We start from the raw sequence: 118,683 nt of genomic DNA on the forward strand, positions 1-118,683 counted from the left end.
ACTACATAGAGGGAGGTTACAAGATTGTCTTGAATATGTCATTAACCCCTTGAGAAGGTGGGGAAAAAATATGGAGTTGTGGGAGATGAATGAGGGAGTAGTGGAGGTGTAGTATAACTACACATAATGGTGAAATAACTCCTAGAAGTTATGGACATCCACATTATTATCATATTTACAACACTCCCCCTTGGATGTCCGATAATGTGCCTCGTTAAAATCTTACTAAAAAAAACTTGTGGAAAAAATTCTAGTGAAGGAAAAAGAGCACACAGAACTTGTAATACGCATTATTTGCTGCCTCGTTAAAAACCTTGTCAGGAAAACTCAATGGGACAAAACCTTGACCAAGGAAAAAAGAGTGCAGCACGTATTTTCTCCCCCTGATGAAAAAATCACTTTATTTCTCGGAAACGACGCATCCCAATCTTGTATATCAGCTTCTCAAATGTCGAGGTTGGTAATCTTTAGAAAACACATCCATCAAATCATCAATCGAGCGTATTTGTTCAACACATATTTCACCTTTCTATTGTATATTGTCTCTTTTGTTATATCCTTCTTTAAATTGAGCTATATTGTTGAAATCTTCATACTATTGCAAAATGTGCTGAATAATTGATCTCAGCTAGACACTCATTCCTGACTTGCTTTGTAAGTAGCTATCACATGCAAATCGGTAGCTCGCTTGAAGAACAAACTTCATGTAATAATAAAAATTATGCCTTGCATTTTACAAAACCAACAATACCTTCATAATATTTGTTAGGATAAACAAATCTATATTAATAATTTCTTCTGCAGTATGCAATACAATATACATGATGTTTAATTATATTTAGCGACATCACAATCATTGGGGTACTCAATGGAATCGTACTATATAAAGATTTGTTGAAGCTTTATTTTCGTAAACCTTATATGCTTCAGACCAATTTAAATCTCTGCGGATTTTCTTTCGTTGTCTTTATAGCCATATTGAAAACAATTAATTATACGCATTCAATATTTTCATATATTCCCAGAGTGATAAGAAATCCCATTGCATCCACCACAGGAGAATACATGCATCTCCATACAATAATGTCAGGACTTTTGCGGAAAGCCTTTATGCCACAAGGCATAAGCCGTATTTTATATTTACGGTTCTTATTTCTCATTTTACCTTTCACACAAGAATCCATTTTTACCCCACTGACATTATACCTTGAGGTCCTTGGACTATAGGTCCAAAACATCACTTTTCCAAGTGAAACAAAATATACTTGAACTGCGTATTTTATCTGGCCAATCATTATATCTGTCCACATTCTTTGACAGATTTGAATTCAAGATCTTCATCACCTTTATAATGTTGAGCGCTAAATTATTTCAAAGATACCGTCGACGGTCATTTGATATCGGTTCGAATACGACATAACTTATCGAGATTTCTTTATTTTTCATCATTTTCAGGTACCTGAACCTATCCAAAGGTGGTATGAAATATTATGGCGTGGTGCTATTTTAAAGTACTTGCCTTATTAGTGTGATCATTTGCTCCTCTCCTTCTTCAAGGAGTATTATCTTTGGAACCGATCTGTCTATCGCCATAGACTCTATCCTTCAAGGACTTTAATTCTAATCAAAACTTGAGCATTTGCAGCTGGAATATAATATTCACTTTTTGGTCCGTAAATGTGTGTGACAGTTATCTTGAAATTATCCTTTCAATGAGGATCATACCAGTGATAATTCATTACATATATTTTCTATCCGCTTATCATCCCTCCCCTCCCCCTAATGTTAGAAAATCTAACATTTACCTCCCAACATTATTTGGGGACCCATCTTTTTGCGTTGTGGTGGAGCAATTAAATCATATACCGCACATTTAAATTATTAGATGGGAATTATTTGGTTCCTGACCCTGAACCAATTATGATAGGGAAACTTATTATAACTTGTTGGCTTGATGCGTACAAGTGCTGCTACATATAACATATCTCATACCAAATTTAGTTTTGAGAGTTTGTTCTCATAACCAATTGTTTAGCTATAGTTGGAGGCATACAATTTCTGCTAAGCCACCTTAGATATAAACCAGCATTATCAACATCATTTCATAATTTGGAATCGTGCTCTTAATTTTGAGCAAACAACCTTGCAAAAACCAAATTTCAAGTTTATACCAAATGCACATGTGGCCATAACATAGTTGCATCTATTAAAACCATATAATAGGAAACCAGTCCACATGGCAGTGATTGGGCCCATATATATATCACCTTTTATACGTTCAAAAATCAGGGGATACAATCTCAACCTTAGCTGGTGCAATAATTAATTTTTCATGAGAACACGCGACACAAGAGTATTTCGTGAAGAATTTTTTATTTCTTCAATATATAACCACATGAATTCTCAATTATTTTCGCATCACATTTGAACCGGATGGCCAACCAGTCATGCCAACTTCCATAGCATGTGATTCCATCATGCTTGTATTTATGTAGTACAAATTCGGAGGAAAAACAAGCAACATTACACATACATTTTGTTTACCCGCTATAGTTGTAGTAATATGAAAATATTAAACCTTCTCATAATTTATAGTCTCAATATAATTCATATTTGGCCAATGACTTTAAAACTTAAGAAGTTTCTTTTGAGACTTACTACAACACCAATATTATGAAAAAATTTCTTCCACCGGGTAGTAACTCTTTAGCTCTTTCAGAGTTCCCATTTAATTTTGTACTACCAAATCTTTCATCACACCATTTCCATGGTGAACATCTTCTCTTAGAGAGAAAATTATTGTCATTATGGTCATGGCCAAAACCTTTATAAGCAATACTTATTTCTTACTTTTAGCCTTTGGTAATTCATGATAAGGCATACCTCAATATTTATGACGTACTAAAAATACATGACCAATGATCGTTTATGTCAATATAAAATTTCTTCATTTTGCTCGAACCTCCCGTAGAGGCGAGTTGTGATATTTATCCAACCACACATGAGCACGTCCTTATCCATAATTTATTCATATTTCACTTTCAAAATGGGCGAGCATTCACGATGCTCATCACAAGTCACAATATTCTGTTCAAGGAATGGACTATAGTCATTTATACGTGGTTCATAAATTTTCATTATACGCCCATTGTATTTATCATATTCATAGACCCACCTCGACATCACTTTGAAATTGTATTCTTTGCTTTGATGGAGGATTTATAAAATTTTATCAAATTAGGTCGCATGATGACCTCGTGCCCAATGACCCCACATTGAGGCAAAAATTACCTTCACCTTTGAAGGACCATTTTGAGAATCCATAGTGCCCTTCCTTTTATAATTACCACAATGATAACTATTATTATTATTTTGTCTCTCTACACCCATTCATACATTCAACCATTTGTGTTCTTTTAGACTTATTATGTACTGTTACCACATTCACGTCAGAAAATGGAGCAAATTCAATGGGATGGGCTTTATAATTTTATCAAGAGCATATTAATTTGCCCAATCATCATTCTATCATCAATATAGTGCGTTGGGACTTGAACCCAACGTCTTACTCATATAAAGGCGTGTTAGGCCATAAATCGATGGGACTTAAACCCAACATCTTATCATCATAGTGCAGGACTCAAACCCGATGTCTAACTCTTTTGGTACGGTGGGACTTGAATCCACCATCTTACCCTCAACCAATAACATAATAGGTCAAAGTGTCCTGAAACTCAGTTCGACCCTTTAAAATATTTTACACTATTGCACAGAATCGGTATACTCTTATTAGAGAGTCTGAAAATTTTAACAAGTAAAATAAAAACATATTAACCAAACTTGTCTGATTGCATGTTATCCAAAAATAAACATATATAACCAAAACCAATAAAGTAATTAATTTATATGTTAGGAGATACACAGATTGTGTCCTATTAAAACTTGATGAAATAAAAACAATTGAAATTTGGTGGTTTAGTGGCAGTGACTTCAATTCTTTATTAGACCTGTAATACAATGCATACAAATTAAGTTGGTCGAATTATAAGCTTAGCTTAATACCTCTATATCTTCTTCTGTTGTGGCATTTTAGAAACTAGAACTCAAGAAAAGACAAAACTTGGAACAGAGAGAAGATGTTCTTTTAATCATTAAAAGATGTGGATAACAATGATAAAACAATAAGGTTAATACGAACCAAAACAAAGGAGACTATTTTCCATTTGATTTTGACTTGGTGATCATGAAATGTTAAAACAGTAAAAGATTAGCTAACTCCTAATCAAATCCACAAAGTTTCAATAAATATTAAAGAAAACTAAATCTTGTTAGATCAAATACTACTAAGGATTATGACAGTGCATGTTAGTGACCAAAAATATATTTACAGATCGAAAACAGGCATGTGGACTTAAAGCTTTGACGACAAAGCTTTCTGTTAGCATATTCATGTCACGAAGGAAAACGGCAGTAAACATACCTTACGGGTTGAAGAGATTAAGATACAATTCTCGTAGACTGTCAAGCCCTCAAAGACAGTAATACTAATTAATCTAGATTAAACTCAAACAAAAAAATATTAGAAACTCGTGCTGATAACGTGTTGTAAAATCATTCTAAAAGAGTTAGTACAATACATCAAAAGATGAAACAAGAACAATAAAGAGATAAAGAGACAAGAGATGAGAGATTTCTTATTCATCCAATTGTGTTCCAAGTGTTGTTCAAGTGTTAGTACATCACATATCATGCCCCTATTTATGCTACTACATAGAAGGAGGTTACAAGATTGTCTTGAATACGTCATTAACCCCTTGAGAAGGTGGGGAAGAATGTGGGGTTGTGGGAGATGAATGAGGGAGTAGTAGACGTGTAGTATAACTGCACATAATGGTGAAAGAACTCCTGGAAGTTATGAACATCCACATTATTATCATATTTACAACAATAACTAGGATAGTCGTCCTATATCCATATAACTTCTAATTAAAGAGAATATGGTGTATTAAATAAGCAAACATACCTCGAATAGCTTAAACCCCAAAACAAATCACACATAAATATACCTCGGAAGTTAGGGACATGCAACCCAGAATACAATTTAAAATCCATATACTTCAATTTATATCAACCTTTGCATTTTACTATATATTCATGAAAACAAAGTTAAACTACACTAGAAAAGTTTAGATAATCATTGTAAAATAGCCAACCAAACACAAAAATTGATCTGCTAGCAAACAACTAGTTTGACTACTATTTGATTCATAAAATATCATATTTTCAAGCCGTTTATCGGTAGAGAAAAAGAAAAGAGTAATTTGTAGTATGAAATCCCTTAATTTTTTTAGAAGATCATTTTAGATGTACAAAGCAAAAAATTATCTTTTAAGGTTTTGACATACCCAACTACGTTGAATTTAGAATAAGGAGATCAAATACAAGTATAATTTATTATTTTAACATAATTTTTATAATAATTGACAAGGGATATTCGTGCAACGCACATATGTAGAAACTAGTCTTACATTAAAAGCATAAACTCTTAAACTTAAAAGTTAAATTACAAAAATACCCTTCTTAAAAACTTAATTATCCTATTTATTTTATTTTTAAAACATGCGTGGTGGCCTAACCATCGAGGTGAAGTCAGAACCTAAGTAATTCTCTTGAGCCACCCACCATATACATTTATACATTGATTCCCCTGGGGGAAAATAGAGATGTCTCCTACGTTACCCGTAATATGTGGAAGTATCGACGTAATTTCATAGAATCATTAATCATTTATGATGATCCCTCCATAAGCGCAAACTTATCGCCAAATGTCTCTTCTATTACGAAAACCGCCCAGTCGTGAAGCTTATGCAGGGGATGTAACTACAAACCAACGCTTATGAATAGATGTGCTCCTTGGCAGACAAAAAAACCTGTCTTCTCCCTCGATTGATTGCTTCAAATATTGCCGCTCCGAAATTTATTGATAGTTAGTACTTTGGGCCAAAAGTTGCTTGGGTGTGAACTGTTTCTGGCGCTTGGATATTAAGTGGTCTATCCGCAATCCTTTTGGCCAAAAATTGTTTATATCTTGTAAGTTTTCTTTTCATGCACTCATTTCCACCCAACCCAATCGTATACTTTGATAGTTTAATACGAAACATATTTTTCCTTCAGTCCTTACTCCTTACTTTCTTACAGAAATGGTTTATTTAGAAGAATAACTTTTGTTGAATTTAGTTCGGACTCAGTCAATCTATCACCATCAAAAATCCGAAAAGATAACTGCTACAGTCAAAATTTTAATCAAAATAATTATATCCAGGGATTCTGTATAATATGGGTGCATATCCGTTGAATTAAAAAAAAAAAAAACAATATGAGGTATTCATTATACTCATTGTTTATGCTTTGAAGAGACAGGGCACTAAGGCAGGACTCTTTATGGGTTTGGTGATTGATTCATATATTTGCATTTTCTTGTTGGGTTAATCAGGTTTATTATGGGAAATGGAATCTTGCTGGTGTACTTTTGCTTATATTTTCTCAAGGTGAAAATTGGTAGATCATTGTAATCGATGGATTAGTGTTTAATGAAATGGATCCCATTAATATTTCAGATTAAAAAACGATATAATTATATTATTTGGGATAATTATATTTATACAGAACAAGATTATAGAGATTAAAAACATTGAAAAAAACTTACTCTTTTGTACTTGTGTCGGTAGGAGGTAGAGGCGAATTCAGGAAAAAAACTGCTTGAGCTGGGAATTGAACTCATAACCTTCAAAATACAAAGATGACCTTTGACCAATGCTCTACTCAACCTATTATAACTATGTGTTCACTTAGTTAATATTAAATATATTTTCAGAATTATACACATAATATATAGAAATTAGTCAAGTAATCATGTGTTCACGTGACCCAAAATTTACACACAAATTCGCCCCTGAGGAGGTAGCAAGTACCCAGTCGAAATAACTAGTCGAGATGCGCACAAGTGGATTATTTAATAAGAGTTTTTCCTTTTCTTTGCCTTTAAGCAATTTAACCAAAGAATGTAAATTGAGTAGGAAACGGCAAGAGAGTTCTAACATTAACAAAACTGTGTTTTTGTGCAACGTTGATTAAGCTAAGGCTGAATTATACAAATCTTTGTATGAGGTTTCGGCCTGTAACACATATTTGTCTATTAATCTCAATTTTGCACAAATATTCTTTTTATCACGACTTTCTTGCTCTTGTTATTTCTCATTTTCGCATTGTTTTGATATGCTTGTCCTCATCTGACTCTTTTGTCTTGTTTTCTCTTGAGCCGAGGGTCTTTCGGAAACAGCCTCCCTATCTTCCAAAGTGAAGGTAAGGTCTGTGTACACTTTATCCTCTCCAGATCCCACATTGTGGGATTCCACTGGATATGTTGTTGTTACTGTTGTTGTTGAGTATTTTGTGAAACAAAATTAATTACATTATAGCCTACAAAAGGACAATTAATTAGTCTACCAATTGCATGTTTGTTTTATTCTTTATATGAATTTGAAGTGAAATTTCATGCAAATTTCATAAACAAACGCTGATTTGAAATTAAAATATGAAATTATGATTTCAACTCGAATGGCCAAACGCCTACTATATTGAAAGAAGAAGCAAAAAAAAAAAAAAAAAAGGAAGCACATATGATATGGAAGTAGAAAAAATTCATTTCTTTTGTAGTCTTTCATTTATTATTTTCTCCATTATTGTCTATATAGTAGGGATATAATTTAAGAACTTGACAACAAAAAGAATTAAAATTTAAAGCATCCAACAAAAAAAATCTTAATTAAATAAGATACAACACTATCACCACTCTCCACTGTCACGATTTGTCCCAATCCTAGCTCTATAATCCACCCGTCTTGTCTAGTCTCTGAAAGTCCTCCGGGGGCCTAGCCCTCTGTAGAATCATCATCACCGCACAACTAACAATATCAATCACCATTTTTATATAATAGCCAACATCATTCACCATCTTCACTGACCATCACACTGTCACTATAGTCGATGTTGCTATTTTTTTAAATATCCTTCATCAAACAAACAGTTTTGTCATTACAATTAAAAATTTCAAAAGTATTTTGTAAATATGTAATGGTCTTCTTATTTAAGACATCTTCTCCCGAACTCCGCTAATGCAAGATATGATGCTTTGTGCACTGGATTACTCTTATTTATTAATTTAAATTTAAATAAATTATGCATTTTTAAATGTGTAGAAAATAAATGTTTTCAATTATGTAGTGTCCAATCTAACGACACTATGTTAACAATTAGATTATTATTCAGATTTAGACATATTAATCTTTTAAAAGGGCCTAAAGTCCCGTGCCACTCCCTCCATTATTTTGCACGGGTTGTCGCCATTTCGGGGTGGTCTTTCATTTTTGCCCTAAAATATGATGGTCTTGCATTTTTTTTCTCCTACCTCTTATTTAATGAAAATTTGTGGGCCAAAATATACTTATCTATGACCTAATTTCGGAAGGCATAAGTTTAGACAACTTTTGCCTTGTCCGGCATAAGTGCTGTAGGAATTAAGTTATCCAGCATAAGTTGTATAGTATCGAATTCGATCGGCATAAGTTGTATAGTATCGAATTCGATCGGCATAAGTTTAGAACTTTTTCCTTGAGGCATAACTTGTGGGTTTTGAACTGAACTAAGTTATGTGTTGTAAGGCGGAACTTATGGGTTCTAAACTGAACTAATGCCTCTATCGGCATAAGTTTTGTAGGAATTAAGCCTTGTGCCTTGTAAAGCATAACTGGTGTTATATTATATTATGATATGAAAATATAAATTCTACCCCCTCCCCGGTTAGGTGTTTGTTTGGATGGGCTTATGGCTTATGACTTATAAGTCATAAGTTTGGAATCCTAACTAATTTTTGTTATTTTGACTTAAAAATAAGTGCTTAAAAGTATTTTTATCTTACCAAAACGCTATAAAAATGCTTAAAAGCACCTAAAATAAGTCAATCCAAACAAGCTCTAAGAAGCTTTTGCTACCTGAAAAGACCTCAGATTTGATAGTTCAAACAATAAACATGGATAATTCCACTAACAAAAATTCAAGGAAAAGGCTTAGGTTTCAATAGCTAATTGATTAAGAGTAATTAACCTAATATAATGTCATATCCACAAGTGGCTGGCCACTACTAGGAAAATTCCTCTATAGTTGAGCTTGTCTAATAATATTCATAAGTTTATGAAAGATTTTGGCCACTTCACTAAACATGTGTTCTTTGTTTAATGATGTTCTTTGTGCCATTGACTCCGTTACCTTTTTACATCTGATAAATAGATTATGGCCACTTCAATAATCTAAAAGTTATCGTCCATTTTAAGCAACTATCCTATAATGAGGTCACATGTACGAAAAAATCTATCCAATATTTCCAGCATAACACTTTTCTTGCCACTTGTGATGCCAAATCAACAAAATTGGCATGTAAGATGTCTTTATTCAAATCTGATTTATATTTTCTTCCAAATATCACATATTCGCAATGAAAAGTTATTCACACCCAATATCTATACTAAAATTTAGTTAACTAACCATGCATACATACAAACTAAGATATGTAAATTCTATTTTGATAAATAAAAATTTCAAAAAAGTAGAGCGGTAGAATATTCCATCTTCCTCTGATCCTCTCCCTCCTACCAAAAAAAATCACCTTTATTTTCACCTCTTTCTCTCATAGTTCAGTTCATTTCTTTAAAAAATAATCTATACATAATACATGAAAATCAGTTTGAACCTTCAAACAAGCTAATAGACCTTTGCCATTTGACAATAGTAAATCGTAGGGGTGTACATGGACCGAGTTGGGTCGGATTTTTTAAACACCAAATCAAACTAATTGTGTCGGGTTTTAAAATTTATAAACCAAACCAAATCAACAAAATTCGAGTTTTTCAACATTGAGTTTTCTCGGGTTTTTCGATTCTTTTGGGTTGTTCGGGTTTTTCGGTAAAGTCTTCATACAAAACATATAGATTGTGCTTCAAATATTTCTTTAGTCCTAGTAAGATACAACTATCTAATTAAGGTGTTTCTTAAGAAAATAACACAAAATGTCAGATGAGTGATGACATTGTACTAACATATTACAAAAAGATAATGAAATCGCTAAGCCAAAATGAAAATGAAAATGATCATAATCTAAAATACTAAGTCGTGCTAAAATAAGTATGACTAATAAGGATTAATACATGATCATATATTAAAGAAAAAACTAAATTAAGTTATGTATTTTCACTATCTAAACCAATGCAAAACTAATAGTACGTAATAGATGTCCAACATTATTGTTATTTCTAGTGTTAGAATTGAATTTTTTTTTTTGTTAGCATTAGTATTGATTTGGGCTTTATATGAGTTAGTAACATTTATGGGTTATAAAACTTATTGGACCATTAAAAATTCTAAGTTCAATCTTGAAATCATATGTTAAAAGACAAAAACTATGAAAAAATCTAAGAAATGTTTATAAATTACATTATAGATAAATGTTTTTTGTTATAAAATATTTTAAAAATTGTAAACATGGAATTTCGGGTTTGTTTGATTCGGTTTGAATTTTTTTAGTTAAAATCAAACCAAATCAATTATGGTCAAAAAAAAATTCCCAATACCAAACCAACTTAGACTAGACCACTTTGACTCTGATTATCGGTTTGGTGCAATTTTTGGATTTTCTTTGTACACCCCTGGCTCTGGTCACAAAAATGTTCCATTTGTTGGAAGTTTTTTTAAGAATGCAAAAAAAAAAAAAAAAAAAAATCTACGCACGTGTCCTATGAACTAGATACTAAAAATACACATTTTGAAAAAATAAAAGAAGAAACACATACATTTCCAATTTGATAATGACTATCAAGCATATCTTTTATTCCGATTTGTCTAGATTTATAAGATTTGAGTGAAGAATATTAAATCAATTTGTTAAGATTTTATATTTTTATTGCTATACCATTGTTGACTGTGATGTTTGCATCTTTGCTTTCTTAGAAATTGAGTATTACTACTTTTCAGTTGATTTCCCCTGGAAAATTATGATGTATTTGTTTTTGCTTTCTTTGTGTCTCGTTCATTTTCACATTGTGACTAGATTGAATTATCTCCATTCGATGGGCAAATTATTATTTAGAGAGAATTAATTTTTTGAAAAATTTCTCCAAAATCTCTTGGATAGTAGCGCTATAAATGAACATTCCTGAACTAGTATACGTAGCATATTCAAGATCAACTATATAGCTTAGTTTCGTTAATCATTATACCCTTCATATTGGATATACTCCCTCCGTTCATTTTTACTTGTCATGTTTCGCTTTTCTAGAGTCAAACGAACTTGACCAACATTTTAAGATGTATTTTTTTATCACATTAATTTGAGAAGAATTACAACTTATAGTAAATTTTGTACAGTTTTTTAACATCTAAATTTTAATTTTAAAATATTGAATTAATCGGATTTAATTTAGCTCCGAAGATTAATCAAACTAAGCCTCGAGAAGGGAAAAGTGACAAGTAAAAATGAATGGAGAGAGTATATGCAAAAAAGTAGGAAAATATTATTGAAACATAAGTATTTTTAGGATATGGAAGAATTATTAACATGCATAAATGATTTTTGTATACGGTAAAAACCGGGTATACGCTAAACCGGTGAGACCGAGGAAGGAAGGGACGGGAACGTGCATGAAGGCTCCCCTTCTGAACCGGAGAGACGCTTGGACCGGAGTAAAGGAATGGCGTCATTTGGTCCGGTTCTTCCATGTGCGGTTGTCCGAGGTTGTATGTCCGTTTGATCGTGGCCGGTAGTCCGGAAGGGCCGTAGCGCATGAGCCACGCGTCGGTAGCGTCCTGCCATGGTCAACCACCAAACATGCGTGTGTCAGACAGTGGCCAACCTAACCCACTCAGAGTTGTCCTTTCTCTTATTTTTTAAATGATTAGTATTGTATGAAGCCCATAGAGGCAACACTATAAATAGAGTTCACCCCTCTCCTTTAAGGGGGTTGGCTTCCACACATCAAGAACACTTTGTAATAGCAATATATATACAAAATCTCTCCCTCAAATACCTGATTTCGGTCACATTTGTTGTGTTTATTTCTTGCACTTCTTCAATCAAGTAACACTCATACATTAGTAAACATTCGAGTATATAGCAAACCATAGATTATCATTGCTCTCGTCATATTATATCTATATTTATATCTTTCTTTCATCAAGTAGATTGAGACTTGACCACGTATCTTATACCCACTCACAAATTTAATTGATTATCCAAATCCGGGGTAAACAGTTTGGCGCCCACCGTGGGACTAGGATAATAGTGGTCTTTGGTCTTGATTTCTATCATATTCATATTCATCAAAATCAAAAACATCTCATGTTCGTCTCTGCTAGAACGGACCAAATGGCTGGCATCGAACAATCTAGTCACATCAACAACACCGCGATTGTGACGGAAAATGAAGGCAGCGGGCCACGGGGATTGCCAAATCCCACTGACCCGAACCCCGTCAATTCGAGGGAGGGCCTCAACCGGCAAAACACCGTGGACCAGGAGAATGTCGCCCTACCGGCCACTGATCCTCTAAATACTCACAATTCTGTTACTTTGTCCCGGACACAGGGCCGGAGGGAACCGGATGCACCAAACGACAATGTTAACTTACGTTAAATTTTTGAAATGTTGCAGGAACAAAGAGCGGCGATCGCCGAGCAAGGAATCGCGATTTCCCGGTTGCAAAGCGGAAAAGATGGAACAGAGCCGGAGAAGACAAAGGGTGTTGCCGAAACCGGAAGGAATGAGGCACGAATGGTTGAGAGCAACGGCTCCGGAGCCGGTTCTTCTACCGAGGTTCTGAAGATGCTCGAAACTTTGACAAAACGGGTATACGTAACCGAAAAGAGGGTCGAAACATACAATTCTCGGGTGGACCAGATCCCGGGGGCTCCGCCTTTACTGAAGGGGCCGAATTCGAAGAGGTACATCCAAAGGCCTTTTCCTCCGAGCGCAGCTCCAAAACTGATCCTGAAAAGGTTCAAAATGCCGGATATACAGAAATATGACGGCACGACGGACCTGCACGAGCACGTGACCTCATACACTTGTGCTATAAAAGGCAATGATATAGAGGAAGATGAGATTGAGTCGGTGTTGTTGAAAAAATTTGGGGAGAATTTTTCAAAGGGAGCATTGACGTGGTACGATCATTTGCCCAAGCATTCGATCACCTCTTTCGAGATGCTCGCCGATGCCTTCGTAAAAGCTCATGCCGGTGCCAAAAAGGTGCAGGCCCGCAAGGCGGACATCTTCCGTATAGCCCAAAGGGACGACGAGTTGCTCCGTGAATTTGTCAACCGGTTCCAAAGGGAATGAATGGAGCTCCCTCCGGTCCCCGAAGAATGGGCCGCACAGGCTTTCATAAAGGGGCTCAATGTCCGGAGCTCGACGACTTCGTTCAAATTGAAGGAGAGCCTGCTGGAGTACGACGCCGTGACATGGGCTGATGTCCATAACAGATACGAGTCAAAGATCCGGGTAGAGGATGATCAATTCGAGCTTCCCCCAGGGGCGGTTAATACGAGCAGAAATTTTCAGAAACCAAAGAAAGGTTACGAAATGAACACCGAATCGTCAAAGGAAAGGTATCGGCCATACTCCCCTTCGGAGAAGCCAAGTTTTAGGTCGGAGAAATCGAGGGATAGCCCAAGCCATTTCTCCGGTCGGGGAAACAAACGGGTCGAGCGTCTGTCGAACAGTCAGGGTCTCTCATTCAGGAGCGATGCCGGAAGCTCTGCCAGCAACAGGGACTTACCAAAGATATCGGAGTACAACTTCAACGTCAATACCTCGGGCCTAATCTCGGCCATTGGTCGTGTTCCGGATGTAAGATGGCCAAGACCTCTAAGGTCGGACCCGAGCATGATGTGTGAATACCACGGAACCTATGGTCACAGAACCGAGGATTGTCGCCAGTTGAGAGAGGAGGTAGCCCGGTTGCTGAAGAATGGTCATCTCCGAGAGATGTTGAGTGAACGAGCCAAAGGTCACTATAAGGAAAGGGAGACCCATCGAAGGACCGAGCCAGAGGAAACCCAACATACAATCAACATGATAGTTGGTGGCACCTATGAACCTCGAGGGCCCGTAATGAAACGGGTCAAGGTCTCTGTTGTTCGTGAGAAGCGCAGCCGGGATTACGTGCCCGAGGGCTCTATCTCTTTCAGCAACGAGGACGCGGAGGGCATCATTCAACCGCACAATGATGCATTGGTAATCTCTATACTTATCTTTAAAACTAAGGTTAAACGTATTTTGATTAACCCAGGTAGCTCAGACAACATCATCCGATGGAGAGTGATCGAACAGCTAGGGCTGCTCGACCAGATCGTACCGGTAGCCCGTGTACTCAGCGGGTTCAACATGGCGAGTGAAACCGCAAAGGGGGAAATCTCGTTGCCAGTAAACATCGGTGGCACCATCCAACAAACGGTATTCTACGTACTAGAAGGGGACATGAAGTACAACGCGTTGCTGCGTAGGCCCTGGATACATAGCATGAGGGCCGTGCCCTCAACGTTACACCAGCTGCTGGAATTTCCGACCCCGAAGGGAATAAAGGTAATCCGAGGTGAACAGCCCGCTGCTAGGGAGATGTTCGCAGTAGAGGAGAACAATGCCCCTCAGCCCGAGAGATCGGATCGCAGGAAAGAGGACCCAACCGAAGGACAAGACGCCAAATAGCAATCAAAGCACTCGGGTATGGACTGGGAGTATCAAGAGGACGATTTCAACGCACCCAGATCATTTGTCATACCGGATGACTCGAATGCAACCGGGTCGACAGTGGAAGAACTGGAGCAGGTCATCTTGTTCGAGTACTTACCGGACAGAAAGGTATACCTGGGCACGGGGTTGACCCCGGAGCTCAGGGACAAGTTAATTAAATTTCTTCGAGCTAACGCAGATTGCTTCGCATGGTCCCATATAGATATGACAAGTATATCACCGGAAGTAGCTGGTCACAAGTTCAGTTTAGACGGGAGGTTTCCCCCGGTGAAGCAGAAGAGAAGGCCCATGGCGGAGGCTAAACATGCCTTCGTGAAGGACGAGGTAACAAAGCTTTCAAAAATAGGCTCTATCCGGGAGGTCAAGTATCCGCACTAGCTATCTAACGTGGTAGTGGTGCCCAAAAAAGGTAATAAATTTCGAATGTGTGTTGATTACAAAGATTTAAACAAGGCATGCCCGAAGGATTCATTTCCATTGCCCCACATCGATAGAATGCTCGATGCGACGGTCGGGCATGAGATGTTGAGTTTCCTTGATGCCTACTCCGGGTATAACCAAATTCGGATGCACCCGGAGGATCAAGAGAAAACATCCTTCATCACCCGATATGGGACGTACTGTTATAATGTCATGCCTTTCGGACTAAAAAATGTCGGTGCAACTTACCAACGCCTAGTTAATGGGATGTTCGAAGAACAAATAGGAAAAACAATAGAAGTTTATGTTGACGACATGGTTGTTAAGTCCCTGGAAACAGAGGACCATTTAAAGCATTTGCAGGAAACCTTCGATGTGCTCCGCAAGTACAACATGAAGCTCAACTCGGAAAAGTGCACCTTCGGAGTAAGGTCCGGTAAATTTTTGGGTTTCATGGTGTCAAACCGGGGAATTGAAATCAACCCGGACAAGATCAAGGCCATCGAGGATATCGAGGTGGTGAATAACATAAAAGGGGTACAGAGGCTCACCGGAAGGATAGCGGCGCTGAGTCGCTTCATATCAAGGTCCTCGGACAAGAGTCATCGTTTCTTCTCCCTGCTAAGGAAGAAGAACGACTTCGTGTGGACACCGGAGTGCCAAAAAGCTTTGCAAGAATTAAAGAAGTACTTATCTAGCCCCCCGCTGCTGTACACACCGAAGGCGGACGAGCCGCTTTTTCTTTACCTTGCTGTCTCCGAGGTAGCGGTAAGTGGTGTTTTGGTCCGAGAAGAATCAGGTACGCAATTCCCTATCTATTATGTGAGTAGAACTTTGGGGGATGCGGAAACCCGGTATCCCCATTTGGAAAAGTTGGCATTGGCACTAGTGAGTGCTTCTAGGAAGCTCAAGCCCTACCTTCAGTGTCATCCGATATGTGTAGTAACTACTTGCACCCTAAAGAACATCATGCATAAGCCGGAATTATCGGGCAGACTGCCCATTTGACCAAATGGGCAGTCGAAATTAGCGGGTATGATATCGAGTACAAACCTCGAAAGGCCATCAAGTCCCAGATCTTGACCGATTTTGTGGCAGATTTTTCCCCGGCTATGGTCCCTGATGTCGAGAAAGAGCTTCTGCTGACCTCGGGGAAAGACCTGGGTATTTGGTCATTACATACGGACGGAGCCTCGAACCTCAAAGGTTCCGGGCTGGGAATCGTCCTCCGGACCCCAGCCGGGGAGGCCATTCGACAGTCCATTAGAACCATTAAATTGACTAACAATGAAGCCGAATATAAGGCTATGATTGCAGGTTTGGAGCTGGCCCGAAGTATGGGGGCCGAAATAATCGAGGCAAAGTGTGATTCGCTCTTGGTAGTGAACCAGGTGAACGGCGTCTTCGAGGTCAAGGACGAACGGATGTAGAGGTACCTTGAAAAAATCCTAGTGATATTACACCAGTTTAAAGAATGGACCATGCAGCATATACCGAGGGAGCAGAACAGCGAAGCCGATGCATTGGTAAACCTGGGGTCCTCGGTCGAGGGGGTGAAAATTAACTCTGAAACCACGGTGCACTTGTAAACTCGGCAATAGAAAATGGACATGCCGATATAAACACGATGGGTTTAATTTGGGATTGGCGCAATAAGTACGTCGACTAATTGCGTGATGGAAAGCTCCCGAGCGACCCGAAAGAATCACGGTCATTAAGGACCAAAGTTGCGCGTTTCTGCTTGGTAGACGGCCAATTGTATCGACGGTCTTTCCTCGGTCCCCTGGCTAAGTGTCTAGGCCCCGGTGAAACGGAGTATGTGATGAGAGAGGTGCACGAAGGAACTTGTGGCAACTACTCCGGTGCCGAGGCTCTGGTCCGAAAGATCAACAGGGCCGGTTACTACTGGAACTGGATGGACGAAGACTAGAAAAACTTTGTTCGAAAATGTGACGGGTGTCAGAAACATGCTCCGATTATTCACCAGCCCAGAGAGCTGCTACATTCGGTGGTCTCACCTTGGACTTTCATTAAGTGGGGAATGGACATTGTGGGTCCATTACCCTGGGCGCCAGGTAAGGCTCATTTCATTCTGTTTATGACTGATTATTTCTCTAAGTGGGTGGAAGCGCAGGCCTTTGAGAAAATCAGAGAAAAGGAAGTCATTGACTTCATATGGGATCACATCATCTGTCGGTTCGGCATTCCCGCCGAGATAACTTGTGATAACAGGCCTCAGTTCGTGGGAAGAAAGGTCAACAATTTTCTCAAGGGATTGAAAATCAAGAAAATTGTGTCGACCCCGTATCACCCGTGTGCAAACGGACAGGCGGAATCCACGAACAAGACCATAATTCAAAATCTGAGGAAAAGACTTGAAGCGTCAAAGCATCACTGGAGGGAAATATTACCAGAGGTGTTGTGGGCTTACAGAACCACATCAAAATCGAGCACAGGGGAAACCCCTTTCTCAGTGGTCTACGGGGCCGAAGCCCTTATTCCCGTGGAAGTTGGCGAGCCGACTTTCCGGTTCAGATATACCACCGAGGAATCAAATGAGGTGGTCATGGCCATGAAACTCGACCTCACAGATGAACTTCGCGAAAACGCGTTGGTCCGTATTGCGGCCCAGAAACAGAGAATGGAAAGGTACTACAATCGGAGAGCCAATTTTCGACATTTCCAAGTCGGGGATGTCACGACCCAGCTAGGGGACGTGATGGGTACCCGGGGCTGACCACCGAGCACCGCTCGTTCTACTACTCATCATACTCATTAAGCCTCCTTTTTCGTTCATAAACTCATAATCATAAGAAAATCATTTTCATTGAAGAACATAAATACTTTTATATACATAAGCCCTTTGGCTATCAAAAGATAATGTACACATATCTACGTATATACAGTAGTGACCTTGTGAGACCATATAACCCACACATACGTATCTACGAGCCTCTACTAGAGTACTAGACATATGGACGGGACAAGACCCCGTCGTGCCCAAAATACTTATACATAAATATACACAAAAGTATAAACCCGATTAGCACCTCCGGAATAATGGAGTGCTTCTGCAAATCTGCTGGTAGCTCCTAAAGGTCTGCGCCGTCTCCCTGTCTACCTGTGGGCATGAACACAGCGTCCAAAGAAAACGAACGTCAGTACAAATATTGTACTGAGTATGTAAGGCATGAATGAAACAAACATAATAGATAAATCATAAATCATGAGGTGAAGGCAAAACCTACGCGACCTTTAAGGGTGAATACATTTCATACATATATCACATATACATAATCGTCGTACATGAACCATCATAGCGTATACATCATCATGTCATATAATTCATCATCGTAGTGTCGTTGCTTCTCATACACATAAAACATTATCTGTATTCGGCCACGTTGGGCTCGACAATATCCGTATTCGGCCACATGGTGGCTCGACAGTATCCGTATTCAGCCACGTAGTGGCTCGACAATATTACATACATATTTTCCATATTCGGCCACGTAGTGGCTCGACCATATCACATGCATCATACAAGGATCAATATATCTCATCATTATCATTGCCGTCACATACATCTTATAAGCTTATCGTAACCTTTCATTAATGCACACATTTAAATTTAAAGACAATCTATGAAAATCACACCATATTCGTAGCATGAATTTCGTATAAATATCGTATGATAAGTTTTATAATCTTTGGGCTTAAGCTCATCATTTTCATTATCATTTCTATAGCGTATCTCTTACCTTTATCTCACACGAAATCCTTTATAAACATAGACTCATAGTTTCTCGAAACATTGGTCATAGGACATACATTGAGGCTTATGAACAAACTATAACAATGTCGGGGTGACGTAAGGTCAAGAGCCCCCGCTTATATTATGATCGTTTATGAGTATCGTGCCTCGCCTTGAAGGAAATAGAGCATAAGGCGAGTGTTAACAAAGATAACATCATTAGCCTTATAGGAACATCATGCCACAATTTCTTGAATCGCTGTACTCTAGCTCATTATCATCACCAACATATTCGTATGTAATTCAATATATTGAAGGACTCATAGGCTTCGTTTTGTAGAAGGATTATATAAGACTTGAAAGATTCATGCCTTTTGAAAGAAAAGATAAGCCTTACATACCTTTTCCTTTAGCTATTCTACCACTTGATCGTTCCTCTTCAATATTCGCGTCTTTACCTTCAAGAGAATTCGCATCAACGTCAGTTAATCGACTATAAGAACGCGTGACTATTTTCTAGGGAAAATTGGGCAGCATTTCCTTTGTTTCTACTACTTTTCCCATGTTTTATTTCAACTACCAAACATTCACAACAACACTCACAATATCGTATCAACAATCGTCATTTATCTACATTTACTACATTCCACCATTTTTCTCCAATTTCTCCACATCTACGGTTTTAGCTCATCACCACATTTTCTCATACATCACACCTATTTTATGGTATACACGTCATTTATAACATATTTATACTCTCAATTCATCAACATTCATAATTCAATCCAACTATCATTCAACTATGGCACTATTCACATTTTATGACCCATTTACTACACTCTTCTATAATCTAGGTGTTGCAACGTATAAATACTTCAATCATCATGAGAAAGTCATAAAACTTTCCTTAGATGTGGTAGGAATGAGCGTTGAGTAGCAATACTCTGCTATGCCAAAAACCCTACTTCACTTCCTTTGCAATTTCTTGGTGTAGATGAACTTTGATAAGTTTCACACTCTTGATTTCATGGTTTTAGTGTTGTTGATCTTTATTTCCTTTGCTTCTCTTATGGATGAATATTAGAGAGTATTCTAGATTTTTCTTGAAGTGTGGAGTGAAAATGGAATGAATGGAATGAAAAAGGGTCCCTTATACTTAACTTAAAATCTGATTTTTATGAACAGTAGTCGAAGTGCACAATGGCCGTAAATCGAGTTTACGGGCCGTATTCTGGTTTACGGTCTGTCCTTCACGACCGTATTTAAGCATAACAGAACCAAAAAGGTATATTGGAGTTATGGTGGTTTACGGTTGCAGTTTACAGGCCGTATTTCAATTTACGGTCCGTATTCTGAGTCGTATTTAACCATTTGGCAGAAAGTTGAAATTTTTGGAATGTTGAAGGACGATGGCAGTTTACGGTCCGTAAACTACTTTACGAGCCGTATTCTATTTTACGACCAACTGGGCCGAAGTGCAAATCTGCAACTTTTGCATTTTCAAAACTCATAAGTAGTCATTCCCTTCTTAGTAAAACATTGTACCCTCATATTCTTCGTTGGTCTATTCATTGTACGTTCATGGAGAAATTTCCGAGGTGTAACAGGGGACTTGGTGCTTCGAAAAGTTACCTTGCACACCAAAAATCCCAATGAAGGAAAGCTGGGTCCGAATTGGGAAGGACCGTATAAGATAACCGGGATAACGGGCAAAGGATCGTACCAGTTGGAATCCATGGAAGGGAAACGGTTACGCAACAATTGGAATGTGGCTCATCTGAAAAGATACTACTGCTAAGGTTTGGACTCCTCATGCTCTCCTATTTATCTTTTCTCTTTTGCAGGAAATCGAGAACATCATGAAGTTAGAACTTAGGTCTGAAAACGCGTGTTGCACTCTTTTCCTTAGTGCGGTTTTGTCCCAAAAAGGGTTTTCCGACAAGGTTTTTAATGAGGCAACAAGTACAACGTGTTACTCGACAGAGATAAGGGACCAATACCCGACAACCCGAGTGGGGACTTAATAGCACTCACCCGACCTTGCAGCTCGGATAAGTGCTAGGGGAATACTATGCCCGCATCAAAGATTACCCGGTCAAAGAAGTCGGAGAAACTCCAACACTTGCTACGGCAAAGCAAAGGCCCGGCCATCGGCCATAGCCTTCGATGTAAGGACCAAACGATCATAACGAATTGTGTCCCATTTAGCATTTGCTAAGGCAAAACAAGAGGCCCGACAATCGGCCATAGCCTTCAATGTAAGGACCAAACGATCATAACGAATCGTGTCCCACTTAGTATTTGCTACGGCAAAGGCAGAAGGAAACAAAATACTCATGTATACAAACACTTTGCAATACAAAATTATTGAAGGTTCGGACAAACAATGTCTCGGTTATCTTCCTATTAAAAGACTTTACCTCGGTAATAACCACCGTATTTCGACACTACTTCATTCACACACACCCTATACCGGGAAATATGGCCGAAATTCGGCAAAGGAGAAGGACGTCCTGCTTAAGATATTTTCTCAAGTCCTCCTTCATATACTTCCCGGCTGCCTTCTGTCAAAGGATGTGGCCTCACACATTAATAAAGCTATTGAAGTTTCTTAAAAGCAGGTCAGATCCTCAAATCGAGAAATTCAACATTTATCACACTTATTCCAAAGCGGGAAGATAGCGAACCAAGCCAAAATCGTAAAAACATATTCGAACTAAGGCAGCGAGGTCACAACGATCCGAGCCGAAATTTGCTAACCTCTCCAAATGGAGACTGTTACATCAAAATTCAGCCAAGGCTGAGGTTCGGGTGCCCGAAAAAATACCCGCCCTGAAATATTGCCGAAAAATACCGGTCCCAGGGAAATTCCTATCATGATTCGGAGGCGTCTGTGTCCACAAAGCATTAGGTAAGTCCTACGGGCACAATGAGCCGAATGACTACGAGTCAACTTGTCCTTGAAACGGACCAGCAATTCGGAGAAAAATAATAGTAAACATTCAAACAAAGAGACAAGAAAGATGCATTTTTTCTTTCATTTATACAAAGGGGTGTTTTTACATCAAAAAACCAAAAGTCCTACAAAGGCAAAAAAAAAAAAAGATAAAATAAAGATAAAAGCCAAGTACAGGCCCTAATCTACCTGGAATGGCTGGAGCCGGAGCGCTCGGACTCTGTCCGCTCAGAGTCATCGGAGTCAGAACCAAGAGCATCCTTAGCCTCTCCCTCGACCCTTTTAGCCTCGGCAATAAGGGCCGGAAGATCAGTAAAGCCATGCTCGGCTTGCTCGAGAGTAATCCTCCGGGACTTCCATTTCTCGTACTCGGCAACAATTGTAGCCTGAGCCTCGGCAGCCTCAACGCTCTTCAAAGCCTCGTCCAAATCAGCCTCGGCCTGGGCTAACATCGCCGCTAGAGCATCCCGAGCCTCCCCAAGAACATCCTGCATCTGGATGGCCGATTGAAGCTCGGCCTGGAGGTTGTCATTTGCATCGACCGTTTCCTTAAGTTCGTTCTTCAGATCATCGCACATCCGGGCCGTGCTCTCCGCTTTCTCTTCGAACACCCTAGCACGCTCTTGATACCGGGCACTCTCAGATTCGAGCAGCCGGTTCCTCTCGGCCAAGCTCGCAGCATCCAACTTCACCAAATGCAGCTCCTCCCGGAGTTGGGAGAAAGTGTTTTCAAGCTCACCGAGCCTCGAGGAAATTTGAACGTTATCCCGGCTAAGGCCGATCTTCTCAGCTTCGAGCCTCCGATTGTATTCAGTTATGGCGACCAGTTCACTCTTCAGCTGACGGTTCTCGGCCTTCGCTGAGTCAAGCTCTGGCTGAAGATTGGAAAGAGCGACTGCTCGGCTCAACTCCTTCTCCTTCTCCTTCTCCTGAAGAAGGTGCAGATACTTCTCCGTTTCCTGGCCTTGGGCATCCAATTGGCCCTTAAGATCATCCATCTCTTGCTGGGCGCGGACGAAGGCCTCGTTGACAAGCACCACACTCTGCAAAAGAAAGCAAGTTAAAAACTTAAACGGGACAGGGTTAAAATCCTCAGTAAAGGTGTGCAGAAACGGCTTAAAATCCTACCCGGTTTCCCGCATGCATACCCTTGTTGATGAGGCATTGCTAAGTGACCTCGGTCATCTTCCGCTTGTCCGAATCCGAGACAAGAGGCCTCAGATAGCTCGCTACGCCTACCGGGCGAGAAAGGAAGCTACAGTCCTCGGGGACGGTGACCACGACCGATTTTGTTCTCCTCGGTTCCACGCTTGGCGCCGGGAAAATACCTACCAAGTTGTCCCTGGCCCCAGATTCGGAGGATCGGCTGGCCTACCTCGTGGTTCGAGGGATAGGGAGATGCCCGAATCCCGCAGCTTCGCCGGTAGCGGGAGGGGTGCCCGAGAACATATCGTCAAACTCGTCAGGCCTCGGAGCCGGAGTAGAAGAACTTGGAGCAGCCTCAATATCTTCGGCAAAGCTCGGGGGCTCCGTAGTTGCGGCAGGCTCGTGCTCGGGCGTCAGATCATCGTCAACGGGGATTTCGGTCTCCGGGACCGGCCCAGTCTTTTGGCCGACTTCAGCAGCTGCTGCCTCCCCGGACCTCCTTGCCCTTTGCAAGGGAGCTTCTTCAGAAGAAGTTTCACCTGTAATGTTGACAAAGTCAATCGACCTTAGAGGAGCCGAAGAAAGAATTTCTTCCGCACCTGTTTGTGAGACTGGAACCAGAAGTCCTTCAGCAGCAGAAGGAAGAGGTGAAACGGCGACAGCCTCCTCCGGGATCGGATCCACGGGAGAATTGGCATAAATTCTCCGAATAATGATATCGGGCTCTGCTTCATCCCGTGAGGTCCGGGCGACGCTCCTTGCCCTCTTTTTCGACTTTTACCCTCTCTCCGAGGGCCTCTTTCTTTTGGCAGCGGCAGCAGCAGCAAGGGCACGAGACGCACCCGCTGAATCGAACTCAGGTGCCGACGTTGTGGGTTCGGCGCCCGACTCCGGTCTTGGATCCACCGAGCCCTTGGGTAAACCTGAAAGCCGAAGAGACAATGAGTACGGATAGTGAAAAATGCAGTGAACACGGGTAAAAGCAAAGTACTACCGTTGTTTTGGGCGACCCATCGGCCGCGTGACAGGTGGGCCCATGTCCAGTTGTCGTGATCATACTGGCTGAGGAGTGCCACGACCCATTCATTCAGGTTACGGACTACCGGAGGAATGTATCCGTTGGCTAATAAAAATAAGAAAAGCAGTGAGGAAATAGGACCGAAGAATCACAAAACATACAAAGGCAATAACTCGAAGTTCAAGCTTACGCTTGTTGTTCCACTCTTCCGGAAAGGGCATGAAATCGTTCGGAATGATGTCTGAGGTCCGCACCCGGACGAACCGCTCTAACCAGCCTTGGTCTCTGTCTTCATCCATCTTCCAGAAAAAGGGATTCCGGCTACGTTTTGCTAGTTTTATTACGCCGCCCCGGAATAGCCTCGGGGAATATAGGCGTATCAAGTGGGCCAACGTGAGCTCTTTCTCGGCGTTATTGGCCAGTAGTCGGAGACACGCCACGACCCTCCAAACAATCGAACCGATTTGGGCCAAGGTCACGCGTAAGTCCGACACATGTCTAAGATGACCGGGTCGATCGGAGGGTCGAGTTTGAGAGTGAAGGGGTAAGTGTAAACGTACAAAAAGCCTTTCCGGTGGTCGGTGACTGATTCGTCTGGCCCGGGGGCGAAGACTTGAACCGAATGCGTATGCCACCCGCAGTCAGCCCAGACCAAGTCGAGCCTATCCTCGGTAATGGAGGAGGGGTATCGCCTCACGTCGAACCCCCTGTCAGACACCGACGAAGGTTTTTCAACCTCGAGGTCTTTATTGAAGTTGGGTTTGGCCGGTATAATGTCCGAAGTCGTAGGCTCAAAAGAGCTCTTCACTTTAGCCGGGGACGCAGCCTCGGTTCTTGGGGATGAAACCGAGGGAATGTCATTGGAAGTGGTTTCGGACATTTGGGAATATGAAAAGAAGAAGAAGTTGAGTAGATTCGAAAGAGGGGCTAAAGAAAGCAAAGGGCAGTAAAGAAACAGACAATGCAGGAGAAGTCAAAAGATAGGAATCAACGATGAACAGCAGCAGGTCAGTGTAAGGAAAGGAGCGGAGTTTTTCCCTTTTGCGTAGAGTAGGCAATAAATTAGCAACAACGTGATACAAAAGGAGAGCAGGTGTGATGAAAGTGAAGAAACGAAGTGCCAAAAGTTCAAGGCAAAGAGGAAATGAATTGAAGATTTGAAGGATGTTCAAATGGAAGAATGAAGGGTTAGTGGACGTTTTATAGTTATGAGATTTGGGCGGTTACGGTTTCCGGCCAATTGGGAAGCGACACGCGTCCCATAATTAATGAGGAATGATTTGAAACGACGTGTGGGCGGCGGTTGTCAGAGCGGACCATCCGGGACGTGGCACGTGGCAGATGGCAGAAGAACGTGGGTAGTTGTTCCCGCCAAAAACGAAGCTATAGCAACAGACAAAAGGAGTCACCGGCTTAGTGATTCATCCACTCCCCATCACTCCGACAAATCTATGATCCGGGAAGTGTGGGTACTAATTGTATACGGTAAAAACCGGGTATACGCTAAACCGGTGAGACCGAGGAAGGAAGGGACGGGAACGTGCATGAAGGCTCCCCTTCTGAACCGGAGAGACACTTGGACCGGAGTAAAGGAATGGCGTCATTTGGTCCGGTTCTTCCATGTCCGGTTGTCCGAGGTTGTATGTCCGTTTGATCGTGGCCGGTAGTCTGGAAGGGCCGTAGCGCATGAGCCACGCGTCGGTAGAGTCCTGCCATAGTCAACCACCAACCATGCGTGTGTCAGACAGTACGGCCAACCTAACCCACTCAGAGTTGTCCTTTCTCTTATTTTTTGAATGATTAGTATTGTATGAATCTCATAGAGGTAACATTATAAATAGAGCTCACCCCTCTCCTTTAAGGGGGTTGACTTCCACACATCAGGAACACTTTGTAATAGCAATATATATACAAAATCTCTCCCTCAAATACCTGATTATGGTCACATTTGTTGTGTTTATTTCTTGCACTTCTTCAATCAAGTAACACTCATATATTAGTAAACATTCGAGTATATAGCAAACCATAGATTATCATCGCTCTCGTCATATTATATCTATATTTATATCTTTTTTTCATCAAGTAGATTGAGACTTGACCACGTATCTTATACCCACTCACAAATTTAATTGATTATCCAAATCTGGGGTAAACAATTTTATTTTAGTGTGATCAGTTAAAAGCGATTTTTTTTTCTTTTGAACTTCGCGAAGACGGCAAATGTTAAATGTGAAGTAAATGTGAATATTAAGTTATTGCATTTCGAATGACAAATGGAAGTTTTATGTTATTTTTAAGGGATAATTTCAGAGACCACCCTCCAGCTTTGGCTTCGTTTCACTGACTTCCCTTGTGATTTACGATATTACGCCTACCTCCCTTATTTTCATTTATTTATAACAATTCTTTTAACCTATTTATTATTAATATAAAAATTATGGTATTAAGAATTTACCCTTATAATGTACTTTTTGTTTAATTGACTTTGTAGACAAGAATAATATATTTTTTCATCTTCAACTAAAATTTATTTATTCAACAAATTCACCATTCAATTTTTAAAGCAATCCCATTTGGTTAATTAGAAGCTAGATTTTTCTCATTATGCTTAGAGACGAAGAGCAGCATCAATAGACAATTCTGCTGCACATTTTCAATGGGAAAGCCGAATGAGGATTCTCTTAAATTAACATTGATATTCAATAAAAATTTGAAAAGAAAAAAGAACTTACAGTAATAGTTGATGTACTTAATATCATCAGAGCCATGAAAGGTGTTTCTATGAATTTTTCAGAGTAATAATATTGGGGATCGATGGAAATAATTTTTTTTAAAGTATGTTTATGAAATAACTTTGATTAACAAAAGAAGTACATTATTAAGGGGTAAAATTGGCGTATCATAATTTTTTATATTAATAATAAATAGGTTAAAAGAATTGTTACAAATAATTGAAAAAAAGGAAGGTAAGCGTAATATCGTAAATTTCTAATCAATTAGTAGTTTAAACATGATAAACTTGTGTTGTACTTATCAACCGTTTCTAGAATCACTATTGCATGTGATTCTATGTATCGAAACAGAAAGAATATTCAGAAGAGTCCAAACTCGTATCTTTTATGAAATTTTTAACGAATTATTTCAGATGAATCACACTGGCACGAAAATTGTAACACGAGAAAACCACGTTAAAAATACAACCCCGAATTTCGAAAGCCAATAAATGTTAGATGTGAAGTGAAAGTGAATTAAGTTATAGTACTTCAAATGGCATATGAAAGTTTTATTTTATTTTTTTTAGTTAATGAAGGAAAATTAGTCTCTCGAACGCACGTGCTTATTAAGTCATGTACTTAAGATGATATGTATCCTTGACATTTGAGTGTAGACATTTTTGTTAAATAACATCATTATCATTAAGTTAATAAATTTTCTTTCAATTTATACATGAATAAATATAGTAATGTGTTTTCTGAAAGATTCATCTTGACCTCAGAAAATAAGTCACCAGATGATCCATACTGATCATCCATAAAAGCTTAAAATTTATATTTTATATATAATTATTTACTTAATGTTGTATTTTAAGGTAGAGCAAAGTCACAATTTTAACTAGGAAAACTAGGTAAATTAGACTCACAACTTCAACTAGGTTAAGTCATGTTTTACGTAATTTTCTCGTGTCACGATTTTCATGTCAATTCAGACAATCTAAAATAATTAGTCCAAACTGTCATTAAGGAGCCTGATTCGGTGATATTCATTAGAGCCATAATTCCAATTACATTAAGTAAGTCGTCTTTTACGTGATTTTCTCGTGTCGCGATTTTATGCCAATTTGATCAATCTAATATAATTAGTCAAAATTGTCGTTAAGAGTCGAGTTTGGACTTTTCTGCGTGATATCATTCTCTTTCGATTTATAGATTACATTCAAAAATGGTTCTAGAATCGATTTATAAGTAGGCACAAGTTCATCATGTTTAAGTTTAATGCATTTTATTTTGTAAGAAATAACCCAATCAATATGATCCCTATTTCGGGGTGGTCTTTAATTTTTGCCCTCAAATATGGTCCTTAATTTGCCCCTGCTTCTCATTTAATGAAAATTTGTGGGTTAAAGTACTCTTATCTATGACCTAATTTTCGCTCGGCATAAGTTTAGAGGACTTTTGCCTTGTCCGGCATAAATTTTGTATGAATTCAGTTATCCAACATAAGTTGTGTAGTATCTAATTCGCTCGGCATAATTTTTGAAAAAAATTTCCTTGTCTGGCATAAGTTCTATAGTAACTAAGTTATGTTTTACAAGGCATAACTTATGGGTTCTAAACTGAACTTATGTCTCTATTGGCATAAGTTTTGTATGAATTAAGTGGAATAACTTGTGTTATATTATATTATGATACGAAAATATAAATTTATGCCGGCCAATTTTTTTTTTTTTTTTGTTGTCAAGGATAGTTGCAGCCACTTTTTTGTTAAAGTGCCGAAGGACAAAAATTAAAGACTATATATTTGAGGTGCAAAATTAAACACCACCCCAAGCTGGGGGCATTCGTGACTATATATTTGAGGTGAAAAATTAAACACCACCCCAAGCTGGGGGCATTCGTGAATGACCTCATAAAAAGTACTCCCTTCGTCTCAAAAAGATTGTCCTAGTTTGACTTGGCACGGAGTTTAAAAAATAAAGGAAACTTTTGAAATGTGTGGTCCAAAACAAGCCTTAGATATTTATTTGGTTGTAAATCATTTCATAAAATTAAATTGTTGATACACCCAAATTACACCTTAAAAATATAGGAGTAAGCGGTCGTTGTCAAATATAGAACTCAACGAGGTTGGGTCGAATCCGATAGAGAATACAGTGAAGAAATATACTTATCAAGTGTAACGCTCGACTGTTAGTCTAAATTTTAAGGGCGAGGGGGATATAATAATATTGGATTTGATGTTTGGTTACTAACAATTAAATGGTGTTGTTGTGAGATGTAAACTATTAGAGAGAGGGACTAAGGTTGCAGTTCCAATGGAAAGTAATGCGAGTGGGTATCAATTTAACCTCTTCGAATAATGAGATGCGATTAACGATGGATTTCTTAAGTTTATTAAAAGTCTTTCGACCAAATTAATAAATATCATTACTAAGCTTTCTCAAGACTTAGAATGTGAACCAAGTAAACATCCAATACGTTACAAGTTAGCCATCCTATCTCTAGCTCAGGCTATTAAATGGGTTTATTGGCCCAAATTCTTGCTATCTAACCCTTTTCCTAACTTCCACCTTCTTTCTCAAGCAAGGTGAAAGTAATTAGGCACAAATGATGTTTGCAACCATCAAGAGATGTTAAGGTACGAAGAGTGGATAGAATGCATCATTAACGTATAAATGAGGTATGAATATGAAACCCAATCACATAACTAACACATTTGGTCCCACAACCTTAGCTATTGCGATTAGCTAGACATTTGCATTAAGTAAGAAACAAAGATAAATAATGTAGCCATAATGCTTACAAAGCTTTTTGGGGAAAAGCCACAAAATAAAGTGCAAGATTCTTCTTTAAAGCTTCAACAACCAATCATAAATGTCTCCTCCACAAAAAGACAATGATAAGTGCACTGAATGTCTTTTTCAGAACCCTAGGTGGGTATTTATATCTCCCAAAAACGTGCACCAAGTTAGACAAAAATAACCCTGCAGATGCAACATGCGTCTCGCATATTGTGTCGCAAGACAAACATGCAAGACGCAAAGCGTACTCAGCAGCCGCACATTGTGCTCTTGCTTTCAGGCTTCCAAGATTTCTGGCACAGTTTGCGTGATCATTGTTGTACCGCAAGTTGAATATGCGAGTCGCATGTTGGCCTCGTAGATTGCGCAACCTTTCATCTCTCTTCTTCAGTGGCCTGTCACACTTTGCGGTGTAACTGTAGATCCGCAGGAATGACATGCGGTTCGCATGTTGTGCAGTGTGTCCTTGTCTTGTTTTGCCTCATTTTATTCCGTTCTGCTTTCCCAATATTTTTCCCTACAAAGTGACAAAAACATGCTAAAAGTAAAACTAAGACTGCTTGAAGAGCCACAAAAGCTTAAGGAACGAGCATCGAATGTGTCGTAATTCTGCGGCTCATCAACACCCCCAACTTAAACTTTTGCTTGTCCTCAAGCAACTAAAACACAATCGAAACACAAGACAGGTGTTCAAGCATTTCAAAAACAACATTGGCTACAATGGTGATAGTGATCAGTTACAAGCATGTATTAGGGACATGATTGCCCCTCATCTACTTTTTGCAAAACAGTACACCTTTTTTAGAAGTTGGGTGATAACCAAACGTTTTACTCGGTGGCGCAATGTGTTTCGCTTCAAGGGACTGCCCTCGAATGCTAAGTCAAGAAGCAATTCTCTCATCAATCTTTGTAATCCACATGCCCTCACAAAAGACCAAAGAAAGTCCCGGAATGCAAATATTCACAACAATAAATGGGACAACAGACGAAAGAGAAGAGAACAACTCACACTCCAAGAATGTGTACAAGCTCACAAATACGATGCCATAGGCTTGCCCTTTAAGTATTTCTCCACTAATGTAAACACACCTCACTCAAAATCAATTAGGACTTGCGGGTAGTACTGTAGGCTTTTGGTTAAGGTAGGGCACAGTTTGGGTAAGAGTGACTCAAAAACCTCTCTAAGCACTACACATTTCAACAATCAAAGCACACATCCTTTAAAACTTTTACACCCTTTTCTTCATCTTTTCATTTCACCCAATAGTCTTCCCTTTATTCAAAACTTTTATTCTTCTTATCCCTTTTTTTTTTTTGTTTTTTTTTTTGTTTTCAAGCTAACAAGGAAGGTTCCTTTTTTTATTATTATTATTTGGTTAACCCTTTCACCTTTTAACCGACTTCCACATCACGACTTTTCCAACCATCACCGCCAAACTTAGGCTTTTAGCCTATGTTTACAATTTCAAAGCACTTAGGGAGGTAGGATGCCAACAGATAGATCAATAAAAAAAAAGGTTAAAGCTTGTAACTTGGTTGCCAAAGAAAAGGTTAAAGGCTCAAAGGGGTTGACTAGGGAAAATATGCAAAGGGTAGGCAATTTAAGGTTTTAGTGACGATCCAAAGAAAGCCTAATATCCTCTTTCAAGCAAGGTGTAGTTTAGGATTTTGCCTTGATATACTTTCCGGGAAAGTTCTAGATCACAATTATGTACAAGACAAGAATGATAAAAACCTCACACAGATAGCACATGAATTACTACACTATTTTCTAATTGCTTCCCAACCAGATCTTCGCGGCTAATACATCCTTATCAATAAACACTATGTCACCAAGTGAATCATGTAAAGAAAATGTTTTTTTAGAGAACATATATATGCCATAACTGATTAAACCATCACTATACAAGTTAAGTTGCTTTGTACTACTTTAACCCAAAAGCTAAAAAGAAACCATAACGACAAAAGCATGAGCCACCCCACCCCCACCCCCAACAAAAACATATGTTATGTCCCCATATGCATCTAATACACAAAATCAGGAGGTAAGGAGCTCACTGAGATGCCTTAAGCGTCCGTACGAGCAGCCTGAGGAGCATGAATCGGGATAGCCGGGATCGCTTCCAATGGTGGTGTGAGGTCGGGCAATCCGCTCAAAGGCTCCTGAATGGGGTCGGAGGTACCAGTCCCACTGGACTGTACGGGATCATCATCTATGCCTAAGGTCCCAAGTTACTCCTCTATCAACCTCTGTACCCCCACCATGGTGTCTACATCATCTCTATCAACTCCAGCCGCCAAGGCTTCCTTGCGAGCTCTATCCAACCTCCGATTCTCATCATCATCCTCAGACTCACCCTCATCTTCTTCTTTTGCCCCTTCTTCGGCCTCCTCAGAAGCAAGGTCATCCTGCGGCTCAGCAGGCTTTTTGGAGAAAAGCTCCACCGTTGAGGGTAAGATAGGACCAATGTGGGATGGATCAAACTCCCGACTCACTGCACGGGCCTGTGCCAAATCAGCTCGGATGGAGGGTAAGTCCTCCGCACTACCACCTTCGACTCGCTCCAAGCGAAGCTCGATCGACTTCAACCAATCATTCAATTTATTATGTTATCTTTTGACCTCTTCAAGGGCTGCAACCTGTGGAGCCAATGCCAGCTCAATGGCATCCTTGATGAACCCAGACAGCTCAGTCACCAATTTGTTCACCTTAGCGTCCGCAAGACGGATTAAACGCATGCCTTCCCTGGGAATATTGGACCCCGATGCTAAAGCTGAGGGAGTGGCCCTGGAAGTGGAAGGGGCTGTGTCTGTAGTGGCTGCTTGAGCGCCAGAAAGCTCAGGACCCGAGTGGGCGGCAGGAATAGTCGGGCTCTGACTCGGAGTGCCCATAATGTGTGAGTCTAGCTCTGCAACTGATTCTCGCGGGTGCTCAGCCTTTTTCCTCTTTTTGGCCCCGGGTTCAAGTCTGGTGATGTCAATCGTTTGATCCGTTATCAAGGGTATATCAATCCTTTCTAACTGGGGAACCCTAACTTTCCGACAAAGGGCAGTGATCATGCAAGGAAAGGGCAAAGATGTATTTTTATGTTGAGCCCGTTCCTTAACCTCCTGCTGGATGATCTCCCCCAAGTTCACCGGATACCCCGACATGAGCGAGGCGATTAGAACTGCCTTCTCGATGGAAAGCATAGTATCATTCTTGGACGGCAGGATTCTGGAGGATACGATGGACAACCATAACTTAGCTTGAAGGCTGAGGGTACTCTTGTGGATGACAACCGCCGGGTCTATCCAGTTTGGTGTCCCAGTCGAAATCACTGACGCTGCCCACTCACGATATTTAGCTGGAACTTCCTTTCATCGAGTGTATTCAGAATAGGCAGGTGGCCATTGCCCCTTCAATTCATTTTCCCGGTGCCCACAGATGTACGAATTTATTTCCTCAGCTGAACAGTCCGCCTCAACACCCCTCACTGGCACCAAATTAATGTGCTCAATTGATCTTTTGGGTTGACGACGCACTCGTTTGTTGTTCAACAAGGCCCCATAATTGGCATAGAACTCCCTTACTAATGTTTGGCAGTACTCTCCGGGAGGGTTCAGGAACGATTCCCACCGCTGGGCTTCCAACTTTTGTACTAATCCGGGGTATGACTCCCGTAGCCCATTGCGGCTCACTTGTTTCTCCTCATGGAAACCCCGAGTGAGGTTACCATCATCCTTAACCTTGCACCATGAGTAGTATAATGCTTTGGACCCCGCAACAGCAAACCGGATGTCATGCCCAGCCTGTCTTTGCCTCCTTGCCACATCAATATTACTCTCCGGTACCCCTGTTGTGGCTCTAGCTGGTTGAGAGGCCCGTGGTGCACCCTGAGCTGTAGACGTCCCCTCTTCAGACTGAGAGACGTTGGTAGCTGGAGCCTTTCTCTTACGCGAACCGGCTACCAGCTTATCCGCAACAGGGGGGTGTCCATTGATCGGTTGGACCTCGCCATACTGAATTCCACAGAAAATGAAGAAATAAAAGCCTTGTTCCACAGCAAATCTTTAGGAACACACAACGAAGATGGTTTTCAGTTGTGGATGGACAGTATTAGTAGATGGAAGAGAGGGGGGAGGAGATGGGACGGCTAAAGGGGAAATTTGAAACTGATGAGAAAAACGTGGGAGTCGTTTCATTTAAAAGACAGCGATTGGGTCGGGTTGGGTCAGTTGACTCGTGCCTCACTTACCTGTGGCACGCTTTGCGGTACATGATGCGTCCCGCAAGTTGTGTTTGCGGGACTGCAATCCAAACGCAAACCTTGTCAGAGTGTGGCCAGTTCCTTAATTCCGGTGGCAACACCTGCGACTTCACATGTGGCTTAGCATGTTGAACATGCGAAGCTGCAGTGACACCGCATAGTGTGTTCAATTCGTTTTCAAATCCTTGGCTCTTGTCACCCTCCCAACACTTGGGCATATTCTCTTGATCAGTCTTGTACAAATCCCATATGCTCTCAAACACTGAAACAACAAAACACACACATAACAACATACATGTACACCACAAAACAAAAACAACAAAAAACAAAAAAAAAATAACAACTTGGGTTGCCTCCCAAGAAGCGCTTGATTTTACGTCGCGGCATGACGGGGTGACTTTTCTTTCATGGTTCATTGAGGTAGATCTCCTCAATACTCTTTGTCTCTAACACATTTGGGAGGCCAAAGTATTGTTTAACCCACTGCCCATTCACTTTGATACGATCTCCGTTTGGACAAGCAATTTCGATCGCTCCATGCGGGTACACTTGCGTCACTTCAAATGGCCCGGACCATTTGGATTTCAATTTTCTGGGAAACAACCGGAGCCTTGAATTAAACAACACAACACGATCCCCGGGGCTAAATTCTCTTGGCAAGATCTTTTTGTCATGAAAGTGTTTCATGCGGGCCTTGTAGAGTAAAGACCTAACATATGCTCTAAATCGAAATTCATCGAGCTCATTAAGCTGCTCCAACCTAAATTTTGAGGCATCACCCCATTCTAGATTCAACTTTTTCAAGGCCCACAATGCCTTATGTTCGAGTTCCACCGGAAGATGACAAGTTTTTCCAAACACCAATTGATATGGAGACATGCCAATTGGGCCTTGTAAGCTGTTCGGTATGCCCATAGAGCATCATCCAATTTCTTTGACCAATCAGTCCGGTTAGCATTCACTGTTTTGGAAAGTATGCTCTTGATCTCTCTATTTGAAACTTCAACTTGGCCACTTGTTTGGGGATGATACGGGGTGGCAACGTTATGCTTGACTCCATACTTCTCAAGAAGAGTCTTGAATAATCGATTGCAAAAATGAGAGCCCCCGTCACTAATGATTGCCCTTGTAGTTCCGAACCTTAAGAAAATATACCTTGTCAATAATGCAGTGACACTTCTTCCTTCATTGTTGGGGAGCGCGACGGCTTCCACCCATTTGGACACGTAGTCTACTGCCACAAGAATGTACTTGTTCCTGTAGGAACTTACAAATGGACCCATAAAATCAATGCCCCAGACATCGAACAATTCAACTTCAAGAATCGGTGTCATTGGTAGCTCATGCCTTCTTGATATGCCCCCATGCCTTTGACATTGATCACAAGCTTTTACAAAGTCATGAGCATCTTGATAGATTGTCGGCCAATAAAAACCACTTTGAAAAATCTTGGCTGCCGTTCTTAAGCTACTATGATGCCCCCCTACGGGTGATGAATGACAAGCCTCAATGAAAGGAATCATCTTCACTTCGGGAATGCACTGCCTTATGATGTTGTCGGCGCAAACCCGAAACAGATATGGCTAATCCCAATAATATTTCCGGACATCACTCAAAGATTTCTTCTATTGATGGAAGTTCAAATCATCCGGCATAATGTCACTTGCGTGGAAGTTAGCAAAATCGGCATACCAAGGGATCATGTCATGCGACCCGCCATTACTTGCTTATCCGGAAATGACTCATTGATTTCTAGGCCATCCAGTGGACGCCCACCCTCTTCAAGACGAGACAAGTGGTCCGCCACTTGATTTTCACAACCCTTTCTATCTTTGACTTCAAAGTCAAACTCTTGCAAGAGAAGGACCCAACATATCAACCTCGGTTTTGCATCTTTCTTTGTCATGAGGTAACGTAGAGCTGCATGATCGGTGTGAACAATCACATGGGTTCCCAACAAATAAGTCCGGAACTTCTCGAAAGCAAACACAATAGCAAGCAACTCTTGTTCTATGACAGTGTAATTCATTTGGGCACCGTTTAGAGTCTTGCTTGTATAGTAAATTGGGTGGAAGATTATATCACGCTTTCGTCCAAGAGCAGCCCCCATGGAAAATCCACTTGCATCACACATCAACTCAAAGGGTTGAGACCAATCCGGGGCAATGATGATAGGAGCTGATGTGAGTCTCTCTTTCAAACCCTCAAATGCCTTCAAACAAGAATCATCAAATACAAACTTAGACTTCTTCTCCAACAATTTGCATAGAGGGTTGGCTATTTTCAAGAAATCCTTGATGAATCTTCTATAAAACCCGGCATGCCCAAGGAAGCTACGAACGCCTTTAACGGAGATTGGGGGAGGAAGCTTGACAATAACCTCAATTTTAGCTTGATCAACCTCAAGCCCCTTTTTCGAAATCTTGTGTCCTAAGACAATGCCTTCTCTAACCATGAAGAGACACTTCTCCCAATTTAGAACCAGATTTGTCTCTTCACATCGTTTCAATACTTGGGCAAGATTCTCCAAGCATTCATCAAAGGAGTCCCCCACCACGGAAAAGTCATCCATGAAAATTTCAATGGACTCCTCAACCATGTCGGAGAAAATAGCATCATGCAACGTTGAAATGTTGCGGGTGCATTACATAGCCCAAAGGTTATTCTCTTGAAAGAAAAGGTCCCATAAGGACAAGTGAAAGTGGTTTTCTCTTGATCCTCGGGGGCGATGGAGATTTGGTTGTACCCGGAATACCCATCAAGGAAACAATAATAATCCCTTCCCGCAAGCCTATCAAGCATTTGATCCATGAATGGCATTAGCAAGTGGTCCTTTTTGGTCCACTTATTCAGCTTCCGATAATCTATGCAAACCCGCCATCCGGTAACCTTGCGAGTGGGAATAAACTCATTTTTAGCATTCGCAACCACAATGATTCCACCTTTTTTGGGCACGCATTGAACTGGGCTCACCCATGAACTATCCGATATGGGGTACACAACCCCGGCATCTAACCACTTGATTATCTCAACCTTTACAACCTCTTGCATAGGAGGATTTAACCTCCTTTGATGTTCAACGCTTGGCTCACATTCTTCATCAAGTTGAATTTTATGAGTGCAAATACCGGGCGCAATCCCTTGGATATCCGCAATACTCCACCCAATAGTTTTTTGTATCTTCTCAAGATCACCATCAACCTCTCTCTTTGTTCCTCCGTCAACCGGGCGGATATAATCACGGGCAATGTGGTGTTGGGTCCTAGAAACTCATACCTCAAATGTGAAGGAAGAGGTTTGAGTTCCAAAGTGGGAGGCTCAATAATGGAAGGCTTTGTAGGAGGAGTTTCTCGGTTTTTCAAATCAAGATCAAGTTTCTTTAGATTGAGGTGGTAAGACCCCATTCCAATCAATGCATTGACCGTCTCCTCAAATGCTTCTTCATTGTACCCTTCATAGTTCATTATCACCGCCACCAACATATCACCTATATGCTCATGTTCTATGGTTATCTCTATTGCTTCATCAATTGCATCAATAACCGACACAACACTCATATCCGCCGGTTGTTTCATGGACTTGCAAATATGGAAAGTGATCTCTTCATTATTCATCCTAAATTTTAGATCACCTCTTTCCACATCCACGAGGGCACGCCCCGTAGCTAAGAATGATCTTCCCAAGATTATGGGAACTTCAAAGTCAACTACACAATCCAAGATCACAACATCGGCCGGGAAAATAAATCGATCCACTCTCACAAGCACATCATAAAGAATACCAATAGGCCTCTTTACGATCCTATCCGCCATAAGTAACCTCATCGTGGTGGGACGGGGAGTGCCCAATCCCAACTTGTTGAATATAGATAGCAGCATCAAATTGATGCTTGCTCCAAGATCACATAAAGCTTTTGCAAACTTGTATTTACCGATCGTGCATGGGATTGTGAACGCTCCAGGGTCTTTTTTTTTTTTTTGTACCAAAGCTTTGGTAACGATTGCACTACAATGATGAGTGCCCCCCAATGTTTCCATGCCAGGACTCCTTCTTTTAGTCATAAGATCTTTCATGAATTTCGCATAACCGGGCATTTGCTCAAGTGCCTCAACCAATGGAATATTTATTGAGAGCCTTTTTAATCGTTCGATGAACTTGAGGAATTTTCCATCGTCCGCTTTCTTTGCCAATCGTTGGGGAAAAGGAAGGGGAGGCCTCATAACGGGCGGTGAAGCCCTTGGTACCTCCTCCGCATCTTCCTCGCTTTTCGAAGCATCATTAATTTTTGGAAGGTCCTCATTAACGATGGATTCCACCTTCTTCAACACCCTTGACAACATATCTTCAATTTTTGAACTAGCGAGATCGCTAGGGACATACGGATTTGTGCTCCGATGATTGTTGTAATTGTTATTGTAACCCCCTTGATTGTTGTCACGATTATCTCTCCAATTAGAGTGACCTTGTTCTTTGTTCCAACCTTGATTCCCTTGACCTTGCCGCCAAGATCCTTGACTCGGACCTTGGTATTTCGGACAGGAACCCTCTCTTAGATTGTTGACATAACTTGCCTCCTCATCATACATTTGTAAATATTACTCATCCGGAGAACCCCCTTCACATGATTCTACCGCATTCACCTTTTTGCTTCCGCCACCCATGACATGTTTTGTAAGAAGATCCATTTGGGTGAAAATTTTGGCCATGGATTCATCTCCCTCTTCCTCCTTCTTAATCATCTCACGAGTGAGCACATTTTTTGAGGAACTTCCTCCACCTACTTTCGAATCCCTAGTGTGCCATGCTTTATTAGTCTCGGTCAATTTATCCAACAATTCACAAACGGTGGCATAAGAATTATCCATAATAGACCCCTCTGCAATGTTGTTCGCCACTGATTTGTTGACCGAATCTAGAGACCTATAAAATGTTTGTAGAAGCACACTATCGGGCAACCCATGCTTGGGACAACTTTTGACTTTCTTTTTAAAACGAATCCAAGTTTCTTGGAGAGCCTCATCAGGAAGTTGACGAAAGTTGTTGATTTCATCACGGAGTTGCAACATCCGCGATGGAGGGAAGAACTTCTTGAGGAATACTTCGGTCAATTCCTCCCAAGTAGTGATAGACCCGGACGGGATATTATCTAACCAAGCCGTGGCTTCCCCCGTTAGGGAGTACGGGAAAAGCCGTAGCTTGACTGCTTCAATTGAGACGCCCGGATGCACATTGGTGGAACAGACCCCAAGAAAGTTCCTAAGGTGCCTATTCGGGTCATCTTTGGGTAGACCACCGAACAGGCCCTTAGTGTTGAGCAGGTGCAGCATTGTGTTGGTCACATGGAAACTCGAGTTTCCAATTAGAGGCGGGGGCTGAATTGCGGCTGCATAGCCTGCCCCCGCAGCTTCTTCACCAACCGCTAATGGACGATTTTGGACAGGGTTACCCTCCTCATCCATATTGCCTGCACAACACACAACAACAAAAGGAAATAAGAAAAGAAATAAAGACTAAAAGTAAAGTTTTACACTAGTTAGTAAATTTCTAGACCGTATTCCCCGGCAACGGCGCCAAAATTTGATACGCCCAAATTACACCTTAAAAATATAGGAGTAAGCGGTCATTGTCAAACATAGAACCCAACGAGGTTGGGGTCGAATCCCACAGAGAATACAGTGAAGAAATATACTTATCAAGTGTAACGCTCGACTGTTAGTCTAAATTTTAAGGGCGAGGGGGATATAATAATATTGGATTTGATGTTTGGTTACTAACAATTAAATGGTGTTGTTGTGAGATGTAAACTATTAGAGAGAGGGACTAAGGTTGCAGTTCTAATGGAAAGTAATGCGAGTGGGTATCAATTTAACCTCTTCGAATGTTGAGATGCTATTAACGATGGATTGCTTAAGTTTATTAAAAGTCTTTCGACCAAATTAATAAATATCATTACTAAGCTTTCTCAAGCCTTAGAATGTGAACCAAGTAAACATCCAATACGCTATAAGTTAGCCATCCTATCTCTAGCTCAGGCTATTAGATGGTTTATTGGCCCAAATTCTTGCTATCTAACCCTTTTCCTAACTTCCACCTTCTTTCTCAAGCAAGGTGAAAGTAATTAGGCACAAATGATGTTTGCAACCATAAAGAGATGTTAAGGTACGAATAGTAGATAGAATGCATCATTAACATATAAATGAGGTATGAATATAAAACCCAATCACATAACTAACACATTTGGTCCCACAACCTTAGCTATTGCGATTAGCTAGACATTTGCATTAAGTAAGAAACAAAGATAAATAATGTAGCCATAATGCTTACAAAGCTTTTTGGGGAAAAACCACAAAATAAAGTGCAAGATTCTTCTTTAAAGCTTCAACAACCAATCATAAATGTTTCCTCCACAAAAAGACAGTGATAAGTGCAGTGAATGTCTTTTTCAGAACCCTAGGTGGGTATTTATATCTCCCAAAAACGTGCACCAAGTTAGACAAAAATAGCCCTGTATATGCAACATGCGTCTCGCATATTGTGTCGCAAGACAAACATGCGAGACACAAAGCGTGCTCAGCAGCCGCACATTGTGCTCTTGCTTTCAGGCGTCCCAGATTTCTGGCACAGTTTGCGTGATCATTGTTGTACCGCAAGTTGAACATGCGAGTCGCATGTTGGCCTCGCAGATTGCGCAACCTTTCATCTCTCTTCTTCAGTGGTCTGTCACACTTTGCAGTGTAATTGTAGATCCGCAGGCATGACATGTGGTTCGCATGTTGCGCAGTGTGTCCTTGTCCTGTTTTGCCTCATTTTATTCCGTTCTGCTTTCCCAATATTTTTCCCTACAAAGTGACAAAAACATGCTAAAAGTAAAACTAAGACTGCTTGAAGAGCCACAAAAGCTTAAGGAACGAGCATCGAATGTGCCGTAATTCCGCGGCTCATCAATTGTTTCTAAATATATAAATGTGTCAATCTTTTTTGGACAAACTAAAAGAAAAGTAAGACAATTTTTTTGGGACAGGGGGAGTAGCTATGTTTACAACTTCTACAAATATTAAGGAATTTTCTCCCAGAAATTAATACTCGAGGATTATGACTACTTTTTAATTATAAAGGTTGAAAAATGGCTATTATCCCCTGTTAAGTGCTTGTTTGGATGGGCTTATATTTTATAAGTCATAAGTTAAGAATTCTAACTTATTTTTGTTATTTTGGCTTAAAAATAATTGTTTAAAAGCAATTTTTTATCGTACTCAAACACTACAAAAATGCTTAAAAGCTAATTTATCTTAAAATCACCTACAAATAGGCCAATCCAAACAGGTTCTAAGAAGCTTTTGCTACCTGGAAAGACCTCATATTTTATAGTTCAAACAATAAACGTGGATAATTCCACTGACAAAAATTCAAGGAAAAGGCTTAGGTTTCAATAGCTAATTGATTAAGAGTAATTTTTACTATTATTGAAACATGAGTTTGGAGGAGGATGGTCGTCCGTCCTCCAACTCATGTACCCAAAAAAAAAAAAAAGTAGACCCCGTATTAAAAAAACAAGCAATATATAAAAAAAAACATGGATCCCATATTAAAAAATCAAATAATATTCGGTAATTTCTAAAGTATTCCCAGTAAGTCAATAATGGTGGATTCATTGCCACATGCTTATCAACCCATTAGTGCGAGCAAATGAAATCATTGTACAACAAAAAACGTAGACCCCATATTATTGCTTTTCTTCAAAAGGTTAAGTAGTCAAACCATAAAATTTCCTTTCTTTTCTTATATTAGACTGAGATCTAATCTAGATATTTAACTGTTGTATTTGCTAGTCCGCCATGTCATTTATTTGTTATGTTTACTAAAATAAATATACTTAAAATATTTATATTTTAAAATAAGATAGAATTTAATTACTTTTTCATTTTTATTCTTACTCCAATAAATGTGAAAAGAGATTAATGTCATAAAAGAAAAAATAATATTAAATGGAGATCAAATAATAAATAAGGTAAATTAGTAAAATTATAATTCTAATTGACGTTTCCTAAAGAAAATGCAAAAGACAACACGACAAGTAAAATGAGCTAAACCAAGAATATTCACCAAAAATTAAAAAATAGTAGTTCTTCGTTTAAATAGAAAATCAAATTTCTACTTTGTTTTTTTTTTAACATGTAAAATTAATTTAATAATTTGAACTAATGTAAATTTGGTTTAATTTTAGAATTATCCAAATCAAAATTTGATAAAAAATAATAAGTATTGTTTAGGTCCAATATACATACATTAACAACAGAATATTTTACAAGTTATCAGCTGATGCTTAAATATTGCTATTGTTTTGTCTCAAAGAGGAGAAAATAGTTTCCTTTTAAACAAGTCTTCTCTTTAAAAAAGTATTAATAAGTTTTTGCAAACTTTGTATTCGTAGCAAACATTAATGTAATAAAGTTTTGGATACGGAGCACAAACTCCAGTTTTATATTAATCGTGTTTTGAACATATAACTTATTAGTAATATAAGTAAAAAGATTCAAGCGAATTTTTATTTAAAAAGCTGACAAAATAATGAATAAAATAATTGCAATTTGAGAAATTATATAACCAATTAACATTAATAAGAATAAATTTTGAAATAACAGAAAAATATATGGGTCAAAAAATTAATTTGATGTGTAACTATATAACATAAACTTTAGTAGAATATAAATTAAATTTTAAAGAAAATACATTTATGATGTGAGACTACACGATAATATTTTCACTAAATTGATATAAATAATAAAAGTACTTATTAACAATATATCATTGTAATTATGAAAGAAGAATAGAAGCAAATATTGTATCATGCTAACAACTTTTCTGCTATCTGTCGAGATAAATTACGCATTTGAATTATGCGCTAAGCTTTCTAAATTTTATTTGTGAATGTTAATAAGAAATGATTGATCTTCAGGAGAATAATGTATAATGACTCACGGTTATTGTATAAAATATAATTCAACTTAAGAAGCAAATATATATCTTTGCAAACCTAATAAATTTATAGCATTAAGCGATAGTAAAAAACAGATAGAATGTTAGATTCTTAGTGCTTTACAACTTAAGAAATGAATGTTTTCATAATTAAAAAATAATAAGTTATGTTACTTTATTAAATTATACTACTAAAGTTTTGGTTAGGACCAGTAGAATGTAAAGATTTCAACAAAACAAAAACTTTGAGATGAAATGAAACCAAATAATTTCCTGTACGTACTTCTTCGAACGAAAATATTGTCATACTAATATTATGTTTAGCGTTAGCTCATATTAGGCCTATTAGGCCCGTGCGAAGCACAGGTATCAACATCTAGTTAACCTAATAAAACGTCATATCCACAAGTGCCCACTACCAGGAAAATTCCTCTATAGTTGACCTTGTCTAATAATAATCATAAGTTTATGATAGATTTTGGCCACTTCACTAAACATATGTTCTTTGTTTAATTATGTTCTTTGTGTCATTGACTCCGTCACCGTTTTACATCTGGTAAATAGATAATGGCCACTTCAATAACCTAAAAGTTATCGTCCATTTTAAGCAACTATCCTATAACAGCATAACACTTTTCTTGCCACTTGTGATGCCAAATCAACAAAATTGGCATGTAAGATATCTTTATTCAAATCTGATTTTTTTCTTCTTCCAAAATATCACATATTCGCAATGAAAAGTTATTCACACCCAATATCTATACTAAAATTTAGTTAACTTAACCATATATACAAACTAAGATATGTAAATTCTATTTTGATAAATAAAAATTTCGAAAAAGTAGAGCGGTAGAATATTCCATCTTCCTCTGATCCTCTCCCTCAGAAATTCACCTTATTTTCATCGCTTTCTCCCACAGTTCAGTTCGCTTCTTTAAAAATAATCTATACATAATACATGAAAATCAGTTTTGAACCTTCAAGTAGGGGTGTACAAAAAAAACCGACAAATCGCACCAAATCGATAAATCGAGTCAAACCGAGAAAAAAACCCGATTAATGGTTTGATTTGACTTGGTTTGGTGTTGAAAAAAAGACCCGACCATAATTGGTTTGGATTGATTTAGTCAAACCGAACCAAACCAACCCGACATTACATATATTCAATTTTTGAAATATTTTATGCATAAAAATATTTACTTGTAATGTAATTTGTGTTAGGCTAAAACGGCCCAAAGATACTCTTTAACATGATGTGATATTGTCCGCTTTAGGCCAAGCCCGCACGGTTTTCCCCAAAAGGTCTCACATCATTAAGAGTATCCAACACTTTATAAGTAGCTTTTTTTTTTCTTTTCAGCTACCAATGTGGTACTTTGTTCGCACACCCAACAATCTCGAACTAAGTTCCACATGGCTCATTACTACGATTCACGGGTCAGAGATTCAACATGTCTGTGTGCCACCCATATCATCAAAGTATTTACGGTCACTGAAGCCCAAAGGCTGTGTATGTGTCTTCGAAACTATGGGTAAATGTCGTAAACTAGCCCATAGACAGGCAAAGGCACTAAGCCGGGCCCCACGCTACACTCCGTCATCTTCACCGCCAAATCATTGGCTCTAATACTAGTTGTTGGGCTAAAACGGCCCAAAGATACTCTTTAATATAATGTGATATTGTCCGCTTTGGGCCAAGCCCGCACGGTTTTCCCCAAAAAACCTCACATCATTAAGAGTATCCAACACCTTATAAGTAGCTTTTTTTCTCTTCAACTACTAATGTGGTACTTTGTTCACACACCTAACAATTTATAAATATTTCTTAAATTTTTTCATAGTTTTTTTGTCTTTTACCATATTATTTCAAGCTTGAGCTTAGAATTTGAATGCCAACAAGTTTTATATCTCATGGATGTTAGTAACTCAAATAAAGTCCAAACCAAAACCAACTCAACACTAATGCTAACAAAAGAAATTCAATTCTAACACTAGGAATGACAATAATGTTAGATATCTATTCTTTAGTTTTGCATAATAATTGGTTTAGAGAGTGAAAATATGTAACTTAATTTTTTTTTCTTTGTAATGTAATTAATACTTATTAGCCGTACTTATTTTAGCATGACTAGTATTTTTAGATTATGGTAATTTTCTTTATGGCTTATTAATTAGCAATATTTATTCTAACCGATTTTTTTTTGTTGAATATTTTAATACAATGTAATCACTCATCTCACATTTTGTGTATTTCTTAAGAAACACTTTAATTATATAGTTGTATCTTACTAGGACTAAATAAATATTTGAAGTAAAAGTTATATGTTTTGTATGAAGACTTTTCCGGATAAAAACCCGAAAAACCTGAGATAACCGTATAACCCGAGAAAACCTGAGGTCGAAAAACCCAAATTTTATTGATTTGGTTTGGTTTATAATTTAAAAACCCGGCGCAATGGTTTGGTTTGGTATTTAAAAAATCCAAACCAACCCGGTCCATGTACACTCCTACCTTCAAGAAAGCTAATAGACCTTTCCTTTTCCATTTGACAATAGTAAATCGTCACAAGTAGGGGTGTCAATGGTACGGTTCGGGTAGTTATTTTGTAAATTTTAAACCATACCGATTTTTCGGTTATTTTATTTAGTATAACCCAAATTAGACTATTAGAAACCGTCTCATCATCTCGGTTTTTCTTAGGTATCGGTACGATTCGGTTAATTTTCGGTATTTTCTTAAAACAAAAACTTCATGTAAAAATCACTAGTAAAAGTTAGAACATGATACCATGTATATATACTGCGGTCCCGGTTGGACTTTGACAAACCCTCTCTAGAATTTTTACTGTTTAAAAGGTGATGAATCAAGAAAACATGAAAGATGATAAGAAATTGATCTCACTATTTTACGATAGCGTAGAACAATGTTAAGCACAGACAAAAGATATAATTTAAATCACATAAGTGGGAAGAAATCAATCAAGATGAGACTCAAGAACTGAGTCTACTAAGATTAAGTATCCAATAAGAGAAATATAATCTAAATACGAGAGGAAAGATATCTAATATCTTGTAGTTTGCTATCCGAAAATGTTTGAATACCTTGTAGCTTAAATGTTACTAATCGAGATCATAGAACTAATTTAGTTTTAATATATAGAAATAGTATACTAGGTTTCAGTATTATGACCTCGGGTGTTAATTATATTGCCGGCTTATTGTTGTCACCCCAGGCCCAAGACGAAAATTTTAATATTTATTATTTTTAAAATTAATATATAAAATCTATTTACATATAAATATATTTGGTACGATTAGGTTTTTTTTTAATTTATTTTTATAAAAATAAAAAGCAACCTAATTATTCGATACGACTATAAATTTATATAAAAACCGTCGGTTTTCTTAAAGCAAACCTAAAAATCGGTTCTGTTGCCAAAGTTGATTTTTTAAAAACCATTGACACCCCTAACTCACAAGAATGTTCCATTTGTTGGAAGTTCTTTTAAGAATGCAATATACATTTAAATCAAAAAAAAAAAAAAAAAAAAAAAAACAGTAAGAAAGAATAAACTACGCATGTGTCCTATATAAACTACGCATGTGTCCTATGAACTAGATACTAAAAACACACATTTTGAAAAAATAAAGAAGAAACACATACATTTCCTACTTGATAATGACTATCAAGCATATCTTTTATTCCGATTTGTCTAGATTTATAAGATTTGAGTGAAGAATATTAAATCAATTTGTTAAAATTTTATATTTTCATTGCTATACCGTTGTTGACTTTGATGTTTGTATATTTGCTTTCTTAGAAATTGAGTATTACTATGGAAAATTATGATGTTGTTTTTGGTTTCTTTTTGTCTCGTTCATTTTCACATTGTGATTAGATTGAATTGTCTCCATTCGATGGGCAAATTATTATTTAGAGAGAATGTTCTTTTTTTAGAAAAATTCTCCTAAACATTTTGCTCTATAAATGAACATTTCTGAACTAGTAACATATTCAAGATCAATTATATAACTTAGGTTCGTTAATCATTATACCCTTCATATTGGATATATATGAAAAAAATAGGAAAATGTAATCGAAACATAAGTATTTTTAGGATATGGAAGAATTATTAACAGGCATAAATGATTTTTTTTTTAATGTCATCAGTTAAATGTGAATATTAAGTTATAGTATTTCGAATGACAAATGGAAGTTTTATATTATTTTTAATTAATTAATAGTTTAAACACGATAAACTTGTGTCTACTTATCAACTGTTTCTCGAATCACTATTGAATGTGATTCTATGAATCGAAACAGAAAGAATATCATACAGAAGAGTCCAAACTCATCTCTTTTATGAAATTTTTAACGAATTATTTCGGATGGACCAAACTGACATAAAAATTGTGACACGAGAAAACCACGTAAAAGTACAACTTACTCCTTTAGTAATCGTTTGGACATATAAAATGTAATAAATACTGGAAACAAAAGTAATTTTAGGATATAGAAGAATTAATTAGTAGGCATAAACGAATTTATTGTAATGTCATTAGTTAAAGGGATAATTACACTCAGTATCAATCGGGGTACCAATGCTATCAAATTTAACCCATATTTGAGTTTCTTGCCCACAGTAGACGATCTTCAATTTAAACAAAAATTACTTTTCAAAAAATGACCCATTCCCCTCTTCCTCCCCCTCTCTCTCTCTACTGCCTCCTTCTTTTTCGTTTTTTTTTTTTTTTTTTGGAGTTCGCCACTGCCTCCTTTTTTTTTTTTTTTTTTTAGTTTTTTCTTAATTTCCCATCTCCCTCTGTCACGCCAGATCTTTGATTTTTTTTTATTTTGTTTTTTTTTTTATTTCCCCTCTCCCTCTGTCACGCCGGATCTTTGATGTTTGAACAGTTGGTTCTGGTGGTGGTGTTGGAGTTCGTCGGAGAACGGAACTCTAGCGATGACTATAGATGGGTGTATATAAGTGTATATGAGTGTATAATATTGTATGTCAGTGTATATGGGTGTATACACCGGAGAACGGAACTCCGACGATGACTATATATGGGTGTATATGAGTGTATAATATTGTATATGGGTGTATATGGATATATGGATTATAATATTGTAAAATATTGTATATGGGTGTATTATATTGTATAATATTGTATATGAGTGTATATGGATATATGAGTTATAATATTGTATATGGGTGTATAATATTATATATGAATGTATATGGGTGTATAATATTGTATACGGGTGTATATGGATATAAGGGTTATAATATTGTATATGGGTGTATAATATTTGTATATAGGTGTATATGAATGTATATGGGTATATGGATTATAATTTTTGTTTAATATTCTATATGAGTGCATAATATTGTATATGAGTATATGGATTATAATGTTGTATAATATTGTATATGAATGTATATGGGTGTATATGGGTATATGAATTATAATACTCTATTAAAAAAAATTAAAAAAAGGAGGCAGTGGCGAACTCCAACAAAAATTTTTTTTTTAAAAAAAAATGAAAAAGAAGGAGGCAGTGGAGAGAGAGGGGAGTTTTGGGTTAGAGCTTCGCAATGTAAGTTTTGGGCTATTTTTTTTGCAATGTAAGTGGCCCAATTGTATATTTATGAAATTTCCCCGTAGTTAAAAGCAAGCCCCCCCCCCCCCCCCCCCCCCCCCCCCAAAAAAAACAACAAATATTAGATGTGAAGTGAAAGTGAATTAAATTATAGTACTTCAAATGGCATATGAAAAGTTTGGTTTTATTTTTAGTTAATAGAGGAAAAGTAGTCTCTTGACAAGCGCCTTGCACTTGATTGTCAAGTCATGTACTTAAGATAATCGTGTATCGCTTGACATTTGAGTGTAGACATTTTTGTTAAGTAATATCAATATCATTAAGTTAATAAATTGTCTTTCAAATTGTCTTTCAATTTATACATGAATGAATATAGTAATGTGTTTTCCGAATGATTCATCTTTACCTCGAAAAATAAGTCACTAGATCACGATTCATATTGATCATTCACAAAAGCTTGAACTTTATTAAAAAAAATTATATATAATTATTTACCTAATGCTTTATTTTAAGATAGACCAAATTCACAATTTTAACTAGGACAACTAGGTAAATTAGGCAAATTAGGCTCACCATTCAACTAGGTTAAGTCTTGTTTTACGTGATTTTCTCGTGTCACGATTTTCATGCCAATTCAGTCAATCTGAAATAATTAGTCAAAACTTTCATTAAGGTGTCGGGTTTGGACTTTTCTACGTGATATTCATTAGAGTCATAATTTCAATTACATTAAGTAAGTCTTGTTTTACGTGATTTTCTCGAGTCACGATTTTCATGCCAATTTAATCAATCTAATATAATTAGTCAAAATTGTCATTAAGGAGTCGGGCTTGCACTTTTTTGTGTGATATTCATTCTCTTTCAATTCGTATAATCACATTCAAGAATGTTTCTAGAATTGATTTATAAGTAGGCATTACGGAAAAAAAAAAAAGTTCATCATGTTTAAGTTTTATGCCTTTTATTTTGTAAAAAATAACCCAATCAATAACAAGAATAAATTATCATTTGAGTTTAGTGTTTTTCACTTTTTCCTCTACTAGTTTCTCCGCAGGTGCGTTGCACGTATATGCCAATTATGTGATACACAATTTTGTAAAATAATATCAATATTATTAAGTAAAGCATTATGTAAATAATTGAATATATAAAAAAATAAAGTTCAAGCTTTTGTGAATGATCAATGTGGATCATCATCTGGTGACTTATTTTCCGAGGTCAAGATTAATCATTCAGAAAACACATTACTATATTATTCATTCATGTATAACTTGAAAGACAATTTATTAACTTAATGTATTAATATTATTTTACAAAATTGTGTACTACATAATTGGCATACACGTGCAACACACGTGTCGAGAAATTAGTAGAGGAAAAAGTGGAAAACACTAAACTCGAATGATAATTGATTCTTGATATTGATTGGGTAATTTTTTTACAAAATAAAATGCATTAAACTTAAACATGATGAACTTGTGCCTACTTATAAATCGATCCTTGAACCATTTTGAATGTAATTCTACGAATCGAAAGAGAATTAATATCACGCAAAAGAGTCCAAACCGACTCCTTATTGACAATTTTGACTAATTATATTAGATTGATCAAATTGGCATGAAAATCGTGACACGAGAAAATCACGTAAAACATGACTTAATGTAATTGAAATTATGACTCTAATGAATATCACGTAGACAAATTCAAACCCAACTCCTTAATGACAGTTTTGACTAATTATTTAAGATTGACTGAATTGGCATGAAAATCGTGACACAAGAAAATCACGTAAAACACGACTTAATCTAATTGAAATTGTTAGTTTAATTTACCTAGCTGGCCTAGTTAAAATTGCGACTTCGGTCTGCCTAGGTGTTCTTTCGGATAAAATGAATATGAATCCAAAGAAATGATAAGAATTGGGACTTTGGTCTACCAAAGTGTCCTTAGGACTCGTTTGGCTGTAAAAATTGTATTCATTTTTTTCGGTTGTGAGAAATAAAGCGGAAAATTACAATATGCAAACACAATTTGATTAGTTAATGAAACACAAGCAAATACGAAAAGAATACTTTTATCATAAAAATTTCCAAAGCCTAGTCTTAACTTGTATAAGAGCTTCTACAATGATTTACAAAGTTTGAAATGAAATACAAACTCCAAATGAAAATAAGTATTGCCAGTAAGAAGAGAATGAACAGAATACACATGAAGAGACTCCGAGCTGCAGGTCCGGCTAATAGCTCACCCAAACATCTCTGTGATATTCTCAGGATCTATCACGAGGTTTCGAACACCAACATGGAAACAACTCTACACTCCATAAAAAGTGTAGCAAGAGTAGTATGAGCACAACACAAGGCTCGTAGGTATCATAGGCCAACAACGATTAGATAACACATATAAATGAGCAGAAATCAACGAGTAGAACATATAAGCAATCAAGTACAATCACTAAATTTTTTCGGATAACTTTTCACAACGACAATAGGTACAGTAAGTCTCAATATTCTCCGAACATAGCCTAGGTTAAAGCTTCTAATCCACAAGTCTACCAAGTTTCTAAGTAATCACTTAACAAACAGGCAACAACTCAAGTAAATCACCAACAAGAATCCAATGAGGTAATGTGCGATGCAATGATATGAAGTACAATACAAATGGGATACAATGCCCTCAGGCCTCCTTTCTGTACCATACACATATGCCAAGGGCAATGCCTCATAGCCATGACCCATGGGGGACCCGCGAAGTCCATGTACCCCTCGTTCCGACAAATGACCTCGGACACGAGCACTCTCTCGCTCCGATAAATGACCTCGGATTACGAGCACACATTTCGCTCCGATAAAGACCTCGAATCACGAGCACACATTCCGCACCTATAAAGACCTCGGATCACTGACTCTCATATCTTTTTTACGCTCTATGGCAAAGACCTCAGAGGCTAAACTCTCTCACTTATCATCATTTCCAGTTCCATAATCATATCAAATCACATATGCAATATGGAATGTATGCTATGCATAGACATCAATATCAACAACACCACACATAGTGGGATCAACAGTCACCTTACCATGTACTGCACATCATAATTCATTCCTTTTCAATAACCTTCCGACTGATAAGTGAGATATCAAGAAACAGAGATGAGTACAATCAATTCATAATTACAATGAATCACATATGAAATATGGGATGCAATGCCACACATGAAATCAACCTCAAATACACCACATAATATAGGATCAACAAACATGCCCTAAAATGCGTACTAAACTCAATTCTTTAATGTTTTCCTTCCTTTTTCATGAGGCAGGTGAGATGTAACAATGTGCACCATAGAATCAATAATGCAAGACAAGAATACTAAACACAATCCAAGTCATTACTTTCAGCCTTTCCTTTCCATGGGATAAGTGGGACTCAAATGACAAAACAGATCAATCAACTAACACATGTATTAGCAAACATGCAGACAAGCCCACATAACAGCTGACGATACCAACCTAATTAGAATTCACCTCCACACCATGCCCGAAGGCCTATCATGCTTTTCCATCAATCACTACCATTTACATACGATTCTCTAACCGGAGTTTAAACATAAGTAAGCCGTAACCTACCTCAAAGGCCGAACATGTGCCACGAACCTTAAACCAAAAACTTTCCCTTCCGAATAGCTTCTGAACAATCAAAGTCTAACAATTTATTATACTACATTAGATTCCGGGACATGATAACCATATTGCTATAATACTATTTGAAATAAAAAACGACCTTTAAAAAGGAAACCCGGCTCCACAACAGCAAAATTGGAAATTCAAGTTGAAAACGATTTACCCAAAGCTTAGGAAGTCCAAATATGTACCAATTTTTCATCACAAACTAGTCTTATTTTAGCATCAATTTCATTATTTCATCAGAACCCCCACATTTTAATCTGTTTCGAAATTTGTTTAAAAATCGAAATTGGAGTTAGAATTAGTTAACCCAAGCCACAAATCGTAAAATCCTTTCAAAATCATCCATGAATTTAGTTTTGGGGGGGGGGGGGGGGGGGGACCATTATCAACCTAGGGTTCATATTCATCAAACCCTTATTTTCCATAACCAAAATCTTTGAGAAAAAGCAAGATTCAAACTTAGGAACTAACCACCCAATGATTTTAATGATTAGGATCCAAAAATTTCCCAACAAAACTCAAATTGGATGAAAGATGGTTCAAAACTCATTTTAGGGTTCATAACCTAAATCCCCCGATCTAATTCATAATTCCTACCATAGATTCCATACATAATACATGATTAAATCATAAAAGAGTATAGGGAACTTACCCCAAAGATGAATCCCAAGAAACTTCAACCAAATCGCCCCAAAATCTCTCTCTAGGTCTCAAGTTTGTGGATGAAAAGACTAAACACAAAATGGGGAATACAAAGGGTTTCTGATTCAGCTATCCCGTATCTGCGGACCATCCCTCGCAAATGCGGGATCGCATCTGCAGAAAATTACCCGTAAAGGCGAACACACTTAAGATTCGGAATCTTGCAGAAGCGGCACACTAAAACCCAGAAAATTCTGATTTTTCACCAAGTTCAACCCGAAACCCGAAAATCATCCGAGACCTCTCGAATACAAACAAATCTTACAACCCACCTTAAAAAACACGCTACGAACTCATCCGCACCCTCGAAATTCCCAAAAGAGGTTATCTTGACCCAGTCAACCCCCAAACGCCCAAAAACAAGATTTCCAACCACAAGACCAAAATACCCCCCGAGCGCCTCAGGAGCCGAACCAACCATCCTACCAAGTTATAATCGACCTTCCGAACCAAATGGAGCTTACGGAAACCTCAAAAAGACTCATTTACCCAAAAGTCAAGTATTGGTCTACACTTTTTACTTATTCAACTTAAAAGCTCTAAATTCCTCAAAATCAACCAAGACCCACCCGACCACCTCGGGAATTGTTCCACCCATCCCCGCAAGTCAAATGTACTCTAACGACACTAGGGGTAAAAAGAGTAAAACGCCTAAACGACCAAACGAGTCGTTACAGAAAATCAGTGCTTGACCCTGAAAATCTCAATTCCAAGTTGAAGTTGTAATTGAAATTTGAAAGTCAGCTTATATCAATATAACGTGTTCATTTTTCACTTTTGAAGCTTTATTCAAGTACATTTGAACCTAAACACCATTTCAATATTCCTTGCTAAAAATATAACCAAACACAACTCTATTTTTAACTCCAACTCTATCCACTCTAAATAAAGAGGAAAATGTTTGAAATATATGGCCAAATGCCTACTAAGTAAGTAAATCTAAGTTAAGAAAGAATAATGTTTAAATTTAATTGTGAGCCCTTTGATATGACCGGGTTGCAAAGACTAATTGAGATTGTCCCCGTGATCACGGGGCTGATAATGTACATGTCTTTCTTTCTAAAATCTGTATCTCCCTATCCTTAAATTTAAGGTGATCTCTCTCTCTCTTATCAGACAGTGACCTGGAATAGATTTGAATACTTCTGTCACATAGAACTACTAAAATAAATTGAAAAAACCACCCCCAACACACACACACACACATTAGCAAAACCGTCCCCCCTCTCTCTATTCTTGTGTTGAAATGATGTGAAAATTTAGAGAAACCCCATCTTCAAAGTTCACAACTTTACACTTCAAAGTTCAAGAAAAACCATATTTAGAGTAGTTACATTTCCTTAAATTGAGATTCTTGTTTGTTTTGCAAGTGTTTCTCTTTTCTTTTCCAAGATTCTTTCAGATCCCTTGTTGATTTCATGGGTTTGTGATCTTTTTAAGGTTGTTTAGGTAAGTATACACATTCAGTAGCAACTGCATTTGCAGTTATTAACTATGTGTTCTTATATGTTAGTGCATTATTAGTATCTTGTGGGAATTAGCTCTGTGAAAATGGGGTTTTGTGTTTTTGGGGTTTGGATTTGTAGATTGAATCTTGAATTGAGAAAAATATTGGATCTTTTTTGTGGGTTTGGAGATCTAGTAGAGTAAGTGTCGGTTTACTGATTTTGTCGTCTTCTGGTACTGTATTTGGATTTGGTTTTTGAGTTCTTTGTAATGAACTTGAATAGAGAGGAATGGATACATAAGATTCATATCTAGACCCCAACTAATTTGGATTTGAGCCATAGTTGATGGATAATTTTGATTTTTAGGGTGCTTTTAACTTGTTTCTAAGTTCAGTAGAAATGGTATTGACTTGCTCACTGAGAGAGCCAGTAAGGTATTGTGTATGGTTAGTTTGTTTGAAGAGCAAAGTAATTGAAATATTAGTGGTTGTCAGTTGTCACTTGTCATAGATGAGAGTTTGTAGTTTCCTGAAACTTGAATTTTCAAAGTTGAGTTTTTTGTAGTTGTAGCATTGCTTTGGTAATCCTTTATTTACAATTTGTTTTCTGCTGGATTTGTTGTTTTCTCGGGTATGAGACTATTTCTTTAGAGCTTATTATTAGGGTGCTGCCTTGTAGGATTTTGGTTGCAAATTTGGAAACTTTATAGAGCATGATGGATGTTGTCAACAACATAGCTGTTTCTGGAAATGGGTTGGGCTTTGGAAATGGAGTTCACCAACTTCCAGAAGGTGTTGCTGGCATACCCAATGGGATGATGCCTCATGCAAGTTCCAGTAATGAAGAACTAGAGAGGAGTTTCCAGAGCACTGTCGTATTGACTGATAGTGAAACAGTTGGATCTTCTGTCCAAGAAGTCAGTAATGAAACTACGATAACTGTAGAAAGCAATGCTGGTGTCAGTTCTGAGGTTAGGAAGTTTATTCCGCTTCTTTTTTAACTTACTCAGGACATTTTGACACCACAGTTAGGTAATCACTTATTTACTTATACAGGAACATCAAGCAAAAGAATCTGATGAGGGGACGAACAGTAAAGAGCAAAAGACTCCAGTTAGGGCAGGGAATACTAAGAATTCAAGCCCCAAAAATGGTGCAGCCAAGAAAAGTAAAGATGGAAAAGATTCATCGAGCGGTACCCTTGCCTCCAAATCACGTCCTAAACAGCCATCTTCGATTGATGCAAAGGGTAAATCATTCAGTGACAAGAAAACTGCTGAGTACTATTCAAAACCTGCATTGCCTCATCTAAATGTTAATCATGCTAAGGTAAATGTCTTAGTTATAATTCAATATTGCTGCTTCATATGCTTCTGTTCATTGTTATCAGTATCATATTCCTTTTCTGCTGTCTTCTAGCAGCAACCTGGTCATGCTGAAGTAGCATCACCATCTCCAAGTGCTGCACAGTCTGAAGGCCTTAAGTATGTCCGATTGCTCTTGTATTTTCTTACCTGTTGCATGGACTCCTATGATAGCTATACTGAGAATGTTTTCAAAAAATGCCAAACAATTAATGATAACTTTTTCTCCTGTGGTTTGTGAACTATAATTTTGTTGCTGCAGGGAAAAAACTAAAGTGATGCCTTTGAAGAAAGTACCCCCTAATAAAGCTGATGGAAGTGCAGAGTCATCCTCGTATCCTAAATGCGTTTTTTTTTTTTTTTGTTCTCTTCACTCCTTTGATCTGGAGTTCTTATTTCTATTAGCATGATAGAAATCTTTCAGTTTATCCTTGATCACTTTATAGCAGTCCTACTGCTGCATCAGATGCCAAACCTCGCAAAGTAGGTGCTCTTCCGACTTACAATATCAGTTTCAAGTGTGATGAAAGAGCTGAGAAAAGGAAAGAGGTTAGCCCTCTGCTTGCATCACTGAAGCTTATAATATTTGCTTGATTATCTTGCACCGTGAAGTCAACTTAAGAACATTTGTCTTGTGGCATTTGGGCAGTTTTACTCCAAGCTTGAAGAAAAAATCCATGCACAGGAAGTTGAGAAGAATAATATACAAGCCAAGACAAAGGTGTTGTGACTCTTCTGCTTCTGGATCTTCTCGGTGTAAAACATTTCTTGTTGTAGGGTTATCTTGTAGCATTCCCATTTATTTTCTTTCATTTCTCTTACAGGAAACTCAGGAAGCTGAGATCAAAATGCTAAGGAAGAGCTTGAAATTTAAAGCAACTCCCATGCCAAGCTTCTATCAGGAACCTGCACCTCCAAAGGTGGAGTTGAAGAAGGTAATTTTGTGCTGTGTTGTATGTTAAGATGCCGAGAAATACAATCTTATACTGTGTAAAACAACTATTGCTATTCTTAGACATAGTATGTTGAATGTTTAGTGGTTCATTGGCTCAAAATGATTTTGTTACTGATCCTTTTAGCGCCAAATAGTTGATATTTTGGATTTAAGTAATAAATTTCATTTGCTTTAACCTGAAAACGTGTGATGATACATATATTAAAAATTGAAATATATTTGGTGGCGGGTAATGTGGAGCACTGCTTAACTTTTGTTTTTTGTGAAGCTCTAAATATTGTAAATGAGTTAGGTTCAAGTTCATACTTAAACTGATCTTTCGAATGCTTTCAACTTGGCATTTAAACTGCATGCTCCGTCAAAATGTGATGAACTATTGAACTACGAAGAAAGAAATTGCAGTACTACTGAGATCTGAAAAGAAAACCTTAGCTACCAATTGTTAAACTGGATATAGCTTGGTAGAGTCGGGAGTTCAGTGTCTTGATACATTTATGTGGAGATTGACTTAATTGGGTAAAGCTAGTTTATTCATCACCATTTCTTGGGATATCATAAGTGCTTGGCATGATCAAGAAAAAGAAGTGCATAATAAACTTTGTCTCTAGTTGAAGTTCCAGCATAATGTGACTCTACTTTTTGATTGTGAATCTCTACTTTTTGATGCATAACTGATGTGGCTGATCTCTGAGTGAATTTTCAACAAGTATAAAATCTGAAGAATATAGTACCAGAATTGATAAACTAGAATTGTAAGATATGATTCTGGTGCTTAAGTAACAATAGACAAGGATATGAGTCTGGTGCAGAGATTCATGATACTGGAAGTCCTGTCAACCATTTTCCTTGGCCCAAATCAACCAATGAGAGATCTACAATGCCTCATAAGGTGCCATCTAAATGCTGGACTAGTGACTATTATTGTAAGCAAACTCAGGGAGAGGCAAATGTTTGTCCAGTGGATAAGCGTGATAGCACTGTGAAGAGCACACCTGTGGTTCTTGACAGTTCATCGTAGACTAGATATATTCCTGATTCAGTAAATCTTAGACTAGGTAATTGGCCCGTTACTTATTTTCTCTTGAAAGCACTCTCTTTCGTGCTATATACACTACAAGACGTCCCATAACAACCATAAATTGGAGTGCCTCCATCTATTCTACTTAAGATCAGTTAATGTTAAAGGGTCATCTAGGCAAGCTTGGTCAAAGCTAGCTTTTATAAGCAGGTGGTATAAGAAGATTTAGGAGCTCCCGTCACTATTCAGTTGGCAAAGAAATGGAGTTGGGAAACTAGACAGTATGAGGAAATGTTTCTATTGGTTATCGGAGATTTTCTCTCCAAAATGTTAAGCAAAAGTTATGTGTTCTGAAGCGAAATTCAGGCACATCTACATCTGCCCCTATTTATTGTGTGCAATGTATATTCTATATCTGTACATATGTAAATATACCAAGGCGTGTAGCATGCACTTGTTTAGGGGTATTTATCGCATTGTGATGTATGTAAGTAATTGGTACAGTACGACATACATGCAGTTTTTTGCTAATTGTCAGTGTAAATAATAATCCATGTCAGTATTTCGAGATAAATGAAGGATTCTTGTAACACAGAAAGGGATAATTGTACAGACATATGATTCTGGTCAGAATTGGCTGTAATGACATTTATATTTCGTAATATTATGTTTTTGAGTAGATTGGCTGCATCTTATTGATTAAATTCTATTAGTCTGAACACTCATGAAAGATCAGAAAACTCAACTGCTGGGATCTTACTGCAAAGATACTAAAAGATCGTTGTAACCTCTAAAAGAAAAAAGAAGTTTTTCTGCTTTTCATGGCTTACTACAATTTAGACATGACATGCTTTTATCCAACAAAATTTGCTTTCTTATTTTCTTACGAGTTTTGTACATGTACAGCTGATGCCCCTATTAAAGTAATTTATTCATGTTTATTTTGAAATCTACAAGTTATGCAGTGTTTCTCTAACACCTTCTGTCGCTATGTTATGATTTTAGATTCCGCCAACAAGAGCTAAATCCCCCAAACTTGGGAGGAGAAAGAGCTCTCCCTCCAAAGAAAGAAGCAATGAGAGTGTGATGCGCCCAGGTAGGTTAAGCTTGGACGAAAATGCATCTCAAAATAACCCTGTCAAAGGCCATTCTCCTCTCAATGTTAAGAAGCCTCAAAGGAAGTCACTTCCAAAGCTTCCATCTGAGAAAACCAACTTATCCAATGAAACAAAAAAGACTTCCATTCGCAAATCTAGCTTATCCAAGGAACCAACTGAAGCTAATGCTTTACCCAAGGAAACGAGTGAAGTGTCTTCTCAACCAAACAACCAACACGAGCAAACTACTGAACTTGTTGCAGATGGTCAGGAGTCTGAAGTTGTATCAGCTGTTGAACTGAGCCAGACCGAGACTGGTGTTGAAGCTCAAATAGAGGCTAATCTGGTGCAGGAACGCATTTCAATTGAGCACTAGAAGCAACTACTGAAGTTGAATATATACTTATGGAGCAATCTGCAAAGGTATGAATAAGATTTGGTTTTATTTGAGAAGTGAATGCACTTGATATTGTACTAGGCAAACATCACCATTTTGTCAATAGTCAGCAGCAAGGTTGAATTTCTAGTGTTCTATCTTCTTGTGGTCATCAGAAATGCAGGCTACTTGCCTCTGTTATCTAATGTTGAGTAGCCAGAAATCCTTGAGAATTTTGTCTTTTCTATTAGTCGAATATCCAAGTACTTTGCAGTTGCAGAAAACTTGGGACAGTTCGGGCATGTACTGGCTGCTGAAACTCTTCTGTTGAACCAAATGGTTGTTGTTTGTTTATTGAGGTGTACTTATAAATTACATACCTTACATGATGCTTTAGCTTTAACTTTGTTTATGCATTATGAAATTACTATTCCCCTCTTTTCCCCCCTTGCATTCAGTGGAGTCATCAAGTGTATCTTCTACTTTACCAAAGCATTTTGTAAGTGATTGCCTTGATTTTGAGGCATTTCCACATCAATGGGTTCTCTTTATTCAATGTTCAGCTAATTGCAAAACCATAGATTTAGTCATGGAATTGATTGGCTTATTACATGCTGTCTTCCATCTTGTATGCAAATTCCTCTGACACCTCTCAAAGGAAATATATTAATCTAAAGTTTGAGTTAATAAGTCAAATTTTTTAATGTGGTTTCAAAAAGGTTAATTAGCACAATTTTATGAAGCTTATGTTGGTGAATATGTGTTTTCATAACCTAAATAAGTACCCAGGGAAAACAAAAAGGTAAAAGGTCAAAATAACCTCCCTCTTTTTCCTTTTTTCTTTCCTTGTGATTTGTCTAATGCTATATGTTTTCAATTTTATTCCATATCCACGAGGTCATTAAATAAAAGTATAGTCTTAACTCGCCTAAAGGTGCCATATTAATGTTCTGCTGATTCAACCTGTAAACAGTTATCAATAAGGAATTGAAAAGGTTACAATTTACAAATGTAAGGTGTTAAGAGAAATATGCATAAACTTAATAGGTGGGAAAAGAATTTTCTATTCAAGATTGCATCATTGATGGTGTTCTTGTTCATATACAGGAAGATGTTAATGTAAAAGATAGTAGCTAACAACAAAAAGAATTCCTTTTTTGTTAATAACTGAGCAATTCTCCAGAATCAGTGGTGCATAATTTGAGATTTGGTGATCAGAAGAAAAAAAAAGTCAACTTTTTTGTTCAAGAAGTGGTATAGGACTCATAAGGGGTAAAGTAATGAATATTAAATTCTGAATTCATAATTTCATAAGCATAAATGAATTTAGCACTAAAAATCTTAAAGGTTGAATAATGGGCGTAGACGAAGCCAATGTATGCATGACGTGTTTATATATTCAACTATTACTTAATCATGGTTAATTAATGTATACAATCATTTAACCATAATAAGTTGCATTAGTATGGAGTAAACGCCCAGTGTGGATAAGTATTTATCCCACATACATATTAAGGACATCTCTAACCTAAAAAAATATATATATATACTCTAATTTAAAAAAAAAAAAAAAAAGACATCATTTTAATATATTGGGACAGTATATTGTTGGTGTCTGGTGACATTTGTTGTTTCAATATAACGATTTTCCTCTTTTCTGGAAGAAAAAAAAAAGGCAGCGTTATGCACAAAATTTGGTGATCAGAAGAAAAAAAAAGTCAACTTTTTTGTTCAAGAAGTGGTATAGGACTCATAAGGGGTAAAGTAATGAATATTAAATTCTGAATTCATAATTTCATAAGCATAAATGAATTTAGCACTAAAAATCTTAAAGGTTGAATAATGGGCGTAGACGAAGCCAATGTATGCATGACGTGTTTATATATTTAACTATTACTTAATCATGGTTAATTAATGTATACAATCATTTAACCATAATAAGTTGCATTAGTATGGAGTAAACGCCCAGTGTGGATAAGTATTTATCCCACATACATATTAAGGACATCTCTAACCTAAAAAAAAATATATATATACTCTAATTTAAAAAAAAAAAAAAAAAAGACATCATTTTAATATATTGGGACAGTATATTGTTGGTGTCTGGTGACATTTGTTGTTTCAATATAACGATTTTCCTCTTTTCTGGAAGAAAAAAAAAAGGCAGCGTTATGCACAAAATATAATTTCCGTTACCGGGAATCGAACCCGGGTCTCCTGGGTGAAAGCCAGATATCCTAACCGCTGGACGATAACGGATTTATAATCTTTTCTGTGACAAAATTTACTAGTAGTTCACAAGTTAAAGGGAAAAACAACTAGCCGAGTAGCACTTATTTTTTAAAAAAGTACTACGTACCTCTTTAACGATTATATACTCAGTGTACACTATATCAGGTTAAATAAAATACAACTAAATGTAATTATTTATAATGAGTAAAATCAGTATATTAAAAAAATTAAGACAAATAATCTTCTAAAATAAGTTCATATACAGATAGATAAATTTATCAGATCATTTTAAAATAGATTTTGATGAAATTATTTATAATAAACGAAATCAGTAATCTGAAAAGTAAGACAAATAACCTTCTACAATACGTTAAACTGTACCAATGATGTAGAATTTTCATCAAACTATCTGTTAATATAAGTTAAATACATTCATAAATCATAAATGCTACAATAACTACTCTTTTGTAGTAGAGATCACGTGATAAGATTATTGTCAGCAACTACTAAAAGGAGGAATAAAGGAAGAAAAAAGAAGCAGCAAACATGGTAAACGTTACCTCATAAGCGTAGAGTTAATTTATTTAAGGAATTAGAGATCCATAGCAGGATAAAACAATAGTGGTAAGGTTTTAAAATAATGAGAATATCTGCAGATGACACATACTGCCAGAATTATAATCAGATTTTTTTTTTTTTCATTTTCCATTGATATTTTTATACTAAGAAGACATAAAATACGTAGGTTGCATACTAGCATGGGGCAGTTCATGAACAAGAGAGGCCTGCAAAACTAGAGCTTGGTGAAAAGAAAAAACAACCCAAAGGGTTGTAATAGCCAAAGCCCACGAAGACGAGGCACTAAACCATAGAACTGCCACAAGCAACCTTACAGACGATTCAAAAGCCTGACATGACCAAACCATCACAAGCAGAACACTAACATTGAACATCATGGAAGACTGGTAAAAACTTAAAGAGACTATATTTCTGAAAAAAAGCTTCTATTGTAGCACGATTTGCTAATCGATGGAAGGGTAGAAGCTAAAAACTACTGGTAAAGGGAGCTAGGACCATATATGAGCTCTCTCCATCCAAAAACCCAGCATATGTATTCTCAGAGAAGTATGACTGGAAGAATAGGATCGGACTTCCCATTAAACGGGAGCCAAAAATCCTGATAACAGCTTCATTGTAGAAGATGCAAAAAAAGACCCAGCCATATTCACCGGAAAAAGTAGCCAGGATACTGGAACAGAAGGAGACTCGAGATGCTGGACCAAAAAAACTGCATACTGCAGCTACCAGAAGAAAGTATATCACACGGATTCTCAGTCACAACCTGCTTAGGAAAGTATATCACACCTCCAGAGTTGCTCTACAAGCACGTCAACAGTAATAGAGCTGATTCCGTGACAGTGCTGTATGTTCAATCCCTGAAGGTTCTGACCCAACTCGTGCAAGAAAGGTAAGCTTTTGTCCGATACCAAATGGCAACCGGACAGTGAGAGGACCCGCAAACTGAGCTGTACAGCACCGGCCAAAGTTGCAATCCCTGAATCGGTGATTCCACACTTTGAAACATCGAGTTCATCAAGCAACCAGCAAGATTTTGAAATTTCTAGCAAGGTTGCATCAGTAACTTGTCTGCAACCATCTATGATCAGAGACTCCAGAGTTCCCCCGTGCAGCTCAGCTATGGCTGAAACTGATTTGTCAGTAACATTGACACATCCGCTTAAATTCACCTCCACCAAACTAGCTACACAGCTCTGAACAAGAGGGAAGAGCCCCTCATCGGTTATACCAAGAAGCCCACTCAGCTCCAGATGAGTCAGTTTTGGACACAGTTTACCTACTATGGCAACGGTAGCATTGCCTACTCTAGGGCAGTTGCGAATAGCCAAAGATTGCAGCGAGTTGCAAGGAGCCACTAACGGACATGCATAGGTATAGTCTTTCACACCAAAGCAGTTCACCAGGGAAAGAGCCTTCAGTTTCTTACCACAGTTCAAAAGTATACCAAAAAACCCAGCCTGGGTAATCCTGTGGCATTCCTCTAACTGAAGGTTCTCGAGTGAGACTGAAGCTTTGACGAAAGCAACCAATCCATTATCCAAACGGACAGCGCATTTTTGGAGGCAAAACAGCTTCAGATTTGGGCAACCTTTACAGAGAGCTTCAAGACCCAAATCACTGACTCCATTGCAAGCACTTATTGTAAGGGACTTTAGCTTCTGCAAACCCTGACCATTGCCCATAACCCAGAAACCCCTCTCATTTACGCTTTGAAGACCACCAAGAGTTAAGTCAGTCATTGCAATGCCATAATGTCCAATAACAGCAAGAGAAACATCGCTGATGTTTAGTGCCTGGAGCTTTACTTTTGTTAAAGCATGACCAGCTGAAGAAAAGAGACCTGCAATTCCTTGATCCCCAATCAGTGGACAGTTTTTGACTGCAATAACCTTCAGGTTGGGGCAGTATTGACCGACAGCTAGGAGAGACTCATTCCCAATGTTTGAACAAGAATCTATTGTTAGAGAGGTCAGATTAGGGCAGTTCTTTGCGATATCCAACAAAGACTTGTCAGTAATTGCCGGGCATTGGCAAAGATCAAGCTTCTCTAACAGATGACACCCATGAGCAATCTCAGATAAGCCTTCATCACCAAGAGAAGGCACATTCCACAAGGAAAGATCTCTGAGAGAAGGGGAACCTCGAGCGACAGCCTTGAGACCAGCATCGGTCACACCACGACAAGGGTTGTTTCCTCGAATAGAGAGCTTTCCTAAACCTCCATGGCTTGCAGTTCCAATGGCAATAGCAGCAAGTCTGACATCTGTGGCTTTCTTGCCATCAAGGCGCCTGGTAAGATATCCCTCTCCTTCAATATCTTGAGTTTCAGCCTCACCTTCTACACCATTAGATTCTGAAGACACATTGGACTTGGATGCAAATGTTTCATCCCTGCGGATGCTGCTTAAAAGTGTAAGCCAGCGCTTGGAAACACAAGCACATGCACTTCTTTCTTGGCCACTGGAAAGACGTCTGAAAACCTCAAAGAGGCATTCATCAGGAAGGACTTCAATGGAAGGCTGCTTCTTCTGCTCAAAACTTTCACAAGTGGCAACAGAAGGGGCAGTGACACGAATCCTCTTGCGAGAAGGAAAATATACATCCACATTTTTCCCAATTGATGAAAATGAGTTTTTGGGTTTTGGGTATGAAGCTCCACAAGGGAAGAAAGCACCATTTCCTGGAAACCAGAAGATTGAAAACATCAGGCAAAGACCAGAAAAGAAATTACACAAACTTTTAGAGAAGTTTAGCCCACTTCACATGCAAGTCTGCTAAGATTCAGATCTAGAACAAACATGACAGCCATACATAATATACCCAAGACAAACTTATCCTTTAGATATCAAGATATACCCATCATGTTTCCTCATCACCATCATTTGAACAGATATTTACCCTCAACAAATATAGCCACAAATATGTTCTTTCTGGACTAAACACCACATAGATTTAGCAAGAGTAACATGTAAAAGGTCTGAATATTCTGATCCATCGGCCAAACAGATCTAGCTAGTCACGATTACTCTAGTCTTCCATTCATAGAAACATTTTCAACAGAGACAACTAATTTAGTTACAGAGAAATATGCACATGCTAACTTTCTTTCAATATTTACTTACCCACAAGTCTTCTTAAAGATAAAGAACACACTTAAATGATAGGGCTTCCTACACCTCTATTTTTAGAAATGACAATTTCTCATCAGCTACTCAATCAATCACAGAAACCAATTAATGCAAAATCAAGGAACCCACAAGTTTAAAAGAGATAAAATTAAGATAAAGACATGAGCTTTAAGCAAAAACATGAAAAAATCAAGAACATACCAGTATAATCAATGACTTTACACATGGGTACGGTTGAAAACCACTAGGGATGTAATATCTGCACCAAACAAGACCAAAAAGACCCTCTAGTGAGAGCAAAAAAAGACAGATTAACCAATAGAAAGATAATTAATAGAGCTTGAAATACTGTATGCATCAAAAAATTGGCAAGAAAGGGGTCATAGGGCTAAAAAAGGGTGGATGTGAATATGTGATACAAAGGTAATATATGTGTATTGAGTGGTTTCCTATGTAGTATATGTATTTTGTGAATGTGGGGTCAAAGCTTCTTGAAGAAAAAACTTTATTTTTCCCATGTATGATTGTGAAAGAGAGATGCTAGGAAAGATAGAAGAAAGGGTACATACAGATGCAATGAACCATAACTGTAGTGTTGGAAGTTATGTTCAATGTTTCTTCCAGGTATGGTCACCCTAGCTTAGTGTTCACATTTCACATAATTATGAAACAAGAATACATTTCACATGATTATGAAAAAAGAATATTCTATGAATGTCCCACTTCAACTGTTACACCAAACACTTCACATTTTATAAATGTCATGTAACTTTACCGCGTTAAGGAAGTAAATGAAAAAATATATTTGACCTGACTCTTGATAGTTCATAGTTTCACCTACTCCATTAGTTGCTAAATCACATTACTTGGTGAATAATATTTTCTCTAATTTTCATAAAATTAGACTTAAGGGTGATTCGTTACAAGTCGTGAGGTGGACCAGAATGCCAACTTACTCTAATAGTTTTCTATAGTCAGTGAACTTTTGCAAAATCTTTTTTTTCCTCATATAATAACATGATTCGATTCAATTCCTGAACTCAAATTGTATTCTTTTCAGTTACAAAACAGTTCACTTAAGAGATTGATTTTGCTAGTAATTTTACACTCTTCCATTCCTTTCAAACATGACTCTTCTAGATTAGAAATAGGTTAGTGGGTTATTTGATAGGCCAAGATAGAGAAAGGATGTCACTGGTAGTATACTTAGTATTTAATTAACCATATCAAGTGGATGCTTTGGGGGTTGGTTACGCTACCACTATTGTTAAAATTAGATATTTTAAGTTCATTAAATCACAAGTTTCATCATCCTTTAGCTGGTATTTAACATAACGCTTAGTTCAGTAAATCACAAGTTTCATTATCCATTAACTGATAACATGCAAACCACCCCCACTGCCCAAAAAAGGGAGAAGACACTTGCTGTCAAATTATGGCTTAAAGATAAAGAAAATGGCTTTTTCAGAAAGAAACCAAAAAATCACCAACAAAACTCTCTCGATTCATATTCAGTAGACATTTTAGTGGGGTCTTTGAAGGTGTTTCAAGGAACTTCAAGATTTATTAATATTTGATAATCAATTTTAATCAGAATTGGGTAATCTATCTGTGTTCCATATATTTATTCAAGCAAATATAACTAAAGTTTGCTTTTGCTGGCATACACATGATTATTTAAGACTTGAGAGAATGGGATCAATAAGTAATTGCCTAGAAATTTCTTTTTCTTTTTGCTTTCTTCATTGGCTGGACAAATCTCTACTGTCTCAATTTCCTCTACAATTCCAGCTCACCCATTTTTTTCAGTAATGCAATTTGGATCATGAACTTGTATGTTTGTATATTGAAGCAGCATATGTTTAAACTTCAATCTTCTCCTAATAGCAAGAATATGGAGAGCATTTCCAAAAACTGAAAGAGGAAAAAGATATTACACTTGAACTGAGGATGTGCTGACAAACCTGACTGGATGTATAAGCACCTAAAAACAATTTATATTTATGAGAACAGAAGATCCAATTCTCTCCCCATCAATGTATCTAATAACTACCAAGGCTCATTGTGTTTTGAGTTTTGGCCTGCCTAACATGTATAAATTACTTTTTCTTGAGAACAGTGTTTTTTTGTAACCAAAGTTCCATTTTCATCTCAATATACAGATACACATGGCTGTTTGAATTTTTTAAGTTTTGGCTTCTGTAAAACTTGCAAAACACAATTTGCAGTTGCTGAGAATGATGAATTATGTGGCCACTTAATCATAAAGCCCCTCCTGTTTCCATACAGCAACAAGAGAGTCTACCATTTCCTGATAATTAAAATGCAGAAAGTCAGCAACTAGCCACAAGAAATATGGAATGAAAAGCTATTTAAGCTAACTTGATGACTAACCGGTAGAGGGATTGCTTGAGGGAAAAGCTTATTGGTCCCTAGCAACGTCTCGTAACTTGTATCTAAACTGCAATTTGTGATGGTAGAATAGACTTGTTAAAAATGCATATGTAAAGTTTAAGTAATACAGTAGTCTGCGATAGTTGAAAGCAGTAACACGATATTACTAATTCAAAAACCAAATTGTATCAGGTTTGTGTTGAAGGAATAAGACAACCCCTAGAAAACAGTTGCCAACAAAAAAAAAAAACAAGCCAGATGGCTTGAAGTTTCAAAATTATGGCCTGCCGGCTTCTTCATTTTTCTTTCTTTCCAATGTTAATTTTTCCTTTTACTCAAAGAATCTTTATGTTTACCCTTCCAAACATGTAAGAAATTTACCTTAATTTGGGTTCTCGAACTGAAGCACACTTCTGTGGTGTTTTATTTCCGCACCATTGTTCCCTTGTTTGATTCCAAAGAAGTAGACCTGCTCCAGGTAATGTTTAATTCAGTGATAACATAAAGGTAATACAGAGAGGAGTATTAAACTGGGCTAAAATGGCAAAAACCGGCCCAAGATCATGCTTTCAAGCTTGGTTATGCACTCTCCAGTCTAAGCCTCAAATTGCGCATGGGATTTCTGCAAAGCCCATAAGCCATTTCTTCTTTTTTTTTTTTACCCCTAGATAAGTAAAGCCATAAGCCATTTCTAGCAAAATGAAAGCTTATCAAGAACCCCAACCCTTTATAAGTAAAAGAAATAACAAAAACACAATCATAGAGCTGATTTCACCAACATCAAGTGTTTATGAAATTTTAGGTCAACCCTTGGAAAATTTTTGAAGAAAAAGGAACTTTGGGAAGAAAATTCCAATACAAGGCCATTCTTTTGGCCATTCAATTGAAGCAGTTTGGCATGACCAACAAAAATTGATGCGGTCTGGCATGACCAACAAAAATTGATGCGGTCTGGCATGACCAACAAATTGATGCGGTCTGGGGCCTCTAGGTGGGTCAAAGTTCAAGGGTTGCCCTTGAAAGCTTCAAGTCAAGAAATGTACTATCAGATAATTTTTTTTCTTTTTTGGCAGTGCTCTCAGGAAAGTAAGGTTTATCTACCTTGCCTATTTGTCATCATGATTCTTGCCTCTGTATTTGCGTACAAATACTGAGACGCGGCTGATTCCATGCAGGTTTACTTGCTACTAGTAAACAATTAGGATGATTCACATCAAAATAAAAGGAGATAAAAGCATGCACTTGCCATGATTTACAAATTCCGTAGCGTTATTCGTGGTGACAGAGTTACTGTGAGGATCAAGGGCCTGATTTGATGTGCTAATTGATGAGATGCTTCTCTGGGAGGGAAATGTGCTATTCTCCATCTCGCACGCACTACTGCTCCAAAAGTCGTCTCTTAAACTAGTTTGCCTCAATCGTTTGCTCGGAACTTTTGGGCCTTTAGATGGCTTATCCGCTGAAACAACATGGGGAGAATTCATACAGCATCCAAGACAACTTCTGCTCTGTTGCAACCAGGTTTATAACCATTGAAATTGATTAGTGGAGCAAAAAGCTTCAATAAAATAGTCCCAACATAATTCAACATTCTAAGTGGAATTCATTTCAAATCCACCATGTGGTCAGAGAAAGGTGTTTCCATACAACTGTTTTGAAAGGGCACTTGAACTGCCATGGCAAGTCCATAAAGTAACTCATAATTAGAGAATAGTTGATTCAGCTGTAGATCCATTGAAAATTTAGATATATAAGCTACAAATGACCATGAAGAAACCATTAGCACACCAATCCATAGTGATATATACGCGTTAAAATCCTGGAATCCATGCTTCCTCAAATAATCACAAACATTGAAAACTTTAAAATCCAGGTGCCAAAATCAAAGGAGCTCAGAGAACTGATAACAGCTTAGAATCTGTCAGGATTGATGAGAACTAATACTTTTGCAGTCATGGAATGTTATACAAGTTCAATGCTGAAAATGGTAGGAAATCCTGAAAACTGGCCGAGGAGGATAATCTGGAAAATTATCGCTTCCCCCTTGAGCCTGCTTACTTGGATTACAAACGATGGTGGTGCTTGCCTTACTCACAACAACCCAAGATGCTTACTTTACTTGGGTTTTATGATTTGCAGTTGATGCTTTCTACGTGAAGAAGCTTATGAGTGAGTTGACACCTACTTCTCCACTGTCTTTTCTCCAGACAGTTATGATCTGTGCTTCTGGGTAATTTTGGGATCCAATGAGTCATGCCAGGAAGTATCAAACAGGCCTTAAAAAGTCGGCACAGTCAGTCATCAGAAATGGGAAGTAGTCTTTACTTGAATGCAGTAACCAGTTGCATTTTCTGGAATATCTGGCTAGACAAAACAGTAGATGTTTTTCTGGTAAAAAGGAGCATCTCTTATGTAAAATCTAGATGTTTGAAGAATTTATTTTTGTAGTGTAAAAAATGTTGTATCTGATATAGTTTCACTGATTTATGGATGTTTTGACTTTCTCTCTCCTCTCTCTTACCCCTTCTCCCCAACGGTAACTCCCACCCCCCACCCCCTCTCTCCTTCCACGGCAGTTAGCCACTCCGACCAGGTATACCTCTCTCTCTCCTCTCTTTGGCCGACGAGCACCGGTGGCAGTGTTCCGGCCAGATCTCTCCCCTCCCCTCTTCTCTTCTCTTTGCTTTTTGCTTCTTGTTTTTTTCGTTTCTGCAACCGGAAACTCCTCTCCAGTAGGTTTCCGGTCGGTTCAGCACAGGTACTCAATTTTTCCGGCAGATTCCGGCGGTGAACAGTAATTCCGGTAGTGAACAGTAATCACGGAGGCGGGCAGGTTCTTTCACCTGGAGTTGGTACCTCTAGTGGCCCATAAAAATTAAAATTCTGTCCTTTAGCCTTGTTAATATTTGGCCTGCTTTTCTTTGCCTCTTGACGTTACATTCTTCCCTTTATTCCTCTCGCTTATAGTGCTATCATTCTTGGCATAGTGGCCCGACTTGCCTATAGTTTCTTGCTACCTTGTGCTTTAGTGTTTATTCCTATTTGTTTTAGATAAATATTTGAGTAGCTTAGATTTGCCTTAGTGGCTTTAGTGAGGGATGGTAGACTAGGGTCATGTTCTTGGTCGGGGACGGGGGCTAGAGTTAGGGGTGGTAAATGGGTTCAGGGAGCGTCTAGGTTGAGAGTAGGGTCCTGGAACATTGGGACTTTGATGGGGAAGTCGATAGAGCTAGTTAAGATTCTAGTTAAGATTCTTAAGAAGAGGAGGATTAATATAGCTTGCGTCCAAGAAACCAAATGGGTAGGATCTAAAGCTAAGGATGCGGACAGGTATAAGTTATGGTTCTCGGGTAAGTCGATGTTTAGGAATGGTGTAGGCATTTTAGTAGATAGTGAGCTAAGGGACCAGGTGGTAGAGGTTAGGAGGGTAAATGATCGAATGATGGCGATTAAGTTGGTCGTGGAAGGGTTTACATTGAACATTATTAGTGCTTATGCGCCACAAGCAAGCTTGGATGAGGAGGAGAAGAGGCGTTTTTGGGAAGATTTGGATGAAGTAGTGGGAGGTATACCGCCCACCGAGAAGTTATTCATTGGAGGAGATTTCAATGAACACATTGGGTCATCTGCGGGGGTCTATAACGATGAGCATGGTGGTTTTGGCTTCGGGGATAGGAATGGAGGAGGGGTCTCACTCCTGAATTTTGCAAAAGCTTTTGGATTGGTGGTAGCCAACTCGAGTTTTCCGAAGAGGGAGCAGCACTTGGTAACCTTCCGTAGTTCGATGGCTGCGACGCAGATAGACTTTTTGCTCCTTAGAAAAGAGGATAAAGGTCTTTGTAAAGACTGCAAGGTCATTCCGAGTGACAACCTTACAACCCAGCATAAGCTCTTAGTGATCAATTTGGAGATTAAGAAGAAGAAGAAAAAGAGGGTCGTGGATGACCGGCAGAGGATCAGATGGGGGAGTCTGACTTCGTCTAGTGCCCAGGAGATGGGGGAGAGGTTGATGGCTATGGGGCCTTGGGAAAGTAGGGATGACACGAGCAGTATGTGGGATAGGACGGCCAACTGCATTAGGGAAGTAGCTAGAGATGTACTGGGGGTCTCAAGAGGTCATCGTGGTGGGCACCGAGGGGACTGGTGGTGGAATGGAGAAGTCCAAGGGAAGGTGGAAGCAAAGAAGGGGGCGTATGCGAAGTTGGTAGATAGCTAGGACAAGGAGGAAAAGCGGACGAATAGGGAAAGGTATAAGATTGCGAGAAAGGAAGCGAAGTTGGCAGTTTCGGCGGCAAAAACGGCAGCTTTTGAATGCCTATTTGCAGAACTAGAGGACAAAGGCGGGGATAAGAAGTTATTCAGGCTAGCCAAGGTAAGGGAGAGGAAGGCACGGGATCTGGATCAAGTAAAGTGTGTCAAGGACAAGGATGGCAAAGTATTGGTGGAGGATGCTCTCATTAGACGAAGATGGCAGTCATACTTCCATAAACTCTTAAACGAAGAAGGTGACAGAGACATTGTGTTGGGAGATTTGGAGTACTCTGACAGGCGTCACAATTTTGGGTATTGTAGGAGTATAAAGGTAAAGGAGGTTAAGGGAGTTGTTCGTAGGATGCTAAAGGAAGAGCGACCGGGCCTGACGAGATCCCTGGGGAGTTTTGGAAGAGTGCAGGCAGGGCAGGTTTGGAGTGGCTGAGTGGGTTGTTTAATGTCATTTTTAAGACGACGAAGATGCCCGAGGAATGGAGGTGGAGTACGATGGTTCCTTTGTACAAGAACAAGGGCGACATTCAAAGTTGCAACAACTATAGAGGTATCAAGCTGCTAAGTCACACTATGAAAGTGTGGGAAAGGGTGGTGGAGATGAGGGTGGAGGCGTGTCCATTTCAGAAAACCAGTTCGGATTCATGCCAGGGCGCTCGAGTACAGAAGCCACTCATTTTGTGAGGAGACTGGTGGAGCAGTATAGGGAGAGGAAGAGAGACTTACACATGGTTTTCATCGACTTAGAAAAGGCTTACGACAAAGTGCCAAGAAAGGTTTTATGGAGATACTTGGAGGTTAAAGGTGTACCTATGGCGTACATTAGGGCAATCAAGAACATGTATGAGGGAGCCAAGACCGGGGTTAGGACAGTAGGAGGAGACTCGGAACACTTCCCAGTGGAGATGGGGCTGCATCAGGGATCAGCTCTTAGCCCATTTTTATTTGCCTTGGTGATGGATGGTTTGACACGGCAAATTCAAGGTGAGGTGCCATGGCGCATGTTATTCGCGGATGACATAGTCCTGATTGACGAGACCCGCGATGGAGTGAATGCTAAGCTGGAGGTTTGGAGACAAACTCTGGAGTCTAAAGGGTTCAAGTTGAGTAAGACCAAGACAAAGTACATGGAGTGCAAATTCAGTGACGAGACACATGAGGCTGGCGTGGAAGTGAGGCTTGGTACTCAGGCCATCCAAAAGAAAGGAAGTTTCAAGTATCTTAGGTCTATTATACAAGGAGATGGGGATATTGACGATGATGTCACACATCGTATTGGTGCAGAGTGGATAAAATGGAGGCTCGCTTCAGGAGTGCTGTGTGATAAGAACGTGCCACCAAAGCTTAAAGGCAAGTTCTACAAAGTGGTAGTGAGACCGACTTTATTGTACGGGGCGGAGTGTTGGGCAGTCAAGAACTCGCACGTCCAGAAGATGAAAGTTGCAGAAATGAGAATGTTGCGATGGATGTGTGGGCACACCAGGCGAGATAGGATTAGGAATGTAAATATCCGAGACAAGGTGGGAGTGACATCGGTGGAGGACAATATATAGGAAGCGCGGCTGAAATGGTTTGGGCATGTGAAGAGGAGAGACACAGATGCCCCAGTGCGGAGGTGTGAGAGGTTGGCAATGGACGGTTTCAGAAGAGGTAGAGGTAGGCCGAAGAAGTATTGGGGAGAGGTGCTTAGACAGGACATGGCGCAGTTCCAGCTTACCGAGAACATGACCTTAGATAGGAGGCTATGGAGGACTCAGATTAGGGTAGAAGGCTAGTAGGTAGTCCCACGTATCCCGTCGTACTGGTAGTCGCAGTTTTGATCTTCATTTTCTTGTCCTTTGATTCGTGCAACTATATGTTATTCCTTGTACCACAATTATCGTATTTATTTGTGGTAGCTACTGCTTCTTCTTTTCTCAGACTGCTTTATCATGGCTTTTTCGCTTTCGTTAGTTTCATTTTCGTATTGCTTTGAACTGTTTGTGCTTATCTGACTTTTTCTCGTTATGTTTTCTCTTGAGCCGAGGGTCTTTCGGAAACAGTCTCTCTATCTTCCGAGATGGGGGTAAAGTCTGCGTATATTTTACCCTCCCCAGACCCCATACTGTGGGATTTCACTGGGTATGTTGTTGTTGTTGTTGATACAGTTTCACTGTTAGATCTATTCTATTCCTTCAATAGCTAGAAGGCAAACACCTTTTCTGTTGTACTCTTTTTGTACCTTCTTGGTACTCATTAATAAAATCCCCACATTATTCAAAGCGAATTAGCATTCAGCACGACGCCCTTTACTATCTTTAAGCTTCATGCACGCCAAGTCAGAAATCAAATCGACTGTATTGAACAAGTCATAATACCATAAAGGACAAAACTTGCTCTCCTTTAGGCCTATAAAAATTATGATTGCCTTATAAAGTTATGATAGAATGAAACATGGATCTAGCGGAACTGCAAATCGTGCTGTAAGGGGAGTGAAACATTGTTGAAAGGAAGACCTGAGACCCCCCAGAAAGTGGCTCCCCCATAATAATGTGAGACTATATTGATGTGGAAAGAGATCAAAACGGGCCTCAAGAATAAATTGAATAAATCTTTATGGGCCATTTTAACAATCAACAAAATCTTTATGGACCATTTGACTTTAAGCTCAAACAGAATCCTGGACCTCTATCCTGTTATTCAGCTTGCTTCTCGAGGTCTACAGCATTCACCGGGTCTTTTTTTCCGATTACTACGGATTCAGTAGGTCATTTAGATTAATAGATGATATCATAAAAAGTGAAAAAATTTCGATGTTAAGTACGACACTACAAGAAAGATGATAGAAATAATATGGCATAGCGACAGAATGTTAATTCAAATTTCTATGTTTCACCAATCTTCCAAATTTCCACATTTTCACTTTCTAAAACTTTTACTTCTTTATGGTTCTTAAATGTTCTAATTCCTTAACACTTGGTTGACAGCATGAAGTATGTGATAACTCCGATGATATTATAAATAGCAACAAACAATAATAATAGGGTACGCTCAATTATTGCTTTATCACATAGTGCACATCCAAAAGGCTATAGCATATCAAGAGCATCTGGAGCACAGATATAAAGGGATGAGATGGCACAGCATATGACAGTTCCAGCAGGTAATTTGTCGGCTAAAAAAGGTTTATAATTGATCCTTGATAAAGGACATCTTCAAGGAGTAAAAAGCTGATTTTATAGGTTACTGATCATCTATGAAAGTATTTTAACTAATCTTTTATGTTAACTAGTTCATGTTTTAACTAATCTTTAGTATCTCTCACAGAACACATTACCATAGATTTTAATGATACTTTAGATGATGCTTCATGATACTGTGTTCTTAAGTACTTACATTAAGTAAGTGGATTAGCTCATCCCTGAAAACATTTCGCCTTGTGGTTCCAAATATTAGCTAAATCACTTAAAACTTTTTTTAAAAGGTAAAACTTCAAGAGATTCATTAAAAAAACACCACCTTTCTCCAATCCCCAAATAAAGAGGGGGGGGGGGGGGGGGGGGGGGGGTAATGTGCCTTTACCGGTATCATTATGAATCTCAATACCCAAATGACTTCAAGGTAATCATCCTGAATGAGTCATCTTTGCATGAAAGGTAAAAAAAAGATTTTGCCACCAAATAATGGCTTCGAGAGAATCACTAAGTCCAATCCAGTTATGGGCTGCATCAGATAAGTTCTTATCAAAAAGCACTATTGTTGGACCTGTTACTTAAACAGATTGAACTCGATATGCTTTTTTTGATAAAGTACTGTTAATGGGATTATGGTGCTCAACAGCATATCGATTGAACTGGATATGCTGTCCCATTAACAGTACTTTAACCGGTCAGGAGCGACCTGTTTGTATAAATAATTGATTATGGGTCATTTGCAACCTAATCTATCTTAGCCACACAAAAAGACTTAAGACTAGCACCTTAAAGCTAAAAGGAGAACGGTATCCTCAAATTTATCCAGGTCTAGAAAATGAATCCTTAATCTATTCTGCACCATATTAAGACAGGACAAAAGTAACCTCTTACATTACGAAGAGCTCTGCATTTTTCCTTCAATTTTTCCATCATCGTATCAATAAGGGGTGGAAAATATTCTCCAAAATACCTCAAAACTGAACAAAAAGACTTCCTTTCAAAATACGTACTCATTTGAATCCATAAACAACACCTATTACACATGGCTACACGGAAAAAAAAAAATCACACTGTAGCTGAATAAGAGGATATTTTTCATACGTAGCTCAACAAGAAAATTACACGAGGAATGTGTTCAATCAAGAAACTCCTCAACACCAAGCAAAGCATGAAAATAAAGGAAAAAGATAAAGGAACCAGCTATTTCTGTTTTATGCGCCATTTATTGATTGCTTAGCCTATAAGCAAGTGCCTAGATCCAAATCACCAAAAAATAAAAATAAAAAAGTGAACTGCTGAAATTACATAGCTTTCCTAGTAAACTAAGAAAAGCATTCCTGAAGTATTAGTATTAAATTTACCAGTAACTCTTCACTCCTTGTCTCATTTTCTTTTATTTTCAATAATAACAAAGCTTTCCCTTTTTCTTTCCCACAGATTTAGGATTTAATTCAACGAGAACAGAATATATCCACTACTACCTTATGACCGTGATTACGATCTTAGCATAATATTATGCTAATTTTACTAAGCAGTTACAAATACTACTGAGCAGTGTAATTAGTTGTAACTGCAATTAGATGTTAGTTAAGTTGTTAAGCTTTTAGACAGTTAGCTTATACATAACTAAGTGCTGAGATGATCACTGATCGTGCAGGGACTTAGCTAGCTGCATACAGCTGGCAGATACATCTATATAAGTGAGTGTAACTTGATGTGTAAGATCAGATTTTGAGATATTTTCAATCAATTAAACAGTTCTCTCCTCTCTAGATTTGTTTTACTGTTTTTCCTTCTTTCAATTCATTCATCTCTCATGTTGATTGTTAGCTTTTCTCGTGGTATCAGAGCGGTTGATGTAGATCTGATTCTTCGCAACATTGTGAATCAAAATCGAGCCAGGTTAACCATGGGAGATGTATCAGAAACCACAAATGGAACCACTAGTGATATTGATCACAATCATCCATTGTATATTCAATCATCAAATATTCCTGGAGTGCTTTACATGAATTCGACTTACAGGACCTGAAAATTATGCATTATGGAGTAGATCCGTGAAACTAGCTTTGTTGGTGAAGAACAACCCAGGCTATGTTAGCATAAATATATGCATACACTTTCACACACACAAACACATATATATGGTTGAAACCAAGGGCAGTAGGTGTAGCCACATGTGTTATACTACATAAGCCTCCTGCCCCGCTCCGAGAACAAAAATACAATAACAACAATTACGCCTCAATCCCAAACTCAACTTGGGGTCAGATATCGCTCCATTTAAGCCTGTCTCAAGCCACACGTGTTAAATTTTAGCTCAGAAACAGATACAGGGGAAGAATCGAATTACTCACCCCATGCAAGCCAATATGCGAGACATCCAAGAGGCAACTGCTCTACACAGTGGCATTTACAAGCAATTCTCTGGAAAATTTCGTCAAAGAACCAATGATTTCAACCTTTGGACCTCCAATATGGGGAGAAAACACATGCCCCACCTGCAGTAGAAGCTCAAAATAAGTGCAAAATTAACACTTTTTGTTCAGCTATTGACAGAATATCTATCTATTATATCAATCAATCAACTAATCAGTTAGGGCCTATATGAATCCTACTGTTCTATTCAGATCAATTTTATTCTATACATCCTATAAATAGTCAATAAGATGGGTATGCAGAAAAGCAACAAAAAGATTGTCTTTTTCTTTTAATTACTCAGTCTAGTAAATTTCTTCTAAAGAAAGAAACCAAACCTGTGTGAAAAAATGCCTAACAGGTTATGGGATGTGATTTTCTTGCCCTTTCTGTAAATCTTGATCTTTTGGGCCAATAAAAAAGCAGCTGAAAAACTAAAAATGGAAAGAAAAGAGAAACTCCTGGTGGGGTTTTCAGATATTTTTAGTAAAAAAATTATGGAGACAGGAAAAGGGGGCAGTCGTGTGCTGCGAGCTGCTGGTGCGGCCAATGGGCAGTAAAGATATGGGTAATGGGCCTGGCCTGTCTTTTTCCTACTATTGTTTTATTTTATGGAATACCTAAAGAGAACAAAGCGCCTGTAGCTCAGTGGATAGAGCGTCTGTTTCCTAAGCAGAAAGTCGTAGGTTCGACCCCTACCTGGCGCGTTTTTCAAACCTTTTTCTCGTTTTGCTTTTATGGGCAACTTCTGAGTCTATCATAAAACGTATATCTAATAAAAACTTGGGAAAACTACAAGGTATAGCAAGCTTCTAAAATTTAGCACATAATTAGCACAACTTTAAAAGTTCATCAAAAATGACAAATTTTGTAAATATTTTTAACATATTGTTCATTTATGTTTTTTTCTCCTGAAAACTTCTGCTTCTATCATAAAGTGTATCTAATAAAAATGAATTATGTGTAATAAATGGCTATTAATGTTAATACAATATTCCACAACAAATAACTTACTGTATAAAAACTGTAGAGAATCATTTTTTGGGATGAAAAAAAATATATGTTTTTTAAAAAAAAGCAACTAATAACAACTCATTTAGAATACATTTTTTCTTCTATTGTTTCATCACATGCTTAATTTAGTTCTGTCTTTTGACCAATTTAACTCTTAATATTATATTATTATCGGTTTCTCTTTACTTTCTATTTTGCACCGTCAATGCTCTTCTTATGGACACAAAAAGATTTTCGAGATCCAAACTATATAAATATTGACTAATATTTTAAAATATATTTTTTAATCATATTTGGTATGAGAAAAATTACAATTTATAGTACTTTTTTTAAATTTTTGAATATCTAAATTTTAATTTTAAAATATATTGGTTTAATCCAATTGAGATCTGACTCATAAAAAAAAAATATGACAAAAGTACTCATAAACCTAAAAAGAGACTCCTAAATTTGAAAGAAGAATAGAAAAATAAGGACCCTAATGAGGCCTTCATAATGGAGGTCTCGGGTTCGAAATCCCGAAAATAAAAGATTTGCCTTCTGAATTGAGCTCGTCGCGCATGGCTTGCCTAGTGCGGGTTATCTGTCATGTATGGTTTGTGGGCTATCGCACAGGAGCGGGGTTTACCCTGTGCGCACCCACAGAGTGCGACTGTGGATTCCCTTGTCATAAAAAAAATAAAAAAAAAGGACCCTAAACCAATCTTTTAAAAATCTTACCTCAAATCACAAGCAAATTTATTTGCCATCATAGACACTATCAAGATTTCACGTTAAAAAATATAGACTAAAGAAGAAAATATAAGAGCTTTGGCAGATAAACAAATTTATCTTACTCCCTTCATCTAATGAGCACAATGGATTTTCAAAACTTGAACCTAGCTTTTTTCTTCGTAGCATATGGCTGTTCTGATAGAATGGTCGTGAATTCTAAACCTAAATAAAAAAGGACAAAGTAAGTATAATTAATTGCAAGGAGTATAATGGAGTCCTAATCCTAACAGAATCCTAAAACTAAATGAACAAAACCGTACGTATCAACCAAAAACAAACTGAAACTTCAAGGTTTTTTAAGGAAATAAATTCCTTTTAATTAATTTTCCAAAAAGTATTTGCAGAGTCAAAAGAACTCTAAAAATAACGATGATTTTATTTTTTTACTTTTTCAAAAAATAAAATAGGTGAAATATTATAAAGAAAATTAAATAATAATTTGAGGAAAATACTAAATGACTATTTTGTCTATTGTAGAATCTTTTAGTGAAGGACAAAAGGATCAACATTCTAAGGTCTTTCATGCTTTTAATATAGTATAGATATAGATATAGACTAGTACATGTTTTCCATTTAGGTAGAATTTTCCTGCTATTATTGTAAGAAGTATTATTACCTTCTTTTTAAAAAAGTTAATGCAAATTGCAGGGAAATAACTCTAGTGATTTATAAATTACCATCAACCAACTAGATGAATCGGATATTTGTAGTAGAATCATAATTTTCTTTAGTAATAAGACACAAAACAGTATGTGTTACCAATTCAAACCATTTATATTCTTAAAACATGTATCAATATTCTTGAAAGGCTCGCAATTATTTTATATAACCATAGTATTTATACTTATATATAGTTTATCAATTACCACAAAAAGATATGTATTTCAAAGTATACTAACTAGTAGTATCTTCCCATTTTTCCATTAAAATTTATAATACACATGCATTGAGATATATTCTTTTTTTTTCTTCAATTGGTTAGATTAAATTATTTGGGCCTTGAATGGTCATTGCATCAAACGAATTGTGTATAAGATCCTGTTTGGATGGGTTTAAAAAAAGCAGCTTATAAGTCAAAAAAAAAATTGGGCTCAAGTTGGGGAAGCCCAACTTACTTTTTTTTGGCTTATAACTTGTTTTCAGCTTATAAGCTGCTTTAGATAAGCTAAGTCAAACGGACCCAATTATTTTTTTGGATTATTTTGGCTTATAAGTTGGTCAGCCAAACACTCAAAAAAATTGAAAACAGCTTATAAGCAACTTATAAGCCAATCCAAACGGGCTCTAAGAGCTCGTTTGGATTGGCTTATAAGTTGGCTTATAAGCTGTTTTCAGCTTTTTTGAGTGTTTGACTGGCCAGCTTAAAGTCATTTTATGCTTAAAATAAGCTCAAAAAAATAATTGGACTCATTTGACTTAGTTTATCTAAAGCAGCTTATAAGCTGAAAACAGCTTATAAGCCAAAAAAAATAAGTTGGACTACCCCAACTTATTTTTTTCAGCTTATAAGCTGCAAACAGCTTTAAGCTGTAAGCCAATCCAAACGGGCTCTAAGTCTAATAATTGAACACTAAAAGTCAAATATTATAAGAATATTTCGCCTTGTTATCCCTAAATTAAGAGTTCACCGATTTTCTATACTTGTTTTTTTTTATGCCATTTGATTGACAACAGGGACTTGTTAACATCTTTTTGAAGATTTAATTAGTGCTATATCAAAATAGACTATCCTTTATGTTGACTACTCTCTTGCGCCATAAAATAGACTTCCTACAACTTGTGGAATGGTATGTCGTGCTTCAATTGATAAATTATAACTTGAAATTTGATCATAACTAAAAAGGCATAATCTTTCTCGAATTGTTTCCGCGAGGTGAATGTCGGGGGTAATGTAGTTCATTGAACTGCTATACGTGCTACTAAACGAAATGTTTCCATGAATGGCTACAAAATTGCATTCAAGGAAAAAGATAAGTATGTCTTTTTAGAAGTCATTTAGGGATCTTGTTAGGGAGCCATCAAGCTATTTCGAAGCGAGAAAGAAATAGAGGAACTCACTCATAGACGCACCATTATGTTAGTAAAAAGAATAAGGGAAGCTCCAACTGAAAAATATTGCAAAAAAAATACTTGAAGCGCCAACCTATTTTCAACAATAGTAAACAATTCTGGATGGTATCTAGTTGTTTCATTCATATATTGTTAGTGAATAAGGGATTAAGATACAAATAGCAACAACCTTGGAAAACTGGTCACAGAACTGATGCTCATATTTCATCAGTCTCACCACCAAGAATCTTAGTGGCATGTATTGTTGACTCCCATAAGTTAAGTCCAATAAGGTACTCTACCAGATAAAAATTAAATTCAAGTTGTGTGAAGTGATGCTTGTACTAGAATAAGTACTTGACAAGTCAATCCCGCCTAAGATTAGTTCTTTACCAAATTCCCACAGTTTGAATAGATCCCAAAATGTTAATTTGTGATCACCCTATTTATGGCATGAAAGTGAAAATGAACAATGCATAGTAACGCTTATACTAGAATGATGAAAAGATATACATTGAGCGAAGGTAAATGACATACAAACTAAAAAATGACTTTTCATGTCAAATTTGAGGAGTCAATTGATGACGATTTAATCTCTAAGGTGACAATCCAATACTACACTAAAGACTATTTCACGTGAATGAAAAAGAAATCAAGTGATAAAAGGAAAAAAGTTATGATTATGTATAGAGCTTAAAAAAGTCTATATCCGGAACTCTTCAAAGAGGACGAAGGTTATAATTTTCATTTTTCTTTTGATAATTCATTTAGTTCCTCCAATCAATTAGTAATTATTGGTGCTGCCTACAAGGTCTAACAAGAATACAAAGTGAGGTTCGCTACCCCATTTCTATTAAATTCTTCCTGTATTGCAGCGTATGAAGACTTAAAACTAAACAATTATTATATTTTTGACGCCTGCCATATATGGTCTTACGATTTTGCGGAGACCTGCGTTTTTGATAAACAGTCGCCCCGGCCTGATCATTGCGACCCCCATTTGTGAGGAGTCACCCCTTCTCCCGAAGTTACAGGGCTATTTTGCCGAGTTCCTTAGAGAGAGTTGTCTCGCGCCCCTAGGTATTCTCTACCTACCCACCTGTGTCAATTTCGGGTACAAGTATCCTTTTGCTAAAAGTCGTTCAAGCTTTTCCTGAGAGCATGGCAGTGGTTACTTGAGCGAATAATAATGGAAATGACAATTTGATTTTTTGTTCCCTCTAGATGATAATAGATATGAAGCCATCTAGATCAATGATATACTGACAATGATCTTTCAATTAACGATGCTTGAATGCTTAATGAGGGAATGATATCATATTATACATTTAAAAAGTTTTAATGTGTTCATTGTTTCCTATTCTTCTTTTATAATGAAATTATTTACTCAATTTTCGTTCTACTTTTGTGGAGCCAAAAGTCACGTTGCATGTAAACCATTTTGTCACATGAAAACATAATTTTATATATTTTTCATTCATGATGATTGTCATCATATTCCATGTCAATCATTAATTCACATATTTTATCGATTTTGGTTGAATTTTAAGAACTATCTATGCATATTAATTTCTCAATCGGTGTTGGAAGAGTATACCTTCCTACATATAATTGTTCAGTATTTCATGAAACATTACGAATAATTCAACATTAGAGAAATAGTTTGATGTAATCTTTATGTTTAGTAAAAAAAAAAAAAAAACACTTAATACTGCTATTTTTCTATCTCTTACCCCTTTGTTTTTTTTTTTTTTTTTGGGTAAAATTTCATATTACATTTATGATTTATGAGGAAAATATGTTAATCTTTTGAAGGTAAAAAATGGAAGGAAAAGGACACATCAAATTTGTAAATCTTACCACTACTGACTTAAAATAAGCATTTTTTTTTTTAAAAGTAATTTTGGTCTCCCGAAAACTTAGAGCCTGTTTGGATTGACTTATTTTAGGTGTTTTAAAGTAAAACTTAGCTTTTAAACACTTTTATAGTGTTTGAATAAAATAAAAAATATTTTTAAACAAGCTAAATTAAAAAAAATAAACCAAAAGTCATAAGCTCATCCAAACGGACTCTTAGCCAAAACACTTAAAATTTCCAAACAAAAGGTGCTTTGGCCTCAACCAAACACAAAATCGTATTATTAGAAAAAACGCAAGGACAAAATAGTAAACAAATTTAGCATCCCTCTTTATTAACCTATAATCCCTTCAATTCAAACACTCTCTTTCAGTTCTAACAATTTTTGTCTGCAGACGCTCCGAAACCCTAACCCTAATTTCGCCGTCAAGAACTCAGCTTTTCCAACTGGTAAGCACTTCATCTTTTTTTTTTTATTAATAATTTCTGCTATAGATATAGTTTTAAAGATTTAATCTTTAGTTGAGAAAAAAAAAAAAAAACTCAGTGTTCATATTAACTGAGCTAAGTAGTTTAAATTAGAGTTTGAGATTAGTTTTTTATATTGGATCTGTGATTTATAGTAAGATGGGAGAGACAAAGGAGAACGATGCTTACGAAGAAGAGCTTCTTGACTATGAAGAAGATGATGAGAAGGTGGTCCCTGATTCCGCTAACGGAAAAGTTAACGGCGAGTCTGCAAAGAAGTGAGCTTTATTTTTTTTGTTACTTTTCGAATATATGTTTGAAACATGTGTGGTGTTGTGTTATGCTTATATAGAGAGGTTTAAGCCAATGTGTGTGGTTGTGCCTCGGTCCTATGGCGATTTTCAATCTCTTATACTCCCTCCGTTTCAAATTGTTTTGACTTGGCATAGAGTTTAAGAAAGTAGGCAAGATTTTTGAATCTTGTGGTCTTAAACATGTTATGTGATAAATTGCAATTGAAGAGTTACCATAGAAGTGAGCTTTACTTCAGTTGCTATTTTTCCGTTAACGTGTTTCAACATGTGTGGTGTTGTGATGCTATATAGAGGTTGACCCAATGTTTGTGGAGTTTTTCAATCTTTTATACTACTACCTCCGTCCCCAATCTAAGTGTCTTAATTTGACTGGGCACGGAGTTTTAAGCAACAAAGGAGTCTTTTGAATCTTGTGGGGTTTTAAATTAAAGATGTGTGTAGTTCTTTAAATCTTGTTGTCTTAAATTTGCCATGTACAATGTTGGAATTGGGAAACTTAATAAATATAGAAAAAGGCATTCTTTTTGAGACAAACGAAAAAGGAAAGTAAGAAACTTAAATTGGGACCGATGGAGTATGTAATATAGTGTCCTTGTGCATTAAGATAATCAGTTCGATTGTTGTCGTCCATTTCTATAATGGATTGAAGTGAATTTTTAGTCTGTGTGCTTTAATGTTATAAAGTGAGATTAAGAGTGATAAGTGCTGACTGACATAGTATAAATGTCTTTCTTAGTTCTTTTATATAGTTTGAGTTAGAAAAAAAGAGCCTTTTCTCATGTTGTCATGTGCATATAGTGAAAAGTGAGAATCTCTTCTATTTCCAATTAAATAGTAACTATATCTGCCTACTGAATAAATGGTTTTTAATATGCCGCCTTATCTGATCAATATTCTTCTTTTTTACTTAAGCCTGACATTTTTAAATCTCACATTAAGTCTAAATGCTTTTGTCAATATAGGGGGTACGTTGGAATTCACAGTTCCGGATTCAGAGACTTCCTTTTAAAGCCAGAGCTACTGCGTGCCATTGTGGATTCAGGGTTTGAGCATCCCTCTGAAGGCAAGTCATCTCTTATCTGTGCATTTGATTCTTCCAATTCGTTGTTTTGTGGGGGTGTGTATTTCCTTTTTTTGATGTTTTAATTGCCTATACAAAAAATAGTTTTCTATGCGGTGTCAAGTTTTCCATCATCATGTTCAATGAACGATGCTCCAACACGTGAGAGGGATGTGCTAGTTTTGGTCGTGTCTGAATTGGCTCATTAGTGAATTTATTCCTATCCCAACTCGTCCAAAGTTTGGATGGGTTAACCAAGTTACATTGTCATGTGCTAAATTTGACAATTCATGAAGGCATTTTAATCTCCGTTGTCTGGTTTCTTGCTACCTAAGTTTGCTCAAATTGCTCCATAGAGAACCGTCAAAAAATGATAATACTAAGAAATGAGTGTATACTGTCACGTGCTATCAGAAAGAACTTTGTCAAAAAAATAAAACTAAACTGTTTTTTTCCCACTGGGTTTGGGTTGTTACATCTGTTTCTCTCCCTACACTCGCACACTTTCTCTCCCTATAAAGAAAAAATTCTTCTTTGTTATTTTGTTTTTTGTATGTATAAATCTGTCTATATTTTCATCTCACTATAAAAACTAGGTGTCTGCCCTTTTTTTGGGGGTGGGGGGTGGGGTATAGTTGTCTCTACACTTTCACCAGCGCTATCAATGGAGCTTGGGTTCCTTAGGGTATTAAACGAAATATAAAGCATCTTCTCTATTGAAGATAAGTGCATAACAAGCTGAAACACTAAGCTTGTTATACCTGGCTTCCAGGTGCTAAAGTTCTTCCTGATCTTCACACCTTCTCTCCCTAAACATGAATGAGCTATTTTTAGCGAAGGGAATATATTTCCATATACATTTTCCACTTGCTCTCTCCGTAAAAGAGGTTTTTTGTTTGGTCGGAGTGTATTTACTATTTAAATTCTAAAAAAAGGACAGCTCGGTGCACGAAGCATCACACAGGGTTTGGGGAAGGGCTGCACGACAAGGTGGTGTGATATAGACAACCTACCTTGACGCAAGCAGCAATAACTGATTCCATGACTCACAAGGAGACAACTTTAATGTAGTGTATTTTATTCTCTTTAAAAAGAATCTATTGCCATTGATTAAATTGGGCTATGTTTTTTTTTCCTTTGCACTTTCTTGCACTCTCTATATCAGTGTTGTCAAAGGCGCGCTTAAAGCGCGCTTAAGCCCTGAAGCGAGGCTCAAAACATGTTGAGCGCTTCGCCGCGCTTTATGTGCGCTTCAGTGTTGTCATCAAGGCTCTGAGACATAACTTTTCTTGCCAATGAGCCTCTCTTGAAGAGGTGACACTAGATGAGTGATATCTCCCTTTATTGTAATGTTTTTACAATTTCTTTGTCCATATATTTGTAATTCATGCTTATTATTATTAGTCTTGGACTAAACATATATATATATATATATTTGTACTTTTGTACCATTGCACTTTTTTTCATTAAAGTCCACGCTTTATTTGCGCTTTGCGCTTAAAGCCCTCGCCGTTAGAGCTTTTTTGCGCTTTTCGCTTTTGATAACACCGCTCTGTATATATAACTTAAAGAGAATCTTTTTGTTTGGTGATGAAGCAAATAACTGAAAACAAAGCATGAAAACTTCAAATTTAGCATCCAAGGTTGTGTTCTAGTGCTCAATGAAGTGGGTGATCATGAGGTCTCCGGTTGAGATTCCTACGGAGGCAAGAACACTAGGTGATTCTTTCCATCTGTCCAAGTCTTGGTGGACAGAGTTGTGCAGTACTTGTGCTGGTGTGAAGTAGAAGTACCTCCTGGAATTACTCGAGGTGCAAGTAAACTGGTCTGGATACCAAGGTTAAAAAAAAAAAGAAAAAGAATAAACCTTTAACTTTGTGAAAACTGCATTTTGAATGCGATGCTTACATAAGTAGTTGATGTGCTGATGATACACTGCTGTATATTCCTGTTATTGGTATAGAGCGGAGTAAATAGAGGATTGTTTGATTGATTGAATCCTCATAATTCCGTCTTCTCCAATAACTTGAATTTATATTTGGTTGTACCTTCAAGTCTGTGCATTATTTGTAGATCAGCAGTTCTATGGGCCAAAGTCCATTCCTTGTTGTTTTATAATCATAAGATTGTGGCAATATAACATTGGGATGTGAAACAAATTGTATGTTAGGGTTCTGAAACACAGTCAAGGTATCTCTTTTAGAGCACTATCTTTTTCCCCAATGTATGCGGACTCCAAATAATTTTTTTTTTTGTTTTTTGATTATTCATTCATTGTCTTTGGTAAAACCTCACCCTGTTTGCCTATTGGGTTGTTCTTGACAATCTATTTCTCTCTCTCTTTTCAGGTAAATTATTAATATCACTACTATTTTGGAGAAGTGTAAAGTGGTAAACTTTTTAAAACTGAAACTGAGGCCTTTTTCGCTCCACTCTATTTGGTTCTTCATCAGTGCAACATGAGTGTATTCCACAAGCAATTCTGGGCATGGATGTTATTTGTCAGGCCAAATCTGGAATGGGAAAAACTGCTGTTTTTGTTCTTTCGACTCTGCAGCAGATTGAGCCTGTTGCTGGTCAGGTTGCTGCCTTGGTCCTCTGTCATACAAGGGAATTGGCTTATCAGGTATGTAATGTAATCTGCAGTTCTGTTTCGCAAATCAGATTTGCTTCCCCATTTTTTAAATAACCCTCTTTTTTGTGGGACTCTTTGTTTGTGTGCAGATTTGTCATGAATTTGAAAGGTTCAGCACATATTTGCCTGACATCAAGGTTGCTGTTTTCTATGGTGGTGTCAATATCAAACTTCACAAGGAGCTTCTAAAGAATGAATGCCCTCATATTGTTGTTGGAACTCCTGGGAGAGTACTCTCGTTGGCTAGAGATAAGGATCTAGCTCTGAGGAATGTGAGGCATTTTATTCTGGATGAATGTGACAAGATGCTTGAGTCTCTTGGTATGTCTTGGCTTACTATTCTGATTTTGTGATTCTAGTTTCCCATTTCTGCGACACTATCTTTTCGCAGTGACTCATTTCATGTACTCTGTTTGCAGACATGAGGAGAGATGTGCAGGCAATTTTCAAGATGACTCCCCACGACAAGCAAGTAATGATGTTTTCAGCAACACTCAGCAAAGAGATCCGCCCAGTTTGTAAAAAGTTTATGCAAGATGTAATGTCCTCTTCCGGTTCTACTTGAAAATAGAAATCTTCCATTTTCCAAATTTCAGATTTCTGCAGGCACTAAGTAGTGAAGTTTATTTGGTCAAAAGCTAAAGAGACGTGTACAATGACAATTGATTGTGCACTGAGCTTGTTCCTTTGTTTTCTTCTCAATTTTGTTTGTGTCGGAAGTTCCTTGATAATGTTTAAAAAGTTGTTTGGCATATGTGTGTGTTGGGGGGGGGGGATACTGACTGGAATATGATAATCTGGGTGAGTCGGTGATTGCACTATAAGGGAAAGATTCTTGTTAGTGTAGTAAAACATTTTGAGCGACAATGAAGAAATAGTTGGTCTGATTCTCCAAGGAGAAAGTGTACAAATGGACTGTCGATTCTTCTTCACCCATCATTCATTTCGTTCTGGATACAATTAGCTTCACGAAGCTCCTAATATGCTTTACTAAGACATTTGTTTTTTTCAGCCAATGGAAATCTATGTTGACGACGAGGCCAAGTTGACCCTTCATGGACTTGTACAGGTAAATCTTGGGTGCATAGATGTAATGCCATGATTTCTTTACTCCTGAGTTAGCTTTCTCATCTTGTTCCTTTTTGATAATAGCACTACATCAAATTGAGCGAAACGGAGAAAAACCGGAAACTAAATGATCTACTGGACGCCTTGGACTTCAACCAAGTTGTTATTTTTGTCAAGAGCGTGAATAGGGCAGCTGAGTTGAATAAATTATTAGTGGAGTGTAATTTTCCATCTATCTGCATCCACTCTGGCATGACCCAGGAAGAAAGGTCCGTGACTCGTTGAAATGCTCTATTTCCTTTGCACTTATATATTCTGGTTAAACATGAAATGTGGAAGACTATCGATGATATGTTTTTGGATATTTGCGTATAACCCCCCCCCCCCCCAACCCCCAACCCCCAACCCCCAAACACACACACAGAGAAGAGGGTAACTGTAGCCAGATAATCAGTTGGAATCCCTTTTTAGCAGTGTTTTAGTGTGGAAGGTGAGATAGGCTCACAAGCATGTTTTATTGATGAATCTGCTATTTTATCGTCTTTCTTCCCTTCTGAAATGGTTAAAGCTTGCAGTGACCTTCCCTGCTAATTACGACTTTATTGCATGTCAATCGAGTGGAATCAGAAGGGTGTGATTATATGATGCCATCCTTGATGTTAGTTAAACATAATGTGGTTTTTGACTTGTCTACATTTGGGTAGATTGACCCGCTACAAGGGTTTCAAGGAGGGTCACAAGAGAATTCTCGTGGCAACTGATTTGGTTGGTAGGGGCATTGATATTGAGAGAGTCAACATTGTTATTAACTATGACATGCCAGATTCTGCAGACACTTATCTTCACAGAGTAAGTCCTTATTTATTTGAGGTGTTATTCTCAACTTTTGATTTCTACTTATGCTTGTAGTGTTAATTTGTTTATGTTTGAAACATTGATAGGTGGGTAGAGCTGGTAGGTTTGGAACTAAAGGCCTTGCCATTACATTTGTGTCATCTGCATCAGATTCTGAAGTTCTTAATCAGGTAAGGGGACTGTTGAATATTTTATCTTGTTATGATGTCGTCTTGTCCATATTATTCTAAGTTGCTTGTGCTTCACCATTGTAGGTTCAGGAAAGGTTTGAAGTAGACATAAAAGAGCTTCCTGAGCAGATTGATACTTCTACATACAGTATGTCTCGTCTTGGTGTTTACTTTATTGCTTCCTTTAAATTTTCTTGGTGTTTATGTGCTTTTCCGTCTAGTTGTTGAACTCATGGAAGCACATTTAGAACATCCCATGGTATATATAGAAGTCTTAAGCTGTATTTGTGTGCTGTGATGGTGGAACTTCATGAAGATATTGGGATTGTACATGATTGCTTAACTTGGAGGTTAACTTCTGGAAGAGAAATAAAATATTGTGTTCTAGACGTGAATACTAGTCCTTTCCTCTCCTAATTGTCGGTTTGCAGATTGACTGGGTCTAGAGAAGTTTTAAGTAAAAGCTGAACTGGAATAGAAGAAACATATATCTGCTAGTTTATTATGAGTTCTAGCTGTTGTGAACTACTAGAATTATGCTTCTCGAAAAGCAAAGGGTAGGGTAGCTCCTTTTGACTGATTTATTTTGAAATGATTGAAGAATGCCCCTTGCCAGCTCAATTTGGGTGAGTTTTGGGTATTTTGGACCCTAAAAATTAGAAACTTAATTTCATTTGTTTCTCACTGCTAGTGTTGCTAAATATCACCATCTAGTTTCATCTTTAAGCGTCATGGCTTTATGGATATTTTCAGCCATGTTCAATCTGTACGGGTTGATCCCCCACTGCACAGGAATTCTGCAATATTTTAGTTCTTTCAGTCAGTTGATACGGGGCTAACAATCTTTGTTTTTTTTTTTTTTTTGGTTGTTTATTGCAGTGCCATCTTAGAGAGATGAGAGCATCCTGGCAGATGTTTTGCTTTTGTTCATCGCTTATCTTGGCTTTTGGAACTTCTAATTTGAAGGAATGGTGGCCTCCTGCTATATGCTTTGGCACTGCTGGACTGCTGTACCCTTATTGAACTACAACGTTTCTTGTCAGTTAAGAGGAGCATTACAAATGTCTCTGTTATCTTTGTTGAGCACTGTACTTTATACTTCGACTGAATTTATTATGCCTAGTTGCTGAATCATAATTTTGTTAGGTGGTGTAACTTATACATTATATCTGTTTAATTTTAAGTTTCTAGAGCTATTTTTCTGAAGCTCTACCCTGCTGGGATCACGTTTGGAAACCTGGTGGAAGTCTGTTATAATCTTGTGTAATTGCTGGAACTCATTGGTGGTACTAAAGGGATTTTTGTTACTATCATTATGCGGAGGAGTGGAATTTCTCAATTTGGAATGATGAATTATGTCCGACCTCTGGTAGTCAGTGCTTCTATGACCTTAGAATTGATGATACAGTGGTACCGTCAGAAATGATCACGATTAATATCTCGTTGCTACTGGTGAACAGGACTCTCTGTTGCGTAGCGACTCCTTTGTCGATCTTAGCTGATAGTGCTGCTGTTCATAAAATTGAGTGGGGGTACTATTTCTTGCTCATAGAGCGAGTGTTGCCCATACATTAGATATGTTGAGTTCAAAGTTGCTGGAGTATGATGTTATTATGCTAAACAGTTCTTTGATGGCCTAAAAATAAGGCAGAGTTGCAGGCCGTGCGTCACATTGCATGGATGGACTAGGTTAGATTTTCCATCTTTTATTTTACTACTATGTATATATATATATATATATAGGCTAAAGTTGTTTCCGTTTCAATAGTCTATTTTCTGTTCTAGCACTATTCATTCTTTGATTTTGGAAGTTGTAGTGATGGAGGAACATAGATTCCTTGGTGGGATATGTTAACGCTCCTTCTGGAGTTCCCATGAGTTGCATTTCCGATAAGATGCATAGAGATTATGTTGATTAAACCAAACATGCAAGTGCTGTTTGCAAAACCTATTTTGGCGTTTGGCCATGAAAACCAAATATTTTTCACTTTATTTGGAATTTTGAATTTGGAGTTATCTTTGGTAATAGTTTTTGCAAAGCATATTTGGTTGGAATGTATTGAAGGTGAAAAAAGTGAACAAGGTTTTAGGTGCTTTTCAAATTTCAAGTTGTATTTGGAATTTTCATGGCCAAACTTTGATTTCCAATGAAAGTGAAATAAATTTCCGGAAAAAAGTGAATTTCTCCAGGCCAAATGGTCCTAAATCAAAACAAAATCCCAAACACTAACCCAAAAGTAAATTTAACTTAAGTTGACTGGTCTCTCTCAAAATTAGTCGACCCTTCTTTTAGACGTATTTTTGTTCTTGACGTAAATTCTTTTCTAGTCTTGTTAGGAATAAACTGTTTTATGCTCAATGATATGGTGAAAGGCCAAAAAAGAAGATACTTCTCCATATGCGCTATAAAAGGAGATCTGAAAACGCCAAAAAAAAAAAAAAGAAGGAAAGCTCAAAAAGGATGTTGAACTGGTGGAAGTTTCAATCATGTGTTGAAGAATTCGATAAAATTTAAGTGTTATATATGTGCGAAAATTTGTTGAAAAATAAAGTTAAATATATTTCAGAACTCACTATTTCATTTTGAATATTACAAAGTTTAAATTCTGGATTGAGTATGGGGGATGAAAGGAAGTTCCTTCCTTTACAAAACGCAGCATGTGGAAGAACAGAGTGCCTCAAATAGGAAAGTTGGCCATCACTTGTCAATGGGTATAGGCTGTTTGCTAAAGCTATATAAGGAAAACTATGTAAAACATTTGCAAGTGACAACGTTAGTTTGGATTTCGCACACATTCATTGTCTTCTTTGTTTGGTGCAACTAGGGAATAGGCTGTTTGCTAAAGCTATATAAGGAAAGATTGTTCTCGATGGAAAATTGAACTCGTAATGAGCGATAATAAAGGAGTGCACGTGCGGCCCCTAAATTTGCCCCCCCTTTTTTTTTTTTCTTCATTTTAACAGCTCAACTAAGTGTTGTTCCTAGTGAACCCTGAACTCATCCTCAAGTGAGTCTATTAAATCCTCTAAATCTAATTTTTAATAGATGCAGAAATTAAATTGGGAAAGTGAAGGTGGAGTAATATTTTAGGCATGTGGTAATTTATTCTTTAGGTAATGGATGTGTCGGTTTCTGTTGGTTCTGCTCTTTTACCGCCAGCTTAATTAAGAGCTACCCCCTCAATTGCTGCTAATCTTAGCTAAAATATGGCATAATTAAATTAGAATATATATTAGCATGTTACTAAATTGAAGATGAAATATTATGTAAGTTAGATTGTGTTTGATAGACACACTTGAGGACGAGTCAGGGGTTTAATAAGAACAACACTTAGTTGAAGTGCCAAAATGGAAAAAAAATAACAAGTTTAGGGGGCCGCATATGCATTAAGATCAGAACTTTGAACCTACATGATGTAGAACGAATTTATGATTCAGTGCGTTACCGTATCAGATTACATTGCTCGTAATTACTCCCTGGTTCAAAATAAGTGTCCATTTAATCTTTTTGCACACCTTTTAAACAAATATTAATTTTTAGAAAAAAAAAAAGAGATATTTTGATTAAACTATCCTTAATTGAATACTACGGAGTACCTAGTTAATATAGTTTCTTGATTACATAAAAACTCACTTATCTAAATAGGGATAAATTGAAAGAAAATAATTGATTTAATCTTAATTACGTAGGTGAACACTTATTTTAGATCAAAATAAAAAGGCTAAGTGAACACGTATTATGAACCGGAGGGGATTATATAAAACTCAAAATGCATTAACTTCTCATTACAAAAAATGAGTAATTTGCGGAGGTTGAAAGTTGCAATTCGCGGAGGCTAATTACTAGAGAAGACTAAAACCTCCGCGAATTGCAACTTTCAACCTCTACAAATTACTATTTTTTTTTTTATAGTGTCTACTCTAAAAAAAAAAAGCATTCTCTCATTCCAAATCCATCTTTAAATCCAAAAGGAAAAGAGTAATTTCCCACATAAGAAAAGGGGGAACATTTAAAACATAGATAAGACTTCATAATCTAAATCTTCATAATCTAAATCTTTCCTTTACTTTTTTCCCTTTCAAATTTTTTCTTCCTTTTTTGTTCATGAAAAGTATCAATTGATTTTCCTCTTTTAAAGTTGCACTTCGTAATTGTCATTGATATCTTCCTTTCCAAGATAAATGTCACTTTAGTGAAGAAATAAATTCAGAATTTATGCAATATGGTCCTCTTTCCTAGTAAATATCGACGTACACTAGTAAAACACGTGTAATCTTTTAAAAAACAGCACATAAGTAAAATTCTGTTGAGAAAAGATAAAGTATCAGTCTCATTTTACTTTTTGCCGAATATGATAGATTAGAATATCACTTTTAGGTGATCAGTGAGAATTATTTCGAGGCAAATACGATGACAAAAGGTCAATTTTTTGGTAAGCAAAAGTACGAGTATAACTATTATTTTGATTATGAGCTTGAATACTTTTAGATTTTTCTTTTCCGTTTTACATAGTTATTAAAAAATTAAGGGAAATCAAATTAGAACCACTATATTTATAGGCTTTTAATCACTGAGTTGCTTCATTGGAGAGAAACCTTTAACTGATAATTTCATGATATGCTAGAAAAAGTAAAATATTTATTTTCAAAATTTATTATGTTGAGTTAATGCCAAAAGTGCATGAGTTTAATTTATAACCTTTTACTATATTCAAGACTTTTAAATAGTCAATATAATAATGTAGAGGATTGAACACACCTATATTATAGTATTTTTCATGTTATCCTTCATGCCAAAATCCTAGTAATTAAATTCTTACTTTAAGTATCCTGATTGTTTTAATTAACATTTGCAGTAATTAAGTAGAGTTAGACTAAAAAGGCATAATAATTGGACGGAGGAAGTAATATTTTTTATGTTTCATACCAAGATCCTAGTACTAATTAGTAATTAAGTCCTTACTTTAAGTATCCTGATTGTATTAAGTAACATTTATAGTAAGTAAGACTTCTGCATAAAATCCAACTCCTTCCTTCACTTCTCCCCATCTCCTCAAAACTCTAACACACTCCAACTCACCCCCCTTCCACCCTCTCCCCCACCCCACCACCACCACTTCCTCCGCCGTGAACCGCCGTCATGATGGCAAAAACCACCACCCTTTCCAGTGAAGTAATGAAAAAAATAATTCTTTCCTACACTTACTTAGCAATTTGGATAGTCCTTTCTGCTACAGTCATTGTATACAACAAGTACATTCTTGATAAAAAACTCTATAACTGGCCTTTCCCTATTTCCCTTACAATGATCCACATGGGTTTTTGTTCTTCACTAGCTTTCTTTCTCGTACGTATCCTTAAGTTTGTCGAACTTGTCACCTTGTCTCAAAGAGTATACTTAACATGTGTACTTCCCATTGGTGCACTTTACTCTCTTTCCTTATGGCTCTCAAATTCTGCTTATATTTATCTTTCTGTTTCCTTCATTCAAATGCTTAAAGCCTTAATGCCAGTTGCTGTATACACCATTGGGATTTTATTCAAAAAGGATAATTTCAAGAACTCAACTATGTGTAACATGTTGGCAATTTCAGTTGGTGTTGGTATTGCTGCTTATGGTGAAGCAAAGTATGATTCTTTTGGGGTTTCTCTTCAGTTACTTGCTGTTTTGGTTGAGGCAACTAGGTTGGTTATGATTCAGATATTGTTGAATTCAAGAGGAATTAATTTAAACCCCATTGCTACTTTGTACTATGTTGCTCCTAGTTGCTTTGTTTTCTTGTTTATTCCATGGGTTTTTGTGGAACTTCCAGTTTTAAGAGCAAATAGTAATAGTTTGGGAGGGTTTAATTTTGATTTTGTGATTTTTGCTACTAATTGTTTATGTGCATTTGCATTGAACTTAGCTGTGTTCTTGGTAGTGGGAAAGACTTCAGCTTTGACTATGAATATTGGTGGGGTGGTTAAAGATTGGTTGCTTATTGCATTTTCTTGGTCAGTGATTAAGGATACTGTGACTCCATTGAACTTGATTGGGTATGGATTAGCATTCTTGGGAGTTGCTTATTATAATCATCAGAAGTTGCAGATGTTAAAGGCAAAAGAAGCAGAGAAGAAGTCTCAGCAGGATGATGAAGAAGGTGGGGTTTTGTTGACAGAAAGAGAACAGAATGGAACAGGGAAGAAGGGTGATTCAATGGACTAATTTGAGAAGAAATCGGGAATATTGACAAAATTGGGTATGAAGTAATTAACTTTATATTTATGGCAGGAAGATAAGGTCTTGCATGACATGAAATGTGGTGTTTCTTTTTAAGAAATTTTAAAGATGGCTTTTGCTGTTGATGGATCTTGGGGATTAGGTATGTTGGCTGGATCATCTGTTACCCTTTTTTATTTTTTGGGATAAGGATTAGCTTACTTTTCTTTTTCATATTTGGGATTTTTGGGTATGCAAAGCTCATCTTTGAGTGCAAATTATATTCATATGTTAGAGTTAAGAGTTAATATTCCAAATACCTTTTGTAGCTGTTTCTATATTCTGCTTACAAGTTTGCCTGGTGACAATCTTTTTTCTCCTTCCTCTCCCCTCTGCGAAGGAGTTGTGAAGGTATCCTGGATTTGATTTTTAACAATTAGTAGTAACATATTTCAGAAGTCCTAAATTTATATAGGAGGTCTTTGGCTAAAAGTAAAGTGTTTTAAGCAGTCGCCTTTCTGCTTTTGGGAAAAAGTTGGGAGTCCAAATTTTTGCTTCTCAAGAAGCAGAAGCAAAAAAATAATTTAACCCTTATAACTCTCAAATATAAACACAATCCTCTTCTTTTCTTCCTTTTTTGTTTAACTATATTTATATTAATTAAAAGCCTTAGTATATATTTTTATTTTATGTTTAAAATTTTAACTAAATAAAAATAAGAACTTAATTAAAATCAAATTATTTCTCTATTTAAATAACACTAATTATAAAATGACCTTTAATACATCTTTTCATAATTTGACACATTTCTTCAAAAGATTGGCCAAACACAATCAGTCAAATATTAATTGAAATACTTCTCTAGTTGGCCAAACTCAAACTCCTCTCTGATAGTTCTGTTTTGAAAAGTTATTTTGATAAAAATGCCTATTAAAACGAGCAATTTTTAAAAGTTAAACCAAACAGACTCTCAATCTTTCATGATTTTTATCCACTTTAATAACAGCTTCTTGCTCCTGTTTAGCGGTTTAAGTTCATATTGATGCCATTTGCAACTTCAGATATGTTCTTGCTTCCTATTGAGATGGTTCTCTGCTCCATGTTAAAGTTCATGGGAATCTCATCTTTATGGTATACTTTTCCTCTTTCTACCGACTGTTAACACACTTTGATGCAACTGAAGTGATAATTCTTGCAATACAGTTAATTTTTAAGCCACAAAGGTTGCCAACTTTTAGACAAACTTACAACTTTTATCCCTAAATTTACTACCTTAGTCACTTATTATATGTGAACCATTGAAGTAACACTGCATTTCTAATTCTAGTCCATTTTGAGTGGGTGTTTGTAACATGATTTTCAAATGTTTGACATCTCTTTATACAGTTACTTGTTTCCATGTATCCGGTTAAGCAAGTCCTGCTCGCGAACTTACAAAAAGGCTGAGCTCTAAGTGCGAAAGATTGTTTTACTAAAGTAACGTACGACAATAAGCTGCGCGAAAGCCGTTGTGCCTTAGCGTATCGGCTTTCTTGCTCAGTATTATCTTTCATATATGGACCAATCCAATGGAAATTGTGATGCATCAAAGTCCACAAGTAGGTTTTCCGGTTTGTACCTTCACAAGTATCAGAATTTGACTCTTACGTATATGCTAGATAAATCGATTGCAGAGAACCATTTTAAGTATATACTGAAACATGGTTATTTTTGGATGTCTTGGTTCAGCTAGATAACTCCCTGTGCCTAAATTAGTTCTCTTATTTCTTAATTTCTTTTACTATCTCGGAATATGTACTTTCATAAGAGATTTATTCTTTATACTCTTTAGAAGTTCGTTTTTTGATACAGTAGTATTTGTGTTTACCCCAAATTTGAATAATCAATTAAATTTATGAGCGAGGTATAGGATATGTGGTTGAACTTTAATCTATTCTTGATTGAGAGAAAATGGTTTAAGATGAGCTATGAGTAATCTGAATAGTGATTGATGGCTTGTAATACTGTGTATTAAATAATATATGATATTGCTTTATTGAACAAATCTAAGAAGAACACAATAAAATCCGGACCAAAATTAGATAATAAGTAGGAGAATGTTGTATATTTTGCTATTACAATATGTTTTAGATCTGAGAAGCCAACAACCAAAAGTAGGATAATGACCCCTATTTATAGTTTTGCCTCATAGGCTTCATACAACATAAGGCCCTAAAGAATAAAGAAAAACCCTAAAATGGATAAGGTTGGTCGTACGGTCTGACACCCGTACGATTGGCAGTACAATGTGGCAGAACGGTATTGACGCGTGACAATTGTGTACCGGATCACCCGGACCAACGGCCACGATAAATGGACCAACGGCCACAATCAAACGGACCAACGACTGCGACCAACTCGGCTATGGAGAAGCCGGACCAAAATGATGCCCTTCCTTTTCTTAGGTTCAAGCACTCCTCCGATTCAGAAAAGAAAGTCTCCGTGCACGTGCCCTTTTCCCTCGATCTCCGATCTTACCGATTTAACATATATCCGATTTTTACCGTATGTAGATAGTCCCCACACTTCCCGGACCGTAGTTTTATCGGAGTAACGGGAAGTGGATGAATAAAAAACCGGTGGTTCCGAATGCTCGTTCTTATCTTTTCATTTTGGCGGGAACAGTTGCGTCACGTCTCGTCTGTCATCAGCCACGTGTCTCATCCCGGGCGGTTAGCTCTGACAACCGTCGTAACGCACGTCGTTTCAAGTCACTTCTCATTAATTATGGGACACGTGGCTCTCCCCGGTTGGCTGGGATCTGTAACCGCCTCGATCCCATGCCTATATAACATCCTTTACCTCTTCATTTGAACATTTTTACCTCTTCAACTCACTTCTTCTCTGTTTTCAGTTCTTCACTTCCCATCTTCCAATTCACATCTCTTGTTGATTCATTGCTTACAGTACGTGAAAGGAAACGATTCTGCCAACTTCCCCTTTAATTATTCTTGTGTGTTGCTGCTTCTTCTCTTTACTCTTTACCACTTCGAGTCCTTATTTGACTGTTCCCTTACTTCTGTTCTTAACTTCCCTTCGAATTTTGCCAAATCTTTTTTCGTAATCTCCAAATGTCCGCTAGCACCGAAATCACTTCCCATGATGTTCCCTCTGTTTCGTCTCAAGGAACCGAGCCAACCTCTTCACCTAAGGCAAAAATCACCTTCGAGCCCACTGCTTTGGATATTGTTCCGTCCAAACCTAATTTCAACAAAGATTCCGAGGTTGAAAAACCTTCTTCGGTATCCGATAGAGGGTTTGATGTGAGACGATATCCCTCATCCATTACCGAGGATAAACTCGACTTAGTCCGGGTTGATTGTGGATGGGACAATCGTTCAATCCAATTTTTTGCCCCCGGGCCAGACGAGTCAGTCACCGACCATCGGGAAGGCTTCTTATACGTTTATACTTACCCTTTCACCCTCAAGCTCAACCCTCCGGTCGATCCGATCATCTTAGACATGTACCGGACTTACAACGTAACCTTGGCACAGATTGGTCTGATTGTTTGGAGGGCCGAGGCCTGCCTTCGGCTGTTGGCCAATAACATAGAAAAGGAATTCACGCTGGCCCACTTAATACGGTTATACCCCCCGAGGTTATTCCGGGGTGGTGTAATAAAACTCGCAAAGCGTAGCCGGAATTCAATTTTTTCAAAAATGGACGAAGATAGAGACTTGGGCTGGTTGGAGCGATATGTTCGGGTGCGGACGTCGGACATTATTCCGGACAACTACATGCCTTTTCCGGAAAGGTGGAATAATAATCGTAAGTCTGAACTCTTTTAATAATTGCTTTTGTATGTTTTGTTGAACTTCAGTTCTTCCACCTTCTCACTACTTGTTTTCTTATTTATACTAGCCGTGGGTTGGATTCCTCCGGTCGTCCGGAATCTCAACGAATGGGTTACTGCTCTCCTTAGCCAACATGCCCACGAAGATCGGAAGTGGGGACACCTGTCACGTGGCCGATGGGTCGCCCAGAACCACGGTAATACTTTGCTTCTACCCGTATTCATTGCATCTTCTACCCTTCTGTAACATCTTCGATTTTCAGGTTTACCTAAGGGATCGGTGGATCCAAGGTCGGAGTCAGCAGCTGAACCCGCAACGTCGGCACCCGAGTTCGATTCAGCGGGTGCATCTCGAATCCTTGCTGCCGCCGCCAAGAGAAAAAGGCCCTCGGACAAAGGGCAGAAACCGAAGAAAAGGGCGAGGAGCGTCGTTAGGACTTTAAGGGATGAAGCAGAGCCCGAGCTCCTCGTTCGGAGGATCAGTGTGGCCCCTTCTGTGGCTCCCGTTCCGGAGGAGGGTATCACCGTTTCACCATTTCCTTCAGCCGAGGAAGGACCTTCAGTTCCGGCATTACACACAGGTGGGGAAGAAATTCATTACCCGACTCCTTTAAGGTCGATTGAATTCGTTGATATTTTGCTTCTTCCGAAGAAACCCATCTGCAAAGGACAAAATCTGTGAAGGCACCTGCTGCCGAAGCCGCTCAAAGGATTGAACCGGTCCCCGAGACCGAAGTCCCCACGGATGTTGGTCCGCTGCCCGACTATGAGACTGCCGCAACTTCGTAGATCCCTGCCTTTGTCGAAGCTGCTGAGGTCCCTCCGAGTTCTCCAACTACGGCTTCAAGAGCGGATGAATTTGATGACATGTTCTCAGACGCTCCTCCTGCTACCGGCGAAGCTGCTAGCTTCAGACATCTCCCGATCCCTCGAGCCACGAGGGCGGCTAGTCGGACCACCGAGTCCGGTGCTAGGGATAGCTTGGTGCGCACCTTTCCAGCCCCAAGTGTGGAACCGAGGAGGACAAGGTCGGCTGTGATCACCGTTCCTGAGGATTGCAGCTTTCTTTCTCGCCCGGTGGGTGTAGCGAGCTACCTGAGGCCCCTTGTCTCGGACTCGGACAAACGAAAGATGAACGGAGTCCCTTGGCAGTGTCTCATCAATGAGGGTATGCACGCGGGCAATCGAGTAACTTTATCAGTCATCTTTGCATAATTTCATTGAGAATTTTAATCTCGTTTATTCAAGTTTTTAACTTGCTTCATTTGCAGAGTGTGGTGCTCGTCAACAAGGCTTTCGTCTGTGCCCAGCAAGAGGTGGACGATCTCAAGGGCCAACTGGACGCTCAAGGTCGAGAGATGGAGAAATTCCTGCACCTTCTGCGGGTGAAGGAGGATGAGTTGAACCAAGCAGTTACTCTTTCCAACCTCTAACCCGAGCTCGATGCAACAAAGGCCGAAAATCGTCGATTAAAGGTTGAGCTGGCCGAGATGGTCGAATATAACCAACGTCTCGAAGCGGACAAGATCGGCCTTAGCCGAGACAACGCTCGTTTTTCCTCGAGATTCGGTGAGCTCGAAACCACCATCTCTCAACTCGGGGAGGAGCTGGATTCGGTGAAGTCCGATGCTACGAGCTTGGCCGAGAGGCATCGGCTGCTCGAATCTGAGAGCGCCCGGTACAAAGATCGGATGAGGGTGTTTGAGGAGAAAGCGGAGAAGAGCGCCCAGATATGTGATGATCTAAAAACCGAGCTCGAGGAGACGATTGATGGTAATGACTCTCTCAAGGCCGAACTCGAGTCGTACATTCAAATGCAAAAGGTCCTCGAAGAAGATCGGGACGTACGGGTGGCAAAGTTAGCCCAGGCCGAAGCCGATTTGGAAGAAGCTCTAAAGAGCGTGGAGGCCGCCGAGGCTCATACTACTATTGCTGCTGAGTATGAAAAGTGGAAGTCTCGGAGGATCACCCTTGAGCAAGCCGAGAATGGCTTTGCGGATCTTCCGGCCTTGATACTTGAAGCTAAAAGGGTCGAGGAAGAGGTTAAGGGAGCCCTCGGGACTGACTCCGACGACTCCGAGCGGACAGTGTCCGAGCACTTCGGATCCAGCCATACCGGATAGACCAGGGCCTGTGTTTAGCCTTCTGGTTTTTGCCTTTGTAGGAGTCTCTGATGTAAAATCCTTTGTATAAATAGAACATGTATTTTTCTTGATTCTTTACTTTGTTTGAATGTTTGTTATGACCTTTGCCCGAATTGTCTGTCCGTTTTAAGGATTCATTATTTCGGACTGTGCCTGCATATCGGCTTTTCTCTTCATCCAGTACATTTTGTCCGGGAATTTGATGGAGTTTTTTCCCGTGGGACTTATCTTATGCTTTGTGAATTCAGACGTCTTCGAATCACGATGGGCATTTTTAGGGCCGGTATTTTTCAGCTATTTTTTAGGGCCGGTATTTTTCGGACACCTGAATCTCAGCCTTAGCTAAATTTTGATGTAATAGTCCCCGTTTGAGGGGTTAACGATTTTGGCTCGGTTCACTATGACCTTGTTGCCTTTGTCGAATTTCGACCGTAGTGCCCGGAATAGGGTATATGAATGAAGTAATGCCGAAATACGGCGATAATCATCAGGGTAGAGTGTTTTAATCAAGAAGACATCCGAGATATCGTTATCCGAACTTTCGATGATTTTTGTATTGCAAGTATTTGTACAAGATATGAGAATTTTGTTTCCTTCTGCTTTTGCCGTAGCAAATACTAAATGGACACGATTCATTCTGATCGTTTGGTCCTTACATCGAAACCTAATGCAGAAGGTCCGGTTCTTGGTTTTGCCGTAGCAAATACTGAGTGGACACGATTCATTCTGATCGTTTGGTCCTTACATTGAAACCTAATATAAAAGGTCCGGTTTTGGTTTGTTGAGCTCCTTCGATTTCCGCTAACCGGCGTAAACTTCGATGTGGGTATAATAGTCCCCTAGCGCTTATCCGAGCTGCAAGATCGGGTAAGCGCTATTAAGTCCCCATTCGTAGGGTGTGACCCCGAGTTTCCGGGCGTTTGTCCTTGTCTTCGTCGAGTAACACGTTGTACTTGTTGCCTCATTAAAAACCTTGTCGGAAAACCCATTTTGGGACAAAACCGTACTAAGGAAAAGAGTGCAACACGTGTTTTTAGGCCTAGATTCTAACTTTATCCGGTACTTGACTTCCTGCAAAAAAGAAAGGTTAATAGAAAAACACGGGGAGTCCATACCTTAACAGTAGTATCTTTTCAGATGAGCCACATTCCAGTTATTCCTCAACCGTTGCCCATCCATGGATTCTAACTGGTACGATCCTTTGCCCGTTATCTCGGTTATCTTGTACGGTCCTTCCCAGTTCGGACCCAGTTTTCCTTCGTTGGGATTCTTGGTGTTCAAGGTAACTTTCCGAAGCACCAAGTCCTCAACTTGGAAATGCCGAAAATTGGCTCTCCGATTGTAGTACCTTTCCATTCTCTGTTTCTGGGCTGCAATACGGACCAACGAGTTTTCGCGAAGTTCATCCGTGAGGTCGAGTTTTACGACCATGGCCTCCTTGTTTGACTCCTTCGTGGTATAGCTGAACCGGAGAGTCGGTTCACCAACTTCTACGGGAATAAGGGCTTCGGCCCCGTAGACCAACGAGAAAGGAGTTTCTCCCGTGCTTGATTTCGCTGTGGTTCTATAAGCCCACAATACCTCCGGTAATATTTCCCTTCAGTGATGCTTTGATGCTTCAAGTCTTTTCTTCAGATTTTGGATTATTGTCTTGTTCGTGGATTCTGCCTGTCCGTTCGCACACGGGTGATATGGAGTTGATATAATTTTCTTGATCTTCAACCCTTCGAGGAAATCGTTGACTTTGCCGCCCAAGAACTGGGGACCGTTATCACAAGTTATCTCGGCAGGGATGCCGAAACAAAAGATATTTTTGATTCTGACGGGTAAGATAGAAATCTAGATCAAAGACCACTATTATCCTAGCTCCACGGTGGGCGCCAAACTGTTTACCCCAAATTTGAATAATCAATTAAATTTATGAGTGAGGTATAGGATATGTGGTTGAACTTTAATCTATTCTTGATTGAGAGAAAATGGTTTAAGATGAGCTATGAGTAATCTGAATAGTGATTGATGGCTTGTAATAATGCGTGTATTAAATAATATATGATATTGCTTTATTGAACAAATCTAAGAAGAACACAATAAAATCCGGATCAAAATTAGATAATAAGTAGGAGAATGTTGTATATTTTGCTATTACAATATGTTCTAGATCTGAGAAGCCAACAACCAAAAGTAGGATAATGACCCCTATTTATAGTTTTGCCTCATGGGCTTCATACAACATAAGACCCTAAAGAATAAAGAAAAACCCTAAAATGGATAAGGTTGATCGTACGGTCTGACACCCGTACGATTGGCAGTACAATGTGGCAGAACGGTATTGACGCGTGACAATTGTGTACCGGATCACCCGGACCAACGGCCCCGATAAACGAACCAACGGTCGCGACCAACTCGGCTATGGAGAATCCGGACCAAAATGATGCCCTTCCTTTTCTTCGGTTCAAGCACTCCTCCGGTTCAGAAAGAAAGTCTTCGTGCACGTGCCTTTCTTCCCTCGGTCTCCGATCTTACCGATTTAACATATATCCGATTTTTACCGTATACAATTTTATAATTGAAAAATGGAACCTTGTAACTTTATGCATCATAGAATGATCCAAATTGGGGTTTAGACAACATTTCTAATATACGACCTAGCTGTAGCAGCTCAATGTACATTATACAAAGAAGACTGTTCTTGTCACTTTCGTTTCTCCACTCCGTTTGGTCCCAGGACTACGATACTAGAAGTTTTAAAGAAAAGGATTTTTCCTGGATTTGGCAGAGCGAATAATCGAGTAAGCAGTATGCTTTGCGAATCAAAAGCATTTTAAAATACAACATCTCACAGCATAAAGTCTCTTTCTTGAGGGGGCAGTCGGATGCACCAAGTTCCCATCACATTGGATCTATTCTATGCAGCCTTAACTTATATTTCTACAAGAAGTTATGTCCATTGCTTGAATCCGTGACATCCTGATCATAGAATAGCAACTCTTACTGTTACGCTGAGGTTCCCCTTCTCAAAGCATCTTTCTAAATTAAGATGAATTTATTATGCATATTCCAACTATTTTGAGCACTAATTTTGTTTGTCAATTGTACAAGGCTCATGCATCGATCACCTTTGTTGGATTTGATGTCACCCGACAAGTCAAAGACAATCAATTGGGTATAACTGCCTTCATGACGATGTTTAAGGAAGCCAACCATGCCATGATTAACAACATCCTACATATTTTATCCAAGCAATGCCTCTACATACTGACCATGATGAACCAGAAACTCAGAGGTGAAGCATAGCCTACAACAACCAAAATAATGTCCCACACGTTCTCTGGATTTAGACCGTCCCAAAATACATCTTCCTTTGTAGCATCATACTTCTGGTTCCATCATTTACGTAAGAAGATCAGGCATATCAGATAAGCCGCTCAGCTATCAACGCGCATGACGAAGAAACTCCTGGCTTGCCATGACTGATATTGCTTACAACATCATGCACATTAAGCTACCAGAAGTCTTTACATGAGCAAACCCCATCTATGAAGCGGTGAAATCGGTTCCTGTCCCTGACCAATATTTCTCGCTTGTAAGTCTTAGAGATGAATTTAGTTGCAGAGTGGCAATCTTCACAGACTCGTAAGTTTTTCACAATTCGAATAGGAGTTCCAGGAGGTGTCTTCATAAGGGCAAATGCAATAGCAAGCTTTTCACTATGCCTATTTACAGCTCCCTCTTTATCTTCTTCATCAATATCAAGCAACACTTCCGATGTTGAAGCAACATATCCAGCTCTTCTAATCTCCTTTCCAATATCATCCACCATCTGATAAATAATTTTGTACTCGCTATGACTTTTATCTCCTGAGACAAATTCATAGATTTCATTGTATAGCTCAATCATAGTGCTCCCTGGAACCTTTCTCATTCCCTTCTTCGCCATAACTTCCCTAATCATGGTCTTCTTCTCCCAAGAAAACATTTTCGCATAAATGTTAGAAAGTAGTACGTAATTCGAGTCATGCATAGGTTCATGTTTTATCAGCTCTTTTGTTATTTTTTCACCAAGCTTCAACTCACCATGAGCACGACAAGCAGTAATAAGTGTTCTCCAAATTACTGGATTTGGCTTAATGGGCATTCTCTTAACAAAATCCAATGCTTCTTGCACAAGTCCAGCTCTGCATAACAGATCAACCATGCATCCATAATGTTCTATCTTAGGCAAAATCCCAAATTCCTTTCTCATCGAATAAAAGTATCGCTTACCTTGCTCAACTAAAGCCGAATGGCTACAAGCAGTAAGTAAACCAACAAAGGAAACATCATCAGGTACAATCCCATCTTTCTTCATCTCCTCAAATAACAAAACAGCTTCATTCCCCCGGCCATGCATTGCCATACCATCAATAACCGAAGTCCAAGAAACAATATTCTTTTCACGCATGCTCCTAAACAAACTCAAAGCCTTATCAACATCACCACATTTTGCAAACATGTCAATCAAAGCATTCCAAAGAACACCACTCTTTCTAACATTCTCCCTCTCGATATATGCCTCGAGCCACTTCCCTAGCTCGAGCGCACCCAAATCTATACACGCAGACAACAAACAAACCATCGTAACTTCATCAGGTGCTACCCCAACAACCTGCATTTCCCTAAACAACTCTACAGCCTCGCTAGACAAACCCCATCTCACATAACCGCCAATCATCGCACTCCACCCGACCAAATCCCAGTGCGGCATTTCATCAAACACCTTCCGCGCATACTCAATCCCACCATCACAACAACAATACATATGAACCACAGTATTCAAAACATGAGAATCATCATAAAACCCAAGTTTCAACACTGAACCATGAACAGTTTCACCTAATTTCAACTCACCAATACCAGCACAAGCCTTAAGAACAAAAGGGTATGTAAATTTATTGGGCCAAATACCATAACTTAACATTTTACTATACAAACACAAAGCTTCATTCTTTAAATCACTAGTTACAGCATAACTTCTGATGATAGTATTAAAAAGAAAAGTATCAAAGAAATGGGGTTTAACATATGGGGAAAAAATGAATGATGAAGCATAGGTAATGGCATTAAGGTCAGAAGAAATGGATGTGAATTTTGTAAGTACAAGTGGGTTATTTTGTAAGCCTAATTTGAAGATATGGGTTTGGATTTGAAGGAGTTTTGGAAGGGAATTGCAGATTTGGAGAAGTGATAAAGCAGTTTTGCTCTGCTTCTCGTTTCTTGCTGTGAAGTGTAGAAAAAAGCTTTGCTTTTGACGGTAAATGGTGCATTTGATTGATGCCATTAATGGCGAGAAATGCTAATCTATGACTTTTATTGTTCAAAATTGATATAATACTTGGAAAGCTCTTCTTTGCAATTTGCATTTAGTATGTGTATTCATAACGGAAATGTAAGGTAAGATTGCGTATAGTAGATCAATGTGTATTTATGCAATTTATATGCATTAGGTGCATTTCATAGCATCGGCCTTTGAGAATGACCAAATCTAACAAACAAGTAAACTCTCAATCTGTTAAGTGCGGGAGACTTTTAAATATTGTGATCATAGATTAAAAATGTGTTTATCCTTTAAATTTTATGATCTTTGACTTATCATGTCGAATGTTGGAATTGAAAAAATTACTAAATATAGATTTTCTTTTCTTTTAGGACAAATCTAAAAAGAAAATACAACAACATACCCAGTGAAATCCCACAGTGTGAAGTCTGGGGAGGGTAAAGTGTACGCAGACCATACCCCTATCTCGGAAGACAGGGAGGTTGTTTCCGAAAGACCCTCGGCTCAAGAGAAATCACAACGAGAAAGGTTAGATAAGCACAAACAGTTCAAAGAAGAATGCAAATGAAACTAAAGAAAGCGAATAAGTCAGAATAAAGCAGTCTGAAAAAAAGGGAACAGTAGCTACCACAGATAAATAAGATAATCGAAGTACAAGAAATCACATATAGTAGCAAGAAACAAAGGGCAATAGACTATAGATCGAAACAACGACTACCTACTAGCCTTCTACCCTAATCTGAGTCCTCCAAAACCTCTTATCTAGGGTCATGTCCTCGGTAAGCTGAACCTGCGCCATGTCCTGTCTCAGCACCTCTCCCCAATACTTTTTCGGCCTACCCCGACCTCTTCTGAAACCATTCATAGCTAACCTCTCACACCTCCGCACTGGAGTGTCTCTGCCTCTCCTCCTCACATGCCCAAACCATCTCAGCCTCGCTTCCCTCATCTTGTCGAAACGGAGGGAGTAGCATCTAGTTTTTGGAACAAAACTCTAATTAATGTAATTTGGTTTCCAATATACATATAAGCAAGTAAGCATCACTTCTAAAAAGTATTAGTACTAGTATGCTAATAATTTATGTATGAACTAGAGTAGTCAAAATGGGTGTGGCCCTTGAGGCCTGCCCAACCCAGCCCATTACTAGGTTTGGATCGCGTTAAGATTTTTTAAGTCCATTTAAAATTGAGGATCATAAGCCCAGTCCAAGTTAGCTCGCTAGCTCTTGAGGCTCGACAGAGGCTAGGGCAAGGCCGGCCCATGGGCCAAAATGCTATTTAATTTAAATTTAGATTTTAAAAGAATATGGGAAAAAAGAAGTAAAAATTAGGAATAATGATTACCGAATAAGTCTTAATATCTATACAATACTTTGCTCATTTAACTTTAAATCCTAATCACCAAGTGTAGAAGTTGCATTCATGATTGCAAATTAATTTAAATATAAAATTTACAGAAAATTGTGACAAAAAAGTAAAACTAGGAATACCAATTACCAAATAAGTCTTAGTATCTTACACAATACTTTACTCATTTAGCGTTAAGTCCTAATACTAAAATTCCTAATCACCAAGTATAAAAGTTGCATCCATCATGAAAATGTCCAAACACTTGTGCTACTCAAAATTGGTGGCACGGCTTTACCCAAATTCAATGTGGTAATATTTTTTAAGTTGATTTAAATATTATTAATTTTTGAAATGCAGTTATTTGATAATTTTTAACTAATTAAATTTACATATAAATGTAGATGAATATGGAGATGTTAATTAAGACAACTTTATCACAAACAGATTCAAATGTACTTGACGATGTGTTGGTGTTGAATATGCTATAAGTTGTCAAAGGATTATATACTTCCATAAAATCAAATGTTAGAAATGTTAATAAATTGACATACTTATCGGTTCTAATCTAGATTGAAAAGAAATTTCTTATAAAAAAGATTGGAAAAAATTATCCAGCAACCCTTTTAGGGCTGAGTTGGGCTGATCATTTTAAGGCCCTTTCAAATGAAGGCCCGCCCCGCCCTAGCCCATCAAATTTATTTTCCCACAAGGCTTGATTGGGTTAGGCTGGGCTGACCCATTTTAACAACTCTAAATTATGAATTTATGCCTTTTTTTTTATCAGGAATAAAATGAGAAATAAGATATGTATATTAGTTATAATTGGATGTGAGCAGGAGCGGAGCTAGGGGTGGGGAAGGGGGTTCATCGCTGGAAATTACAGTGTAAATGAAAGGTCAAATTTGTCTTTTATGGATATATACTCTGTAATGAACGTCCTTGACACAGCCGAGAAACTTGCCTTTAGTGGTTAAGGTGGTTCAAAATTGATGCAATGTTGCAAGTTCGAATCTCACCCACTGCGCTTGCTGCATGTTGCATGTTTCCCCCAATTTTTAGCTTTTTACACTTTCAGCCTTTCAGGTATACTGTTATTGAGGAAAGACCCAAAAAGATCCTTTATATTTGGACTTCCACTCCAAATGGTCCTTATTATTTGAGGTGGAGCACTAATAATCCTCCATCGTTCAAATAATGGAGCACATTTAGTCCTAGCTAACTGATTCTATCTATACATTCTCTGGAACAAAAAACTAAGGGATAATTGCTACTACACACCATGGGGACACTTAGGATATTTTGAAGGGATGACCGCAAAACCCCTCTAGTATTTTGCCTTACTCTCATCAGATATGGTTTTTGGCATTGTAATTTATTTATGTTTTTGTTAAATCTGAATAGCATTGCATCTCGCCATTATTCAGTCATCTCACTTCTTTTATCATGCGAATTTGCACAAAAACCAAATGATCATGAAAAAACTGAGTTCTCCCCGAGTATAGACTTTGGGGTTATCGGAGATCTAAGTTAGAGAATTAAGTAATTCGTATAAGTATTCAGATGTATTACTTCCCCTTTCGAGTTTACTTGAGTCGTTAGTCTATCGGAAATGATCTCTCTACTGAATATGTATTATTATATTAGTAAATATTAGTAATTCAATGCTTACACCTTTTTTAAGAACCTTGACAATTTTCAAAGTAATATATGACTGAAGGGGCACTTATTCATAAGAAAATAAAAGTTTAAAATAAAGTAAAAAACTACAAAGTGAAAGGATTTTTTTTTTAAGAAGCGCTCGATGGAGCAGGGCATAAGTAGAAAGAAATGTTAAACAGAGCATGAGAAGGCGGGTTAAAATTTAGGGATTAAAGTTGGTTTTGCCCTTCGCCGCCCCACTTCATTTTTCATCCTGTAATTTTCGTGTTTTTACTGCTTCATATATTGAACCCCTCTAGTAAAATTCCTATCTCCGCCACTGGATGTGAGTATCTAAAGTGATAAAACTACCTTTAGCTAATCTTGAGTACGATATCCCAAACCTTGCATGTGAACTTTGTACCATTATTAATCGCATAATAACCTCTAAATTATTATATATCTGTATTAATATAGTATTATAAATTATGCATATTAAGTATTCAACTACGCGTGAACTATTGTTCGATCAAGTATAAAAGGCCCGAAAAAACAGAACTCAAATGCCTCGAGTGCGAAATTAAGCATTATTGGTGGAAGTTGAATATACTCAACACATCACTTAAATCTTTCAACTTGACATCTTTCAGTTTCAACCCCAACTCAGCACTAGTTTTTTTTTATTATCGTCTCGATCTTCGTGCTTCTCAATAATATGGAACTTATAGTCATTCACTAAATTATCCATTTCAACCATAGCAAAATACTGCTTCTTCCTAACATCTTTAAATTCTTCTGCACTGTGTCACGGTCAGCTACCACAGTTATCAAAAAGAAAAATATGCATATAAAGGAAACGGAAAAGGGTCAGATTTGTCCATGTACTTAAAAAAAATTATATTTACCCTTCGTTATACTTTTCAACATATTTGTCCTTGCATACCATATTTACCCCTCAGCAAACACTAAATTGCAGATTGAGGAAATGAACAAGAAACTTAAAGATTTGGAGTCGCTGAATCAAGCTCTTCTTATAAAGGAAAGATTTTGAAATGACGAGGTGCAGGACACACGGTGTTTGCTAATCGATGTGAGTTCTTGTGCATTTTTTAATGCTTCACAAAGTGTCTTTGTATTTGTTGTCTCTAATGAAGCAGTATGATTTCGCTGCATGATATTTCGAGCTAATCATATATGCTTTTGCAAAGTTAATTTAAGTTAATTTTTGGCACTCTTTATTTGCCCACCACAATAATGCGTATTTTCAATCCAATTGCACAGTTGGCTTTGATGAATACTCATGCGCAGGGATTCCTTAACTGAATGTCTAGTGGATAAAGATTGCAGACTAGAGTTAGATCCATGATTTAAAATCTATGGGTTCATCTTTTAAGATTCGTAGCATTGCATCTATTAATATTTTAAAGTTATGGGTTCATATCTATTTCTTTTTATAGTTTTAGTAAATTTTATGCATACATTTACGCTCAGTGCAGAAAATACTTTGGTTTATATGAACTTGGTACCAACAAGCTATATACGCCCCTGCCTACAGTAGAGTATGTTACTGTCATGTTCGTTACCTTTGCTCTAGCTGAATGGTGCTTAATTTATGTTGTCACATGGCTTAAAGGACAGCCGTGCTTTTATTTGCATTAAGAGAATGGGGGAACTTGATGCTAAGCCATTTTTTTTTTATCTTTCTTATTATTACATAGGGGAGAGGGAAAGGGGAAATTGGAGAGGAGATACAACATGGGGATTCAAACCCTCACCAACAAGGTGAATGTTGAGGTAGCCAACGAACTGAGCTACTAAATCATGTTTCTGCCAAAAGAATTTATATAACACCGAAAAAACATCACAAAAAGAGTGAAACTGTGTTCCTTGTGGGACAATTACCTAAAATATCCAAATTGGCGTCCATTTAAAAAGTTATCCAAATGAATGAAACTTTTGGGGTATATATGTACACATTTAACTATTTTTATGATTTTTTCTTTAGTTATATTAATATTTACTTTCAACTCGATTTTTATTTAATTTCTAGTGAGTTAAATATGCTTGATATTTCTAGGCCTTTATTGACATGATCTGATTGTAAAGGGGAGATTTTATGTGCGGATATGGTTAATTTATGTTGCTTTTATTGTAGGACCACACAAGAAGATAAAAGAGCGAGAAACAAGAAAAAATGGAAGAAACCTCACCTGATGAGATGCACAATTAAAGCTTCACCGCGCAACTCAAAGCACAGCAAGGGCAATACTTCTGTCAAATTTGCGCTCTCAGCTCCCAGGTGTGTTACATCGCACTTTCCTAATAGTAAATATTTAATTGAGGACAGTTTTAGAAATTCATCGTCATACCCCTTTGACCTATATAATCCCCAAAAAAGGCGGGACTGACTGAGGAGGTGCCAAATATCTAATGACAATGTACTTCAATGAAATCCTACCAAACCATCCAGGTGCTAGTTTCGTGAAGGTTTCTTTCATCCTAATATCTATCCATTAGAAACAATATGTATGCCTATCCTCGATGAGGAAAGGGATTGGAACTCTGACGTTAGCATTAAACAATTTTGGCGGGTATCCAAGAATTGCTTGATTGGCCAAACTCCGACGATCCAGCACAAAGTTCATGTTACGAGCTATACATCAATGATCATAATGCATGCAAGGGCCGAGTGAGACAGCAGGCCCATAATTATACATATAATTAGCTGGAGTATTGGTTGAGTGAGTTCGTATTGACCTTATTCCGGAGATTGTTGTGAGCTGCTGGTTGTTCCATAGCACCCTCCTTCTTCTATCATTTTTAGTATTATGTTTTTTCTTTAGTATTCGGACAATGTATTCGCAATTTCAGACTTGTATTCCTATTATTAGAGGCTCTTGTATTTATGACACCAATCTTGGGTGGATTTGAATTATGTTTTCCGTATTTTCTATTATAAAAAAACTCAGTATTTTGAAGGAAAAAAAAAACTATGTAAGCTTGAGGTCATCTCTAATAGGGCAACTTGGCTTGAAGCAATGTTTTTCTTTTTAGAGAAACGGAGAAGAGAATGACAAGTCCTTGAAGTAGTCCATTATCAACCGATTCAATACGAAAGTTTGGATCGATCATTAGTTGTAATGTCTTTTGTTTTCATTCTTCTATATTTTCTTTTTCTATTATGGAGTAGTTTCTTATAGGGTTTACCAAATATGGTGTTTATATGATTTATTGTGGATTTTAACTCTAGTTTTTGTGCTTGAATTTGTTCATGGAGTTGTGAATTGAGTTGCAATTTGTTCACTATTTTATTTAATCGAAAGAGGAATAGTTTTTCTCTGCACTATGTTATTTGGTTTCGTTATTTCTTCTAAGTAATCGGAAGTGCTTCTTAAAGAACCTAAAGCATTTGATTGATCTTATTACAAAAGTAGAAGATCCAAGAGGTACTTATGCAACAATACATGTTTTCATGATCACTTAATTAGTTCTAGTAGGCAAAGCTCAAACATTACTACTGTATGGAAGTTCTGCAAAAACTTTTATTTTGTTATGTTGTCCTTCATTTTGCTCAATATTTTCCTATAAAAATTTAGGTAGTTTTATATTTCCCCATTTCTCCCTGATCATTAGATGCACGTTGCAGCTTGAAGTATAAGGGAAAAAATTTACAATATGAACAAATTCACAAACTTTCCTGATACGATTCGGGCCACTAGGAATGGGTAAGGGGTCAATCTCATCCCCCAAAATACCCCTAAGTCGACCCCGTAAATTTTCTAACCCTAAGCTTCAAAAAATTTCTGATCGGACTCGATCCGGCCCCTTAGAGAACCATATAAGTACTCATGGTCACCCCTCAGAAATTTGACAAGTGTTTTTTTTTATGCATCAAGTTGTTTGATTTCACCATATACTTCCTTCACAATACTCAAATGAGAGACTCAATTTCTGTTGGAATTTTATTTAAATAAAATTGAATATTTTAAAATACAAGGTGTCTTATCTATATGCATCTATATTATATTATAAAAGCACGAATGTTCCGACAAAAATATTCTTAAAATATTGATCAACTTTTATGTCATTCGAAAACTAAATTAAGTTACATGCCACCTTGGATAAAATGGTCATTACAATAAATAATAATAGAGTTATGAGTCCCAATCGGAATCTAAAACTAAAGAAAGATACACCTGATAGAGTCCAAACACGATAAACATGAAACTAAGGAAAAGTAACCTACCCTCTACAAATTAAAGAACCTTATAATGCTAAAATCCAAAAAAGTAAAACACATTTGAATGGTAATATCATCCAAGTCAGAATAGTACTTGATGTATTGATATCTTCAAGTGTAATTAGTACTCCCTCCATCCCAATTTATGAAAATCGGGTCCCCTCCAGTAGCCAACCCGTCCAATTTCTCCAGTTGAGTATTAATTTTGTTAAATGTGTCCCTTCAAATAATGAATAATTCAGATTTATTTGCTAAACCAACCATAGTTAACCCCTTTCTTTCTTCTCTCTCCACGGCCAACCTCTCTTTTTCCCTTCCAAATTTATCCAAAATTGCTCCAACACCTACCATTTTAACTATGGTCAATGATTATATCTCTTCTCTATCACAACCCCATTCTCCTGCGTTTGAGATCAGAAAGCTAGGAAAGAAGAGCAATTGTATATATGCTCAGGTTAGAAATTTTGCAGATTCAACTGAAGCAAAATGCAGAGAAATTGCCCCTATAAGATTTTCTCCTTTTAATTGGCTAGAATGAAAGATGTGTTCAACCTACTATGATGCTAGTTATTTCCGCCATAACCATAACAGTTCTTTTACCTTTCAACTCTATCATTCTCTTCAGATATGAAAAGAAATTATATCAAACCTAGTTAATACACCATTAAAATTCCCAATAAGCATCAATTTGTGGACATGCTACATGAGTTAAAACTAATGTTCTTAGCTCTAGGCTAGAGGAAACTCCTGGGGCTGCAATTGACCATATGAAGGACCACCAACTTCCATTCTTCCATATCTATGGCCACACGATGGGGCCCCCATGGAAGCATCCCAACATACAATTTCTTCAAACAGTGCTTGATATACCTCCAGTTGAGTTCTTGAACCTGCTACTCTGGGTGTTGGAATTTTCAATGTGCAATTTTTGATAGTTTTACCTATTGATGACAGTATCGCAATAGTAATTCAACTTAGTACAATCATTGATTCACACAATTGGTCATCGCGTTTGGTTGAAAAGCTAGTGACACGAAGTTATCGTGTGCTGAATTATGACCGAACGCCTCTAAATCAGAATACAGGCCATAAGAAGCGAATAGAGAGAGGTTGGCGGTGGAGAGAGAAAAAAAGAAAGGGGTTAACTATGGTTGGTCTGGCAAATAAATCTGAATCATCCATTATTTGAAGGGACACGTGTAACAAAATTAATACCCAACTGGAGGAACTGGACGGATTGGCTACTAGAGGGGAGCCTCCTCCTAATTTATGTGATATAGTTTAACTAGATACGAAATTTGAGAGAGAAAGGAAGACTTTTAAACATAGTTGTCTAAAATAAGCCATAGATATTTGTGTGACTGTAAATCATTGCATTAAGGGTAAAAGGAAAAGTTTTAAGTTAAATTATTTCTAAATATAGAAATGTATCATTCTTTGTGGTACAGACAAAAAAGGAAAACGTATCACATAAATTAGGAGAGAGAGAGTATAAGAAACAATTTTTTGTATTTTATTATTATACTATTTGGATGAAAATCAAACTCTATGTTCATTACGTATTAATAACACCTTTGTATTTCTCTCTACCACTATGCCTGATCAGGGATACCCTCCCACCTACTCCCTCACAGGTCGATCGCCTCAACACATTGGTAGCTTTGACATTAAAGGCTCTTGAATCTGCTTACAACATGAAGTGTAAATCCTCATATGATTAATATATTAAGGAAAAGATTTAACACATCTATAAAAAGAGTACTTATACCACTAGACAAAGCCCCATTATTGATTAGTTGATATTTGAGTGTCATACGATATATTGATTTTGAGTTATTATATTAGTTTATTTTTTGGATAAGTGAGTTATTATATTAGTTGCCATTGTTTCATTTCAAAATTTGCTGGGAGTTTTAAATTGCCGATTGTTTATGAATGTACATATCTCCAAATGCTTATTAATAAATTAACCACAATACAGGAAAAATTAAGAGTATTATGCATAAACATCTTATTAGCCGGAAAAACTGATCGAGATGAGGTGCCAACTGCCAAGGATCCTTTTTGAACTTTTGGTATGTCGTAATTGATATATTTTGTTTATTTATTTCTAAAAAAGTCTTAGGCCCCTTTGACTCCCTTCTTGTGCCAAAGTGTTCTAAATTACTTATTTCTATTGTTGGTTGTTTTTACAAAAGCAGATTTTATTCATGTGGAGCAGTTGAGTCCCTTCGATGATGTCGCAATAAAGCTATCTATGAAGCTTGTGATAAATCAAAGAGAAGAAGACAGAATAAATAAGATGTGATAAGCAAATCGTCTCATCAACAATAGTTGTATTTCTTTTTGGTATCTTTTGCAGTTTTAAACGAGGATAAAACAAATCAGTGCGTCCAATATTAAAAGAATAAAATCATCATAGAGAAATTGAAACCAAAAAATTTGAACTATGGTTGCTTATCAATATTCTCTTTTTTGCTGAAAACTTATCAACATTGGATTATGTAAATTCTACTTTTGTCTTTAATTAATAAAATCGTGATATATCAAACTCTCTAAGATCGCAAGACAAACATTATTGCTATATCTAAAGATCAAACGTTTCTCCTCCTTCCATCCTTGCAATAGTAAGTCCCAACGCAAATAAAGTTATGGTTCAATCCATCAACTTTTGGCCTCAACTTTTCATATATGTCCAACTTTTCTCACATGCTCCCTGAAGTCTTTATTACCTATTTTGTTTATATAAGTAACTAAAAAGGAATGTTGACAATAAAACATACACATGGTATGAATTAGTTAAAAGAGTAGCTGTCTTTGAATCTTCATAAGTTACATAAATTTAACATTTTTCTGGTTACAGATATTCACATATCCTACATTAATGATTAATCACATACATCTATTTATGTATACTTCTAATATTACTCTCTTAATTACTTATCAAACCCGTATACTCCTTCCATCCCAGATTCTTTTTTTTTTTCTCTAAACTCCACTTCGGAAATCAAATAAATAAAACGTGTATTTTTATTATCTTACCTTATCTCTCTCTAGTAAATTACACTCTAATCCATATTGATTATTTTCAAGAGGGCAAAGGTGCAAATATAACCCTCAACTTTGCGATTTAGAGCAGATATACCCTTCGTAACAAAAGTAGGGTATATATGCTCCTGCTGTTACAAAATAGTGCAAATATACCCCTGACGTTACAAAGTGGTGCAAATATACCCTTTTCGCTGGCGGTTTTTTTTTTTTTTTTAAAAATCATTTAGGTTATTTTTTAATTAAAAAATGTCACGTGACTTTAAAAAAAAAATTATACCCATTTTTTTGAGTAGACAAACTTTTCTAAAGCCACATAGTAATTTTTTTTTCTGATGGGTCGGGTTTGGTTAGTTTAAAAAAATGGGTAGACTTATTTTTTTTAAAGTCACGGAGATATTTTCTTAAACGAACCATACCCGACACACTAGAAAAAAAATTACCATGGCTTTAGAAAAATGTGCTTACTGAAAAAAAAAATAGGTAGACTTTTTTTGAAGTCACGTGATATTTTTTTTAATTAAAAAATAACCTAAATAATTTTTAAAAAAAACTCCTGTCAGCGAAAAGGGTATATTTGCACCATTTTATAACGGTGGAGGTATATTTGCACCATTTTGTAACGACAGGGGTATATATACACTACTTTTATGGTTACCTTTGACTCAAAAAAGAAATATACACTACTTTTGTAACGAGGGGTATATCTGCTCTAAATTGCAAAGTTGAGGGGTATATTTGCACCTTTGCCCTTTTCAATAACACTTAAAATTAAGGATAAGATGAGAAAAAATGAATTAATTCTATCTTAACTTTGTAAATTGACTAGTAATATGGGACGATGAGAGTACTTATATGATTTAGGACCAAACTGATCATTTTTAAAGTACATTAATGTCACACCCCGAACCTGGGCCTGGGCGTAACACGGCACCCGGTGCCTGACTGCATGTGACCGAACGAACCAACTGGCTGGCTGAATCAACATGTGATACCAAAACATACCTGATTTATAAAATAAAGCTAACACATGCTGATTAACTGGAAGTCTGACTGAAATACCATAATGCGGAAATACTTTAAACAATCTGAAAATATCTGAAAGTAGCCAACATGGTTAAACCGAAACAACTGAACAACTGAGTATAACTGCCAACAAGGCTAACATAACAAATATATGATTGTCTGGACTGTGTCTATGAAGCCTCTAAGAATACTGAATAATATAGCTGTCTAAAAACTGAAATAACTAGATAGCTAATAACGCCCCGAAGGAATCTGGGGCTCACCAATAGCTGATACGTGCACTCCTAAATAG

General features: G+C 37.6%; 6 protein-coding genes, 2 long non-coding RNA genes and 2 other non-coding genes across 17 annotated transcripts; 6 read left to right on the top strand and 4 right to left on the bottom strand.

Moving 5' to 3' along the window:
- The first annotated feature begins 53,869 nt into the window (after positions 1 to 53,869).
- On the top strand, positions 53,870 to 59,559 carry LOC132639883 (protein WVD2-like 6). 4 transcript variants are annotated; one of them, XM_060356277.1, is made up of 9 exons: positions 53,870 to 53,981; positions 55,015 to 55,306; positions 55,392 to 55,664; positions 55,755 to 55,819; positions 55,962 to 56,033; positions 56,146 to 56,248; positions 56,349 to 56,420; positions 56,524 to 56,634; positions 58,678 to 59,559. In XM_060356277.1, exons 2-9 carry the CDS (start codon positions 55,049 to 55,051, stop codon positions 59,143 to 59,145), a joined length of 1,422 nt encoding a protein of 473 aa, XP_060212260.1. In that variant the 5' UTR covers positions 53,870 to 53,981; positions 55,015 to 55,048; the 3' UTR covers positions 59,146 to 59,559. The 4 variants fall into 4 exon arrangements, with proteins under 4 accessions (XP_060212260.1, XP_060212272.1, XP_060212254.1 ...); XM_060356289.1 differs by lacking the exon at positions 53,870 to 53,981 and adding an exon at positions 53,995 to 54,337 and having other exon boundaries at positions 56,149 to 56,248; XM_060356271.1 differs by lacking the exon at positions 53,870 to 53,981 and adding an exon at positions 53,996 to 54,337.
- A 1,773-nt stretch (positions 59,560 to 61,332) lies between these two features.
- On the bottom strand, positions 61,333 to 61,404 carry TRNAE-UUC (transfer RNA glutamic acid (anticodon UUC)). The gene has a single exon. It is a non-coding gene; the product is annotated as a tRNA-Glu (tRNA).
- Positions 61,405 to 62,044: 640 nt separating this feature from the next.
- On the bottom strand, positions 62,045 to 65,738 carry LOC132639907 (EIN3-binding F-box protein 1-like). Of its 2 annotated transcripts, XM_060356299.1 has the most exons (3): positions 65,654 to 65,738; positions 65,286 to 65,343; positions 62,045 to 64,636 (listed from the first exon to the last, which is right to left on the bottom strand). In XM_060356299.1, the coding sequence occupies exons 2-3, from the start codon at positions 65,308 to 65,310 to the stop codon at positions 62,724 to 62,726; spliced, it is 1,938 nt and encodes a 645-aa protein (XP_060212282.1). In that variant the 5' UTR covers positions 65,311 to 65,343; positions 65,654 to 65,738; the 3' UTR covers positions 62,045 to 62,723. The 2 variants fall into 2 exon arrangements, with proteins under 2 accessions (XP_060212282.1, XP_060212278.1); XM_060356295.1 differs by lacking the exon at positions 65,654 to 65,738 and having other exon boundaries at positions 65,286 to 65,629.
- A 1,323-nt stretch (positions 65,739 to 67,061) lies between these two features.
- LOC132639919 (uncharacterized) lies at positions 67,062 to 77,878 on the bottom strand. 3 transcript variants are annotated; one of them, XM_060356310.1, is made up of 7 exons: positions 77,671 to 77,878; positions 77,272 to 77,415; positions 75,806 to 75,891; positions 68,725 to 68,986; positions 67,860 to 67,947; positions 67,479 to 67,545; positions 67,062 to 67,395 (listed from the first exon to the last, which is right to left on the bottom strand). In XM_060356310.1, exons 3-7 carry the CDS (start codon positions 75,845 to 75,847, stop codon positions 67,342 to 67,344), a joined length of 513 nt encoding a protein of 170 aa, XP_060212293.1. In that variant the 5' UTR covers positions 75,848 to 75,891; positions 77,272 to 77,415; positions 77,671 to 77,878; the 3' UTR covers positions 67,062 to 67,341. The 3 variants fall into 3 exon arrangements, with proteins under 3 accessions (XP_060212293.1, XP_060212296.1, XP_060212288.1); XM_060356313.1 differs by lacking the exon at positions 75,806 to 75,891 and having other exon boundaries at positions 77,671 to 77,876; XM_060356305.1 differs by lacking the exon at positions 75,806 to 75,891 and having other exon boundaries at positions 68,725 to 68,981; positions 77,671 to 77,875.
- Positions 77,879 to 77,966: 88 nt separating this feature from the next.
- On the top strand, positions 77,967 to 78,039 carry TRNAR-CCU (transfer RNA arginine (anticodon CCU)). Its single transcript has one exon. It is a non-coding gene; the product is annotated as a tRNA-Arg (tRNA).
- Positions 78,040 to 83,320: 5,281 nt separating this feature from the next.
- LOC132639934 (DEAD-box ATP-dependent RNA helicase 15-like) lies at positions 83,321 to 90,913 on the top strand. 2 transcript variants are annotated; one of them, XM_060356317.1, is made up of 12 exons: positions 83,321 to 83,477; positions 83,651 to 83,773; positions 84,772 to 84,872; positions 87,323 to 87,495; positions 87,594 to 87,825; positions 87,924 to 88,042; positions 88,517 to 88,573; positions 88,657 to 88,841; positions 89,277 to 89,421; positions 89,514 to 89,597; positions 89,682 to 89,745; positions 90,477 to 90,803. In XM_060356317.1, exons 2-12 carry the CDS (start codon positions 83,655 to 83,657, stop codon positions 90,485 to 90,487), a joined length of 1,290 nt encoding a protein of 429 aa, XP_060212300.1. In that variant the 5' UTR covers positions 83,321 to 83,477; positions 83,651 to 83,654; the 3' UTR covers positions 90,488 to 90,803. The 2 variants fall into 2 exon arrangements, with proteins under 2 accessions (XP_060212300.1, XP_060212302.1); XM_060356319.1 differs by having other exon boundaries at positions 83,346 to 83,477; positions 83,655 to 83,773; positions 90,477 to 90,913.
- A 3,721-nt stretch (positions 90,914 to 94,634) lies between these two features.
- On the top strand, positions 94,635 to 96,115 carry LOC132608226 (probable sugar phosphate/phosphate translocator At4g32390). The gene has a single exon (XM_060322309.1). It carries the CDS (start codon positions 94,738 to 94,740, stop codon positions 95,800 to 95,802), a length of 1,065 nt encoding a protein of 354 aa, XP_060178292.1. The 5' UTR covers positions 94,635 to 94,737; the 3' UTR covers positions 95,803 to 96,115.
- Positions 96,116 to 103,865: 7,750 nt separating this feature from the next.
- LOC132639945 (pentatricopeptide repeat-containing protein At4g21065-like) lies at positions 103,866 to 107,216 on the bottom strand. Its single transcript, XM_060356324.1, has one exon. It carries the CDS (start codon positions 107,090 to 107,092, stop codon positions 105,278 to 105,280), a length of 1,815 nt encoding a protein of 604 aa, XP_060212307.1. The 5' UTR covers positions 107,093 to 107,216; the 3' UTR covers positions 103,866 to 105,277.
- Positions 107,217 to 110,678: 3,462 nt separating this feature from the next.
- On the top strand, positions 110,679 to 112,992 carry LOC132608306 (uncharacterized). Its single transcript, XR_009570317.1, has 2 exons — positions 110,679 to 111,167; positions 112,233 to 112,992. It is a non-coding gene; the product is annotated as an uncharacterized LOC132608306 (long non-coding RNA).
- Positions 112,993 to 114,619: 1,627 nt separating this feature from the next.
- Positions 114,620 to 116,740, top strand: LOC132608357 (uncharacterized). The gene is made up of 3 exons (XR_009570318.1): positions 114,620 to 115,192; positions 116,299 to 116,392; positions 116,519 to 116,740. It is a non-coding gene; the product is annotated as an uncharacterized LOC132608357 (long non-coding RNA).
- Positions 116,741 to 118,683: the final 1,943 nt, after the last annotated feature.

The sequence above is a fragment of the Lycium barbarum genome, chromosome 1 (genome assembly GCF_019175385.1).
Source record: "Lycium barbarum isolate Lr01 chromosome 1, ASM1917538v2, whole genome shotgun sequence".
Taxonomy (NCBI): domain Eukaryota; kingdom Viridiplantae; phylum Streptophyta; class Magnoliopsida; order Solanales; family Solanaceae; genus Lycium; species Lycium barbarum.

Excerpts from the sequence above, each read along its gene's own strand:
- LOC132639883 (XM_060356277.1), top strand. The coding sequence starts at position 55,049 with ATGATGGATGTTGTCAACAACATAGCTGTTTCTGGAAATGGGTTGGGC. Across the intron at positions 56,034-56,145 it reads GGAAGTGCAGAGTCATCCTC|CAGTCCTACTGCTGCATCAG; the intron begins GTATCCTAAATG and ends ATCACTTTATAG. Across the intron at positions 56,635-58,677 it reads CAAAGGTGGAGTTGAAGAAG|ATTCCGCCAACAAGAGCTAA; the intron begins GTAATTTTGTGC and ends TTATGATTTTAG.
- LOC132639907 (XM_060356299.1), bottom strand. The coding sequence starts at position 65,310 with ATGTGTAAAGTCATTGATTATACTG. Across the intron at positions 64,637-65,285 it reads TAAAGTCATTGATTATACTG|GAAATGGTGCTTTCTTCCCT; the intron begins GTATGTTCTTGA and ends TCTGGTTTCCAG.
- LOC132639919 (XM_060356305.1), bottom strand. The coding sequence starts at position 77,327 with ATGCCACTGTGTAGAGCAGTTGCCTCTTGGATGTCTCGCATATTGGCT. Across the intron at positions 68,982-77,271 it reads CGCATATTGGCTTGCATGGG|AAGTTGTCTTGGATGCTGTA; the intron begins GTGAGTAATTCG and ends GCAACAGAGCAG. Across the intron at positions 67,546-67,859 it reads GTTCGAGAACCCAAATTAAG|TTTAGATACAAGTTACGAGA; the intron begins GTAAATTTCTTA and ends CACAAATTGCAG.
- LOC132639934 (XM_060356317.1), top strand. The coding sequence starts at position 83,655 with ATGGGAGAGACAAAGGAGAACGATGCTTACGAAGAAGAGCTTCTTGAC. Across the intron at positions 88,043-88,516 it reads GTAAAAAGTTTATGCAAGAT|CCAATGGAAATCTATGTTGA; the intron begins GTAATGTCCTCT and ends TGTTTTTTTCAG. Across the intron at positions 88,842-89,276 it reads GGCATGACCCAGGAAGAAAG|ATTGACCCGCTACAAGGGTT; the intron begins GTCCGTGACTCG and ends ACATTTGGGTAG.
- LOC132608226 (XM_060322309.1), top strand. The coding sequence starts at position 94,738 with ATGATGGCAAAAACCACCACCCTTTCCAGTGAAGTAATGAAAAAAATA.
- LOC132639945 (XM_060356324.1), bottom strand. The coding sequence starts at position 107,092 with ATGGCATCAATCAAATGCACCATTTACCGTCAAAAGCAAAGCTTTTTT.